Source organism: Cetorhinus maximus, chromosome 8 (genome assembly GCF_964194155.1).
Source record: "Cetorhinus maximus chromosome 8, sCetMax3.hap1.1, whole genome shotgun sequence".
Classification (NCBI taxonomy): Eukaryota; Metazoa; Chordata; class Chondrichthyes; order Lamniformes; family Cetorhinidae; genus Cetorhinus; species Cetorhinus maximus.
This window is the reverse complement of record NC_135886.1, coordinates 35,540,340-35,671,418: the sequence shown is the minus strand read 5'-3', so window position 1 is coordinate 35,671,418 and position 131,079 is coordinate 35,540,340. Positions and strand designations below refer to the sequence as shown.

Sequence of the window (131,079 nt, the reverse complement as noted above, 5' to 3'; positions counted from 1 at the left end):
GAACCCAAACTGGGCGTCAGTGAGCAGGTTATTGCTAAGCAAGTGCCACTTGATAGCACTATTGATGACCCCTTCCATTACTTTACTGATGATAGAGAGTAGACTGTTGGGGCAGTAATTGGCCAGGTTGGATTTGTCCTGCTTTTTGTGTACAGGGCATACCTGGGCAATTTTCCACATAGCAGGGTAGATGCCAATGTTGTAGCTGTACTGGAACAGCTTGGCTAAGGGCATGTCAAGTTCTGGAGTACAAGTCTTCAGTACTATTGCTGGAATATTGCTAGGACACATAGCCTTTGCAGTATCCAGTGCCTTCAGCTGTATCTTGATATCACGTGGAGTGAATCAAATTGGCTGAAGACTGGCATCTCTGATGTTGGGGACCTCTGGAGGAGGCCGAGATGGATCACCTACTCGGCACTTCTGGCTGAAGATTGTAGCAAATGCTTCAGCCTTATCATTTGCACTGGTGTGCTGAGCTTCTCCATCATTGAGGATGGGGATATTTGTGGAGCTGCCTCCTCCAGTGAGCTACTTAATCGTCTACCACCATTTGTGACTGGATATGGCAGGACTGCAGAGCTTAGATCCGATCCGTTGGTTGTGGAATTGCTTAGCTCTGTCTATCACTTGCTGCTTATGTTTTTTGGCATGCAAGTAGTCCTGTGTTATAGCTTCACCAGGTTGACACCTCATTTTTAGGTATGCCTGGTGCTGCTCCTGGCATGCCCACCTGCACTCTTCATTGGACCAGGGTGAATCCACTGGCTTGATTGTAATGGTAGAATGGAGGATATGCCAGGTCATGAGGTTACAGATTGTAAATCTATCCCATTTAGCATGGTGGTAGTGCCACATAACATGATGGAGGGTATCCTCTATGTTAAATTGGGACTTCATCTCCACAATGACTGTGCAGTGGTCACTCCTACCGATACTGTCATGGACAGATGCATCTGTGACAGGCAGGTTGGTGAGGATGAGGTCAAGTATGTTTTTCCCTCTTGTTGGTCCCTCACCAACTGCCGTAGACCTAGTCTAGCAGCTATATCACAGAATCACAATCACCGAATCACAGAATCGAGTCTGCACCGGCATGCGAGAAACACATATCATTTAGGATTCGGCCAGCTCGGTCAGTAGTGGTGCTACCGAGCCTCTCTTAGTGATGGACATTGAAGTTCTCCACCCAGAGTACATTCTGTGCCCTTGCCACCCTCAGTGCTTCCTCCAAGTGGAAACGAACAATCTTTTAATGATTGGCACTTTAAAAAAAAAGAATGTTTTTATTGTCATAAAAATGGACACATAATGAGACAGTGTGGGGAAAGAGTCAAACAGACTTTTAAACAAAAGGTAAAAAACAGTGAGATCTACAAAATGTAGAAGAGCTTGAAGCATCAGATTCAGATATTTATTCATTGTATAACTTGAAGTTTGGAAGAACAGAACCAACCTATGTAACAGTGAAAGTGAATGGTAGACCTGTTTGGATGGAAGTGGACATTGGAGCTTCCACTACAGTAATTGGGGAACATACCTTTAAACATCTAAGTAATGGCAAACATCAAATAAATATAGAAGAAACAACTGCCCAATTAAAAACATATACGGGTGAAAACATCCAAGTCAAAGGCATAAGTAAAGTAATTGTCCATCGTACAAGCCAATCAGTAAAGCTACCAGTGTTGGTGTTGAGAGGCAGACAACCAGCCTTCTAGGACAAAATTGGCTAAGGAAAATCAAACTTGAGTGGTCACTGAGATTCCAAAAGGAAACTGGAAGTGTTTCTGTTTTGGAAAAGGAGTGTGTAAAGACTCAAAAACTTGAAGAAGTACAGGCTGTCTTGAGCCAAAACATGGAAGAACAGCAGAAGGAACTCGAAGAGACCGTGCTTAATGACAGAGTTCAAGACAAAGTGAGCAACCTCCAAAAGGAAAAAGAAGACCATCACACACTACAAGATTCCCTCAGGTCTATGTTTGCACCTCTGGAAAAGTATGAAGAGAAACAGAAAGAATTCAGCACCTCACTGACCAAACTACAGGATGAGTTGGCAGGGCAGACACAACAATGATTAATTTTCCAGGAGGTAAGAAAAAAGTACAAAAAATAGATGGAAGAGCTGAAGAATCAGCTATAGGAAGCCAAAGAGGCTTTGGAGGCAAAAGTCGCAGAATTTTCTAAGAAGCAGACAGATGATGAAATTCTGGAAAACTCAACTACTGAGTTCACTCAAGTCAAGCTTGCATCTGAGATTAGTCTGGCCAAGATTGAAACCGAAAAGAAGGCCAAGTTTAAAGTCAGTGCTAGAAAGGAGAAGGCACGTAGAAAGAAGACACAGAAACATAAATAAGACTTTAATCCTGGCAGCATACAAGTATACTTTTGTACATAGTCCTGGTAGTCAAATTGCAAACACCAATGCACTTAGTCATTTGCCTTTACAAGAAAAGGATGGGGAATTCCCAGTTCTATAAGAATATACTTTGGTGTTACATTTCTTAGATTCATAACCAGTATGCACTCAACAGACCAGAGGCTAGACAAGTCTGGACCCAGTCCTATCTCAAGCACGAAAACAAGTACTTCATGGTTGGTCACAAGAGCCTGTATCTGACAAAATGAAACTGTACTTCAACGGAAGACATGAAATAACTGGCCAGGATGGCATCTTATTGTGGGGAGCATGAGTGGTAGTATCTCCAAAAGGAAGAGAGCCATTGCTAATTGAACTACACAGCGCACATCCAGGAATATCCTGAATGAAGGTCATAGCACACAGCTACATATGGTGGCCTGGGATGGATGGTGAAATAGAGAGTTTAGTGAAGAATTGGGGGCAATGTCAGCAACTGCAAAGGTTACCTTCAACAGCTCCATTACACTCTTGGGAATGGCCAGGAAGATTATGGGTGCGGTTCCACATTGACTATGTGGGACCTTTCATGAGAACAATGTTTTTGCTCATTGTTGATGCCCACTCAAAATAAATGGAGATATATGGGGTGAAATCACCAATGTCTTCTCTTACAATTGAGAAGTTAGTCAAAGTTTTGCCATTAATGGACTAGCAGAAGTGGTCATTTCTGATAACAGCACAGCAGTTACGAATGCTGAGTTTCAGCAATTTATCAGCCTCAATGGTATCACTCATGTAAAAACTTCACCGTACCACCCTTCCTCAAATGGACTGGCCGAAAGAGTGGTTCAAACATTCAAGGCTGGCATGAAGAAATTAACTGGAGATTCCTTAACAACCAAACTTGCGTGCGTCCTTTTCCATTATAGGACCACCCCCTCACAACAGGTGTCACACCTGCGGAGTTATTGATGAAACTCCATCTCAGGATTGAGCTTAATTATGCCAAATTTAGTGGGGGGGAAGGTGAAAAAGCGTCAGGGAAGTCAGAAAATTAGACATGACTGGCATAGTCATGAGGGGAAATTTACCGTGGAAGAAAAGGTATAAGTGGAGAACTTTGGAGAAGGACCAAAATATTTACCGGGTGAAGTAAGTGCAGTGGCTGGACCTCTATCTTACCACATGAAGGTGGAAGGCTGATTCATACGGAGACATGTTGATCATCTGAGGAAGAGAGAAACTATGCACCGAGAAATTATTCCACCAGTGTTCACGACTGGGTCAGCATTTCCCATTGAGAGAACTGAAACCAGTTCAGACACATCAGTTGTTCCTTCAAGGGCAGAGGATACAGATCTGCAGGAGCCCACCAAAGCACCTGATGTTCAGGCAACTCTGGAAAAGGAGGTTCCTGACAAGAGCTCAGATGCTCTACACAAATTAGGGAACCCCCATAAAGACTGAATTTGTAAATTACTTATCAGTGTAAATATTTTGCTATTTTGAGAAAATTGTAATTGTAAATGTAAAATGTATTTCTGAGTAAAGGGGGAGGGATGTGGTAATCTGATGTGTAATACAACTTTAAGAAGAATGTTATTAAATAAGATCACACGATCTTAGTATCCAATAGCAGAGTAGCGCGGGCTACCTCTGTAGTCAGTAGTTAGTAGTAGCAGTAGCGTAGAGATAGAGTTTGAAGTGTAAGCACATGTTTAGTTGCCGCTGAGTAACTTTGTAAATAAGAGTTTCCACCTCTGAAGTGTCTGCTACTCAACGTTATCAATGGTACCAACTCGGCCACCCTTTACAACAAGCATGCAAGCAATATCTAACAAATTGGCAACAAGGATTCAACAACACCAAGGGCTGAATCTTCAGCTTGGTGAGCGGGGTTGGGGCCCGCTTGCCGAGGTGTTAAATGACGCGTGCTGATGTCGGGCACGCATCCCGACATCACGGCGCGTTATTCAGACTTTCAGTTCGGCGGATGCGCACCCAAGTCGGCTGCGCACCCGCCAAACTGTCAAAGGCCTATTAAGACCATTTAACTCTCAATTAAAATAGTTAACGAAGCTGCCCATCCAACCTTAAGGTTGGTGGGCAGGGGAAAAACCCAGGCAGCCTTTGCATTTTTCATGGAGCCTTATCCATGGGTGGGATGAGGTTTCATGAATGATTTTAAATTTTGACAAAAATTTTTATTGAAATTAATGCACATGTCCCAGCTCATGTGGCAGTGTCACATGAGGGGACATGTCATGAAAATTTTTACAATACTTTATTAGACTGTTTAAACTTGAAACTAAACTCCCTGAGGCACCTCTGTGCCTCAGTGCCTCGGACAGATTTCTGCGCTCTTTCGCGTGCATGTGTGAAAGAGTGCACTCCCTACCCAGGCAACCTCCCCCCCTCCCGCCCACACAGGGAGCACTCAGCGCTTCCGGGTGCGCATCACACTGGGCGGGCCTTAATTGGCCTGTCCACATAAAATGGCAGCACGGATCTGATCGGGGCGCCAATCAGGTCCGCGCCCATTCACTCCTGCTCCTGCCCAACCCCCACGACAGGCAGAAAATTCTGCGCCAAGAAAGATTTAAAAAAAACTTTCTCCCCAAGTTTTCTCCCTCCTTGCCTTATGTTTCCTTTGTGGTCTATAGTTCCACATTGCTGAGCCCATTCTGCCACTCACTGAAGCGCCCATTACATTCAGTGTTTATATAAATGACATGCAATTGACATAGGGAACAGTTGTTATAACCCTGTCCCCAGTCAGAAACATAAGGTAAGAAATGACTGCAGTGTAAGCGTATGAATGTTCAAAGCACTCAATTCTTGTAAAGGAGGTGTCAGTTGGTTCATTTTATACAGATTAAACTCTGTCAAAACAGATGGATATCATGTGAATGCTTTTGCCCTCAAATATGATAAAGTCTTTTTAAGCAATTGTTACTTCTTCTAATTAGCATCATTGGTAATTAATAGCTGGAACCATTATTTTCTCAGAATGAAGGGATGAAAAGCGCAGGGACGCAGTAAAAAAGGAAATAAGGAAATCAAAGAGAGGGCATGAAAAAAGATTAGCAAGTAACGTTAAAGATAGCCTAAAGATGTTTTACCAATACATTAATGCTAAAAGGTTAGTTAAGGAAAAAGTGGAACCTATCAGAGATGAAGATGGAAACTTGTGTGTAGATGCAGGGGCTGTGGGAAGGGTTTTGAATGAATATTTTGTCTCCGTGTTTACAAAGGAAAGGGAGGATGTAGATATAGTAGTCCAGGAGGAACACTGCGAGATATTGGACGGGATAGTCATAAAGAGAAAGGAAGTACTTGAAGGGTTGAAATCCTTGAAAGCTGATAAGTCACCAGGGCCAGATGGATTGTTTCTGAGGCTGCTGAAGGAAGTCAGGGAGGAGATAGCAGATGCACTGAGGATGATTTTCCAATCTTCGCTAGATACAGGGGAGGTACCAGAGGACTGGAGAAATGCAAATGTAGTTCCATTGTTTAAAAAGGATCAAAGGAAATGCCAAACAAATATAGGCCAGCTAGTCTTACACCGGTGGTGAGCAAATTAGTAGAATCAATCCTGAGAGATAGGATTAACTGTCATGTGGAAAGGCATGGACTAGTCAGAGATGGTCAGCATGGCTTTGTTAAAGGAAAGGTCTTGCCTCACAAATTTGATTGAATGCTTTGAGGAAGTGACAAGAAGGGTTGATGAAGGTAGCGCAGTGGATGTTGTGTACATGGATTTTAGCAAGGCATTTGACAAGGTCCCACATGGCAAATTGGTCAGGAAAGTAAAAGCCCATGGGATTCAGGGTAATGTGGCAAACTGGATAAAAGGTTGGCTTTGTAACAGGAAACAAAGGGTAATGGTCGATGGATGTCCTTGCAAATGGAAAGTTGTCTCAAGTGGTGTTCCACAGGGCTCAGTGTTGGGACCCTTGCTGTTTGTGTTATTTATTAACGATTTGGACGTGAACATCGGGCGCACGATTGGGAAATTTGCAGATGACACAAAGATTGGCCGAGTAGTGGATAGTGTAGAGGATAGCCATAATCTCCAAAACAATATAGATGGGTTGGTGGAGTGGGTGGTAAAGTGGCAGATGGATTTTAACATAGAAAAGTGTGAGGTCATACACTTAGGGAGGTCAAACAGCTACAGGGGTTACACAATAATTGGGAATATACTAAGAGGGGTAGATGAAGTGAGAGATCTTGGCGTACAAGTACACAGGTCCCTGAAGGCAGCAGTTCAAGTAGACAAGGTTGTAAAGAAGGCATATGGAATGCTCTCCTTCATTGGCAGAGGTATAGAATATAAAAGTAAAGATATAACGTTGGAATTGTATAAAACACTGGCGAGGCCACAACTGGAGTATTGTGTGCAGTTCTGGTCACCACATTACAGGAAGGACATAATAACTCTGGAGAGAGTGCAGAGGAGGTTTACAAGAATGTTGCCAGGGTTAGAAAAGTGTAGCTATGAGGAGAGATTGGATAGGTTGGGGTTATTTTCCTTAGAACAAAGAAGGCTGAGAGGTGACTTGATTGAGGTATACAAAATTATGAGGGGAATAGATAGAGTGAACAGGATAAAATTATTTCCCTTGGTGGAGAATTCTATAACCAGGGGACATAGATTCAAGATAAGTGGCAGAAAGTGTAGGGAGGACATGAGGAAGAACTTTTTTATGCAGAGGGTAGTGGGTGTCTGGAATTCACTGCCCAAGTTGTTGGTAGAGGCAGAAACTCTAAACTCTTTTAAAAATTACCTGGATCTGCACCTTAAATGCTGTAAGCTGCAGGGCTATGGGCTGGGTGCAGGAAGGCGGGATTAGAAAGGGCCACCTGGGTGTCCTTGGGCTGGCATGGACAAGATGGGCTGAATGGCCTCCTTCTGTGCTGTAACTTTTCTATGGTTCTATGGAAAACAAAATAAAATTCATATCTGGCCACTTAACTACAGGTAATGAGCAATAAAAGTCCAGTCATGATTCTTTACTAATACAGTCTGCATACCTTCAGGTTATGCCACTTGTCTGATAAATCAACAGCTTTCTTTTGATTTTGTTATAAATTGTACGCGTGGACCCAGATGAAATGACTCACTTGCTGAGCTTTATCATAAACCTTTATGCTTCAGACATCAGTTAGACAGCTGCATTTTGTAACGTATAATGCTGAGCACGCAGGATAAATACGTTCCCAAAACCACCAAGTGGAGGTTAAACAAAACTTGACCCTAAATGGATTAGCAAACAACTTAAAAGAGAAAAATGGTCTATACAAATGCTGTAGAAAGAAAAGAGAAGGGTCTAAAAATGCAAAACATGTTAGTCAAAGAGGGTTGTATCTTGACTTTGTGCGATAATCTGAAACAGTTAATGGGCAATAATAAAACAAGCTGCTGACTCATTATCACATGTTTAATACTATTGCCCAATGTCAGGATCCAAACCAGAAACCTGGGGAAAAAAGACACTGCAGTTGAGGTTAAGTGTAATTTTTTTTAAAAATGATATCATTACCACAACAGCAACAGGTTATTTAAAAGGGTGAAAATCATAAAAGTTACAAATGTGCTCAGCAGCAAGGTTGGGCTCAAAGAATACAATTCTGAATGGCTACTTCCTCCATGGAATCGTAAAATACAACAGCTGTTATGATGGGTTTTTTTTTAAAGATACAATTTCTATTTTTTCTTCTTCTAGCTGGCTTTTAAAAATAAACTGAAATCCTCTTAAGACATTGGAGGACTGCTAGATGACCACAATATGCAAGCTTTCATTCTACCAAGTGGGATGAAAAAAAGACGCTCAACCCCTGGGGAGCTCAAAAGACCCCCATCTCCTGTTGCCTTTACACTAGCCTGGAACTTTCCAAATCTTTCTGAGATGAGACATCAAAATGCAATTACCTATTCCAAAAACTGTGGCAGGCATGTCTTAATAGAATTTCCTCTGCAATATACAGCCAGCAGAATCCTTTAAGAGACTTTTTCCAAATAAGAGAGAGGTGAGCAATCAGAATGCTGTACTGAAACAGATTGCAAAAGTTGTTTGCTCTCTTTCTTTCCCTTACGAACATACATATTTGAAAGTGTTGTGCCTGGATTTACAAAGTAACTATCCTGTGAAGCTTTTTGCGAAATATTTTGGGAATAAAATGTGGAAACCTGCTCCATACAACTACATCCAGGAAGACCGCTGAGCAAAATGGCCACAACATGGAATTATGCATTGAGACCAGCTAAAGAACAACTAACCGTCTACTCCTCTGTTTTATCTTCTTCACAAACTGTAAACCTTAAGCCATCGGTACTGTTGTGTGTGTGGTGGGCCCAGGAAATGTTTGTGGCATATGAACGGTAATTGTGATTTATCTCTTTTTTTTACATTTGAAAAATAGTTTCAATAAACTTGTGTTCTTTGTTTAAACTCAGAAAACCTGTCTGACTAATTCTTTGTAATCTGAAAGCGTAAATAGTGGGACTCCTATAATATTGGCAATGCAAATCCTATCTAAATTCACAAAAAAACCTGCTACAGTTGGACCTGGAGTGGTAGAATAGTGATCATTTTACCCCTCCTCACTTGGTAATAACAACAGCACAGAAGGAGGCCATTCTTCCCATCATATATGTGCAGGCTCTTTCAAAGAGCAATCCAGATAGTCCTAATCTTTTTCCATGTCCCTGCAATTTGTTCTCCTTTAATTATTTATCCAATTCCATTTTGAAGGTTCCTAATGAATATGTATCCAGAATCCTATTAGAAGGTGCATTGCAAATTGTAGCCATTCATTGTGTAAAAAGATTTATCCTCACGTCATCTCCGGTTCTTTCGCCAATTACCTTAAATGTGTGACCTCTGCTTACCCTTCGGCCAATGGAAACAAGGTTTTTTTTTACTCTATCCAAACCCTTCATGTGAGTGTGGTGGAGACAAAGGGAGCAGGGGAGAACTCAGAACACAGTGAGAGCAGTGACGGCTCAAGAGCCCACAAAAGCAGTGGGGCTAAAAAGGAGCTCTCAAGGCTCAAAAACAGTGAAGACCCAAGAACACAGTGAGAACAGTAGAGGCCAAGAGCACAGTGTAACCCATGGAGCCCTGACAGCACAGTGGGAGCAGTGGAGGCTCGATGCCTGTCAAGAGCGGCAGGAATAAAAGGAACTCTGGAGGCCCAAAAAGACATTGAGGATAGCGGAGGCTCAGGAGCACAAAGGGTGCAGGGAGGATTCAACTAAATTCAAAAGCAGTAAGGGAAATATCAAGCATATAGAGCAGATTAACGACTTGGATAAAAATAATCAGAGTGAGTCATTTTTAGCAGTTACCGAACGTGCACATTTCAAAAGACATTTGGTACCCTAAAAGGTTAATCTGCTCTGTTTCATACCAGTAGCAAAGCACTTGTTTTGGCTTTTTGTTATTGCAGTTCACTACTGTTGTGATTTTGAACATTCTCCCTTTTTCTGAATCAGATTGCACGTTAACAAATCAGGAATTTGATCTTACATGGCTTTTGCCTTTTCAAATACTCTAAATGTGAATCAAAGGTTGGAGCCTGGTGAGATAGCATGTAATGTGTTCAAGACTGCACTCAAGATAGAGCAATAGAGACAAAGGTGACAGAAGGTGTAGTAATTGTAAGTTTAAACTTTCATACTCATAGGGATCAAATGACTGTACAGATGAATCAGCCCTAAGCACGGGGAACCATAGGGGCAGAGCTTTCTAGCCTTGGTTTTGGTACAAGCATGTAGCTTCATCAGGAGCTCTGTAAATAAAGTTTACTGTTTCTTTCAAGAAACCTGCCCAGTACTCCAAGTTTATTGCAACTGGCAATGAGGATAAATAGCTCCAATTGCCACACATTGCCTCTTGGGTGTGAATATTTTGATTTTTAAGGGAAGAAAGGAAAGTATACTCACCAGTAACGCTGTCTTCAGCAGAATTGACCCGTATGACTCAGCCATTGAAGACTGGAGTCAATACATAGAGCGCCTAGGTTTCTGCTTTGTGCTGAACAAAATAATGGTGGGGGAGAAACAGAAGGCAAGCGTCTATGGGAGCAAAATGTATAACCTAATTTGTAGTCTGATGGCTCTGAATGCACCAAATTCCAGATCCTTCTATGAGCTGGTAGACCTCATGAAGGCATATTTTCAGCCTAAACCATTGGTGATCATGCAAAGATTCAAGTTCAACTCTCGAGTAAGGGCTCCCAGGGAGTCGATCGCAACATACATCGCAAAGTTAAAACAGTCAATGGAGCACTGTGACTTCAGTGATAATCTAATCACTTTGCGAGATCATTTGGTTTGTGGTGCACATGACACCATTCAGCGCCATCTACTTGCAGAAGTTAATATAGACCTGAAGCACACCATGGAGATAGCGCTAGTAATGGAGGGTGCTGAGGGAGACTTACAAGCTTTGCAGAGTGTGCAACATTGCACCATTCTGCAGTTAGGGCGGGAACCTGTCACTGGATGTGGTGCAAAGACCAGGGAGACAACCGCGAAGTGAGACACTGTCCCTTCAGCTCAAAATAAAAAGAAATACTGGAAGCAGCTCACCAGTAATCCAGAAGTTAACGTGTTACTAATGTGGGGGGAATCATATACCGGAAACATGCAAATTTAAAGAGGCCGAATGCCACTAATGTCACCAAAAAGGATATGTTGTAAAACAATGCAGGGCGAGATCAAGACAGCCATTTAAACAGCAGGCTAAGTTGAATGAAGTGCGCAATATAGATGAACCAGAAGCTGCTGATACTGATATCTATTCCCTATACAATCTGAAGGCCAGGAAAACTGAACCAATCACTGTTACTCTTCATGTAAATGGAAAGCCTCTACTCATGGAGGTTGACACAGGAGCATCGACCACAGTGGTGGGGGAACACATCTTTAAATACCTCAGGGAAGGTACCCAGCCATTGAGTTTGGAGCAAACCATGGCTCAGCTAAAAATGTATACTGGAGAGGCAATACAGGTGAAAGGCATCGCCTCTGTGCCTGTATCCTACAGGCAACAGACAGCCCAGCCGCCAGTAATTATTGTAACAGGTGAAGGGCCTAGCCTTCTGGGCCGTGATTGGTTGAAAGAAATTAAACTAAACTGATCAGAAATATTTCAAGCCAAAAATGGGAGGAATTCCTGAGTTGTTAAAAAAGTATGACGGAGTATTCCGAGATGAGTTGGAGAAAATAAAAGGTCAACAAGTTAAAATATTCATGTCTTCTGAAGCAACACCCTGATTTTTTAAGACAAGCCCTGTGCCTTATGCCCTAAAGGAGAAGGCGGATGTGAAATTGTACCATTTGGAGAAGTTAGGGATAATACAGCTAGTCCAATTTTCAGAATGGGCAGCACCCATAAACCCTGCGATGAAACCAGAACAAACCATTCGCATTTGCGGAAATTACAAATTAGCTGTGAACAAGGCTGCTAAATTAGACAAATACCTGATCCCAAGGATTGAAGATCTGTACGCTAAATTTGCAGGAGGAAGATCCTACACTAAACTGGACATGAACCATGTACACCAACAGCTAGAGTTGGACAGCACATCAAGACGGTATGTTGCCATAAACGTGTACAAGGTCCTGTACCAGTATATACGTCTACCTTTGGTGTGTCTTCTGCCTGTGTGATTTTCTAAAGAACCATGGAAAGCCTACTACAAGGACTTTCTCAACTTATAGTGTGCCTGGATGATGTCCTGATCACAGGATCAACGGAAGCAGAACATTTGACCAACTTAGAATTGGTTCTGAAGAGAATTTTGGAGGCTGGCGTATTTTTTAAAAAAGAGGAGTGCACTTTCCAAGCAACTGAAGTCATGTATTTGAGTCATTGCTGGTTGCCCAAGGGTTGCACCCATTGGGTGAGAATGTCAGGGCAATCAAAGAAGCGCCCTCTCCTACCAACATCACTGAGCTCAAGTCTTTTTTGGGCATGGTAAATTATTACGATTGCTTCTTGCTTAAAGGGTTAGCCCCTTTACACTTATTATTGAAGAAGAACCACAGATGGTCCTGGAAAATACAGCAAGAGGAAGCCTTTATAAGAGTCGGGAAGCTTTTACACAATTGTTGTGTCTGCTAGTACACTATGAGCTGTCTAAGGAATTGATATACACTTGTGATGCATCTCCCTACGGAGTGGAAGCAGTATTGTCACACAAGATGGAACTTAAAGACCATAGGATATGTATCCAGAACCCTTTCTGCAGCTGAGAAAGGTTACTCACAAATTGAAAAAGAAAGCTTTTCTATCATATTTGGAGTAAAGAAGTTCCATCAATATTTACGCTGTTGACACTTCACCATAGTGTCAGATCACAAGCCACTATTGGGTTTGTTTAGTGAAGATAAGGCAATCCCACCATTAGCCTCTGCTAGAATTCAAAGATGGGCTTTGATTTTGTCAACATATGAATACACTTTTATGCACAGTCCAGGAGTGCACATAGCAAATGCAGATGCTCCCAGTGATCTTCCTTTGCCAGATAGCATTACACATGCTCCAATACCTCAAGAAGTTGTACTTGTGTTGAATTTCCTGGACTCCTCACCAGTCCGTGTGAAACAGGTAAAGAATTGGACAGACTGGGGTCCAATTTTATCAAGAGTCCGAGAACAGGTATTGCAAGGATGGTCTCTGAAGAATTAAAACCATTCTACGCCTGTAAATCTGAACTGGGTTGTTAAGATGGTGTATTCTTAGGGGGAGCAAGAGTCATCATCCCTTTGCAAGGAAGAGAACCACTATTGACAGAGCTTCATAATGCATATCCTGGTATTTTGAAAATGAAGATGCTTGCACAAAGTTATATCTGGTAGCCAGGTATAGACATTGATACAGAAAAAATGATTAAACGCTGTCTCCAGTGTCAGCAACAGCAAAAGTTTCCCTTTTTTAGCTCCACTGCATCCGTGGGAGTGGTATGGTTGACCAGGCCTAGACTACATATAGACTATGTAGATCCATTTTAGGTACCATATTTTTAGTGATCATCATGCACATTCAAAGTAGATGGATGTGTATGAAGTGAGATCATGTGCAACTATTGAATAGTTGCACCAAAGTTTCAGTATACATGGTCTATCAGAAGTTACTGTGTCGGATAATGGTACTGCTCTCATTAGTTCGGAATTCCAGAGATTCCTGAACCTAAATGGGATTAAACACGTCAGAACAGCACCGTATCATCCTCATCCAATGAGTTATCAGAAAGAGCAGTACAAACCTTTAAAACAGGCATGAAGAAATTATCCAAGAGAATGTTAAAAACACAAATTTCAAGATTTCTGTTCGGCTATCACATCACTCCTCATGCAGACACGGGTTCAACACCTTCCAAATTGCTAATGAAGCACCAACTTTGTACAAGATTGAGCCTAGTACTCCCTAATTTAGAGAGGAAGAACCAAAGTAGTGAATCATGATGTTCACAGTAAAGGCCGAGAATTTACTGTGGGGGAGACAGTTTTTGTAAAAAATTTTGCAACCGGGCCGAGATGGGTTCCTGGTACAATCATCTCTGAAACAAGACCTTTGTCATATCAAGTGGAAATGGAAAATAGGATTGTTAGGAAACACATGGATCATCTCAGACGTCAAGACATATTCCAACAACCAGTTAATCCACCTGAAATTTAAGTTGAATCTTTGATCCCTGAAGTGCCAGATCAACAAAGATTAGACATACCTGATGTCTCTGTTGAAGTAAATAATTCTGAACTGCTATTGTCTAAGGATGCCCTGATGCTGCAGTTCCCAATCAAGTTGATCCAATGGAAGCATCTGAAGTTGTAGAGTTGTGTCGCTCTACCCAAATTAGAAGACCTCCTCAAAGACTAAATATATAATCTCATGAGCTGTATATATTTGTATATATTATGGGTTAAGATACTAAAATAAGAGTGGTAAAACAAAATTAAAAGGGGAGGAATGCAGCAATTGTAAGTTAAACCTTTCATACTGTTATGGGGATCATGTGACTGTACAGGCAAATCAGCTCTGAGGGTGGGTTATTTTAGGGGCGGAGCTTTCTAGCCTTGGCCTCGGTACAAGAATGTAGCTTCATTAGGAGCTCTGTAAATTAAGTAAATAAAGTTCACTGTTTCTTACAAGAAACCTGCCTGGTACTCCAAGTTTATTACAGAAGGGAAAAATAGAAAAACGATAAAGCTAAAATATAGCACTTGAAAGCACAAAGCACTCACAACAAATCAGGTTAATTAATACACAGATAAAAATAAATAGGTTTGATCTAATAGCCATTATGGAGACATGGGCCTGAATAATCCACTCCCATACGATGGTGGCGGTGGGGGGAGCAGGATGCGGCCTTGGAAGTGGACGGCCTTCCGACTTCTGAGCCCACTGTTCAAACTTGCCATATAATATATTAATTGATCGACTGTGAGTGGGGGGCGGGTTTGAGGTGTACAGGTGGTGAACATCCTGCCCAGTCAGTGATGGAGAGTGGGATGCCTGGCCTCCAAGCTCCTTGGCTACGACCCGGAATGATTTCATGACCAGTAATTTAAAGGGTCTTCTGACACAGGACAGGGTCAGGGGACTCCGCAAATACCGGAACTGTTCACAGATTGGAGGATCATTTTGGACTTCAGCTATTTCCAGGCTTTTAAGGTGAGTGCTTATTTATTTGAGTGCTGCTGCCTCCAAACTTTGCCACTGAACAAAGCATCCTTTTTGAACCTGAACAAGTTTTCCATGCCTATGCATTGTTGTTGCATGTTTCCCTCCAGAGATATCTGAACCATTGGAGCGAGTGGAGATGCAGGGGAGAAGGGCCAAACAAGCCCCTCTATTTAATGAGGACTCCCTCCGAGCCTCCCTAAGTGAAGTGTCCAACCGACGTGAGCAGCTGATACCATCTGGTGGGAAGGGGAAGAAGCCGAGCCAAACATGTGCTGCCTGGTAGGAGGTAGCTAAGAGGTCAGCAGTGTTGGGCTAGCGAGGAAAACCTGGTCTCAGTGCCCAAAGAGGCTCAATGGCCTCATGAGGGCGGCCTGGGGGAGTGAGGCCTCAGTATGAACAATCTTATGCCAGTGTGCTACAGGGCACAGTCATGAAGACAGGAGGAAAGTGAGTTCGACTGGAGCTCCAAGGCAATGTGACGCAACAAAGACACAGCTGTTGTGGTGGCCTAGACAAATAGGTAACCCACTTAGTACTAAAAGGGTTAATGGAGAAATTGAATTAAATGCTTAGGCCTAAGAGAAAAACACTGCAACCTTGAAGAACAATAGCATCTTGTCTGACCACTATAGCAGGATGGGCCTTGAGACATGCCATGTGTCTCTCTCTTGGGCCAAATGTAATCAAAGTTCTGATAGTCAAATTATAAACAACTGCACTTGTGGTGTAGGAATGGAAATTTACTGGAACATGGATTGGTCAGTAAACGTATGCAAATAAGTGGATTGAGATGTAAAAAATTTACTGATTGGTTGTAAAATGCTTTTAAGCAAGTCTTTGTGTATTCTGCTTTGAGATGGTACAATAACTCTCGCTGTATTGTTCTCCCTTGTGCACGAGTAATAAATGGGGTTTCTATGTATTAATGATGCCTCGGTGTGATTAATCTCCGACACTGTCAGTGACGATGTCAGTGTGCTCTTAAACCTTCGGTCCAGTTGGAGGCTGGGGGGTTGGCAGAATGTGCAGATGAGGGATGAGCACAGCATCCAGGCTACCATGCACTTTGCGAATACAAGGTCAAAGGCATGCCATAAACTGAAATTGCTAATGATTGCAGCATTACACACCTTTTGAGCAGAAGTGAGCCCACAATGCCCATTTTTCTCAGCTAATTTATAGCCTTGGGCAAGAAATAAATAGAGAACTCAGCAGAGCACTAAGCAGGAAAAGAAAAGGACTCTAATTGACGTGGGTTTGAAATGGAAACTCTGCTCCTTGAATTGAACACTCCCAGCAGTTACAGATCTCCAAACTGCTAAGATGAGACTCAGTGTTTAGCTGGACCTTTTAAAGCTGCTACAACAAGCTTCCCCTTCAAAAACATGAACCCCATAGGGCGTAAATCAGGCTCTGCAGGTGTATTATTGATGACACACCATATTATAGCAGTCAATTTGGTCATTAAAGACCTTAAATACACACTTAAATGAAATTTAAATAACACAAGAGGGCTCCTGAATTTTAAGCCTGCCTGCCTGCTGTATTATGCAAGACTGGTGTGATGATGTTGGGAACATCAACCGATGTCACCACGCCCAACAAGGCGTCTCCAGAGGCGGGGAGTGGTCCCAATTTGGGAGCGTATTATTCAGCCCATGGTTACAGAGTGGATCCTAAGGGAACCAGGGGATATGGGGATAGTACAGGAAGGTGGTGTTGAAATAGAATATCAGCTATATTCTTAGTGAATCACAAAGGAAGCTTAAAGGACCAAACTGCCTACTCCTGCTCTTATTTCTTATGTTCTTATCATGTTAAAAACTGTCTACCAGTTTTCTAGATGTCTTCTATGACTGATGAAAACTGCATGTTATTTCCAACCACTTAACTCTTCATTCATACACAACCAGTTTGGTTACACCTTCCTCTCCCTCCCAGAATCATGATGGGGTCCCGCTTGTCCTCACTTATCACCCCACCAGCCTCCGCGTTCAAAGGTTCATCCTCCGCCATTTCCGCCAACTCCAGCATGATGCCACCACCAAACACATCTTCCCTTCACCCCCCCTGGTGGCATTCCACAGGGAACATTCCCTCTGGGACACCTTGGTCCACTCCTCCATTACCCCCTACACCTCAACCCCCTCCCATGGCACCTTCCCATGCAACCGCAGAAGGTGCAACACCTGCCCCTTTACTTCCCCCCTCCTCACCGTCCAAGGGCCCAAACACTCCTTTCAAGTGAAGCAGCACTTCACTTGCACTTCCCTCAATTTAGTCTGCTGCATTCGCTGCTCCCAATGCGGTCTCCTCTACATTGGAAAGACCAAACGCAGACTGGGTGACCGCTTTGCGGAACACCTCCGGTCTGTCCGCAAGCATGACCCAGACCTCCCTGTCACTTGCCATTTCAACATACCACCCTGCTCTCATGTCCACATGTCCATCCTTGGCCTGCTGCAATGTTCCAGTGAAGCTCAACGCAAACTGGAGGAACAGCACCTCATCTTCCACCTGGGAACTCTACAGCCTTCCGGACTTAATATTGAGTTCAACAATTTCAGATCATGAACTCTCTCCTCCATCCCCACCCCCTTTCCAATCCCTCTTTTTCCAACAATTTATAATTTTTTTTTACAATTATTTTTTTCTCTTCCCTCCTATATTTAAATTTATTTCGATCTATTGTTTCATCTCCACCTTTTAGCCCATTTCGATCCCTTCCCCCCACCCCACCCCCACTAGGGCCATCTGCCACTAGCTTGCTTCCCTTGATGTCCCCATTAGCACATCCTTTAGATAATATCACCACTGTCAACACCCCTTTGTCCTTTTGTCTTTGACATCTTTGGCAGTCTCTTCTTGGCCTCCATCCATCACTGGCCCCCTGTTGAGCTCTTCTGTCCCACCCCCTTCTACCAGCTTATATTTAATCTCATTTCTATATGTCTTAGTTCTGATGAAGGGTCATACGGACTCGAAACGTCAACTGAATCCCTCTCCGCAGATGCTGTCAGACCTGCTGAGTTTTTCCAGGTATTTTTGTTTTTGTTCTTGGTTACACCAATCCTTCTTTGAGATGCCTGGTAGTGCCCCCACTTTAAGGCAGGGGATACTCATTTGTGTCCTTATGGGATCAGGTTTTCCTGGCTCCACATTTGCACCAGTTTACAACAAATAGATCACAATAATTTAGGAGCGTAGGATCAGGAATCCTCCAGCTGATGCATACAATTTTGGTTCTAATTTCTACCAACTCAACATAATTTAAAAGCATTATTGCCGTTTGAGAATCAGTTTGAATGGGCCACATCCTTCTTGGATTTTTGCAGTGTCACCCCTTTAACAGGAGATCATGCTTATATTTCCACTAGCCTATTCAAAGAGGATAAAAGGAAAGCAATGCAATTGCAAGGAATCTAAAATAAAATCATAAAAGATTAGAAATACACAGTAGACTTGTCGAGAGGAAAGACGCCAATCTGTGTTTCGGCCAAACCATTAACATTTCTTCTCTTTCTACAAATGGTAACTGACTGGGCAATCACAACATTATCAGTCTATTTAAGTGGGATCTCAGTATTTCAAATGTTTTTAAATGGTCAGGGTCCCCAAAATTACAAACCTTACCTTGAAGAAGTTACTGCCTTAAGGAGAGGAGAGTTGGAGTTTAATAATATCTTTTTAAAAAAGAAACTCTAAGGAAACTAATTACACTATCCAGAAGGTTGAATCTTACCACTGCCTTATCCCTACATGTCTCTAACCTTAAGTCACTATACCCACCCTAGCTCACTCTTCTATTCCTAACTCCAGCCTCTTTCATGTCCTTGCCTCCTATCCATTGCCAATTGTGTTTTCATCAGTTGCATCCTATTATTTGAAATTCCTTCCCCCAATTTATTTAGCTCTTCGCTTTCCTCATTTCCTCAAATCCCAACTCTAAAGAAACTTTTGGTCAATTATCTTTTGCTATTCTTTTAGTTGCTATTCCTTCCCTAATTGGGCACAGCTTCAATTTTTCCTCACACTAAGATAAGTGACTTGAGGTTTCTCTTTACATTAAAGACATTGTATAAATCTGAAAAGTTTTGCTAGAATCTTTTTTAAAATATTGGGCTGGCTTTTAATGTGCAGATGCACAGGGAGCAAAGGAGCTCAATAGCACACGGGATAACCCAAAATAAGCTAAGTGCATCCATCAATGTCTTTTTTGTGCAGCCCACTTCATCATCATTTCCTCCAAGGTGCCCTCTTATCAGCAGCAGTGGGCATGATGCCAACCCACATGATTATGTCTCAACTCCAGTATTTGAAGGGATAATCAAAACATGCAAGTTGAAGGAGTTGGAGTCAATTGTCAAAGAACTGGAAATGTTGTAATGGAGTCCAGGCAGGCAAGGGTTGCACTCCATTTTATGGATGCCTCCCTGGATGTGCTGTTGGGGACTGTGAGGAGTAGGAGAGAGATGACAGCACCATTTTCATGTTGTTCCTGTGGCCATGTTGAACAGGTGGTTTCAGCATGTGTCTCACCCGTTGCTGTGCCCATTTTTGGGTGCAATTGAATTTCTGAGCCTAAGGGTAATTTTGCCCCATTGTAATTTCTAAGCACAGTCTTTTTTTGACTATGGCTGTGAACTGCAATGTCCATAAGGAATTGTACTTGTCCAGATAGTACTCAGTAAGCATATATATATATATATATATCAATGGAGAGTAATCTAATTTGTGGTGTGAATGAAAGTAGTTTACATCTGAAATATGCATTAATTGGCATAAAAAAGTGAGAGCTTGGGTTGAGGTTGTTAACGATTCCCCTTTTCCCATTAGCTTTTCCAATAATCTTTATCTTTTGCTTGTTACTAGGATGCAAGCTGGTTGAAAACAAAACACAGAACTTTTCTTTATTAAGAGGGTTTATTGACTTGTTCACTCTCCCAGTTCTTCTCTCACACACCCAGTGTCCCAGCTATCCTTTATTTACACTCTTTTGAGTAAACCAATGGAATATGAATAAGCTAATTAACAAATGAACTAATTAAACTGACAGCCCCTTAAAGGGGCACATTTACCCTACTTACATGTGCTCAAAAACAATTAATACCCATCACCTGTTTCTCTTAACCTTAACAATGTAATTGACAAGGCATTAACATTGCAGAGTGTAGCTCAGGTGATTGCCATTCTGAAAAAAAAATAGCTGAATACACATAGTTCACAATCCTTATGAAGAAAAAGTAGACATTTTATTCCACCTATCTCAGGGTAATTGACTCAGACCTCTCAGGCCTGAGAGTACCATTTGTTGAAGCAAAGCCCAATGTTACCTGTATCTAGCTGCAATGATTAAGTTGCCATTAACCTTTTAGATAAGGTGGCAGCTTCAGCAGAGAGGACCATGCAGATTTTGAGCTGAATCATTAATTTTCTTGGCTTTTTTGTGAATCACCTGTAGCAAGGTACAATAGAAATAAATATTTACAGGGTGTTCTTGCTGCAATTACACTGGTTTTGAAGGCGTAGAATATTTAGTTTCTGACTTAGATGACAGATTGACTGATGAAGTGAATACACCCAATGAGCAATGGTTTTCCAGATCCTAGTGTAGACAATTACATGACAAAATTATCTATCACGATGACATTACATCACCTTCTGCTTTAGATCAAAGTATTATAAGCATAAGGCAGTTTCACATCAACTGAGACTTCAACAGTTATTTGACATTGCTGATCATCATATAACTAATTATATTTTTATCACATTTCTTCAAATTTGGTGTTTGTATTGCAAGATTCACAAGTTATTTAGAAAAGTTCCCAACTGCTTTTTTTCACTCTTTCACAGGATAAGGGCATCACGGTCAAGGCCAGCATTTATTGCCTATTTTCCCATAAGATACTATTCAGCTACCTTCTTGCACTGCTGTAATCTGGTGAAGATTCTCCTATGCTGCTGTTAGGTTGGAGGTTCCAGTTTTTTGATGCAGCAATGATGAGGTAACAGCAATATACTTCCAAGCCTGGGTGAAATATGACTTGGATGGGTATGTGGAGTTGGTGGTGTTCCTATATCCTGCTTCCCATGCCCTTTTAGGTGACAGAGACTGTGGGCTTAGGAAGTGCTGTCGAAGTAGATCTGGTAAGTTGATGTGGTACATCATGCACACGGTACACACTGGGGCCATGTTATATCGGTGTTGGAGCAAGTGGACATTTAAGATGGTGGATCGGGTGCAGGTCACTTGGGCTGTTTTATCTTAAACTTCATGAGCGACAGGGGATATTTTCCACCATTTCCTCATGTTTGTGAAAATACATGCTGATTTGAATATAAGTCTTTATGCTAATAGCAACTACTTTGTTCGTGCCAGTGATTAGGGGAAAATATAATTCAAAATGGCCCCTTATTTTAACTAAATTTGAGAGATTTTTTAAAATGATCATGCTTTATGTAAGATATGTTGCTTATTTTGTTCCGTATGTCCTGTTCAATTAATGCACAAGTGTCATGTATAACCTGAAATAATGATCATTTTTTTTAGTACACTTCTTTTTGTGTGGATATTTTCAACCTCATTAAGGAGTGGAGTATTAACATAATGAAATTGAATATTTCCCATTTCTGACAGATGTTTTCATAAAGCCCTCCCTAGTCAGGTATAATACAGATTAGATTCAGCGTACACTCCAGTTTGTCCTTCAACTTTATGATTGTAGAGCAGAACTGTTTTTAAGGCACTGAAACACAGTATTCATTACGTTCTGACAAAATGTCATTGACCCTGAAATGCTAACCCCATTTCTCACTCCATAGATGCTACCTGACCTGGTGAATATTTCCAGCATTTTCTACTTGTATTTTAGATTTCCAGCATCTGCAGTATTCTGTTTCTACTAAAAGTAAGTGTGACTCCCTGATTCAGAGTGAGTTCAGTATCTTGTACAAGATCACAGCAATTAAACTCAATTTCACTGTCACCGTCAAAGCATGATTTCAGCTAACAAAATAAAATAAAAACTTACCTTTCTGGCCCTCTTCTGGGCTTGCTAATCTTCAATACTGGGTTTCACAGGTTTGTTGAGCTCCCTACTGCCAGTTTAAATAGCATTGGTATCTGATCAATGTCACCAGAGCTCGATTCTTAAAGGTCAGTGAGGCTTGTGGGTGACTGCCTCATACAGTGCCCAATGGTGCAGGGTGGGAGTGTAGCATGGCTCCAGGATTTTAATCCACCACCACAGCAAGGCCTATTCTTGTGAAGTGTGGGAAGCTAAAATCAAGCCTACAATTTCTGCCTTTCTGAAGTCACTGGTAATGATCAAGAAATTTTAAAGCTGTACTCTTTGCCTTTTCTTCTGAAAACAACATATTCTTTGCCCTCCTGAGATTGGCGCAAACAGGAATTAAAACAGTTGACTGCATAATTATCAACTATGCTGATTTGCACAATGGTAGAGGAGAATTTTGTTTCATCAGTCTGGGCTGGATGGGATTCAGTTTCCAAAAGTGAAAAAACAAAGTCTAATCTATTGTACAACCCAATCAGTCAGTCACTTCTTTTTTGTAATTACAGCTGTCCTTATTGGGATAAATCTTACTGGAAAAATAATGACATGTTGATGAGGCATGCTATTACTAATGTACAAATTGACCAGCAAATGCAGGGGATTACGTGATATGGCGTGATTTGTGAATCTACAGAACATGCCCCTTAACTTACCCCCTGCTCCATCATTTGCTTTGCACAAATGATATCTCGCCCTCCAACTCCACATTAATTTCAAGATTGCTAGATTTGCACATTAATTTCCCTTTAAATTAAAATCAAAGTTAGGGATGGAATTTAATAGCTTAATTATATTTTTAATAACATAGTATTGTATTAATGATTATTAAACAACCTCTCTGGCCCAACAAAGTAATAATTTAAACTTTTCAATCCCATTCCTGTATGTAGTGAATTGTGTTAGAGATTTTTCTCTTACATTTACTTTTTGTCTCTTTTTCTCCCTGAATACAATCTTTATTTCCCTCTGTTTATTTTGTTTTCTGAATCTGATTTGACTGGACTTCATCCACATCTTTCTCTGTCCTTTCTCTCTCTCTTAAAATCTCATTTGGTTAAGGCCTTAAGACTATTGGTCCCATTGTTTGCTAAGGTCCCAGATGCCCCATTGCCCTTACCACACTGTTATCAGCTCATAATTCTAGCAAGTTAATGTGCACACACAAACACACACAAAAAAAATCAAGCTGAAGGGTTCAGGAAAAAGCTCAAACTAATGAGATTCTCTGCTCCAGCAACATATAGATCAATATTTTATTGTTTTTAGCTGGAGCTCCTACTTCAGTATTGTGAAAGCGGCCTGCATGTTATTTTATGAACACAGATCATGGATAATATGTCACCCCTCAGTCTGGTGGAACTACCATGCATCCTATGTCCAAATAACTCAATGGCTGCTATTGGAGATATTTTTCCATAGAAGGCCTCCCAACTTCCCGTCATAATATTAGCAGAATCTCAAGAGAAATATAAAACTGATACAGACCAAGCTGTGTGGGGAGATCAGGAGAACTCCTACATAAATTCTACCATTTTAATATAGACACAGATCAGGGGAAAATATGCTTGTCTGTTCTTTAGAACAGATTCACAAGTATGCTGGGATCATTTAGCCCAAGGGCTACTGGTATTTTGTTATTACCATTGAGTGACACACACAAGTATCATCCACATCTACAAAGACTTTGATTTGCCACACCCTGAAAACCAGTATATTCACATTACTTATTACTTAGATGTCTACCCTGCATTAATACCCTTTCCAGGATGATTCATCCACAAATTAATCTGCTCAATGATCCAACACTAAGCAGTTTCAAAACTAGTATGCCATATTTGAACTTTATAGTTCACATACAAGTCAATGTGTTTGACACAAAGCAATGCTATTCTCGTAGACACAAATGTTTAGAAACCAGGATATTCTAATTCTGTTTAAATCTTTTATTTGATCATAATCTTAAAGCCTGAAAAATATGATAAAACAAAATTATGGAAAAAAAAACTGTGATAACAAGGCTGATATGGTAATTTTCGTGAGTTACACACACTCTAGAATATGAGAAAAATATATTGGCTTTGGAAGGGGTGCAGTACCAATTGACCAGAATGATACCAGGCTGAGAGGATTAAATTATGAGGATAAGTTGCATAGTTGTATTTCCTTCAGTATAGAGGCTGAGGAGTGATCTGATTGAGCAAGTAGGTAGAAAGGCATTTACCTCTTGGGTCCTTTGGTATTTCCCTGGGTTTAGCTCCTGGTTAGACCAGCCATCCAGTTAAGTTCAAAATGGTGCATAAAAATTAGACTTGCAGCGTCATCATAATATTTAATTGTCTACCTGCCTCCTAGAAGTGGGTGGGTTGCCTGCCCTGCCCACCTTCATCCCATCTCCGTTAAGGCCCATTTCTTCCTTTCTCTGGGGGGGCTGGTGGGGGTTGTACCCCAGAGGTGCCCTGGAAGATGCACCGGGGGACCCCTCAGAAATCCCCATGCAAGGGCTGCTTGGGAATTGCCCAGACAGTTTCAACTTCCATTGGGCAATTACCTGCCTCTAGAATCCTCAAACTCCAATTTAAAGTCGTAGACTTCAGATGGTTCTGAATTATTAGCCGAATGGTTACCCAGGAAAAGTTAGAAGGTTTAAAATCAGTTCTAACTCCTGGGTAACTATACTGCTGACCCCCACCGGAAACCATCCCCTGTTCCCCCACCCGAACAACTTCCCATGACCCCCTGACTAACACCCATCCCCTGACAAGCTCCAAACCCTGACTACCTGACTCCCTCACCATCCCCTGCTGACACCTCAACTCCCTGACACTCTCGAACCCTCATGACTACCCAACTACCCCCAATCTCCTGGCTACCCCACCCCTACCCATCAGGCTACACCCATGCCCTGACTAACACGACTACCCCTCACCTCTGGCTCACCTGAACACCAGACTACCCTCCCAACAACTACCCCCGTACCACCCTGACTAATCTCCCCACGCCCTGACCACGCAGCCCCACTACCTCGCTCCCCCCACAAACCACCAGAGCCCTTTGATCACCCGGCTACTCTTCCCCAACCCCCAACTTCCCCTGAACCCTGACTACCCCATGGCCCACCCAATCCCCCCGCCCAAACCATGCTACATTGACTCACCCTATTCCCTCACCCACTTACCTTACACACACCTTCTCTCCTGTCAAAGTGCCTGGGATTTTTAAACTTACTGCTTTACAAAAGTTATGATGTAAAAAAAGGGTGCATGTCTTTTGTCTAAATTCAAACCAGGCAAGGTCCATTTACCAACCAACCAGCATTCTCTTCTCGTGCAGTATAAATTGTTGTTCCCTTTAAAATAGATGAAAAGCTTTGACATCATCTCTTTTTCCAGAAATAAAAGCTTATGTTCTCCATACAATGTGTCTTGTGACCCAGTTTATCTGACTATATTGTCATGACCACGGATCCTATCCCCGAATTACTTATGAATATATTGAACTTTTAAAACAGACGTATGTCTTTTTGAAAAAGAACATACAAGCAAAACGTTAGCTGAGACTGTGAAATAACCACACATTGGAAAATTCCTATGTGGATTACTTGACCAACTAGTTCAGAGAGAACATCACACCCGGTCTACTTCAGATAGAGGCAATTCAAAGGAAAAGATACAATGCAAACTGAACTGTAATCACCTATGGCTGTGGAGATAATGCAAAATGATTACCATCTCAGCCGATATCCGAAGAAATTAATGTGAAGAGACCTAAAAGCATTATATTTTTCAGTGGGAAAAGTAAGTGACTTCTTCTAAGAATTATTCTTTATAGCTTGGGTTAATTTTAGAGTTGTTTGTCACTTGGATTTCAAAATGTGAGGAATGATGGTAGGTGTATGAAATTTTCACAATGCATTGTTAGTGTTCTAACGCTCTGTGGAACAAGTTTAAATTTTGTCATAGGATCGTTACAGTGCAGGAGGAGGCCATTCAGCCCATTGAGTCTGCACTGGCTCTCTGAAAGAGCATCCCACCTAGTCCCACTCCTCTGCCTTATCCCCGTAACTTTGCATGTTATTTCTTTTCAGGTAGCAATCCAATTCCCTTTTGAACACCTTGTTCGAACCTGCCTCCCACCATCCTTTCAGGAAGCTCATTCCAGGCTCCAACCACCTTCTGGGTGAAAATTTTTCCTTGCATCACATTTTCTCATTTTGCCAATTATTTTGAATCTGTGCCCTCTAGTTCTTGATGCTCTTTTGAGTGGGAACAGTTTCTCACTATTTACCCTGTCCGTACCCCTCAGGATCTTAAATACCTCTATCAAGTCTCCTCTCAGCCTTCTTTTCTCCAGGGAAAAGAGCCCCAACTTCTCCAATCTATCCTCATAGCTACAGTTCTTTATTCCTGGCATCATTTTTGTGAATCTACTCTGTATTCTCCCCAGTGCCTTCACATCCTTCCTCAAATATGGTGCCCAGAACTGGATGCAGTACTCCAGATGAGGCCTAACTAGTGTCTTATACAAGTTCAACATGACCTTTAGGCGTATAATATTATGAGGGGCATAGATTGGGTAGACAGGAAGGAACTTTTCCCCTTGGTGGAGGGATCAATAACAAGGGGGAATAGATTTAAGGTAAGGGGCAGGAGGCTTAGATGGTATGTGAGGAAGAATTTTTTCACCCAGAGGGTGATGGGAATCTGGAACTCACTGCCTGAAAGGGTGATAGAGGCAGAAACCCTCATAACATTTAAGAAGTATTTGGATGTGCACTTGCAGTGCCATGGCAAACAAGGCTATGGGCCTAGTGCTGGAAAGTGGGATTAGAATAGTTAGGTACTTGTTTGACCGGTGTAGACTTGATGGGCTGAAGGGCCTTTTTCTGTGCTGTAGACCTCTATGACTATGAAACCACGTCTTGTTGAGTTATATCCCAGACTGCGAACATGAACTGAGTTGAAATGAAAATAGATCTGGACGAAAGACGTTTGTTTCTTCCCATCCCGGAATACACAAGGGGTTTTAAAAAGCCAACTGCAACCCTAGTTGTGCGCTAGTCTGATGTTCTGTTCTAGTGTGTGTGTGTGTGTGTGTGTGTGCGCGCTGTGAAGGTCACAGCTGAAGAACACCAACTGAGCATCCCCGCCCTTGCAGGGGAAAAAAAAACTTTTCTCCAATTGCTGAAAACAAGTCACAAGTCAGCAAAGCTACAATTGAAAAGGAAACAGGACAACTCCTTTCGGTTAATCTGCAGAACCAAGACTCTCCAACCCAACTGTTCAACTGCCAAAGTCAGTGCTATCTGAATCACCCCAACTTAATGGCCGCAATGTTTCACCATCTATTCTTCACTGACAAGCCAAAGGACTGATTCGTATATCTTTTTGAACTTTTATTTTTGGACTCAATTTCTTATTTCTAATCCGTGTGTATATGTGTTGCGTTTTTATTATTTTTCCACACATTTAGTAACTAACAAACTCTCTCTTTCTTTGCCTCAAGATAGCCTGGTTAAATTGGTTCCTTTTAAAACATAAATATATTTGGACTGTGAAAAGACATCCATGAGGGAAGGGAGCCCTTTCAAATTAACCTTGTTGCAACCAACCGAGGGGGTTGAATAAAGAAAGTGAGCCAGTTCATCCCTCCTCACCCGAGTGCATAACAATTTGGGGGAACCTCGCCCGGAACAGGTTGTAACAATATTAACTTTATTTCAAACTTGAAGAATATCATAATTCGACTGAACAAATCCTATAAAGAAATTTCTTCACTGGAAATCAAAAGCCTGATTTTGCACACAGAACAAAGGCTATAAAGGGAGAGGGAATTTGGGAAGGAGAGAGGGAGGGAGGGAAGGCTGAGTAACACACATGATACATTTTTTTGTAAATACATGAGCGCAGAGGGCACAAAACAATGAAAATATTTTGCAGTTCTAATTGTTAGGAATTAATTTCAGTTTTAAAGCTCCCATTGAACTGATTAACCTAAATATCAGAACTCATATGTTTATTTCACCAAAAGAGATCGTAGTGGAGTTTGGATGCTTTGGTTTAGCCTTGAAAACTTGTTAAAAGATAGTCTGAGGATAATTGATGAAATTAGGTAATGAACTGTTGCATTATAATTAAATAATTAAAGTTAAAAATGTCCAATCTCCATTAATTGTTCATTTTAACCTTAATTATTTAACTATTATTATTACCTAATTTCATCAATTACCATCAGCAGTTTCTTTTATTATTTAGCATGGTTAAACCAGAAGCAACCAAACACTCCCAAGACCTCTGTTGGTAAAATCGACACGACAGTGGTCTTCATCTTGATATTTTCAGATATTCAGTGACAGATTGCAAGTTGCACTAGACATTTAGGAGAGAACGGCTTAATTATTTCATTTAAAAAAATCTCTTCCTGTAACAGACATGATTTTCAAGTTGAAGGGTGGGGTTTGGGATTTTTTTTGGCAAGCGTAAGGCAGCTTTTCCGAAATCAAAGTTACTGTAAATTAACACACTCTCATTATTTTCCATGTTTCCTGTGGGAAACAGCCCAACCTCTTTTGGCATATCTCAATGACTGTGGAATTCTAATTGAGTATATTTATCGTGTGGGGAATATCACAGGCACTATGCACCTGCTACCAGTCTGTGGCATAGTTTTGGAAGCAAAACACACTGTCACCGGGGCACTTTTTTCTTACTAAATTTACTTTCAGGTTACGTTTTAAGCCATTTCTTTGACTTCCTGAGTCATTTAATTCCTGGGAGTCCAGCAGTGAAACTGCATCAATTTTCCATGTCAGGCTGTTTGAGATAAAGCCTTTAATCTTTCAGATCTTCAGGGTGAAGGTGAGTAAACATCCTTCATCCCATCACTTTGGTGAAACTTCGAGGAGGAAAGTGCCAGAAAAAAAAAGTATAAAACTTTACCCAATGTATAAATAAACAACCTCACTGTAAAATGACCTGTATATATTAACATCCACAATATTTTAGATAACATTGAAAGGACATTAAATATAACTAAATTCAAAATAAGTTGGAGTTAATAAAAACTTTACAGGAAGCAAATTAATCGCTGCTGTAAGCGGATATAACCAATGTTCAAATAACAATGACAACTCACAATGCTTAGAAGAACTACTACACCCTCTACTGGTAATGAATTAAAACTGTTTGAAGGAATACATGCACCAATGGCAAATACAAGAAGCTCCTCTCAATGTGAGTGTGTTGGAGCTAAAATTAACAGAATATTTATGTAGTGTTCTAAAATATAGCTTTTATACAAGTAATGCTTTACAGCAAGACTTATTCATGTCTGTTTATAACTTCATGGGTAGGACTTTATGTTCCTCCACCAGTCTGTTTGAAGGTGGAGGAGTTGGGAGTGCATGGCCTGTTCACCACCTTCCCTCTGCTCGACCTGTCTCCTATTTAACGGGGGACAGCGGAGGCCTCGGTTGGCTCTCCTGCCCTTGGGCCTGAGAACCTGAGGACCAAATAAGGTAATTAAGCGCCTCTTTCGCACCTATTTACCTGCGACCGCAGGAGACCCACGCCAACCAAGTAGTCCAGCTGCTTTTACTGGGCAGATTAATGTTGGGCAAGAGGGAGTGGGATCTCCTTTGGGGGTCTCCTGTGCCTTATCAGAGTGACACTCCCCCCAACATCATCTCCCCCATTTAACCCTCCCTCTGGCCTCTCAAACCCAGGATCCCACCCCCTCAACTCATTCGCTGGGACCTGCCAGCCAGGCCCCACCTATACTCTGACTTTACCTTCAGTACGGCTACCATAATCTCTTCTTCTGGGACTGGTTCTAGTCTCCGCAGTGGCCACCGTTTGAACTTGACACCGATAGGACTAAGAACATGATGCCAATTGGATTGATTGGAAACTCTCGAAGGCTCGACTTATTCCCCCAGATGGGGGTGAAAGTCTTGCTGTGATAACGTCCTGCCAAGCTGCAGGCAGCCAGCATTTTCATGGGATCACTCTTTAGTGATGGTGGTGGTGGTGGGGGGGGTGCATGCGGGGAACATGCCCCATGGGTCTGTGGTAGATATTCTTTGGGATTATGCAGCACCAATCAATCTATTAAGCAGACCTTGGACAAAGTTTCAATTTCCGTCAGAGGCAGGAGGGCCAGAAAATTGCCAGAGAGCAGTGTACCAGTTTGTTGGCATGTTCCTGCCTCCAGCCTATTTTGGTAGAGTCAGAATTTTGGAAGGGAGGGCTACTGCCCCATAAGCCATGAATAGCCTATAAGGCAATTAAAGGGAAAACTTTAAAATATTTGTTTATCTTTTTCTTTCATGTTCTGTAGAAGAGCCCAACTCAATACTGTGCTCTCTCCAGATATTGACTGATGCTACTTGACTTCTTGTGCCTTATTAAAATTTTGTTTTTGTTTCAGATTTACAGGATTTGCAGGTTTTTAAACTTTCTGACCCAAGTTTCTCCAACCACAATACTAATGGTAACCCATTAATTTTAATTTGTTTACTGTTGACATCAGTTAGTAAACTTAGGCCATGATGTTTGCATGCTCATTGATCTTCTGTGCTATTTCAGGCACCTTACTCACTTGGAAACACAAAAGATTGCAAATTCAAACTGGTCTCAATTTTATGCTCAAATGAATGGGAACAGTGGGTGGTGGGATGTGCTAAGTCAGAAAACGACCAACAGCTGCATGACGACATTTGGGCTGAAAGTTGAAGGGATAATACAGCCCTTAACTCCCTTCATATTCCATCCTTTAATCAATCTTCCCACTATCTCCTCCTCTACCACTTCCTCACTCTCAACACTACTCCTACTTCAACCCCTAAACCCATGCATCTTCCTCTTCTTATTGAACTTCCTCTAACCAAATCTTTCCACTTCCAATTGTCCCCTCAAGGATAGGCTTGGAGACCAGAATACAACTCACCTTTAATCAGTTGTCTTCTCCCCTCCTTTCTTTCCTGTTTATTTAAAGAGGCTTTATTTGCTTTGTAAATTTAACTTTTTTAAAATAAAAATAAATCAAATTAGAATGAGGAAATACATTGCCCATCTCTATTGCATAAATGTTAGCAATTAAAATTGCTTGTCTCAGTGTAAACATTTAGCAATTACCTTTTTTAATGGTAACTAAAATACAGATGAGATAGCTAATTGGTTTCAAAATTGAATTAACTTTAGCATTAAGAAATCTTATGCTCTCATCCTTTAACATCAGTCTTTCCCATTCTCTGTCTATTTACACTACTTTCTGAAGTTTGAAGACATAAAAGAAAGGCTATAACAAGTATTAGATTGTTTCATAGACATAAACTGAACCTTTTGCATATGTTCTTTCTTACATAAACATACAATATACATTTTACTTGAATAAAACATTTAACGTTGTTTTGCTATTCAAATGATTTTGGAAAATAACTAATCCAAAATTGGTACAAACTGAAGTATGCCACTAGTGCATAATGGTACTGATACATTCTAAGGGATTAGGCACACTACATGCTCAAATTTCCCAATCTGAAATCATCTGAAAGTCAAGTCTCTGGCTAAAAATGTTGGCCTTTTGAATGAGGTGAGGCCTACAGGTAAAAGTTTTAATGAAGTAATTGTAAAAGCAATTCAAATATCTAAAGGAAATCACACTGTTGTAAAATAGGTCATTGGTTGATTTTTGTCATTTTGGTTAAAATTTCATCATGCATATTAAAAATTTCAAGTTACTAAGGAAATAAGTTGGGAGTAAAAGGAAAAAAATTGAAAAGAGTGAGTAATTTGCAGGAACCTAGCAGTAGATTGAGAGAATATGTTGCCCTGTGATTGTACAATGAAACAGCATTTACTGTAGGCGTCAAGTGTAGGGATAGGTGAGAATGGTGGCACATTTAACAATGAAAATATCCATCTGCCACCAGAAGTTCTAACAGGTACTCCATGAGTTTTTTTTAATGAATCAAGTGCTTTGTGTACTGGATTTAATATATAATGGATAAATATAGTCATGAAATCACCAATGGTAGTTTATATATATTTTCAATAAAACCAAAGTGGACTAAGGAATGTATTTCATGATTCAGTTCATACGAACTGCTCCCATTAGCTTCAAATTGTTATTACCAATTTTAAAACATACAGAAAAGCTGCAAACTATACATAATTGAGAAACTGGATCTAAGATACATATCTCAACATTATAGTTGGAACATTTTTCTACATTTGAAGCAAACCAAACACAGTGCCAAGGTTTTCTACCCAATACTGCCATACCCAAGAGTAACATTATAATACACAAAAAAAAACATGTACTTGGTGTGGTCACTTTGATGAACAGACCACAGGAGACTCAGGTACAGGTTACGATCGTTTATTCGAGCAATTGCAAGGAGGGCACCATCTCAATACAGCTTGGGACAGTACTCTGCTAAACTACAAGTATTCAACATATATATACATTATTGGTCACGTACAAGAAGTTTCCAGATTCCGATCTCATCAACATATACGTTTACATTACAAGACATCTCTGGTAACAAGTACATCCCTATTTGTTTTCACCCAGGCAGAGACCTTACCATCTGTTCTTCCCCTATCTGTTGAAGAGCACACTTAATCTTAGTTGTTATTGCCATCCTCTGACTACAGTCTGGCTCCAAGGCCTTTCTGTTGTTTGCAGGCCCTTAAGGCTGTGCAAGCTTCATCTGGTAACCTTTAACTGCCAATGTGCTTGGAGGTTTCAAGTAATTCATTCCATTTCAATAAGTTCTTACTGTACCCCTATATTCCCCCTAACAATTACTGTATCCCTTTATTTCCCCCTAACATACTCAATCCAACTATACACAGCAGGGCACTCTTAGCTCTGTATAGGATATTGCAGCACTTAGAGAAGCCTTATGGGATCAGGCTACTTGGAAGATGTATTTTTCTCCCCTGCCTCCTTCTCTCACAGATGTCTTAAAACATAGGACAGTGCTATAATCTCTTCAAGGAAGACAGCATATGCACCTTCAAATTGACTTCCATTATGGAAGGTGGTGTGCTCCTTCCATTTAAAACTAAATGTAGGCATATGAAGGCACTCATTAGTGTTGGAAGGACAGTTTAGTGAACCACAAAGAGGTCTCCTAGCTATTTCAAGGTTGTAAAATAGTCTTAGCCCTGGCGGGTAGATACAAAAGCACCACTAATTGGATATTGTATATCCAACATTACACACATCCAATTGGATTGATGACTCCCATTGTACTTAGCTAGTTAATGACCTGTTCACATAGAAAGGGTCTTTGTTATAGAAACAGCCCAGAGCATGATCTGCTGGTTATGAAAGCAGCAGAAGAAATGGGATGCCTCATGTACCATTAGGCACAAATGATAAGATAACCTTAATATTCTACACATGTTGTTATTAGTAGTATGGCCTCAATTTGAAATTCTGTAATTCTTTCATCTTACCTAAGAAAGTAAATTGCATGGTCATAATTAACTTACAAATGGCTTATCAGTTAATCAAAAAAAAGGTCCAATTTCTATGTAATTCTATGCTATTTAACCAGTGCCAAATTGTTTACCCCACTTTGAAAACAGATACGATTGGAAAGCTATAATACAACTTTCATAGGATACTGATACCTTCAAAGTTATAATTCATTTATATTAAATATATATTTCAGGGAGCAGTATTCTCCAAACAAGAGAATTCTCCAGTTTAGAGGAATAAATCAAATTTATACAGGGCATAACAGGTTTAGAGCTAAATAGCTGATGGTGTCCTTGCATAGAATGGAATTTTTTTAAAAACTGCTTCTCCTAGACTTTTTTGGCATGGTTGAAACCTGTGATAAAAATGTTATTTTTTTTATTTTCCTGTTCCTATACCTTTCTTTCAGCATTGCATTTATAATCATACCCAGTTTACAAATTTATCAAGAAAAATGTTCCCGAAACTATTGAATATTTTCAGCATTTCCTGTTGATGCAACTTTATAATCTTGAATATCTATTTGCATATTTTCTATTATGTATATAAAAGTAAAACACAGGAGGAAAAGCTAGATCACAGTAGCATGGAACATTGTTAAATGATTTCCATGTTTGGCCTGAGCTATTTTAAACTCTCTTTTGAATTTTAAACACTAAAATCAGCCTCTGGCTTTGGTGCTGCAATATGCAAATAAATTCATTCCCTGCATTCAGACCTTAAAGGTATAAATATTATTTGCACATGTTCTAGATAGATGTGCAAAATGGTGTGTCATAACATTTTTTCTCCATCTTTGCAGATTTTGTGTTCATTTTCCCTAAGGAGATCAAGTAACTCGACAATGTTATAGGTAATTATAATGTAATTACTTATTATACAAAGTATGTCATGATCAAACAGAGCTGGTCAGACAGCTGATGGAATAACAGGCATGTGATTATCATAGTGTTAATCAAAATAGTATTACCATCTAGAAGTATTGATCATATAGATCAATAAAGTTGTTAAATTTTAACATTGTATAAATAATAGTTTAGAATTGATGGAAGAAACTGGCTACACTAGCAAAAATGAGAGTACATGGAAGTGAAGGTAGCTTTTGACTTGCATTGGAAATTGGGAGGTAGGAGACCAAGAGCAGAATTTAATGCTCTCCCCATGCAAGTTTGGTGATAGGGAAGCATTTAATCAGGCAAGAGGGTGGAGGGTGGAGACCCCGCACCTTGCCGCCTCCACCCCAATTAAGTCATCTATTCAAGTTGGCAGATGGTGCTAAGTAAGGAGGGTCAGTAAGTAGTGCACATGTGAGCAGGAGGTTAAAAAAAAAGAGACAGAGACTGGAAGTGGGCAAAATAAGTTCAATATGGGCAAATGTGAAATCATCCACTTTGGATGTTAAAAAAAGGAAAATCATAGTTTTTTTTAAAAATGGCGAGAAACTAAATTTTAGATGAGCAAAGAACTAAGAGTCTAAATTCACAAATTATTAAAATAGGTGCAAAAAACAATCAAAAAGCTAATGGCCTTTGTCTCAAGTGAGCTGGAATACAAAGGGAGGAAGTTTAGTGTTAGCCTCAAGTCAGCCTCCATCTGGATTGCTGCATTCAATTTTTTTCACTGCACCTCAGGAAGGGTATACTAGCCTTAGAATGGGTGCTGCACAGCTGCAACAGAATGATATCAAGGCTCAGATCTGGGTGAAATCATGAATGCATAAGCACAATTTGCATAAACTTGGCTTGTATCGGGGTGATGAGGTATTTAAGTAGTTAGATGGATTTGATAGTTTCTTTGAATCTACCCATTTCCTCTGGAGAATCAGGAACAAAGGGACGTTCTGCTTCTCCCCGCCCCGACCCATATAGAAAAGGTATCAGAAACCTGGAACTAAAAACCCTGACAAGCTGCAGCTTCTGGGACAATTGGAGCTTTCAAGACTTAGGTGTATAGATTTTTGTTTGGCAAGAGCATCAAGGCATATAGAGCAAAGGCAACCAAATACAGCCAAGTTAAAGATAAGCCACGATCTAACTGAATGCTTTGAAGTCTTAATACTGGACAAGGGCAGCAGTTGGATGGGAATACCACCACCTGGAACTTCCTCTCCTTGTCACTTGCCATCCTGACTTGGAAATATATCGCCGTTCCTTCACTGTTGCTGCGTCAAAATCCTGGAACTCCCTCCCTAAACAGCACTGTGGGTGTACCTACACCACATGGACTGTAGTGGTTCAAGAAGGCAGCTCACCACCACCTTCTCAAGGGCAACTAGGGATGGGTAATAAATGCTGGCTTAGCCAGTGAAGCCCACATCCCTTGAATGAATAAAACAAAAACAGATCGTAATATTCTCATGTTCATTATGAAGATGCGTCCATTACAATTTCACTCATTTGAGCCCTCACACCACAACTTGAAATTCCAGCATTAACATTTGAAGAAATTTGGATAAATTTTCTGTCCTTAGGGTGGAATTTTACCTCGGCAGGATTTTACAGCCCCGCAGAAGTCAATGGACTTTTGAATGGGTCACCGCATTTTACGGTCCTGCCCCCAAGGGCTGTAAAATTCTGCCCTTAGTTTTAGGATTTCAATTTATTTCAGCTTCCAAATAAATAATAGTAGAACAACAATACACATTGGAGGCCTTGAGCACAACATCTCCTTTATGAATAAGGGCTTCATCTTGTGGCCTCTGCATTTATCTATGGAACAATTTATTGGCTTATCCACTCAAACAAGAATCCTTTAAGTAACCCATAGTATGGTGTAGTTATTCTAAAATCTCTGTACTATCTAGTTGTGTGTACTTGTTTCAAAATTGCCATTTGTAAAGTGAGGATTTGTTCCTCTCAAATGTGGCATTTACCCAATACGCTGATGGAAATATATTTACATTTAGTACATTTGCAATAGTATGTCATAACAGTTATGGCAAAAAATTCAGTCATTCAATTCATTTAAACAGTCATGGCAAAAAACAGGTTCCTTGTTTTAGCATTGAATTAGCTCAATAAGCTTTGAAAAGCAGAGTCTTCCTATTGATTATTAGTCTCCGAAAACAGAGGTTCTCTTCTCAACTTTTTCTTGTACAGTTGGTACAAATGGGTCCTATTCCTGAAGTAATTTGCAGATTTTTCAAGCTACTTAAATTATGCACATGCCATCCAATTTACTCTCACAGTTGCTAGTTTATAATTACCAATGTTATTAATTTGGATCTTAAAGCCAGAGTCTGTAATATCAACAGTTTTTACTGTTACTCCAATTGAATCAACTGAGCTGATTTCAACCAAGCTCAGCACAATCACTGGATCCTTCAATATGCGATGAGGAAAGCTAACTTCTCGAATGTGTGGCCAAGCACAGTTGTCTGAAGTTTCACAGTAAGTTCTTACTTCTCCTGAAAGACCTGTTTAAGAAAGATAAGCAACAATGCTAAGAACTATTTTCAGCCACACAAGTATCCTCTCCTCCTGATGTGCTGACTGACATTTGTTATTAAAACTCCCAACATTGAATTTAATTCATGTCATGCATTTCCTTAAAAAACAAACTTTCATTGCAATTAAAATAAAAATTCCCATTTTATGTTGGTGGTAAGGATGGATAGAGTACCACAGGTTATTTTATTTAATAAAAATGATCCACTCTTCTCCAGTGACCGAATGGTATATATTGGGGGTATTCGAGGCCAACAGACCAAGAAAGTTCTAGATCTACGCAATGCTAAATGATTCTAGACAGTACAGTGGCTTGCTTGCCACAAGTGACTTCAGAGTTAAAGGATGGGGGAGGTGAGGGTAGGGGAAGAAAGAAAAACATAGGATTTCTTACCCTGATCACTATCTAGTGACACCTCCCTGGATGATTATGTGCATGATGTTGGGCTCAAGAGTTAAGCTTATTATGGTGAATAGCTAATCAATGGATGATCCATCTCAGCCTCCTCCAGAGGTTCCCAGGATCACAGATGCCAGTCTTCAGCCAATTTGATTCACTCCATGTGATATGAAAAAACAGCTGAAGGCACTGGATACTGCAAAGGCTATGGGCCCTGACAATATTCTGGCAATAGTACTGAAGACTTGTGCTCCAGAACTTGCCATGCTCCTAGCCAAGCTGATCTAGTGCAGCTATAACGTTGGCATCTACCGGGCTATGTGGAAAATTGCCCACGTATGTCCTATACACAAAAAGCAGGACAAATCCAATCCAGCCAATTACTGCCCCATCAGTCCACTCTCGATCATTAGTAAAGTGCTGTAAGGGGCTGTCAGCAGTGCTATCAAGCGGCACTTGCTTAGCAATAACCTGCTCACTGACGCTCAGTTTGGGTTCCGCCAGGGTCACTCAGCTCCTGACCTCACTATAGTCTTGGTTCAAACATGGACAAAAGAGCTTAACTCCAGAGGTAAGGGTGAGAGTGACTGCCCTTGACATCAAGGCAGCATTTGACCAAGTGTGAAATAAAGGAGCCCTAACAAATCTGGAGTCAATGGGAATCAGGACAAAACTCTCCACTTGTTGGAGTCATAGCTAGCACAAAGGAAGATGGTTGTGGTTCTTGGGGTTTAATCATCTCAGTTGAAGTTCCTCAGAGTAGTGTCCTGAGCCCAATCATCTTCAGCTGTTTCACCAATGATCTTGCATCCATCATAAATTATATTGTGAAGAACACATAAGGAGTTTGTAGATGGATATAGATAGGTGGAGTGAGCGGGCAAAAATCTGGCAGATGGAGTATAATGTGGGAAAATGTAAAGTTATTGACTTTGGCAGAAAGAATAAAAAAAATCAGAGTATTACTTAATTGGAGAACGATTGCAGAATTCGGAGGTGCAGTGGGACCTAGGTGTTCTAGTGCAGGAGTCACAGAAAGGTTAGTATGCAGGTATAGCACATAATCAAGGCAGCTAATGGAATGCTATACTTAATTAAAAGAGAAATTGAACATAAAAGTAAGGATATTATGCTTCAGATGTACAGGGTATTGGTGAGTCCACATCTTGAATAGTGTGTGCAGTTTTGGTCTCTGTACTTAAGGATGTAAATACATTGGAGGTGGTTCAGAGGAGGTTTACTAGATTGATAGGTCTAACAGCATCTGTCTGTGGAGAGAGAAAGAGTTAATGTTTCGAGTCCGTATGACTTCTTCAGAGATTACGGAATCAAAACGTTAACTCTGTTTTTGTCTCCACAGATGCTTTTAGGCCTGCTGAATTTTTCCAGCATTTTCTGTTTTTGTTTCAGATTTCCAGAATCCACAGTATTTTGCTTTTATTTTACTAGATTGATACCTGGAATGAACAGGTTGTCTTATGAGGATAGGTTGGACAGGTTGGGCTTGTTTCCACTGGAGTTTAGAAGAGTGAGGAGTCACTTGATTAATGTATATGAGATCCTGAATGGTTTTGACAAGTGGACGTGGAAATGTTGTTTCCTCTTGTGGGTTAGTCCATCGCTAGGGGGCACTGTTTTAAAATTAGGGCAGAGATGAGGAGAATTTATTTCTCTAATGGGGTTATACGACTTTGGAACTCTCTGCCACAGAAGGTGGTGGAAACAGAGTCATTGAATATTTTTTAAGGCAGAGGTAGATTGATTCCCTTGCCTAACAAGAATCTAAGGTCATCGGAGGCAGATGGGAATGCGGAATTCGAAACAAATCAGCCATGATCTTATTGAATAGCACAGCAGTCTTGCGGGGCCAAGTGGCCTACTTCTGCCCCTATTTTGTATGTTTGTACAAGATCAGAAGTGGGGATGTTCGCTGACCAGTGCACAATGTTCAGTACCATTCGCAACTCCCAAGATACTGAAGCAGTCCATGTCCAAATGCAACAAGACCTGGACAATATACAGGCTTGGGCAGACAAGTGCCAAGTAACATTCACACCATACAAATGTCAGGCATTGACCATCTCGAACAATAGAGAATCTAACCATTACCCCTTGACATTCAATGGCATTATCATCGCTGAATCCCCACTAACAACATCCTGAGGGGGGGTTACCATTGACCAAAAAACTGAACTAGTTATATAAATACCATGGCTACAAGAGCAGGTCAGAGGCTTAGAATCCTGCAGAGAGTAACTCGCCTCCTGACTCCCCAAAATCTGTCTACCATCTGCAAGGCACAAGTCAGGACTGTGATGGAATACTCTCCAATTGCCTGGATGAATGCAGCTCCAACATCACCATCCAGGACAATGCAGCCCACGTGACTGGCACCCCATCCACAAACATTCATTCCATCCAATGCACAGCAGCAGTGGTGCGTACCATCTACAAGATGCACTGCAGGAACTCACTTAAGCTTCTTAGGCAGCACCTTCCAAAGTCACGACCGCTACCATTTAGAAGAACAAGGGCAGCAGACACATGGGAACACCACCACCTGTAAGTTCCCTTCCAAGTCACTCACCATACTGACTTTGAAATATATCACCATTCTCCTTCACTGTCGCTGGGTCAAAATCCTGAACTCCCTCCCTAACAGCACTGTGGATATACCTACAACACATGGACTGTAACGGTTCAAGGAGACAGCTCACCACCATCTTCTCAAGGGCAAATAGGGATCAGCAATAAATGGTGGCCAAGCCAACAATGCCCACATCCCATGAATACATACAAATATATGAAGTAGGAGCAGGAGTAGGCCACTCGGCCCCTCAAGCTTGCTCTGCCACTCAATAAGATCATGGCTAATCTGAATGTAACCTCAACCCCACATTCCTGCCTACCCCCAATAACCTTTCACCCCCTTGTTAATCAAGAATCTATTTAGCCCTGCTTGAAAAATATTCAAAGACTCTGCTTCCACTGCCTTTTCAGGAACAGAGTTCCAAAGGCTCTCACCCTCAGAAAATATTTCTTCTCATCTCTGTCTTAAATGAGCGACCCCTTATTTTTAAACAGTGACCCCCTAGTTCTAGATTCTCCCACAAGAGGAAACATCCTCTCCACATCCACCCTGTCAAGACCCCTCAGGATCTTAAAAGCTTTCAATTCGCCTCTTACTCTTCTAAATTCCAGTAAATACAATCCTAACCCATCCAGTCTTTCCTCACAAGACAACCACCTGCTATTAGTCTCGTAAACCTTTTCTGAACTGTTTCTAATGCATTTACATATTTCTTTAAGTAAGGAGGTCATTACTGTACACAATACTCCAGAGGTGATCTCACCAATGCTCTGTACAACTGAAGCATAACCTCCCTCATTTTGTAATCAATTCCCCTTACAATAAATTATAACATTCTATTAGCTTTCCTAATTACCTGTAGCTGCATACGAACATTTTGTGATTCATGCACTAGGACACCCAGTTCCCTTTGAATCTCAGAGCTCCTCAATCTTTCACCATTTAGATAATAAGTTTCTTTTTTACTCTTCCTGCCAAAATGAATGATTTCACATTTTTCCACATTACACTCCATTTGCCAAATATTTGCCCACTCACTTAACTGCCTATGTCACTTTGTAGCCTCCTTTCGTCCTCTTCACAATTTACTTTCCTACCTATATTTGTGTTGTTAGCAAATTTAGCAAACATACCTTCTGTCCCTTCATCCAAATCATTTACATAAATTGTAAAAAGTTGAGGCCGCAGCACTGATCCCTGTGGCACACCACTCACCATATCCTGCCAACTCTCTGCTTCCTGTTAGATAGCCAATCTTCTATCCATTCCAATATGTTACCCCTACACCATGAGCTTTTATTTTCTGCATAACCTTTGATGTGGCACTTTATCAAATGCCTTCTGGAAATCTAAGTACAGTACATCCATCAGTTCCCTTTCCAGTTTCTGTTAATTACAGACTAGATTAGATTTTAGGAGTAAAATTTAAAGAACAAAATTAACACTTAAAAAACTCCACTCTCACCAAACTAATCTTCACTCAGTTAGTCAGCTGCACTCCATTTGCATGAATATAAAAAAAGCCAAATTCAGGCCTACACCTGAATAATGGACCCACAAAACCAAGCCTGGATGGAGTTTCAGCAGAAGAGGAGAAAATGAGCAAATTGTTTTTTAGAAAAAAGAAAAAAAAGACATCTTGAGACAAGCACCACTGAATTATTTGTGACAGGTAACAATTCTTAATTCTCTGATGTGACAATACTTACACTGCTCCACAGTGCTCTTAAGCGCGGTTTCAATCTTCCCCAAGTTTTTTTGCACAGTATGAAATGTTTGATCCAAGGTATCTGCTAGCTGTTTAATTTGATTAATCCCATTACTTTCAACCTGCGTTTCAGAGAAAAAAAAACACAATATCAATGGTGCAATTTATCTTATTTATATGAAACTCACAAGCTATGATCAGCATATGCCTCTAATGCCAATTTGATCTGCTGACTCTCAGTTCCCCAGTAATTTTGAGTGGATGTGCTACTACATATTTACATAGCTCCACATAGACAACATGGCCTATGCAACTTAACAGGGTGCATATGGTAGGTAGGAGGAAAATTAAGATTACAATCTCATCAATTTTCCATAAGGTTAAAAATATTCAGCATTTAATGACATCCTACCCGCACTTGGGCAAGTGGAAAGATAGCTGCAAAGGTTGGTTGAAGATTGGAAAACCACCCACGGTCGTTGACAGGGCCCTCAACCGTGTCCGGCCCATCTCCCGCGCATCCGCCCTCACACCTTCTCCTCCTTCCCAGAAACATGATAGGGTCCCCCTTGTCCTCACTTATCACCCCACCAGCCTCCACATTCAAAGGATCATCCTCCGCCATTTCCGCCAACTCCAGCATGACGCCGCCACCAAACACATCTTCCCTTCACCCCCCCGGCATTCCGTAGGGATCGTTCCCTCCGGGACACCCTGGTCCATTCCTCCATCACCCACTACTCCTCAACCCCCACCTATGGCACCTCCCCATGCCCAAACCTCCCTGTCGCTTGTCATTTTAACACTCCACCCTGTTCTCTTGCCCACATGTCTGTCCTTGGCTTGCTGCATTGTTCCAGTGAAGCCCAACACAAACTGGAGGAACAGCACCTCATCTTCCGACTAGGCACTTTACAGCCTTCAGGACTGAATATTGAATTCAGCAACTTCAGATCTTCAATTCCCTCCTCCATCCCCACCCCCTTTCCGTTTCTTCCCCCTCCCTTTTGTTTTTTTCCAATAATTTATATAGATTTTTCTTTTCCCATCTATTTCCATTATTTTTAAATCTATACCTGTAATGCCCTGTCAGTCTTTCCACCCCAACCCCACTAGAGCTGTACCTTGAGTGTCCTGCCATCCATTCTTAATTAGCACATTCTCTTAGATAATATCACCACCTTCAACACCTCTTTGTTCCTTTATCTGTGACATCTTTTGATTATCTGCTCCTATCACTGCTTGCTTGTCCCTACAACCACCCCCCACCCCCCCACCTTAAAACAGCTTATATTTCACCCCTCTCCTATTTTTACTTAGTTCTGTTGAAGGGTCATGAGGACTCGAAACGTCAACTCTTTTCTTCTCTGCCGACGCTGCCAGACCTGCTGAGTTTTTCCAGGTAATTTTGTTTTTGAAATGATTAGGTCAACAGGTCCTGGAGATGAAAGGCCAGTTTCTAACCCACTGCACCATCCAATTTTCTACTTTCCCATTTATACCACAGTCTTCATGCCCCCAATAGTGCTCATGATCAAATTTGAGAGATACTTCAATTGCCTAAAGGGTTATCCTAGAGTCAACTAGAGTTATGAACGTGAGTTATGTTTGGAAATTGTGACAATTGGTTCTAACTTAATCACTTTTAGTAGCATTAGACTTGTACAATATTCAGTTACATTGTGGAATGTGTACATTATATCCGTTCGCTCATTTTTTTGTTTAAGTTTTGCCATTCGGGTTTTAAAGCTTGAACTTACTTTTTGCTATTGCTATTTAGTGTTTGAGGACAAGTTTTTAATATTTCACTGCCGAGATATTTCCATTTGGGCAATACTTTCACAGTGCAGAAAAGAAGTGCTATAAAAGTTTAAGCAAAATTACTACAAACATGTACTTATGGAAATATCACCGAAACCCATGTACAATCAGGAAAGATTAAGTATCCAAATATCTCTAGTACTTTATACCCCAGAATCATCTAATTTTGGTGTAAAGCCAACTTGCACTATTCTTGTGAAAGGTAAACAAAAAAAAAAAATGACAGCCCAGGTTGTGGTTGGCTTGGACCTGGATGGGAAATGTTTTACATACCTGCACAGACCTTTTTGGACACAGTCATTTATATAGAAATTGGGAGGAGCTTCAACCCTGGCAGGGAAATAGCTAAAATGTGCACACAAAAGCAGAGATGTCTTTTGCATTATTTTTGTAGTCTGTACAAGTCAGCGAAAATCCGCAAGAGGATTTTCAGTGAAATGTAAACTTGGAGTTTGAACACAGTTCACTGTAATGTTTACAATACTTTTATTATTGAGAGAACTCAAAATTAGCTTTGCAGTTATGTTCTTACATGACCCATTGTTTAACAATGTGCACTACAGTCAATCTAACTATCCCAATACTTACCAAACCCACATAATGCCAGTTTATATTAACCAACAGATTTCATTCCAAGCACACAGAGTGCCAGATTTTACTGAAAAGTAGATATTGCAGTGAATGAAGGTGAAACTTTTCAAAGCTCCTGTTCTCATTTTAGTGTTCACAGAATTCAATTACATCAAGAATATTTACAGTACGTTTGGAAAAAACAAATCAGGATCATTTAGGTCAAAGACATGACACACACAGTTGGACTTATAAACTGTCCATTCCTCTCAGTTTGTTGTAATTGTTTTAAGTAAACAAGTTTTTATTCTATAATATTTTCTATTCAAGAGAGCTCTTCTATGGGCATTGCTCTCTACCAATTTGGTGCTTCAGGAGCACGGCAAAAAAGAATCCACAACAGCACCCAACCCACACCCGCACACCCTGCCCAACCCCTGCATTCAGATTTCCTCCCCAGTATTCAGATGCAATGTTCTTTCTGCAATTTTAATCTCTGCAATTGCAATTTTAATGCAATTTTCTGCATTATTCTACTATCCATTAGCATCTGCTTGGGCAGAGATGCACCCCAACCCTGAAATGCTTCATATAGAAGCTTGGGTGAAGCAATTTATACAGCAGTTTCTCCATTAGCAATTCTGAAGTTCTGAAATTATTTTATTTCAATATTGTTATCTTGAGCTAGTTAAAACTCTTCAAAGAATTCGATTTATATGCTACATATTTCCTGAGAATAAAACCTGCCATTTTTAAAAGGGGGCAACTTCCAAAGAGACAGAATGTATCTAGGCCACTGTGATGTAGCATGACAAATTGAGCTTTCTCTTAAACAGCCCGATTTCCTCACTGCAGTCTCTACAATACCAAAAATCGGCCAGCAGAAAAGTTGTGTGAATTACAGATATAGAAAGTGAAAAAAAATTTAACTGCTGAGGAAGATGCACCATCTGTTAGAATTAGATCAACAGGAAATACTTAAATAAATTAAATTGAAAATTCAACTCAAGAGCTGCAGGCACATCCATAGAACTACTTCTGCAGGTACATTATTGTGCTATTTCAAAATAGACTTAAAACAATTACTTCAAAATAAAGGTTTAGGTTTTCCTAAAAGCGCTTCAAAAAAGATGGAAAAGCTTTTGGCACAAGGAGTTTTGGCAGGATGTATACGCATAACATTTAATTTTCTTCAATCATTTTGGAGCTCCTCTATCAAGTGCTCATTCAGCTGAAACACCAGATGCAAAACTTCAGTCACAAACCTAAAGCCAGGAGCCATTTTGCACTAACCTTTACAACAACCTAACACAATCCAACACGCAATCTAGCAATCTACTTTTTAAAAAAGCAAAAACACAATACACTAGAATGATGAGTTCTGACAGTGCTGACTGCCCTTGAGGCACATTAGCCACTGACTTGAGAAAAACTCGGGAAGTGAATTTCCATTCCAGTGAGCTTTCAAACAGAAAAAGATTTCTTTAATCATGTTGATTAACCAAACCAATAATTTCTCACAGCTTCCCCTTTTTGAGATCAATGTGCATGATATTCAAAAGCAACATAATAAATTTCCAGTTTCATATGGTAGGCCTCAACGTAAGAGCTTACAACTTAAGATAGATCCTTTTTGGAGTAAAAAGGATTTCATAATTACTCTTTAATATATTCAGTTCTTTGACATTTGAACAGATATAAGCTGAACATTCCAAATTAATTAAATTAGATTCCAAACAATTCCCACAAGTAATTTAGAAAATTGTTTCAAGAGAACTTGTGAAAAGATTCTATCTTACAATTTATCAAAATGCCAAGTAATTGCTTTCCACATTGAGTTATAAGATGGAAATTATGAATTGTCATAAGGTATTTTTTGGATTACTTGTCAAATATAAAGCAAGACAAGAACTTCATTTACTTTAACTAACAGTTTCCGCCAATTTTATTCCACTCACATGAATACTGCCAAATTGCAGACATGCACTATACTGCAGATGCTGGAAATCAGAAGCAAAAACAAAAACAGAAAATGCTGGGAAAACTCAGCAGACCTAGCAGCATCTGTGGAGAGAGAAACAGAGTTAACGTCGAGTCCGCATGACCCTTCTTCAGATGGATTTTCCAACAGGCATTGGGACCCCATTTGGGGGAGTTTTTTTTAAAAATTCATTCATGGGATGTGGGCTTTGCTGGCTGGGCCAGCATTTATTGCCCATCCCTAGTTGCCCTTGAGAAGGTGGTGGTGAGCTGCCTTTTTGAACCACTACAGTCCATGTGATGTAGGTACACTCACATTGCTGTTAGGGAGGGAGTTCCAGGATTTTGATCCAGCAACAGTGAACGAACGAACGATGATTTATTCCCAAGTTGGGATGGTGAGTGACTTGGAGGGGAACTTCCAGGTAGTGGTGTTCCCATCTACCTGCTGCCTTTGCCCTTCGAGATGGTAGTGGCTGCTGTCTAAGAAGCCTTGATGAATTCCTGCTGTGCATCTTGTAGATAGCATACACTGTTGCTACTGTGCATCGGTGGTGGAGGGAGTGAATGTATGTGGATATGGTGCAGACCAAGTGGGCTGCTTTGTCCTGGATCGTGTCAAAATTCCTGTGTTGTGGGAGCTGCACTCATCCAGGCAAGTGGGGAGTATTCCAGCACACTCCTGACTTGTGTCTTGTAGATGGTGGACAGGCTTTGGGGAAGTCAGAAGATGAGTTACTTGTCACAGGATCCCTAGCCTCTGACCTGCTTTTGTAGCCACAGTATTTCTATGCCTAGTCCAGTTCCATTTCTGGTCAATAGTAACCACAGGATGTTGATAGGGGGAGGATTCAGTGATGGTAATGCCATTGAACATCCAGGGGTGATGGTTAGATTCTCTTTTGCTGGAGATGGCCATTTCCTGGCACTTTTGTGGTGTGAATGTTACTTGCCAATTGTCAGCCCAAACCTAGATGTTGTCCAGGTCTTGCTGCATTTGGACAAGGACTGCCTCAGCATCAGAGGAGTCATGAATAGTGCTGAACATTGCTGATGATTGCACAAACATCCCCACTTCTGACCTTATGATGGAAGCAAGGTCATTGAAGAAGCAATTGTAGATGGTTGGGCTGAGGACATTACCCTGAGGAACTCCTGCAGTGATGTCCTGGAGATGAGATGACTGACCTCCAACAACCACAACCATCTTCCTTTGTGCTAGGTATGACTCCAGCAGAGAGTTCCCCACCCCCCCGCCGATTCCCATTGATTCCAGTTTTGCTAGGGCTTCTTATTGCCACACTCGGTCAAACGTTGTCTTGATGTCAAGGGCAGTCACTCTCACCTCCCCTCGGGAATTCTGCTCTTTTGTCCATGTTTGAACCAAGACTGTAATGAGGTCAGGAGCTGAGTGGCCTGGTGGAACGCAAACTGGGTGTCAGTGAGCAGGTTACTGCTAAGCAAGTGTTGCTCGATATCACTGTTGATGACCCCTTCCATTACTTTACTGATGATTACCAGTAGGCTGATGGGCCAGTAATTGGCTGGGTTGGATTTGTCCTGCTTTTGGTGTACAGGACATACCTGAGCAATTTTCCACATAGTCAGGTAGATGCCAGTGTTGAAGCTGTACTGGAACAACTTGGCTAGGGGCACAGCAAGTTCTGGAGGCAAGTCTTCAGTACTATTACTGGAATATTGTCAGGGCTCATACCTTTGCACTATCCACTTGGCACTTCTGGCTGAAGATTGTAGCAAATGCTTCAGTCTTATCTTTTACACTGATGTTCTGGGCTCCTCCATCATTGAGGATGGGGATATTTGTGGAGCCTCCTCCTCCAGTGAGCTGTTTAATTGTCGACCACCATCCATGACTGGATGCGGCAGGACTGCGGAGCTTAGATCTAATCCTTTGGTTGTGGGATCGTTTAGTTCTGTCTATCACTTGTGCTTATGCTGTTTGACACACAAGTAGTCCTGTGTTATGGCTTCACCAGGTTGACATCTCATTTTTAGGTATGTCTGGTGCTGGTCCTGGCATGCCCTCCTGAACTCTTCATTGAACCATGGTTGATCCCCTGGCTTGATGGTAATGGTAGAATGGGGGATATGCCAGGCCATGAGGCTACAGAATTGTAGAGTACAATTCGAAATTTATCCCATCTAGCACGGTGGTTGTGCCACACAACACAATGGAGGGTATCCTCAATGTGAAGGTGGGACTTAACGACTGTGCAGTGGTCACTCCAACTGATAGTGTCATGGACAGATGTATCTATGACAGGCAGGTTGGTGAGGATGAGGTCAAGTATGTTTTTCCTTCCTGTTGGTTTCCTCACCACCTGCCGCAGACTATGTCCTTAGGACTCGGCCAGCAGTGGTGCTACCGAGCCAGTCTTGGTAGTGGACATTGAAGTCCCCCACCCAGTGTACATTCTGGGCTCTTGCTACCCTCAGTGCTTCCTCCAAGTGGCGTTCAACATAGAGTAGCATTAATTCATCAGCTGAGGGAGGGCGATACCTGGTAATCAGCAGGAGGTTTCCTTGTCCACGTTTGACCTGATGCCACGAGACTTCATGGGGTCCGGAGTCGATGTTGAGAACTCCCAGGGCAACTCCCTCCCAACTGTATGTCACTGTGCTGCCACCCCTGCTGGGGCTGTCCTGCCGGTGGGACAGGGTGTACCCAGGGATGGTGATGGGGGTGTCTGGGACATTATCTGTAAGATGTGATTCTGTGAGGGTGACTATGTCAGGCTGTTGCTTGACTAGTCTGTGAGACAGCTCTCCCAATTTTGGCACTAGCCCCCAGATGTTAGTAAGGAGAACTTTACAGGGTTGACAGGGCTGAGTTTGCTACTGTCGTTTCCGGTGCCTAGGTCAATGTCAGGTGGTCCATTCCTTTTTTGAGACTTTGTAGCGGTTTGATAGAACTGAGCAGCTTGCTCCACCATTTAAGAGGGGACTTAACAGTCAACTGCATTGCTGTGTGTCTGGAGTTACATGTAGGCTAGACCAGGTAAGGTCATGCATGTTGGCAGCACATCCTCTGGCACAGCCTCTGGGAGGCAGCATCCTAATTGGCTGTCTCCATGCTCACCGTGGGAACCTGATGATGCAGGCCCACAGGGCCCACAGCAATGTCAGGCTGGCAGCCCCAGTGGGAGAGGAAGGTGCTGCCCCCAAGCACCTTCTCCAGGTAGGAGTGCACAAAGACACCTCAACATTGAGGCATTCTCAGCTGCCTGGACAGAAGTAATGTATTCAAGAGGCCTGAAGCTGGTACGGCCATCAGGTTCAAGGCAAAACCCCCCTGCAGACCTATCCATGTTTGGGCCTGCAGCCGTCCAGCCTCACAGCTCCAACATTGGGGCACGGAGCTTCCCGTTCCTTTGGCCTTTGGTCTGGAGGCTGCTCCAATGCAAGCAAGATACCAGTGCTGGCACAAATTGGAATAATTATCTGCCAACCTCCGTGGAGCAGCAGCCATCCCGATTCCCAGTCCACACTTGAGAAAGCCCCAGAACCAAAAACACATCAAGGAGTCTTTCAGACACAGTTCCCTCTAGAGCTCCAGTTTGAAATAGCAGAGGAAGAATCCTTTCTTGTGGTGGAATACTTTGTCATTGTATCCTAGAGACCAGCTAGACTTCTATTGCTTTGGCAATACATTTCCTCATGCAATTTAATATTCTAATAATTGTTAAGCAGCTGTACAGACCTGTTCATCTAGTCTCTGTTCTGGCAATATAGAAGGAGAAATGCTTCAAGAATCAGTTAATGAAAAGTCCGGACTGGACCACTTTCAATTACGCAATTTAGTTTTGGCGCAATACAAGTAGTATTCACCATAGCCTGGATTGGACACCATCCACGAATTTGCGTGTCATCCTTAGGCAGAGGCCATACTAATCTTCTCTGTATCATTCCAATTTTAGTACACATGCAGCCGGAGTGAGAACAGTATAGCACTCCCTCAGTACTCAATTCCTAGAGTGGGACTTAAATCTAGAACCTCAGGAGTTGGAAGTAACAGTGCTACCAACTGAGCAACAGTTGACACAATAGAATTGTTGACTAACCTGTCAAGTGAGTGGCTTCTCAACAATTTTTATTGTTGTTAATCAAATAAAGGTGATTTATTGAAGCTTAATGATCTGGGCTTTTTAACGATTTACCTCTGTGATGTGATTCTGCAGACTGGTTATCACTTCATCCGTTTTATCATTTCTGTTTTTCAGCTGGCTAACATCAGCCAAAGTACTTTGAACAGCGTTCTCAAGTTCTTCCACAGAGATCTTCTCCATTTGTAACCGATGAGCCAATTCTCTGAAATGGATACAATAGGGAATATGATAGTATCCAAGTAGTACCCACAATATGCAGAACAGAAAATCTCAAACAGGCTGGGATGAATTATTAGGAAATTAATGGATGCTACATTCATTAATATTTTATTTTCCTTTCAATGTATTCAATCACAATTTCCCACCCATTGACAAAAATATGGCTAAACCTGATATTTTCCAGCTCTTCTTTACTGGAGAGGTGCTCTGCTTGTTGGGCTGATGCCGTTTCTTGAAGTCCCAGGAGTTCTTTATCATGCTGCGCTATCTGTGATTGTATGGCATTGGTCATCAGAGTTGTCTGATTTAATTGTTTTGTCAATGTAATCACACCATTGGAGAGGGAGGGAAGACTATGGTCCACTAACTCTTTGACCGCACTTATGTCCTCAGCACTTTGTTGAAGGGCTTGAAAGTCCTGTCTCTCTACTTCTAGGCTTGTAATTCGACCTGTTAAACTTGACAAAGAAGCAGAGAGCGAATTTATACTTTCTTCCAGTTTTGAACTGGCAGACTTCACACTTGCAACTTGCTGCTCAGTCCTTGCAAATTCAGTTTCTCTAAGAAGCTTAACTGTATCCTCCACTTGCTGCAAGTCAGTCTTTGTTAGCAAGTCCTTCCTGAACTCACTCAGGCTTTTGCTCATTTCTGATTGAAGTGTAGCCAACTTATTATCCAGGTCAGAGGATTGAATCTGTGCCACAGCTACGACTGTCTTATCCATTTTACGTTCAGAATCAGACTGAGCAAATTCTAGATTCAGCAACCTTTGTTCATAATCTTCTGTGATTAACAACTGAAATAAAAGCAAAAATATATCTTTTACAGGTAAGATAATATTAAGTGCTTGTTTTTTGTGTGAATCATTCTTACTTTTCATCTGCCTTCTTTTCTGCTTCAGATCAATTATACACGGAACACTTCAATATTTTCTGTGCATTTCTGTAAAAAAAACTCAAGTGGGCTTTCCTTGTTTTCAAATCTCTCCATGGCTTCACCCCTCCATGGCTGGAATTTTACCAAATTGGGGCTTCTGCCATCCCGTGCATGTGTAAAATCCACCATGAACCTAATGTCAACACGCCAGTTTTCCATATTGGTGCAGGAGAGCTGCGATTTTTTAAAAATCATTAGTGGGCAATTGAGCTATTTAACAAGCCAATTGACCAAGATATTACACTAACCATGCCATAATGCAGTTGGAGTGGGCAGGCAGGCGTGGGAAACCTGAGTTTTCACCTACTGAGGTGAAAATGAGGGAAGGAGGGGGGCACACACCCTGTGTGCTTTGGAGGGTACCCTGTGCACCTGATGATAACCCCCTTCATGCCTCCCCATCTGGCTTCCAAAACTCACCCCCTCTTCCCTAGGGTGCCTAATCCCTTCCTGCCCAAAACCCATAGACTTGCCCAAGTCTGCGTCCTCAAAGATCCCTTGCTCTTTTCATCATGGAACCACGTGAAGTCCCAGCAGCACCCATTCCTGAAGTCTAATGCTGCTGGGACTGCCAGAGATGCGGCCAATCAGATTTGCCAGTAGCTCTCGTCAGTGAGACTTACTCCCACAAAGGAGCAAAAGTCCCACTCTCTATTTGTTTAGGCTAGTGGCATTGTTGTTGTTGCTGCTGGGTGGCCTTTTAACTTTCTTTAAAAAACAGGGCAGTGAGCAATATGGCTCCCTGTAAAATCCAGCCCCTTATCTCTGTAATCTCCTATAGCCCTACAACCTTCTGAGATGCTTGTGCTCCTCTAATCCTGACCTCTTAAAATCAAGGATGGTTCATCGCTCTACCATTGGTGGCCATTTCTTCAGTTGTCTTGGCCCTAAGCTCTGGGATTCTCTCCCTACACCTCTCTGTATCTTTCTCACTTTCCTCCTTAACGACACTCCTTAAAACATAACACCTTTGACCAAATTTATGGTAGTCTTCCCTAATATCTCAGAATATAACTTGATGTCTAATTTTGCGTTATAATGTTCCTGTGAAGTGCCTTGGGATGTTTTACTATGTTAAATGCGCTATACAAATAAGTATTGTTGTTGACCAGCTAAACATTTGAAATTAATTATTTCCCATTCTCCTTTTCTGCTCCTTGTTTTTCCTAACAATAATCACTTTGCTATTTAAACTCACTTCCAAGGAAACTGAGGAGATTTAGACAGGAAAATAGACAGCACAAAATGTTGTGGTTGAACAGCAAGTTTATTTTTATGTTTTTCTATTATGACAATGAACACATTGTTGATAGGTGTAGGGGGTATTGGAATGATTTGAGACTTTGTCATTAGAAAAGACAAGCCGTCATTTCCTCCTCCTGGAATGAATTTAAAAGCTTGCCTCAAAAGCAACAGAAATACTCTCATGCTAGCTTTATAAATGCTTTTAAAAAAATGTCTTTATATTCATGACTTGATAGTACTGTGTGTATGTGTTAACTACATTGGTAACTTCAAAGATGGAAGAATGATCAACACTATTAGGAAATGCAAGCTACATAAAAACAACAAAAATATAACAGTCTGCGTTGTTTAACAAAATGAATCGAGACTAAAAGATAGGTGTTAAATGTTTAAAGGTTCAAGATGGCGCCCATCCTTATCAATAGAGGCACCCAGCAAAAGGTGCCTCACCTCAGGCTGATCTAGTCCAATCAATCACAGACTTGGATCTGCCCAAGCAATCTGATGAATGATTACTGAAGGGTAGCAATCCTATAGAACATCTACATCAAATCGCAGGGATGTCTGGTTTAATCTAAATTGACCAAGTGTATGAAGCTTGGAGTCACATTTACAAAACAAAATTGTGAAGTCAAAACGTAGCTCAGTCACTGTCTCTAAGTTGGCTCAAAGATGAAACAATTACTCAAATGGAAACTTAACACTGATTTAAGTTGTGGAAGATGAGTTAAACTTGTGTTTACCCTAACTCTTGCTGAGATAAAGATTTAAATACATTTAATATTTTTGGTAGGGTGGGTGTGAGGGGAGGGAAGGAGAAACTAATATCTCTTATGAGTTTGGCCACTAGTTCAACCTGAGAGATTGTTACAGTAGTAATAGCAGAAATGTTGTTAATTCAAATCACTTCATGTAAATAATACACAGATCCTTCAAACTCTAAATCAATTAAAGTTACAACGTGCACAATGGCACCAATGAAATATTACAGTTCTCAAATATTTCACGAATGGTTACATAAAGATAGTGTTTAAATGTAATCAGATCCAGCATCAATTGGAAATGATTGATTCGATATTGAGACTTGAAACAGAAGTTTGAATATCCGGACACCTTTGTACAACGTCCCAGGAATTAAAAAAACAAAAATTACAAGTTATGATACACACACACACACACACACACTTGGAGACTTTTCAATTCATTATCTCTCGTAACTCCTTCCTCCCCACAGGCCATTTCCCCAGGAATAATTGTGTTACTCACCCGAAATAGGCAATTCACCGTAAAATTGAGGGTGGGTGGGGGCTGCTTTCTGTTAAGCTAAGTACATACCTTCTGATTCAACTCGTTCACTTGAGCCTGGGTCTTTTCGAACTGAGAGAGTTTCTTTTGCAGGGTTTGGATGGTTTGATCCAGGCTGCCAATGGTTTGGAGCTGTTGATGAATGTACCAGCCGCCAATGCCGAAGCTGGCGATCAGCAGCAGAAGGAAAGTCCACAACAAGGACAGGCCGGCTGGAGCGGAGGGAGCTTCGGACACATTCTTACTGTCAGATTTGTTGGAGTTTTCCTCCCCACGCTGTGCACCTTTCCCTTTCCGACTTCTCATTGTTGCAAAACTTTCTTCCAAAACTTTCTACCCCCCTCTACCTTGGACCTGACGCGATTGACAGACGGATCCAATGCTGTGATAGGCTGATCTAGCCCAATCAGAAATGAGGCACCTTTTGCTTGGTGTCACAACCAGCCAATCACACGAGGACACCCGGATTTGTAGCAAAGTGCCTGCACCAATCACAAGCCTGAGATCCTGCCAACTGTAAAAGCCTGCATGTTCTCCACATGTATTTTAGCTCATTTGAGTTAATGTGAGCCCAGCTGAATACAGTCGAAATCAGCATGTTATAGCTTAAAGGTAAAATAAAATGTTGTGAGCTGTGGTTTATTAATTATTGTGCGCAAATGATCTGCAAAACAACAACGACTATACTTCAAAAACAATCAATAACTCAGAAGTACTTTCAGATGTCAACACGGGGGAAGTATGTTACAGTTCACGCAGAGTCCAGGTTGCTGTGGCAAGATGTGATATGAGGTACATGTATCTTTAAGGGTTTTCTTAAGTTGTTGTCAACCACCTGGACGGGATGTGGTGCATTAGTCCCATAACTTCTATGCAGTCTACAAGCAGCAGCAGTATACTTAGCATATACTTAGCCTCCCAGTTAACCAGGGTGAATAATTGTGAACCGTTCCTTATTTTACAGGATTGTCCCACAATCAAGCCCACTGTCCTGTGTCCCGGGCTATATGCATCCGGAACGCTGTTTTTTTTCATATACTTTGAACATTCAAACCTTGTGCAAGCACAGTAACCGCTCCGCTACTGTTTTTGCCCCCTCATAGATCCAGCCTACCACACCCCGTCCCCCACCGACCTGGTGTCACAACTCTGGCAGCTCGCCCTGCTATGGCAGCAACCCTCCTACGAGCTCCAACAGACCCCCCACGCTACAGCGTCCCTTGTTTTTCTCCAGGAGAGTTGGTCACCCTACAGTTAACGTTATTTTTTTCACGTCATAATTCAAATAAAGGATCCACGTTATTGTTTCACCGATCCTTGTCTTGTGATTGGTTGAAGAGAAGAATGTAACAGCATGCACTTATACATACATGTTGTAATCTGGATAGTGATGGTAGAAGCTCCTACATTCTCCCCATCTCATGGCTAACCAGGAATCTCTCTCACTCTTGCCATTTGCCATTGGCATGTGTTGGAGGGATTTGCAGGTTGGTACTCAGCCTACTTGACCACCATATCCCGAGGTGGGATGTGAAACCAGAGCTTCTGGATCAGAGGTAGGCTCACTGCACCAAAAGACTTCCAAATGATGTAGAAGGCAGTATAAAAATACAAGCTCTTTTTTGGTTCTAGTTTGATGCTTGCTTAGCATGGCTCTTGCAAGACAGTGGGCACAATTTTCCGTGCCTGCCAGGGTTGGGCATGTTCGGAGGCACGAGCAGACAATATGGCATGATCGGTTTTACGATGGCGTGAAACTAGTTTGCGATTGTCTGCTCAGCCCACCGAAGACAGGCTGCGTTTCCCACCATTGGACATCAGGAACCTCATTGTAATACATCAGCATATTATTAGGCCTGCCCACCGGAATCGTCCACTCCCTCCTGCCGCCGGATCGTCCATCCACATTGGTGGGAAAACACGCCGATGTGTTTCACAACCGCACATAAGCGACATGCACTTGGCGGGCTGCGCTTTGAGGGGAACTCGGAGGTGGGTAACAGTAACGTTGTGCAGCACTTGCCGGGATCGCCTTTTGGACTTCACTGGAAGGTAGGGGAGGTCGGAGTTAAGGGCAGCCCTGCCGTTGAGGTGACTTGTGAGGGAGGTGGGGGCCAAGTGCAGCCCTGCCGTTGAGGCAACTTTGGAGTGTCAGGAGGTGGGGTGGGGGCAAGGGCCTGCTGTTGAATATAACGCACAAGCATTTGAGGTGGGGGTTAGGGTGGGTGAAGAAAGTGGCCACGCATTAGGGAAACCTGAATAAAGTGACTAATCCTCTGCAACTCAAACAGTTCAAGTGCAGCCACATTGATATGATTGGAGTTGAATTTCTAGCTTATCTACCCACTCAAGCAATGGAGAGGGAACAAAGTGCCACCACGTGCTCCAAAGCTTTTCACTACCACCACCCCTGCCCCACCCCTCCAAAGTCATGAACATTTTAGTGGACGGCAGAACAGTTGGACGACTGCACAGTTGTACTACCTCCTCGCTGAAGCTGGCCATGGAGCAGTCACTGCTGAAGGTGCTCACAGTCCCTTGCAATGTCAGCATCCAGGTTTGGACCAGTCTCCCCAAAGGTTCAAGCTAACAGTGCAGCCTTGCAGCGTGGGCTAGGAGAATGCCTATGCCTGGGCTGAGACCACAGCATGCAGTCCAATGGGCAAAGCTGCCACCAATCGGTCAGGTGGACTGGGCAAAGGTGGGCGGGACTTCAAGCAGCCATGCAGCGCACTAATCTCTGGCCATCCAAGGTCCAGCAAAGTCAAATTAAGAACCTTAACAAAGCTTCAGTTTTTGTATCCCAGCAACAGCATTTAAATACCTCTGTGAACATAGTGCTTCTAGCAATCTCTATTTTTCCCAGAAGATGCAGTTTGTAAAACACAAACTGGCTGATAACAATTTAAAGTATACTTCTCTTTAACCTGAATAAATGTCAACTAGCCTGTGTATTGTCCTTTGCACTTTTATTCTTTTTGCTTAGATGAGGAGAGTATAGTTTAAAAAAATCTAGTGTGTTACGGTCCAAATTAGGGAGTTACTATATTTTAGGGCTTGTGAGTTTTAAGTACTTTGGATCACTTTATTATAATACCTTACACAAAAATTTAAAAGCAAATGTGTTAATCAGTAATCTAAAAATAATACTGAGACTATTTTCAATCTCTCTCTGTCTCTCTCTATATTTAATTTTCAAAGTAAGCTGATATATTGTGTTACGATTCCAGCTGATGTTAATATTGGACAAGTCAAACCCCAGAGTGAAACCTGGCTTGATAGATCCTAACATTTATTTTTAAACCATGGAGGTAAGTTACTGAACAAATTCACAGGAGTCTGCTGATGAACTTTTAACATAAAGAATAAAATATTTATTAAACAAGAAAAATGAACTATATTACACCAGACAAAAAGGTTGGAAAGATCTCAATACAAGCACAAGAAAATGATTAAAATATACACTATTTCTTCACCCCAGCTTTATCTTTACACGTACCAAGTCAAACAATTTACCTTATCTATCATATACTCTAATATTCAGGGTAAGTATGTGGTATTTGTGAACCAACTGACGAACTGTGCATAGATACATCACACTCAAATGTTAATGGCAGATGTGACCAAAGCAAAATCTGTGGATTTCTCAATAACCCACCCAGAAGCTTGTCACTCTGTGAGCTAACTGGTCTCACTGAAACTCTGTGTTTCTCACGAGGGTTTCCAATCTTCACATTTGAAGAACTTTCCTTAGAATTCTCTTCAAACGTCACTCCCACTCAGATGGTTTCAACCTGGATCCGCCACCAGGGTTTCAATTTCACCTCCTGAGATTTATTTCCTCTGGATCTTCATGTACACCCAAGATTCACCTTCCAAACACATTTTCAGATCTTCGGCCATGCCAAGCAGAACACCACTGCTCCAAAAGGGTACCTTTTCCCTTTTGGCCTGCAGCATGGGGTAACCAATCTTCGGCTGCCCTCTCAGATCTTCAGGCTTCTCTCGAGCCCACTTTGCTTCAAGTCTGCTACCCACAGCTCTCTCTCTTTAATTTGGAGCCTTTTGCTCTGCTCCTTTTTCTCGACTTTACCTAACAGGATCTGTTTTGGATATCTGTCCTTGTCCCTTATCTGGACCTGTTTGTACCCCAATCTCAGGTTTAGGATCTTTTTTTGGGACCTTCTCCCTGTCCCCCTCTCCGTGTCCTGCTTTCTGGGACACCTTAGCCTGCAATGGTGCTCCTCTTCAGGTCATCTGACCTGCAGTTTCATGCTGTTTCACTTTTTTTCTTCTGTGCATATGGGCAGGGCCAGTTCCCAGCCTGAAGACATGAAAATGGATGCACTGCGCATGTGCCGCTCCTTTCCCGGCAAGCGCATACATAGGAAGCCCAAGGCACGCTAGGAACTGTAGTACCTGAACTCTGAACTCCCAATTTAGGTAAAGTATTTTTGGGTTTCATAACAATTGGCTAACAACTGCACCATCATTCAGTTCTTAGTCTTGCTGTGGTCAGATTAAAGCAAAACAAAGTACTTTTAAAGCTGGAATCTATTACCTTCCCATCTTCAAATCCTATGATCTACACATAATATTATTCCAGTGATTGTACCTCCAAGTATTTTACTGTGATATGGAATGTCATTCATTCTTTGGTATCTATAATGCTTGATTGACACACTATTATACAAAAAGAGAGGGGATAGGAGCTAACTGAGTGGATAATTGTAAAATATGTGTTTTCTTGGAAGTAATATATTGTAAGTGACTTCAGAAAGTCATCTTCATGGGTAAGCTTAACATATATCCCACAGTTACCCACTGAGTATTTTGTTTCAGTTCAAGAGCTTATTTTGTTTGTCTTAATGAGAGGGTGCTGTAAACATGGAGGGCTAGTCATAGTTATGTGAGATAGTTTTCAATTCTTATTATAACTGTTTGGACTCCATCCATCTCAACGATTCTCAAAAGAGAAAATAACTAACTGAAGCATTCCACTCTGAATTTTACATGCTTGAGAGATGGCACAAAGTGATAACTTCAGATTTTCAAATTTTAAGCTTTTCACTACAGTTAGTCTTCAAAAGAATCATCTTAAATTAATCTCCAATTTTAACAGACAAAACTCCAGAACATATGTTTTCAAACTGGGACCTATGGACCAGGAGAGTCAGTGAGGGTTCCCAAGGAGATTGTGAGGCCTACGGATTTCTGACTGGAGCTGGGTATTTCACATCCGGTGAGCAGTTTCTGGAACATTCTGTATTTGTATGGGATTTTTCTGAGTTTGCTAACTTCTCCAGAAATGCTGTTGTTGATTTTTGAGTAGTTGGAAGTGTATTTTGTATACTGGGGATTCCTGGAAAGGAGTTGCTATTAGCAGAAGTTCCCTCATATAGAAGTTTAAAAAGCATTGCTCCAGTCTAGACCATTACTCTCCTTACATTTCTTATGGCGTTTTACTTCCTTTACCATACTCAAATTTATAAAATGAAACTGATTCCTTATATATTAACTCAAAACCCTTTAAAAATAACCCTTTACAATTTCTATTATTCTACATTGATGAGAAAGAGTTCTGAATTATATTATGTATATCAGTTACAAGTGTTTATACTTGTTCAATAGCATAATATTATAGTGACTTAGTGAAATAATTTATGGCTAATTTGTGACCAAATGTTAACAAATTACTGGTTTTAAAACTTAATTAAATAGAGCTGATGTATCACTGACATAGTAAAATATCAAAAAGTAATGTTCAGCAAAGTACTGCAAGTACTGTTAACTGTAGCTCTACATACATTTCTGAGTTGAAAACACAAAATGATGTGGAAATAGCACAGCTTCAAGAAAATACTAGTGACCAGTGGAAGAATTTGTTATGCCAACTTAGCTCAATTGAAAATTAAACCTGGCTTATTAGCAATATGGAGCAACTATGATTAAAATAATCAGGCCGCACAAATCAGCTCCTTAGCGCCTGCAGTTTTGGTACCGTGGGTGTCATTTTGGGAAGAAAATGGCTTCCGCACTGCACGTGCACAATTTCAGCAAGGTCATCGCCAGACGCCATTTTGGTTAGCGGACGTTAGAACTGAGCAGAGGAGACACATCACGACATCAGTCAATATGTAACCCTTAATTAAAATCATCTGTACCATTTTTGACTTTGTCACCCCAGGTACCACCCCCTCTTAAGCTGAACACGTATTCAGCTGCAGGAAGGACCTCCCACCAGCATTTTTAACAGGATCATTAACTACTTTCAGGCTAGTTGCTGATTGATTTCGACTGGAATAGTCTGAGATTGCAGATGTGCTGTTCGCATGCTGCTGCTGGTTAAAGCTGGTGAAGTTGACAGGGAATGGTGCTGCATATGTGGATTTCGTTCTGACCTTGAAGGTCCTAGTCTGGCCACTTGTTACCAGTTCTGGGTGCTATAATTACCATCCGCTTGATCTGAAGTATGAAAGGGAGATTGAGCAGAGGCAGCACGGAAGAGGACATGCTGCTCACAGGAAGGGAGAGATGGGTGAAGAGTTCTCAGGATGGGGCCTTATGCACTGAGAATCTCCAGTGAGCATTTCTCTTACATCAAACTTAGCAGAAACAGTGGGACGAATGCTTCAGAGGAGCTCCAAGTCCCACCACCAGAAATGAAAGTGGGATGTGACCCCACTCTGTTCGACGGCAGGACACGGGATCAGGATTTTGCTGGCAGCAGCCAATTAGCAGATCACCGTCGGAGCCACCATCAAATTGCTGATGGAGGCCTGCCCCAATCAGAGGGCCAACAGTTCAGCAGCTTCAGCAGCACCAGGACTAACTATGGTCAGTGCTGAGGTTGTATCACCAAAGAGAGGACGCTTCAATGCCAAAGTGTCCTTGAAGGTGGTGGGTTTTTTTGGGAAGCCACAGCTGGGCAGGCAGGTACCTGGTGATTGGACAAGGTTACCCTGGTGATGCTGGGTGCAGGGACAGCCATTGCCACCAGGTGAATGCCTATGAAGGAGGGCTCCTCCCCTTCTCGCCATCATCATCCCAACCTGATGAGAGGCCACCAGGGTTTCTCTGGTCCCTCCCAACATGGGAAAAATGCTTCTGGGGGTAGGAGGTGCCCTTAATTGGGCAATTAACTGATACAATTGGGTGGCCACATCACTGGAAGTTTCTGCTGCTGGCAATATGCAATGGCGGCAGGAAGACATTTGGCTCCCTTCCAGATGCCTTTCCCCATTATATTACCAGCCCTTCTGTCTCTCATCCCTTGTCCAAAGGCCTAGAAAAATTTAGTACAGTGCATGCCTCATCTCTGTTTTATGAAGGACATGCTCACTGATATCTCCTACCTCCTGCAGGCAGACCTGCAGCCTCCGAGTAGGGTAATGGCGGTGATGCTAGTGATGATGAAGGTGATTGTCGTCAGTATGTTCATTGTGCTTTGATCCTTCCAAGTTGGAGCAGGTAATATCTCTAAAATCTCCCAGATTACTGTTCACCGTTGCATAAGGGAGGTAACTGAGGCTCTTTATGCTAGGAGAGGGGCATACCTTTTGTTCTCTCTGGCCAGAGACATGCTCATCACCTGGTATCCTGGCAGCCGTTGTAATGCTTATAATTTGTGCCAATCCACTGTTTCCTCCATTTTGAGCCACACATCAAGCCACAGGGATGGCTAAGGGGTGACAAGGGCTACCTGCTGAGTGCCTGGCTCCTGACTCTGCTGTGCAACCCAACTACATGAAGGCAGTATGCATATGCTGAGAGCCATGCTACCACATGAAACATCATAGAGCAGATCATTGGGGTGCTCAAACAATGGTTCCACTGCCTGGACCACTCTAGAGGAGTCCTGCAGTACTCTCCAGAATGTGTCCCAATTCGTCATGCTATAATTTGCATAACTGTGTCATCATGAGGGTTCAGCCCTTGCTACTAGGGATACACAGAGCAGTTGAACAGGAGTAGGAGGAGAAGGAAGAAGAGGGGGAGCAGGGAAGAGGCAACCAATACATTCCCTTTCCTGTTGAATGGTTTGTGATCCTATCATCTGACTATGGTAGCAGTGAAATTAACTCCAATTTCCCATTCAACAAAAATTACAAACTGACCATCACTGCATTCTTTTGGCCACAATGGTGAAATAAAAGCCACCATAAAACAACAATTCGAAGTCAACTTTATCAAGCAAACCACCAAATATTCTATATAAATGTCCAGTAGTTACTTAGTGATTGTCTTCCAGATGACGTTGCCTGGCCTAGTGATCCTATGCAGTGGTACCTAGTGGTTGCAGCATAGCTGGTGGGAGGCTCCTGACTTACACTGGAGGAGACTGCAGGTGGTCTTGTAGGATGTCCTCAAGCAGTTCTGGGCCTAGAAAGCACTACATTGACGTTGGAAAACAGTTTGGGTTGGTTGGTAGACAGGAAATACTAGGGCATTGGCAGTGCTGGGAAGATGAATGCTTACAACCGGGATGGGAGAAATGCACAGTTTCCCTAGTCCCACTACTACACAGATCACATCATAAATGTAAATGTTTAAGTCACTCACCAATATGGCCAATTGTTTACCTTCACTACTGCTAGATCCAGAATAAAAGAGACTTTAAACAGGTTTCTTTCAATATGCTCATAATAATTGATTTACTATGAAATAAAACTTCTTTTTTTAAAAAAGCAAGTTGCAAAACTGGTTAACATACAAGTTACAATCTGGACATGTAATGATTTATTCCTTTTAAAATCCCAACACACACACACACAGACCAAAGGACAAGACAAATAAGGTCTCTGCAGAGGTTGGCATAAGGCAACACTTTATGAAAAAGGATAAAGTTCGAAAAGATGTGGACGCTATCGATTTGGTATTCCTGTGTGTGGAGAAGGATTGCTCACTGCATTAGTTGTCTGATCCTTCCAAAGGATCTTTGGTGAAACATGTCATTGCTAACTCTCGCTTATCACAGCTTCTCAGGCTTTCAAAATGCAGACGGGTTATACTGAGATGAGAATTTTCTGGCTGAAGGTAAACACCCACTCTGGACTGCGGGCAATACAGGGAGAGAGAAAGGGGAACAATCATCCTCGCAGTTTGCTCCCAAGATTCACACAGTACAAAAAACATGCTCCAACAGAACTTTCCCCAGACCAAGTGTTTTCAGCCAATCAACAGTAGCCCACAGCTATGAAACAGCTGTTTTTATTTTAACTCAAGTAACAAAATCACTTATCTTCCCAGGTGTCTGGCTGGTCAGTTAACTGAATTCATGTGGTTTCCTGGAAAAAACAGCTTACTCACGGACTAAAGTGAACATGTAACCTTTAACAAAAAACTGAAGAGAATGTCCAAATAATTCAGTGTCCTTCCAATTTTTTAAGAAGCATATAGTTCTTGGAGATAAGGATTCCTAACATTGGAGAGAGGACAGCAGGTGCCTGCTCCATGGAGCTATCCGTACTCTCACATTAGCAATCCTAGTAATCTATAAAGGATAGATTGCTGGATTGCTGTGTGGTCCTGAAAGTCTCTTTGAACACTGGTATCCACATCCATGATGGTAGCAATCTAAGCCTGCTTTGCAGCAAGCTGTCTTGCCTGACAACAAACAGATTTCATGACCTCAATCTGAATTTCCATTGCAACGCTGAGCTATCAAATGACTTCTGCTTATGCTGCAATTGATGTGGAGGCATGAGACATCAGAAATTGCATTATGGGTGGGGATGTAAGTGTGCTTATGGAGATAACCACCAGTTACATGCTGGAAAGGTTGGGCTCCATGCTCTGCACCACTCTGTGCTGGGTTGATGTATTTCCTGACAGTGATAGCAGGTTTCCTAGCAGGCTTGCAATTTACCAAGCATTCCATTATGCATTGCCCACAGCCTCCTTCTCTATGCCACCCCATATAAGTCCTCACCTTAGTCCTCTGCAGCAGAATTTGTGTGTGACTTTGCCCCCTGGGGATCTTGTATAAATCAGAGGGGATTGTGGGACGAGGGTGAAGTAGGATCTGAGAAGGCAAGAGGTGGTCTCAGCCCTGCACTGGCCATGACCAGTCATGCTCCATCCAATGAGCAGCCAGGACTGTCTTCTCTGTGGGCCTGAAAATAAGCAGCCATCCCTGTCCACTATTGGTTAGGTGTTGCAGTCTGCAGTTATGTACTACCTTGTCCTGCAAGAGAGAGGGAGGTGTGCCAGTGAGTGTGATGCAAAGCTTGTCCACCACTCTCTTCCTCATAGTTCACAATATTCCCAAATTTTGTGTCATCTGCAAAGTTCAGTATTATGCCCTGCTCTCCCAAGGCTAGATCATTCATAGAGACCAAGAAAAGCAATGATCCTAATACTGACCTCTGGGAAACCCCACCTCTGTATATAACTTCCTCCAGTCCGATAAACAACCATTCATTACTCTCGATTTCCTGTCACTCAGCCAACTTTGTATCCATGCTGCCACTGTCCCTTTTACTACATGGTTCCGCTTTGTTGACAAGCCTGTTGTTATGTGGCACTTCATCAAATGTTTTTGGAAGTCGATATACACATCAATTGCCTTACCCTCACCAACCCTCTATGTTACCTCATCAAAAACTCAATTGAATTAACTAAGCATGATTTGCCCTTTACAAATCTGTGCTAGCCTTCCATAATTAGTTCACATTTGTTCAAATGACTGTTAATTTTGTCCCAGATTATTGTTTCTAAAAGCCTTCCCAGCACCAAGGTTAAATTGGTAGGCCTGTAGTTGGTGGGCTTATCTTTCCGCCTGGTATGATGGTGGAGGACCTCTGTTTTCCTGTCCATCTCCTGAACCAATATCCCCAATACTGCATCAGTGAACTTTAGAACATGCTCTCTGCCCTTCTGTACCATTTTCACTCTTTGTCCTGCTTCTGTTCCACAAAAGCTCCAGTTCCTGCAGCAGCCAGAATGCATCTCCCCTTTAAGAGATGCAACTTAGTTTTAAGTGGTGCTAACCTTGCACAAACTTTGACCCCCCCCCCCCCCCCCTCCCCTTGCTGAGTCATGTAGCCCCTCAGCATTGCATTTAGAACTGGGCTGCACACTGCCATCATTTAAATTTACAGGCAGCACAAAGTTAAATGTGTCTAGCGGTCCCCATATCCATTTCGGACTTTATCCCATTTTTCCCCATCAGTAGCTGATCAATAATTAGTACACATGCAAAAAGTGCAAAGCAAAGTTTCATTATCATTTCTTCAGATGTATCCATTCATTGCATGAACAGCTCACTATATATCAAACTCTAATATCAGCCAGAAATGAGAGTTCACTTTGACTTGTGGTGACGATTTGATCTAATTTGTTTCTTCCACTTGGTCTGCTTATCTAAAAATAAAGCCAAAGTTCTTTGCAAAGTTGCTTCATTCTGTGTGGGAAAAAAAATGAAATAATCACTTTATGTGCCATCTCTTCAATCATTATTCATTATATCACATGCATCAGTACATTAAAACGTTATTGGATGAGAATTTTAATGATTTTTTTTTTCTTTACTTGCTAAATTCTAAAAAGATGTATATAAAGATATATATAGCTGAGTGTGAAAGGAAAGTAACAGCCAAAATAATATGAGAAAATTATTTAAGCAACTTTTTTAAAGCTGTATTGAAACAAAGTTTATGTTTGCAGGTTTATGGCTTGCTGGTTAGTACTATATACAGTTTAAGCAATTGAATAAAATTCTGAGCCAATGGTGATGTTCGGTCTGAGGTTTATTGCACTGCCCTTGATCTACAGGGAAATATTTGATGCTGACTTTGTGCAATAATATAAAATGGGAGATAGAGGTCAGCAAACTGTTTTACATCTCCCTCCATTTTTAATTTGATTGAAGTCAATTGAATTAAAAATTGGGAGCGATGTAAGATCGGCTGCTGACTCAATTACCTGTTTCCCACTATCACACAAAGATGAGATCTACTGTCAGCCAGAGCTAAACCATGTTGATTGGCCAGCTCCTGAACAGTCAATGATAAGTTAACAATGGGAAAAATCGGCAGTGCTACATCAATAATGCCTTCATTAAGATGTACAAATCCACGATGGAAAGTATGAGGGAGAAATGTCCTATATTTGAGAAAAATACAGGATATATCTAACATAAGTGACTGGAACTTAAAGGTTTTGGGAAGGGAAGAGCAAATGAAATTATTTGCATTGACAACAAAATTGCAAAGTGGCAGGTAAATGATATTACAAATATATCTGTGAGGCCAGTATCTTTCAGTGTCAGCATGCAATATTAATATTTCAAGTCAATCATGGATACATTGCTCTGTTACAGTGAAGAGCAAACTGCTCTTGTGAGTAGGACTCAGTGGCAACACAGTAAACTTGAAAAAAAACCACATTTGAGTTATCAAAGTACTTGTGAGCCACACCTATTGCAGTTTTCAGTTAAATTCAAAGTATTTTCACAAACGATCTGTCAACTGGAATGAAGATGCAACTAATCATTAGGCTTCTTTCCATGCTTAAGACAAAATGAGTTGATCTGTTACATTTCTCCAAATGTAATAAGCCCCCGCCCCCTTGTCCCCAGCCTTGGATTTCCTTCAAACAAATGAATTCAATTATCATCTCGGGATTCAATTCTAATAGCTCATGAGACAAACATCTTATCTTCAGCACTCCCAGACTGTTTTTATATAAAGAATAAGAATTCTGAAATGTCTCTAATTACCTCTAACCAGTAATCTGGCTGAGGAGATAGCTCTTCCAACTGAATTCTCTGCAACGGCCATGTATTCTCCAGTTTCTTTTGGGCTTGCACCAAAAATGCAAAGGGAACAAACCCCATAGACATTTGTTGACCAGAAGTTTGCATCACCCGGGATATTTATATTATCTTTGAACCAGGACACTTTAGGTGGAGGAAATCCTTTAACGGCACAGCTCATATTAATGTCTGTTCCGCTGGGTGCAATGTGAGTCTTTAAATTCACGATGAATTCAGGGGCTGTCATATAGTTCCGAGCCTTGTAGCTTGGCAATTTTAAAGTAAATGGATCTGTAAAAGGAAACAGAACAATAAAATAACAGCTATCAAAAACAATTCCTTGCATTATTTCAAACACTAACTCCTGCCAACATTACAAGGTATAATCTGTGCATGCACAAAATTTACACATATGTACATCAAGCATTGACATCATAAGGAACACACCTGCACCCTTGTTTGCCAGTACCCATTCTGTACATGCAGAATGTCATCACCCACCATAACGTCACTACGCATTGTGACATCATTGGCAACCCGTTCCCCCAATCCCCTCACCACTTCACTGCTTCTCCGCTGTCCCTTCACTGCTTCCCCCACTTCTCTCTGCTGCCTTCACTGCTCCCTCTCACTCCCTTCACTGCTTCTCTGCTGCTTCCCCTCTCACTCCCTTTGACACTTTCCCTCCCTCTCCCTTCTCTGCTTGTTTCCTCTGCTGCTTCCCCTCTCACCCCCTTTGACACCCCACCCCCCCAACCTCCCTTCTTTGCATCTCTCCGTTCCCTTTGCTGCTTCCCTTCCTGTGGTGAAGGGAGCGGGGACAAGCAGTGAAGGAAGTGGAGAGAAGCAAAGGGGAGTGGTGAAGGCAGTGGCAGGGGAAATGGTGAAGCAAGGGGATGTTGTGTTTTTCCACTACTTTTTAGACTTCGTGCAGAACAGACTTTGTGAAGATGGAGTTTTTTCTCTCTTCTGTGCTGGTTTGGTCTGCACCATCTTTAAAACAGGCAGCTGCCTGGGACGTCACGGACAGTGTCATCATAGACACTGACGATGTATGTGAGCATGTGAAGGGAGTGTGCCCTCTGTGCTTGTGGCGTCAACAAATGCAGCCCATTTCAAATCAGCGACATTAACATTTTTGAACAACATTTTCAAGTTTAGCTGTTTTTACAGGCTACATGTTGTCGGTTCTCATGTAACAGCACAAAGTTGCAACTCTCAGCTGCCAATATGTTAGACCCAAACTGGTGTGCTACAAAAGGGCATTTCATGTCAGACAGTCACAACATAACATTGTCAATGTGCCTAGAGAACTCAAAGATTGGAGACCTCCATCCTGCAGACAAAGCTTACTGGCTGGAGACCATTTTTGGGAACAAAATGCCTGAAAATTTAAACAAATTAGGCAAATATTATTGGCAAACTATAATGTCTTTGCACATAATAATATGCATGTTGCACATCTACAAAGGTTAGTAGGATGAAAATTAAATATTTTCTGATTTTAGGAGCCTGGTTGTGAGTCGTGCCATGTTTTCCCTATTTTAACTGTAACTTTTGAAGTATGAATCTCTTCAGTTTTCCAGTAGTGGAGTTTTTCTCAAAAGGAACCATCAGCAGAAACCTACAGGTCAACAAGGTCACTGTCACTGGGTCAAAATCCTGGAAATCCCTTCCTAACAGCACTGTGGGTGCACCGACACCACATGGACTGCAGCGGTTCAACAAGGTAGCTCACCACCACCTCCTCAAGGGCAATTAGAAATGGACACATCCCACATCCCGTGAAAGAATTTTTAAAAATCAAGGATTTGCTTGCAATAATACTTGTTTCGTGACTCAAATTAACCAAGTAAACAAAAAATCTGTTTACCCAATTTCACAAAGATGGGTCTTATTTATAGGTCCATGGTGGGAAATATTTTGCTTTGATCTGTATAGTTAACTCCTGATTTTAAAATGAAAATAAAATGTAGGGTGGGATCGTCCGCCCCCATTGGCGGCAGGCGTTATGGTGGGCGGGGTGTACAATATGACAGGAAGGCCAAAAATCGGTTTCACGTCATTGTGAAACCAGTTAACCATCGTCCACCCTGCCCGTCAATGGCAGGCCGCTTTTCCCGCTGTACAAGTCGGGAATGTAATTTGAATGCATTTGCATCTCATCGCCTTGCCTGCCCTCCGGAATCATCCCCCCACGTCGCATTTACTTCCCACGTCGGCGTGACTACAGAATGACGTGACGCACAACAGGATTTAAAAGGCGTACACCTGGTGAGCTGAGCTTCAAGAGAAACTCGGAGGTGAGGCCACACTCATGCTGTGCAGTGCTCGTGAGGATTGACCGTTTGACTTCAAGGAGGAGGCGTCATGCAGTCAGGCAAGGGTACAGGCAGGTCACTTTTTCCCAGCTGGCTGACATTGTGGTGCTGGGGCAAGGGCTGCACTATGGTTGGGGTGGGGTTGATGGGGGGCAAGGCAACACGGTCTGATGGTAGTGCACAAGCACATGCAGGGGGCAAGAGGTTTGGGGGGAGGGGGAAGCAGCCACGCATTAGGGAAACCTTGTATAAAGTGAGCATTCTTTTGCAGCCGAAACAGTTCTGGCGCAGCTACATTGACATGCTTGGAGTTGGGGCTCTAGCTTATCTGGCCACTCATGCAGAGGCATGAAAGCCACCCCTTGGGTGCAGCCCGCAAATTAATTAGCATTTTAGAGGGCTGCAGAACAATTGGACGACTGGGCAAGTTGTGCAATCTTTTAGTGAAAGCCAGCCATGGAGCAGTCACTGGTGCAGGTGCTCACAGCCCCTAGCAATGTCTTTATCAAGATTTGGACCAGTCTCCCCCATGGTTCAAGCTAACAGCGCAGCCTTGCAGTTTAGGTTAGGAGAATGCCTGTGCCTGAGCTGAGAGCACAACAGGCAGTCCAATGGGCAAACTTGCTGCCAATCGGTCAGGTGGAGTGCGGCGGAAATGGGTGGGGTTTTGGGCAGCCATGCAGCACAATAAACTCTGGCCATCCAAGTGGTGGCCAGCACTCTCTGGCATGCATTAAGGGGCTTTGAGACAGAGCCAGAGCTACACACATAACCATGAGAGGTCCCTTGGAGACCAATGCTAACCCATGCATTTCTCTCTTTCATCCTGCAGGAGTGCAACATCAGGAGCACGGAGCGTGGTGATGTAACTGTATGCTTGCTTCATGGCTTACAGGGAGCGGAGGTGAAGGAGAAGAGAGCGATGCAGGCGCCTGGCTCAGCAGAGGGAGGAGCAACAGCTTCAAGAAGAAATAATGGCTGGGGCTTCTGCGCATGTCACTGAAGAGCCACAACAAGCCTTTGTGGTTCGGTGCTTAGCTAGACCTAGAGTCTACAGAAGGCACCTGTCATTTCAGTGATGACCCAGAACCAGTGTCGCTAAAGACTGCACTTTTCCAGGGCACATATGCCACCTGCTGCAGGATTTGGCACCACAAGGACTTGGGGGGCATCCACTGCCAGTGGCCGTGAAAGTGACCACAGCGCTCAATTTTTATGCCAAGTGGCTCCTTTCAGGGCCTCACAGATGACCTCTGAAGGATCACGCAAGCCTCCACACACAAGTGCATCCAGGATGTCACAGATGCCATCTTCGCGAAGGCACGGAACTGTGTGCATTTCGCCCAGGATCAGACAAGCCAGGAAGCAAGAGCGTTGCGATTTTCGCAAATCTCCATTTTTCCACAGGTGCAGGGTGCCATCGACTGCACTCACATGGTGCTTAGATCTCCGCGGAAATAAGCAGTCAACTATGTCAACTGTAAGGGCTTTCACTTGCTGAATGTTCATCTGGCCTGCGACCACAGCAAACACATCCTGCAGGTCTGTCCACGGTTCCCAGGGAGCGTCCACGGCTCCTACATTCTCAGTGGGTCTCAGATCCCTGATGCCTTCCAGGGTCTACAGAGGCTGCAGAGTTGGCTCCTCGGGGACAAGGGCTACCCGCAGAGGACGTGGCTGATGACACCCGTGCAGCGGCCTCAGAGTGCAGCAGAGAGAAGGTATAACAAGGCTCATGCTGCGAGGTGCACCTTGGGGGAGCAAACCATTGGGATGTTGAAAATGAGGTTCCAATGCCTGGACTGGTCTAGTGGAGCCCTGCAAAACAGTCCACAGAGGGTGTTACGCATTGTGGTCGCCTGCTGTGCCTTACACAGCCTGGCACGGCAACAGGGGAGGAGCTGCCTGAGGAGGAGATGGAGGAGCTGCTCATCTCCATAAATGAGGAGGGCGCCAACGAGGGTGGAGGTGATGAGATCCTTGAAGGTGATGACGATGACAATGAGGCCATCGCACTAGCCAGACCAGGGAGGAGTTCTCGGGAGGTCCTCATAGCCGAAAGATTCATGGAGGATGATGGTGACATGCAACGAGGAAACTCCATAGATCCTTACATTCATTTGTGAACATTTGAGTCCTGTCTGGCTGATGGCAGCGCCTGTACCCTCTGTGATAAGGCTCGTGTCATGGAGACGCAGCGGATGCCCATAGTCCCTACATTCCAGGAGGATGATGATGACACACAGTGGGAACACTCCATAGATCCTCACACAGTTTATGTGAATGTCTGACTCCTGTCTGGCTGATGGCAGAGTGCTTTGGCTTTGTGAACAGGGTCATATCATAGAGATGCAGTGGGGAAACTTTAACTTCTCCTGATCCTATGGTATCCTTCATGAGCTGAACCCTTCAGGACCACACTGTCACCGGACACAGATGCTGAAACCTCAAAAAGGTGCTGAGAGCACACAGAGAAAATGACGGAAATTTGTGCCGCTGACCCAGGACATTCTGGCAGCAATGCTAAACCCCAGCGCGGTGCAGGCATGACTGATGTGACCAATGACAGTGAATGTGGACCATCAGTGTGCTGGGAAGGTAGTACAAAGCACAGGGAAGACGCCCTGGACTGAGACACCTGCTTTTATTTTGTGCAGGAACTAAGCTTTCACTTCAGACCGACACGAACACTGCTCATCATAACAAGGAGCCATAGACAGGGTGACATTGTTGGAAATTTATTTATAACAGTCAATATTATGTACAAGTGATTAACACCCGTGCCCACGCAGTGAAATTACATTTTCTTAACCTTCATAACCCTGTCGCTACGTCTTGGTGCTCCCGCGACATCCACAGCTAACTGCTACGGCCTGTGTGATGGTCTTGGCAGGCGTCCTCTGGAGGGCCGAGATGTGGACAGTCCCAGCCTGCTTTGGGTCTCGTGCTGTTGGGCAGGTGCACCCTCCTTGGCCTGTGGAGCTGGAGCTGCTGGGGTCGCAGGAAGACTGGATTTGGATCAGCCGGACATTCCCGGAGTCACCTGGGTGGATGGCCTTGAGATGTTGAGCTGTTGTCCTCCGGCCTATGGGTTGCTGAGGGCCCCTGGCTGAGTCCTTGAGGAGAAGGAGAAGCTGGAGTGAGATCCAGCTGCCCAGCACCCCTTTCGCGTTGACACTGTTGGAGGCCAACTATGGCATCAGCGATGGAGTTCAGCTCATACAGCAGAGCAGGAAAGATGTCCTGGACCAAGCTCTCTATTGCGGCCACCATCCTGCCAATGTTGACCTCGGTCCATTGGCATGACAGCGCGATCACCTCAGACAGAAGGTGGGCAGAATCCGTCATCATGCCTTGCAATCTAAGGAGTGCAGCTGTTATCCCTTCCTTCTGTTCCCATGATTGTCATTGCAGCTTCAACAACTGAGTCAGGACCAAGCCCAGAGGCCCATCACCTGACTCGGACTCAGCAGATCCCTTGCCTCCCGTAGTCCTCTGAGTGCCAGCGACCTTGGGTGTCACTACTGCAACCTGCTGTGCAACAGATTGTGTGCTGTGCTCACCAGATAGTGAACCCAAGTTTGCTGTACATGTAGGTCCCACCGAGGTGTCTGTTGCTGTGGAGGGTGTGGGTGAGTGCTGTGATGGATCTTCGAGGGTGCTGTCCTCAGGATCCTAATCCAAGGTGCTGTCGGCGCTGGAGTGAGGGCCAATGTTGCCTAAGGGCGACATGGCAGATGTGCCTATGAGAGAAGGTGGAGATTATTTGGGCATGGCCACCGGGGTACACAGAACAGTGGACTCACGGTTGAGTTGCCAGAGGGTTGGTCTGGTGCATGATCCTCACTTGGATGCTTGCTGCCAACCTCTCCATCGCCGCAGGAATGGCTCACATCCTCACCAGTCAGCTCTTAGGCACAGTCTTCAAAGGGAGTGAGGACTTTGATGTCCAGCACTCCACCCCCGGTATGGGTCCTCTCCCTTTTATTGTGCAATCTTGTCCTGCATAAAAACAGATGGAGAGAGTGTGAGCAAGGTGCATGCCAGGCCAAATGAGAAGGATGCCAGGTTTGCGTGTGTGTGTGCTGAGTGGAGCCAGGGACGGGATGAAGAGGCGATCCCTAGAGGAGATGAGGCCAGATGGACATGTGAGTGTGTGTGTGAGAGAGAGTGAGTGGTGATGTCCCTTGAATTGGCAGTGAATGAGATGCCAGTGAATGTGTAATGACCTTGTGAGTGGGTGAGCTGAGACTGATGAGATGGTTGACATATCCTGGCGGCACGGATAAGAATCGTTCATCCTCTTTCTGCACTGGATAGCCGACCTCGTGGGCAGCGTTAGAACTGGCCACCGCTGCCCCCGCCTCCCAAGCCGGATTGGTGATGTTGCTGCCCCTTCTGTGGGCAGAGTGGGGGAAGCCTCCATGGTGTCCAAAAGGCATTCCAGATGCACATCACTGAATCAGGGGGCTGCAGTCTTCTTGCCTTTAGGGGCCATGTCTTCTGTGCAGCCGTCCTGGTGTGCACGCGGCTGCAGTTTAAATATGGTGTCCGGCATGGGGAAGGAACAAGACGATGTTGTGACGGGCGAATTGGAGGCCACCCACTAGTGAAACGTTGTGCTCCCCGTGATTGAATAATTAATGAGGCGGGATTGGGACGATGCGACGTGAAAACCTGCCAATAGGGCCGGCAGGTAAATTGACTTTTTTCTTGCCCGCTACTGCACTTTGTGCAAATCTGGGATGATTCCACCAGTAAACTATTGTGCAAATTTTGAAAAATGTAGATATTGATTTCTAATGTATTTGCATTGATAATGATCTCTTGATTATCATTTCTTAATTATTGTCTTCTTTATACTTGCAATTATTTATTTAAACAGTCAGACCTTGAGATTTTACATTTCCAGTACAATGGTTGAACAGGCACCAGGGGTGCTTCAACAGTTTAGTTCTCATTAGTTTGATGTGCCCTGACCAGAGTGCCTACCTGGTGGTATGGTAACATACCTGCCCACCTGAAAGGTTAACTCTGTTTCTCACTCCACCTGCCCTGTTGAGAATTTACAAAATGTATGTCTTTATTTCAGATTTTCAGTATTTTGCTTTTGCAACAGCAAATTTGAGTTCAGATCCTGCCCTGATTCTATATAAGGCAGAAAATTGATTTTTAATGTTCTGCCAGGTTAGATTCATACTCAAAAATGAAAGGTATTAATAATAATGAAACTGAATTCATTAGCATTAGGAACTAGGAGCTGGTTTATTCTTCGTGGAGATTATCACAAAGCACTAAATTCCTGTCAGACTTGTTCTTAATTGAGCAGCCTCACCCAGAGTCCAGTGGAACAAAAGAGTGAAAAGTGGAAAAGTCATAACAAAGCTTTGGAAAGGGATACATGCATTTCAGAGGCTGGGCTCAGATGTACTACTAACAAAACAATTTGATACTGCTGTTCACCTCCGCCTTACAAGACCTCTTTAATATTACTGTTGGATAAAATATGGAAATAGGTTTTTAACAATGTCATCTATCTTTATCAAATGCACAACAGTTTGGTGAAAATAAATGCATGAAAAAATTTTCAGGACCTGAAATTCAACAGTGATTTCAATATTTTGATTGTTCTTATAGTAAGCAATGTTTCAAAAAAATGCTTACCTCTTTGCTTTGAAATGCACCAAGGTTCTCGTGTATCAGAAGGTTCACTATAGCCCATATCATTTTTTGCCAGAACCCTGAAGTAGTATTTAAGTCCTGGAACAATATTTATGATTGTGAATTTGTTGTTAAAGATGTTATCTCCAATAGTGTGCCACTTCATTCTGCTCGAATCTCTTTTCATAACAACATAATGCAAACGATTATCTAGAGGTTCATCACTGGATGGTTCCCAACAAACTGTCACTGTGTTAGGGACATTTTCATTCAGTGTTACTGGACCTGGAGGTTTGGGAACAGCTGCAAAATAATACATGCCAGAGTGTTACGTTAAAAAAAAAGAGACTTTTAATCAATTTTACAATAAAAGTTGGAATGTTCAAGATAATTTCTATCCAATAATATTCTGCCACAAACTACAGATTATTTCCATTCACTTTAAACATAAAACTCAAAGTTTGCTGGCACAAGAAGGGCAAGCTAAACAAAGCTGCTCTCACAGTATTATAATTTATATGTTAGATCTCAATGCATTCTTCCAATTCAGATGAGCCTGTGCAATGTTATTTCAAGTCAAAACTATACATATTATTCCTCAGTATGTTAGCATAAACCTGCACCATAATTAAGTTCACTTTCTTATGATGTGCATCATCACTTTTTGTTCATTTTCACAATAAGCCTTCTTAGGATAAATTCTAATTTTATATAAAATGATCTCAACAAATATGACAAAACAGTCTGAAAAAATACTATGAAGGAAAAAAGAGAGTAGGGGTATTTTTCTGTCAATGTACAGTGACAAGACACTTTGAAAATACTTTAATTTAGTATAACAAATCTCCCTGTCTTGCAACAAACTTATATCATTAGAATCTCTCCATAATCAGGAAAATATTTCCTTCCTGAAAAGTCCCAGAAGTTCTACATTCATGGCATATCCCATCATTTTGGGTCAGAACAGTAATATTTGATCATCACAATGTAATGTAATCAACTCTACATAGATTTAACTGTTATCATCAACAGACAGATTATCTAGTAATTTGTTCAATTGTTGTTTGTGAAACCTTTTGTTTGTAAGTTAGTTGCCATTTTTGCCTGCAAAACAGCACTGGCTATGAAGTGCTTTGAGAAACCTTGAGATGGGACAAGGCACCAACTCAGTGGTGACAATGCTTTACCCCATTGCTGTTTTTGAGACCTTGCTATGTGTGAACTGGCTGTCATGTTTCCCCATATTACAAACAATGAATACATTTTAAAAGTACTCATTAGTTGTGAAATGCCTTGGAATGCCCTGAGATTGTGAAAGCTGCTCTATTAATGCAAGTTTTTCCTTTCTTTAGTAAGTAAGTTCTTCCAATTTTTATATATGAATTTAAGATCCAAAGTGCACTTAATCACCTGTAACTCTTATCTCAAAGTTAAACGATACTTGTCCAAGAAGATTCTTCAGTACAACAGAATAAACTCCAGAGTCAGATCTCCGGCAAACTGGAATAATAAGCTGAGTGCCATCACTGGTACTGGTTACTGTAGCTTCCTCTGAGAGCAGATATCCATCTTTTAGCCAAATCACTTCAGGAGGAGGTGATGCCTAAGAATGTACATAGAAAAGTCCAAGCTTTAAACTTGTAAGTTATATTTCAAAGGCAAAAATACACAAACCAATTTATGGAGTTCCTCACTTCAAATGGTATTTGGATTCGAAATGAATTTCCTTCACTGATGATCATAAAACTTTCTAAAGATGCATTCATTATAAACTTGGGTAACACTGAAATGTAAGAAAGAAATAAAAGCATAACTTTGCAGAAAACAGAGGTAAATATGATTTGTAGAGTTTTAAAGACAGCAATGGTATATCTAAACAATAATAGACAGTAAGGAATGAATTATAAATATATACGTGGCTTTTGTTGGCTTTGATCCTATATGTAAATGGCTTAGTTAAAATTATATATCAGAGGCCAAGATCAAAATACATCTATTGTTCTGACCATCACTTATCCTTCAATCAAACCATTACAGCAAACTAATTGGTCATTTACTGCATTCCTGTGTGTGGAATAAGACTACGCATAAAGCGCCACATTTGTCTATATATTGACAGTGATTACACTTCAACAGTACATTATTGGCTAGGATGACTGAGGATGTGAAAGGCACTAACAAAGAAGCATTATTTGATTTAGTTTTGGAAAATGAAATGGGACAATCACCCAAAGTGAGAATAGGGGAAAAAATGGGAAATTGTGACCGTAACATAATTAGGGTCAGTGTGAAACTAGAAAAGGATAATTAAATTTTACATTTGTCGTGTGGGCGCATGTCCGACACGCCGGAATGTAAAATGATGCGTGATGACGTTGGGTGTGCATCCCAACGTCATTGAGAAGTTGCGCGATATTTCGTTCAGCGGGCGCGTGCTGGCGTCGGCTGCCCGCCCACTGATAATTGAAAGGCCTATTAAGGCCATTAACCAGGTAATTAACCTGAATTTTACGCTGCCCGTCCAATCTTACAGTTGTTGGGCAGGTGAAAAGGCCGAGTGGCCTTTACGTTTTCCACGAGTGGGATGAGGTTTCCTGAAGCTATTACAAATTAAATAAAAAGGTTCATTTGAACTTAAAAACACGTCCCATCTCATGTTTCATTGAATTTTTCTGTTCTTTATTAATTTTTTCAATAAGCGCTTCAAGAGATTGAAGCGCTCTTTCGCGCGCATGCACAAACAGCACGCTAGGCCTGGCTCTCCCTCCTTCCCCCACCTGCACAGGTAGCGCTCAGCGCTACCGCTCACGATCCACGCTGGGCGGGCCTTAATTAGCTCGCCTGTGTGAAATCGCTGTGCGGAGCCGATCGCGGGCGGTGGCCGGCTCCATGACCACCCCCGCCCGCTCCCGCCGAGCCTGCCCGACAAATGGAAAACCCTGGCCTAAGAGTCAATAATAAACATGCTGGACTGAAAAAAAAGAGAATCTTCAGTGCGTCAAAAAGAGATCTAGGCTTATAACTTTCAATTTTCGGGGCGTCATACTGGAGTGGGGAGGGGGGGAGGTGTGTGAGGGTGGTGGTTACCCAAAATATAGATGCACTGAGGGACCCCCCTGGAAGTCCCCATGTAAAGATTGCCTGGAAATTGCCTGAGAAGTTCAAACTTCAATTGGGCAATTGTCCTGTACTGGGAACCATCCAAAAATCCAATTCAAATTGCAAATTTCGGATGGCTCTGACTATTTTACACCAATAGTTACCCAAAGAAGGGTTACCCAGGAAACATTAGAAGAATTAAAGCCACTCCTAACTCCTGGGTAACTATAGTACTAACCCTCCCTCCCACACTCCCATGGGACCCACCCCAACCCCCACCAACCCACTGTGGGATCCCCCCCCCCCCAAATTCGCAGCACCCACACCGCTGACTACTCCCCCGATGCCCCATGGGACTCCCTAATGCCTGACCTGCCTATGGGAATCTCTGCTCACTATGGGAATGCCTGACTACACCCCACCTGCCTCCAACTGATCTCCACACCCCTGATTACCACCCCACACTCCCCAAATACTCCCCCTGACTCCCCACAGGACCCCCACCACCTCCGCCGACCCCTGACGGGACTCCAACCACCCCCGACCCCCGCAACTATCCCCTACCTGCCTCCGACTACCCCACCTATCCTCCAAACAACACCTCTCGCCTCCCAACTTCCCTCCCCAACCCCTCGACTATCTCCCGCCCTCTTGACTGCCTTCCTCACTCGCCCGACTACCCCCACATCCCAGTTGCCCTCCCCACCACCTCGAATGCCCGCACCTCCCAACTACACACCCACAATCCCTGATTACTCCCAGCCCCCAAATTCCCTCACCACTCGACCCTCTCCACTGACCACCTGACACCCTGCACTGACCACCCCCTCACTGACTGCCGTCCCACCCGATCCCCCACTGAACGCCCTCCCACTGACCACCTGACCTCCTCACTGACCATGCCCCCCATTCGCAACCCGATGCCCCTCCAAAGACCACCATCCCACTGACCAACTGACCACACTCCCCCCATTAACCACCCCCCGCCGACCTGCATACACCTCCACCAACACCCACCAACCTACTGTAACACCGCCATCACCCCCCCCACCATCCTACCTATTTAACTTCTCCCTGGCTTCTCAAAGTGGCTGGATCTTTAAACCTATCTACTATTGCTATCACTGTAAAAAAGGTCTTCCTTACCTTTGACTCAGCTGCCTTTGACACAAGGCCTCAGGGACCCGTTGCACTGCGCCTTTCTCACCTGGCTGGAGTCAGAAGCTCGGGTGAGAAAGGTGCGGCTGCCTTTCAAGGTAAGTAAATAGGAGCGGAGTGGCAGTGCAACTGTGATCACTACTCCACAGAATTTATGGCCTCCAGTGAACATTAAATGGGCAGAAATGTTAACAAAAAGATCAATGGGTTTGCAGTTGGGAATCTTCAAAAGTAAAATAGATAAAACCCAAAATAAATAAATTCCAATAAGGCAGAAAAGGGAGCACATCAGGAAATGACATTCCATAGATAAATGAGAAATTAAATGTAAGAAACCTTAAAAGGGAGGCATATAATAAAACCAAGGTGAAGATACCACGAGTCTACTCTTTACCATACGAACAAGGAGCAAGAGTAGGCCATTCAGCCTCTTGAGCCTGTTCCGCCATTTAAGAAGATCATGCTTGATCTGATAGTAACCTCAAATCTGCACCCTGCTTGCCCCCGATAACGGATCACCACCTTGCTTACCAAGGATCTAGCTACCTATGCCTTAAAAATATTCAAAGACTCCGCTTTCACTGCCTTTCCAGGAAGAGAGTTCCAAAGGCTCACAACCCTCAGAAAAATGTTTTACCTAACCTACATTTTAAATGGGTGACTCCTTATTCTTAAACAGTGACCCCTAGTTCTAGATTCTCCCTCAAGAGGAAACATCCTTTCCACATCCACCCTGCCAAGTCCCCTCAGGATCTTATGGGCAACATTTTCCCCTCATTGAGGGGGATGTGCAGCAGCGGGCGCGGGTGGGCAGGTTCCCGATCGGTGCCCCTGGTCGGGGTCATGCCGCCATTTTAGGTGGGCGGGCCAATTAAGGCCCGCCCAGCGTGACATCCGCCAGGAAGTGCTATACGCTCCCTGTGCGGGTGGGAGGGGATTCCCTCAGCCGGGACTGCGCTCTTTTGTGCATGCGCGCGGAAGAGCACACAGATCTCCCTGAGGCAAAGTGCTGCCTCAGGGAAATCGGCTCAGATATTAAACTTTAAATGAAGCTGAGAAAAATATTTTCGCTGCCATGTCCCCTCATTTGACACTGACACATGAGTTGGGACATGTTTCTTTTGAAATATTCCTAAATTTTTAAATCCCTCATGAAACCTCGTCCTGCCCGTGGATGAGGTTTCATGCTTTTTCTAAAGACCACCTGGCCTCCTTGCCCACCCACCAACCTTAAGGTTGGACGGGCAGGCCCATTAATTACCTTAATTACTTTTTTAAAGGCCTTAAGTGGCTGAGTCGGCTGCGTACCCGCTGAACTGACAATCTAAATGATGTGCGGTGACGTCGGGACGCCTGCCCAATGTCACCCCGCACCATTTGACGTGTCAGCGAGCGGGCCCCACCCCCGCTTGCCAACCGGGTGAACCTGCCCTATGTGTTTCAATCAGCAAAGTGACAGAAGGGGTCATCGAGAGTGCTATCAAGCAGCATTTACTCAGCAATAATATGCTCACTGACACTCCATTTGGGTCCTGCCAGGGTCACTCAGCTCCTGATCTCACTACAGTCTTGGTCCAAATATGGATAAAAGAGCTGAACTCCAGAGGTGAGGTGAGAGTGACTTCCCTTGACATCAGGGCAGCCATTTGACTGAGTGTGGCATCAAGGAGCCCTAGCAAAATTGAAGTCAATGGGAATCAGGGGGAAAACTCTCCACTGGTTGGAGTCATACCTAGCACAAAAGTTAGTTGTGGCTGTTGGAGACCAACCATCTCAGTCCCAGGGCATCGCTGCAAAAGTTCCTCAGGATAGTGTCCTAGGTCCAACCATATTCAGCTACTTCATCAATGACCTTCCCTCCATCATCATGTGAGAACTGGGGATGTTTGTTGATGATTGCACAATGTTCAGCACCATTCACAACTCAGATACTGAAGCAGTCCATGCCCATATGCAGCAAGACCTGGACAACATTCAGTTTTGGGATGATAAGTGGCAAGTAACATTTGCGCCACACAAGTGCCAGGCAATTACAACCTCCAACAAGAGAGAATCTAACCATTTCACCTACACTTTCAGTGGCATTGCCATTGCTGAATCCCCCACTATCAACATCCTGGGATTTACCATTGACCAGAAACTGAACTGGACTAGCCATATAAATACTGTGGCTGCAAAGCAGATCAGAGGTTGGAGATTTTGAGGAAAGTAACTCACCTCCTGACTCACCAAAGGCTGTCCACCATCTACAAGGCACATGTAAGGAGAGTCATAGAATATGCTCTCCACTTGCCCTGATGAGTGCAGTTCCAACTGGGCAATTGGGTTAGTTTTGGATTGGTCTGGTGAAGGGACGAACAGAGACATGTACTATAAACCTGTATCATTCTGTGAGCAGGTACTTCTAGATGGTTCCCTAGATTGTGTTCAGAAGTTCTGAACTGGAGAGCTAGAGCGCAGGGTCTACCATAAGGGAGGAAAAGGCAGTCTCTAAGCTGTCTAAACCACTTTGTGTTGACTTAGAGCAAATGGTGGTTGCAGCTGCAAGGGCCTGGGCAGGACAATGCTCTGAGAATGACTGCGCAGGGCCCAGTCCAAGCACAAACTAAGTTCTCCTACACTGACCCTTAAACATTGAAAGCCGCAATGCAGCAGCTCCTGTGTCCGTGTGCAATAAGCACGCATTAAATTTAAACTAATTGCATGCAACTCACCCACATATGGGTGAGCACATTTCTATTCCCATCCTCACCAGGTCAACTGCAAAACCAAGAGAACAGATCTGTAAAATCAGGTTTTAGGGACACTAAATTTAATCCAAGTTGTGTGTTTTAATGTAACTCAGATAAGAATAAAGCTAACTTATTAATTATCTTATTAAAAGTTGATCTACTTTGATGTGGCTGTGGGTCCATGTCTCACTCGGCACACAGAGCAGAAACATTCAAATCCTCAGTATTTCCCATCTTGCTTTAGCATACAGAACATATTCATCTGAAGGATTCTGCTGATCATACCTTTATATTCATGGCCAATGAATCATTACATTTTCTACTTCATCTTTCCCAGTCTATAGATAACACAATAAGGTGAAACTATTAATACAATTACCTGCTGGAGGCATGGCATAGACGTAATTGCCTAACTCTATGGGTTCTCCCATTCCACCATCATTGATAGCTCTCACACGTAAAGAATACGTTCCCATTTTTTTTAAGCCTTTCACGGTGTATGAAGCCAATCTCACAGAAGCAATGTTACATTTAGTCCAATTTGCACTTCCAGAAGATTTCATTTCAACCATGTACCCTTTAGGAACATCATTGCCCTGGTAGATTGGTGGAGTCCATGCTAGAGATATGGTTGAGTAGGTAGAGTCCGTTACTCTCAGGTCTCTTACAGTTCCAGGTGGCTCTGCAAGCAGAAGGTAGTGTAAAATTATCAGGCCACATCGCTACTATAGTTCGAGATTGAGTTTTAAAAAATTGAAGTTAAAAAATGTTTCAAATATGCTAAGCTTCTGTTTGCACTGCATTTCTGAAAATTGTATTGATTCTCAAAAGCATTGCAAATGCATAAGGTTAATTGCTTTACTTTTAAATATTGAGTTATTTTTAATTGTTTGAGTTGCAAAGTTCTAAGGTACATACATTTATTTTTGTCCAAGAAACATATGTATATAAATGAGGCTAAAACAATCCAGCCCCTGAGGCATCATTGGAGGTTTGATTCATAAAACATTGATTTGTTTTGCTCCTATCATGAGGTATTGCATGGAGGTGCAGCATTTTCACTCAAGAATGTAGGGATAAATAAGGAGAGACACACAGTGTAGCTCTTTACAAGGATGATGCCTGGACTGGAGAATTTTTGTTCTAAGGAAAGATTTGATAGGCTGGGGTCATTTTCTTTGGAACAGAGGCAGCTGGTGGAAGACCTAGTTATGAGGGCTCTAGATACTGTGGATAGAAAGGCCCTAAACCCCTTGGTCAAGGGGTCCATAACCAGCTGGCATAGATTTAGGGTAAGAGGTAGGAAGTTTAGAGGGGATTTGAAGGAAACATTTTTTCACCCCGAGGTTGGTGAGAAGCTGGAACTCAGTGGCTGTAAAGGCGATGGGGGGTTGGGGGTTGGGGCGGTGGGGGGGGGGGGGGGGGGGGGTGGTTGGGGGGTGCGGGCAACGGGGTGGTGGTAGGAGCAGAACTCTCATATCTCTTAAAAGTTCTTGGACATGCATTTGGATATGAAGTGCCATAACCTTCAAGGCTACAGACCTAGAGGTAGAAAGTGAGGTTAGGTTGGATGGCTACTTGTTGGCTGGTATGGCCTCCATGTGTCGAATGGCCTCCTTCCGTGCTGTAAATGTCTATGATTTTATGATCTATGATTCTCTGATATACCTACTGGTTGCTGAGAATATGACATTAGCAGAAGGCTGGATTCGATCCTGTGTGGGTTTTGGACCCCCATTTGGTCCCAGCACCAGGGTCCTGCAGCCTGTGGGATTATTCAGCCCATGATTTCACTCATAACACAAACAACTCGAAAAAGTGTTGGATCTAATTAGCTCCACTTGTAGGAATTATTATAGATTCACTCCTGTATATGTTATATTTGTTATTTTCTCAGCATTGTGCAATGTGATTTGTCTTTACTTCTTGCACTGTTTTATATTATTATGATGAATTATTATCCTTATTTGTAAAGTGCATAGAGGATACATACTCATGGGCTCACGAGCAAACACTGCTTCAGTTTCACAGCTGGGGTCTCCTGGACCAGAGGAGTTCACTGCGATCACTCGGAATTCATACTCCAGCCCTTCAACAACATCATTAACAATCCACTTCTTATCTATGGTAAAAATGGGAACAATCATTCTGGAAACCACTGCAAGTACTTAAGATGCCTTCTTGCCCTTCTTTCAGTTAATGTGGAACTAAATATAAATGTAATATTAAAATGGATGTTGGTTCTTAACTTGTAATCTTTCAGACTTTCAATATTCAGTTGATTGTTTTTTTATGTCTGTATGCCGGCATTTACAGCATGAATCAAGTTATGTGAACATTATGTTTTTCAATCAGCCAATCTTCATTAGGTTTTTACCATTGCAGCATTCAGAAAAAACTGATTCTTTAAACACAGACATGGTTATAAACACAACACAGACATCAAACTGAAGCATACAATTGAACACTTTCTTTTATATGAATACTAGATCTTAATATATTGACATTTTTTTAAAATCCAAGTTCAATTAAAAATGATTGCATTCAATCTTAAACTAAGACACTCAGTTTGTTCTAGCAAAATAACACTTGCTGATGTGAACATGTTTCTCTCCATAAGTGATCTTTAGAGGAAGTGACATTAAATATCAGTAATTTATAATAATAATTTTAACAGCTTAGCCAGGAAGAACAGTCTTATTTCTACTGATGAGTTTGGGATGTTAGGAGTAACTCCAGTCATTTTACTGGATCATCTATATTGCATACAAAATAAAGCCTAATTTTCTTTTTTGATGTAGGCTTTTTTGAGTATTAATGCCATTTTCTTACATAAAATGATCTACAAATGTGAAATAGGATTCAATATTAGTTACTCAGTACCATGCATTTAAATTGTTAAAAATTGTACAATATATTCTATGAACAGTTTAAGACTGTGTCTTTGTTATTACATCAAAGTGGCTGGGTACTGAGTCAAGATTTTACTGGCCCTGGAGAGATAGGATGGGAGGCATGGTGGCTGGTAAAATCCTGTTACAATTGCCAAGTGGGTCCCACACACGACTTGGGAGCCACTTTTTACCCTAATGTTGGAGCCCTGGTGCCCCTCGTAAAATTCAGCCCTTGCCATTACCTGTGACTGGAGTGTCAGTGACAGCACTCCAGATGTTGCTACCTGTCTTGCGCTTTTCTATGATATATCCAATTATTTTGGAGCCGCCAATGTTACGTGGTGGAGCCCATGACATTGTAATTGATTTGCTGCTTGCATTCAGGATGTTTGGTTTTTCAGGAGGTCCAGGAACAGCTGGAAAATACATTTGCACCAACTATTAAATTTGGTAGTTATTTTAATGAAAACTATTTGCACTGTCCTACTGTTAGATATAAATGTATCCATACAATGGCTGGGGTTTGGCCCAACATTACAAGAACCTACCTTTTCTCCCAGCTGCGATTTTATCCGATAGCAATGCATCACTTATGCCTTCTGAGTTCGCTGCCCAAACTTTGAATTTGTATTTCTTTCCATGCTCCACTTTGTCAAAAGAGAATGTTGTTGTTGACTTGTCTATTTCACCAATTTTGGTCCATGTAGTTCTACCTACCTGTTGTCTTTCAATTACATAGTGCTCTAAAGGTTTTCCACCATCATCTTTGGGTGGCTTCCACTTAAATGAAATACAATTTTCAGAACTTTCTAGAACTTCTACAGGCCCCTGAGGTGCCTGTGGTTTATCTGAAATAAGACACCAATAAAACCTTCAATAATTTATTTCAATCAAACTAAATGTTAATATTTCTGTCAGACCAATTAATATCCTGTGGCTAAAGGCTTCAGGTGATGTCAACAAAGGCTTAGTAGTTCATGGATATTTTTTAAAATCAAGACTTTATGGAACTTTGTAATGATGAGTTACATAATTAGTTAACAATTTAACAATGCTTATCTGAAGTTCTTGTTATTTCAACACACCATGGATAAAAGAAAATACACAAAATGGCCATGGCCCAAATCGTGGCATTTGCACCAGAGTCATGGGCAACTGATGCCCTCCAGTGCTGACTCTGTTGGAATATTCAGAGGGAAGCCACCTTGTCAGGATGAATTGGGGAAACCTGCACCGATATGTGTGCAGCTTGAGCATCCACTTGCCCCAAGCTTCTGGGAGATCTGGTCTCTGCTTCCAGGCCCAGCAAAGATGCCAGGGGTTGCCCCGCCGCTTACGCATGAAACATGAAAATTGGCCTCAAGCAATCCCTTTGATAAGAAGTTTGCATTAACTTTAAAAATAAATCCACCAATTGATATGTCTTAGAGGTCCAGGTCATGTCCCTGATTCGCAGCCCTTTGAAAGTTATCACTTGGATTCTTGAAAAGGCCTCTATATCTTTCATCACTTAGTGCACCAGCATCCATTTAGATCCTTGTGACAGCAAGGACATGGGAACTCCCAACATAGGGAGTCCCCTCAGCCCTTAGAGATGGGTACCTTAGGAAGAGATGGCTGTAAGTTCCAGTAGGGCTGTAGAATTTTGGCCCCAATAGTGCATTCATTAAAATGCATACTTTTCATTTCAAGTGGTTTGTCCAAAGCATCTCAAACCTCTGCAAAACAAAAAGATGCATTGTTTCTCTAGACAGGAGTTACCAAAACATTGTAGAATTGATTGAAACAACAATACATGAAACCATGGGCACAGGTTTGACATATCACTGTATTCAGTTTCTAACCTCCGGCCTGCTGAATGGGACTAGTTTTTCCCCCTTAGGTGAAGAAACCATCAAATGAGAAGTGTCCCCTGACCCATTGCTGTTTCCCACCTATTAGCCAGTCAGCCTTGGGGCCCTAGTAAGAGTAAACTTGTGGGAAGAGAGGGTTATACATCGTTATCATCACATCATCATCATAAGAGGTTGTGTATAATCTAAATAAAGTTAATATATAAACAGAAGAATAATGAAGCCAAATGCAATACTGAATATGGCTAAATATAACTTAGGCAAAAATGGCACAATAATATATTAGAGGAAACAGCGAGAAATTAATACATTACCGATGACAGTCAGGTTAATTTTTGCACTTGCTGTACCGCTTTCATTCTTCAATTTAATTGTCATCTCCCCACTGTCCTTTCTATTACACTTGGAGATTGATAATTGTGTAAAATCTTTACTGTTGTCGATGCTGATTCTGTTGTCTTCAAACAGTTCTTCCCCATCCTTTAACCAAGACACTTTTAATGGTGGCTTTCCTGAGAAGGGCACTTTCACTGTTGCAGTATGACCAGCTTTAACAACCGTGATTTTCTTTCCCAATTGGTCAAGCACATCCTGATCAAACTTTGGAGGATCTGATGTTAAACAGTAGCATTAAAGACAATAATTTACAATCATCTAATAACTATAAATTCAATTATACTACAATGTTTCAGCTTATGTCCAATTTTATGTGTTCTACCGATCAGTTCCTATTGCTACCACTTACTATATGGGCTCTTTTGCAGAAAAAATAAGGGCACATATACTAATAAACTGCTATATGAGTGAAGCTATTGAAGTTGGCTGGAGGAATTGATTCAGCAGAACTTGTAACAGCATTCAATAGGATCAACATTTGTTTCATAATTTATTCAATGGGAAGCACTTCAAAATGTCCTAAGAGACACATAATGTGCCATATAATATAAGTTCTTTCTGGAATTTATACATAGGCTGTATCTAAGTAGTGAAAAATAATAGCAAATATTATGTTTAAACATGCTAATGTTTGGCAGTTGTCAGCTTGCGCAGAATGCACAGCACTGAATAAGATTATTTCACCCAATTAGTCTATGTCAGCATTTATATATATGAGTCTGCTCCTACACTAATTACTTCTTCCCATCCTGACCTTCAAGGTAAAAATTGAAATAATTAACAAATAATGCAAAATGAAACAGATATCTCCACAATATAAACCCATGTGGGCACACTGATGGTGTGTCTGCAAATGATATTTTATAAATGTTCCTATACTCGAACAAGCTGAGTTGAATAGCAACACCATACTTTATCTGTCATTCATGCAGCACTAAACCACCAGATTTAAATGTGCTAATATGTCAACACACATGAAATCATTTGTTTCAAGCTTCAGTGGAAAATGAAAAACCGCTACACTGAATTGGTCAAATACAAAAAAAACTGTCAATTTGTTCTTAGCCACTTTGCAAGACCAAGCTACTAACTGCAGTGTTGGCTAAACTCCAGGCAATGATTTTAAGCCACACCTGCAAGCTCAGTGGAAGCATAAAGGCTATTCAATTTTCTTTGCAAAATGCTAAGATTTCAGGAACCAACGTGAACAAGTGAAAATCTGGAGCATGAAATGTGCATACATCAGGTGTTTGAATATGTTGGTGACCTATGAGTCACATTGTAAAGCAATTTATTGTGTTAAGATTCGTACACCCTGTAAATCTGTAAATTTACCATTCTATACTTCTGGTGTTGTTATTTCATAGGGAAGAAATATATTGAGAGGAAGTATTTCTGTTAAAGGACTAGGTTAGATTCAAATTCTCTTTTTCTTACTGTTGTGCATACTTGTTGGTTTACTGTGGATTTGAATTGAATTGCGTGCCCCAAAAATTTCATAAACATTGTGATTTACCTTCAACAAACAGAGAAGCTTCAGTTTTCCCTCCATCAGCTTCAAATATATATGTCCCTGAATCATCTTCCTGGACTTTTTGTATAGTCAATTTTTGTACTGCTCCCTCCTTAGTAGCTATTATTCCATCTCCTGAAGCAATCTACAATCACACAAATGTCAACAAATATAGGCAAATTCTAAAAACTTCTAAAGTACTTTTAAGAACAAGAACAAATGAGTTGTGGTGTACCTGCATCCTTTCATTGTAAATTCCAGAGAGTAATGCAAAAGATTCTCTGTAATTAAATCTCAATATAACTGCTTACCAAGTCCCTTTTGGTTTTACATGCCCACAGTCTATTAGTCATCACACTCCCACCAGCAAAGGTATGAAAGGTAAGGTATCATCATTTTCTTCTGTGAAATGCATCACTGGGCAGTAGCTTAATAACTCTTAATGCAATCATTATCACGGATCAAAATCCTGCAATTCTCTCCCTAATCACATCGTAGGAATATGAACTGCAGTGGTTTGAGAAGGTAGCACACCACCATCTTCTCAAGAGTAACTAGAGATGAACAATAATGCATTGCCAACAATGTCCAGATCTTGAAGAATTACCTAGAAAATAATCACCTGAATCTCCTCCCTTCTTTACTTCAGTAGAGGCATTAGCTGGTTATAAAGTACACAGAATTACTTAGTGATTACAGCACAGAAACAGATCGGGATTGCCAATTTGAGATCTCAGCAAGTGCAATATAATCTCTTGGTTTGCTTGCAGAGGTTAGCATACACTTTAGGTATTGTTGGATAGTATGGATCTTCCTCTGATATTTGGCGGGGTTTTGGCCAAACTCCATGGACAATGCCCCGTTGTTGATGAATCTGGAATTAATTATATTTGCTATAACTGAAACCAGCACATAATACTATGAAAACTCATACTTTATTCTCTAGCTGATTAATATAATTTCAATACCTTGATGTTGCCTTGCCTGTTGTGGAACTCCACAGCTGCCATGACAACAATCTACTAATTCAGGAGAGCTCAATGATCAACCCCTGTTATTTTGTATGATCCAGTGTCGTTCAAGAAGGTATATTTAACCCAGAAACAATAGTGACGCCTTGGTATCCAAGAGACTAAAATCGGAACATATGACAATAGCATGAAGAACATTCTTTTGTCTGCTGTTGTAATAAAGTTTTCTTTTAAGTCATTGACTCAACAAGCTAAGAAGTTTGTTATTAAACACAGCTTTGAAAATTGTTTTTCCAGGGAAGACTTTCATCATTCTGTTTAAGTCAGTTCTAATTTGGTTTGCATTAAGACCTACCTGAATCTTGTGTGTGAAAAGATACCCCAGTGGACTTTCTGGACTACTCTTATTTTCATAAGAATTTATAATTCCAATTGCAAACTCAGACTGTCTTAGGGACACCACAATTAGTAGAGGAGGGAAATTGGGTGAAAATCAAATCTAAAGGGATGGTGTTGTGTTCCACTGTTGAGTTGCTTTGCTCATGAACGCTATTGCACACCTATCTAATGGCTGGTGAGTTGGCAACAATATACTGCAGATGCAGAGATCAATATAAGATGAAGCACATACTATTTCTTTACACAGTTAACAGGGCACTAACATGATGTGTGCTTCTTCAGCCAGACCCTACTCTTAAACTACTGCTTAACATTGTAGCCCACACTACACAGCCATTGAGTCATACAGTCACATGGTCAATCTGCTCACATTCTCTTAAAGCTGTATTGCACCTCAGATTACCACAGATGGGGACAATTAAAAGGCAATGTCACACTGGGGTGGGTGGGTGGGGGGTGGTATAGGGTGGTGGTGGATGGAGGCTCACACACACAGACTAATCAAAGCTGACATAATCATATTCACTGGATCATGCCTTTCAGCCAATGTCCCAGGCTCCTCAATCACTGGGTATGTCCTGTCCCACCAAAGGATAGCACAGGACAGATCCGCCAGAGGTGGCGCCACAGCAATACACAGTTTGGAGGAAATGGCCCTGGAAATCCTCAATATTGAATTAGATCAAAGCTCTACAGTGCTGCCAAATTCAATTGTGAATGGTGTGGACACTTAAGCAACTGACAGGAAGAGGAGGCTCCATGACCATCTCAATACTCAATGAAGTGGGAAACCAGCATGTGAGTGCAAAAGACTGTGCAGGAACACCTTCACCTTGCAATCATCTTCAGCCAAAAGTACCAAGTGGACGATCCATCTCAGCCTCCTCCTGAGGTCACAACCATCACAGAAGCGATCATCAACAGTGCTATCAAGCGGCACTTGCTTAGCAACAGTCTGCTCACTGACGCCCAATTTGGGTTCCGCCAGGGCAACTCAGCTCCCGACCTCATTACAGCCTTGGTTCAAACATGGACAAAAGAGCAGAGCTTCCGAGGTGAGGTGAGAGTGGCTGCCCTTGACATCAAGGCCGCATTTGACCAAGTGTGACATCAAGGAGCCCTAGCAAAACTTGAGTCAATGGGATTGGGGGGAAAACTCTCCACTGGTTGAAGTCATGCCTAGCACAAAAGAAGATGGTTGTGCTTGTTGAAGGTCAATCATCTCAGCTCCAGGACATCACTGTAGGAGTTCCTCAGGGCAGTGTCCTGGGCCCAAACATCTTCAGCTGCTTCATCAATGACCTTCGTTCCATCATAAGGTCAGAAGAGGGATGTTCACTGATGATTACACAATGTCCAGCACCATTAGCGACTCCTCAGATACTGAAGCAGTCCATGTTCAAATGCAGCAGGACCTGAACAATATCCAGGCTTGGGCTGACAAGTGGCAAGTACATTTGCACCACACAACTGTCAGACAATGACCATCTCCAACAAGAGAGAATCTAAACATTGCACATTTTTGTTCAATGGCATTACCATGACTGAGTCCCTCGCTATCAACGTCCGGGAGGTTATCATTGATCAGAAACTGAACTGGACTAGCTATGTAAATACTGTTGTTACAAGAGCAGGTCAGAGGCTAGAAATCCTGCGACGAGTAACCTCCTGACTCCCCAGAGCCTGTCCACCATCTACAAGGCACAAGTCAAGAATGTCATTGAGTACTCCCCACTTGCCTGGATCAGTGCAGCTCCCACAACACTCAAGAAGCTTGACACCGTTCAGGACAAAGCAGCCCACTTAATTGGCACCACATCCACAAACATTCACTCACTCCACCACTGACACACAGTAGCATCAGTGTGAACCGTCTACAAGATGGACTGCAGGAATTCACCAAGGCTCCTTAGAGAGTGTCTTCCAAACCCACGACCACTACCATCTAGAGGGACAAGGGCAGCAGATAGATGGGAACACCACCACCTGGAAGTTCCCCTCCAAGTCCATCAGGGGAGGCAAAGGTGTAGTGGTATTGTCGTTAGACTAATAATCCAGAGAGACAGGGTAACGTTCTGGGGTCCTGGGTTCGAATCCCGCCACAACAGATGGTGGACTTTGAATTCACTAAAAAAAAAATCTGGAAATAAAAGTCTACTGATGACCAGGAGCAGCACTAGGTGATGTGGTGCTGTGGTTGATTCTTAACTGCTCTCTGAACAAGGCAATTGGGGATGGGTAATAAATGCGTAGCCAGTGATGCCCATGTCCCATGAATGTGTGAGGAAATCAAAATCTATATAAATCTAAAATAATTTCTATTGTAAACAATAACTGTAATTTACTAACTCAGTTTTATAATCTTTCAGTAAAAAGAAATTGAACTACCTTTGTACCATCCTTAAACCAGGTGCCTTGTGCATCTTGATTTGCCGTTACACAGCAAAGTTCAGCAGCCTGTCCCTTTCGAGCGCTCACATCTGAAAGTTCGCTTTTAAAACGCCGAACTAGCTCTGTGATAATGCACAAGAAAATGAGATATAAAAGTAAAATGTTTGCCGTAAATTAGAAATTAATCTGCATTTGAATAGTTCACATTTTGAATGTGAAAGTGTATTTTCCTCACATTACAATATGTTAACTCATTATATAAATCATGTCTGAGTTTCAGTTGCATTCTCTGTGCATATTGAAATGCTCATGTCTTGGCGATATCTGCTTTTGAACAAAATTCTAGTTGAGGTCAAAGCTTTTTGATAACTCTTCAGATGAAACAAGTATTTATAATTCAAAGTTACTGTTACACCCTAATGAAAGGTCAAATATTTCCCAATCTATAGTTCTGGAGTGTTCATTTTTCAATGCTCCCAGATTTCTTTAGCTATATGTGGGGAAATTATTTCAAGTGCCATATTAAATATTCCCAGATATTTTGATATTTTCCCCTGTACCTAATACGAATAACATGCCTTACCTCCATACAATATATGCAGCTATAAATATTTCATCTCAAATGCTGTGCCAAATTATTAATATCAAGAGCATTTGTAAAGTACTTTGACCTGGGGCAGAATCTTCTGGCTGGCGTGCGGGTGGCGGAGCCCGCATGCCAGCGCTTAAAATGTCACGTGCTGACATCGCGCGAGCGTCCCAACGTCAGCGCGTGGCATCGCGATATTTCGGTTGGCGGGCGCGCTATGCAGCGGGACGCGCGCCCGCCATCAATTAAAGGCCTCGTTAAGGCCCTTAACTTGCCAATCGTTGAGGATTTTGAGGGGCCCATGCAAACTTCGGCTCGGCGCACGGGCCCAACGGGCAGGCGGGTAGGTGATTTTTTTTACAAACCTCATCCAGTGGCGGGATGAGGTTTGATAGCGGTTTTAAAAACGTTTAATAAAGTTTTTGTTTATTTCATTAACATGTCCCATCTCGTGTGACATTTTCATATGAGGGGGACATGTTAATGAATTTTTTATTGTTCTATTTTTTATATTTGCCAGCCTTTCAGCGATCTCCCTGAGGCAGCACTTTGCCTCAGGGAGATGAGCGCTCTTTCCCGTGCATGCGCAAAAGAGCGCACTCTGACAGTTGGGGAATCCCCCAACTCCTCCCCCGCCCGCACAGAAAGTGCATAGTGCTTTCTGTCGGGCGGCCTCCTGGATGGGCCTTAATTGGCCCGCCCACTTGAAATGGCAGCGGGGCCTGTTTCGGCGGCGGCGATTGGCTGCCCGCCCGCCGCCAAGCTGGTGGGGCCTGCCCGCCCATCAAGGGCAAAATTCTGCCCCTGGTGTTTCTTCCTGGTAGCATTTTTTTCAGCACAATACACCCAAAATTGCGCTAACCAGTTCCAATTATTGTGCAATTTCAAACACAAATTGAGGCCAGCACAAATCGAGATTCTGTGATTTTCTTGAACCAGTTTAAAGAGCACTGCGCTGGAATCCAGCCCTGTTCACAAATCCCGGTCACGCCCCAGGTCATATTTAGCACCATTGTGAGTGTGCACGTACTAATTGCTCCCACTTGTAGACCTTTGCAGCGATACTTAAAATGCAGGTTTTTTTTAGGTGCAAGTACATTAATAAGCATGTTTTTAGCAAAGAAACTGACTGCTGTCTCTGATATAACTAGTAAATTATTCTGGATCGATCTTAAAGTCATTTTCAGCTATTTAAAATCAGGCTACTCACAGGTGGTGGTCCAGACACTGATTAAAAATGCTTATTTTTGTGATAAATTGATTTTTGAGCTGTACTAGTAAGACTGTGACAGTTTACCACTTAAATATATCAAACAACTTTTTAAAGCAATTTTAAAAATTACATGCTAGCATGGCAGATTTTGCCTTCAATAATATGTAAATAAGCTCAAACATTGGTTCAAGGGATGAGGAACCTCAGTTATCTAGAAAGAATCAAGAAGTTGGGACTGTTTTCCTTGGAGAAGGTTGAGAGGAGATTTGATAGAGGTATTCAAAAACATGAGGCATCTGGACAGAGTAGATAGGAAAAAGCTGTTCCCATTGTTGAAAGGATTGAGAACAAGAGGGCACAGGTTTAATTTAATTGGCAAAAAAGCAATGGCAACATAAGGAAAAACTTTTTCACACAACAAGTGGTTAGGATCTGGAATGTACTGCCTGAAAGTGTAATGGAGGCAAATTCAATCAAGGCATTCAAGAAATAGTTAGATTATTATCTCTAAAGGAAGAATGTGCAGGGCAAGGTGTAGAAGGCGGTGGAGTGGTAAATTGCTCCAACGGAGAGCCAGCATGGATATGATGGGCCAAATGGCCTCCTTCTGTGCTGTAACCATTCTGTGATTCTGAAAGTACAATTACAGCCATGGGTTCTGTCCCTTTCATCATACTTTATAATTACAAAAATGTACCATTTGACTCATTTCTTGAAAGGTTTGTCCTAGTTCCCTTACCTTTGTTCTTGAGGTTCTGTTCATTGATGTCACTTTCAGAAAGTTTTCCTTTTCTTCTTCTAGCACTCCCACTCTGGTGTCTCTTAGATGCATCAGAAGTCGACAAGTCTTGATTACTCCCTGCCATGGATTCATTTAGGTTTGACATTTGATCTTTTCCCAGTAAACCTTTTTGGTTGCCCAATGATAGCGCATATCCACCTTTTGCAGACCCATCACTGCCACTTATGTTTGATAGATCACCTGGCATTCTTAAGGCATCAATGTTATTAAGACCAAATTGACCATTATCACCTGTCCCAGCACAGGTGGAGCCACTGTACCCTGTCAAAATATCTTTGTCCTGATTGGAAACATCTGCTAAGTTATTTTGCATTGCTCTCTGCTCTGATGTGTCCAATCCATTTCGGCCACCTTTTCCACTGCCATACATTTTGTCACTACCACCCTTTCCCATTCCTTCCAACCTGCCCTTGCCATCTTTTCCCATTCCGCCCATTTGGCCCTTGCCATCTTTTCCCATTCCGCCCATTTGGCCCTTGCCATCTTTTCCCATTCCATCCAATCCATCTTTGCCATCTTTTCCCATTCCATCCAATCCATCTTTGCCATCTTTTCCCATTCCACCTATCCTGCCCTTGCCATCTCTTCCCATTCCATCCAATCCATCTTTGCCATCTCTTCCCATTCCATCCAATCCGGCTTTGCCACCACTTCCCATTCCATCCAATCCATCTTTGCCATCTTTTCCCATTCCACCTATCCTGCCCTTGCCATCTCTTCCCATTCCATCCAATCCATCTTTGCCATCTCTTCCCATTCCATCCAATCCGGCTTTTCCATCTCTTCCCATTCCATCCAATCCATCTTTGCCACCACTTCCCATTCCATCCAATCCATCTTTGCCATCTTTTCCCATTCCACCTATCCTGCCCTTGCCATCTCTTCCCATTCCATCCAATCCATCTTTGCCATCTCTTCCCATTCCATCCAATCCGGCTTTTCCATCTCTTCCCATTCCATCCAATCCATCTTTGCCACCACTTCCCATTCCATCCAATCCATCTTTGCCATCTTTTCCCATTCCACCTATCCTGCCCTTGCCATCTCTTCCCATTCCATCCAATCCATCTTTGCCATCTTTTCCCATTCCATCCAATCTGGCTTTTCCATCTCTTCCCATTCCATCCAATCCATCTTTGCCACCACTTCCCATTCCATCCAATCCATCTTTGCCATCTTTTCCCATTCCACCTATCCTGCCCTTGCCATCTCTTCCCATTCCATCCAATCCATCTTTGCCATCTCTTCCCATTCCATCCAATCTGGCTTTTCCATCTCTTCCCATTCCATCCAATCCACCTTTGCCATCTTTTCCCATTCCATCCAATCCGGCTTTTCCATCTCTTCCCATTCCATCCAATCCATCTTTGCCATCTTTTCCCATTCCACCTATCCTGCCCTTGCCATCTCTTCCCATTCCATCCAATCCGGCTTTTCCATCTCTTCCCATTCTATCCAATCCACCTTTGCCATCTTTTCCCATTCCATCCAATCCGGCTTTTCCATCTCTTCCCATTCCATCCAATCCATCTTTGCCATCTCTTCCCATTCCATCCAATCCGGCTTTTCCATCTCTTCCCATTCCATCCAATCCACCTTTGCCATCTTTTCCCATTCCATCCAATCCGGCTTTTCCATCTCTTCCCATTCCATCCAATCCATCTTTGCCATCTTTTCCCATTCCACCTATCCTGCCCTTGCCATCTCTTCCCATTCCATCCAATCCGGCTTTTCCATCTCTTCCCATTCTATCCAATCCACCTTTGCCATCTTTTCCCATTCCATCCAATCCGGCTTTTCCATCTCTTCCCATTCCATCCAATCCACCTTTGCCATCTTTTCCCATTCCATCCCATCCGGCTTTTCCATCTCTTCCCATTCCATCCAATCCATCTTTGCCACCTCTTCCCATTCCATCCAATCCATCTTTGCCACCTCTTCCCATTCCATCTAATCTATCTTTGCCATCTCTTCCCATTCCATCCAATCCATCTTTGCCATCTTTTCCCATTCCACCTATCCTGCCCTTGCCATCTCTTCCCATTCCATCCAATCCGGCTTTTCCATCTCTTCCCATTCCATCCAATCCACCTTTGCCATCTTTTCCCATTCCATCCAATCCGGCTTTTCCATCTCTTCCCATTCCATCCAATCCATCTTTGCCACCTCTTCCCATTCCATCCAATCCATCTTTGCCACCTCTTCCCATTCCATCTAATCTATCTTTGCCATCTCTTCCCATTCCATCCAATTCATCTTTGCCACTTTTTCGCATTCCACTCATCCTGTCCACGCCATCTTTTCCCATTCCATCCAAACCACCTTTGCCATCTTTTCCCATTCCATCCAACCCACCTTTGCCATCTTTTCCTATTCCATCCAATCTTCCCTTGCCATCTTTTCCCATTCCATCCAATCGGTCTTTTCCATCTTTTCCCATTCCAACCAATCCACCTTTGCCATCTCTTCCTATTCCATCCATGCTGCCTATGCCATCTTTCCCCATTTCATCCAGCCTGACCTCACCATCTTTTCCCATTCCACCTAATCTCCCCATACCATCTTTACCCGTTCCATCCATTCCAGCAAAACCACTTTTTCCAAAGCTATTTAAGCTACCACTGTCGACTTTTTCCTTTCTGTCATAATCACCATGACCATTTTTGGTAGCACCATCCAATCTATCTGTTGAGGAACTCAGAAAACCTTCTCTATCGAAGTTAATGCTGTCATCCTTTGATGAGTCGTCACTTTTTCCCTTCAGACCATCTTTAGTTATTAATTTTTTGTCATGTAGTGAACTTCTTGTGCCTCTTAAATCATCTTTGCTTGCATCATCCAGCTGTTTCGAATGAATATCTGAAGAGTCCTCTTGGCTATGTTCAGGATCCCTTTTTTTTCTTCTTAAAAGTGATGAGGCAGTTTCTTTACTTTCTAAAATGGGAGTTAGTTTACATTATTAGTTAATATAATAATTACAAAATCATATTAAAGAAAATAAAAGGCAAGTTATCAGAAAAAATGATGAAATTACTTGAATATGAATAGCTATCTAAGAGAGTAAATGTGTAAAATGTTAGATTTAAACATTGCAAAGGCTTAATAAAACAACTGAAGTATTTTGAGGGTTTTACACTATAAGTTAACAAAGAAAGCTAACTCTAATTAGGTCAAATTTCAGGATATTTTACCAGACCACTCTGCTATCTTACACACATACCACCCTCTTAAGAGTAGCTGATGATTTTCATAATTTTTAAAATGATGTGAGCATTTACCTTCTGCTCCCTCCCTTTAAAATCTTCGATTTTAATTCTGCCATCTTTTTTCTATTTGTCTTTTGATGCTCTCCTATGCTTCTAACATAAGTGTTATCTAATTATGTCCCCTGGCATAGGGCTCTCCGTTGCATTCATGCTTTTGAATTCTACCTTGTTGTTCTGGCATTGTATTCACCTCAGACTCTGGGTGTCAACAGTTTAAAACCCATCTCCTGTCCATTCCTAAGTAACTGTAGCCTTACCATTGCTCCTACCTTCCCTGTACCAGCCTTTTCCACCTCTCGGGTAATATGAGCCAGAGTGCAATGGTGGGCTGGTACGAATGTCAGATGTCAGTTATAATGATTTCCTCCTGACATCACCTGCTCTGTGATGATTAGATGAAGGGACGGTTACATCAAAGGTAATGGAGTGAAATGCAGGATCAATCATAGAGCTGGTGGGATGAGGAGGAGTTAGGGGTGGAGGGAACTTGGAACAGGGAAACCCAAGGTTTCCTTGTAAGGCATAATACAGCACTTCTGCCTCTCCTACCTAACAAGAAAACTAAAAGACGTTTATAAAAATTTACTTTGCTGGTTTCTTTTGTGCTGACTGCTATTCCTGATAGGTCTGGCTGAGCAGAAATGCCACCATTGCCCTCTGTGCAGGCCTTAAGTTAAAAGAGCAGATCGGAATCCCAGTGATGTAATTGGAGTCTGATTTTCATTTTAAGGGAGGGCCAGATGGCTTGGGTATGCTTCCTTACCGTCATAGTGTAATATTGAAACTATTCAGATCAGAGCAGGAATAGTTTGCTAAAGTAGATTGGGAAACTAGACTAAAAGATATGATTTAACGTTTCAAGTCCGTATGACTCTTCTTCAGAGCTCTGAAGAGTCATATGGACATGAAACGTTACCTCTGTCTTTCTCTCACAGATGCTGTCAGACCTGCTGAGTTTTTCCAGCATCCTTTGTTTTTGTTTCAGATTTCCAGCATCCACAGTATTTTGCCTTTATAAAAGATATGATGGTAGATAAGCAATGGTGAACATTTAATGAAATAATTCATTAGTCACAATACATTTCATTGAGGGATAAAATTTCCACAGAAAAAGTGATCCTACTGTGGCTACTGAGAGAAGTTAAGGATAGTAATAGATTAAAAGAAAAAAAAAGAAATATTGCCAAAAAGGATAGCAAGCTTGGGGATTAGGATGGATTTAGAAATCAGCAAAGGATAACCAGCAATTGATAAAGAGGGAGAAAATTGAATTTAATAGTAAATTCACAAGAAATATGTGAACAGATTATATGAGCTTCTACAAGTATCTACAAAGGAAGAGATTAATGAAAGTAAATGTGGGTCCCTTAGAGGTAGAGACAGGATAAATTAGATTGTAAAATAAGGAAATGGCAAAGATGCTAAGTGTTTTCTACTTGTCTCACAGTAGAAAAAACTTTTTAAAATAACACAAATAATGGGAAACTAAGGATCACATGAGAGATGGATGACTTTTTTTTCTTTTTATCCTCTAAGGGAATGTATTTTGTTGTGATTTATAAATTATTTCATTAAATGTTGGCCATTGCTTATCATCATATATTTTAATTTAATTTCCCAGTCTGCCTTAACCAAAAAGAAAATTTGCCCAAGTATGCCTTACCCACAGGAGTTCAGGGAGGTGGCTCACTATAACCTTCTCAAAGGCAATAAATGTTGGCCTTGCTAATGATGCTCACATCCCATGAATGAATAATAAAAAAAGAGGAACTTAATTAATATTATTAAAGAAAAAGTACTGACGAAATTCATGGGAGTAAGAGCCTATAAATTTATTGAAGACCTCCATCCTCGGCTTTTGCAGGAGTGGCGACAGAGCTGATGGATGAATTTGTTTTAATTTTCTAGAATTCCCTAGATTCTAGAACAGTCTCCATGGATTAGAAGGTAGCAAGGGATGGTGGTAGGTAATGTGAGCCAGAGTGCAACCATGAGTCAATCAGGCAGTGGCAAAGCCAGTGGTGGGCCTACCCCTGGAAAAGACCCCGGGAGCAGAAGTGTCACCTACCGAGAGATGCCTTGTGCTCAGCAATGCCACTAGGGAGACCAGGGCTGCTGCTGAAAGTACCGGCACTGGAGTCCCAGGATCGTGGAATGACCCAGACCATAGGTACGTTATGTGGAGAGAGGGGAAAGTGGGCCCCCCACTTCCCGATGTCCAGTCTCGATTGGGCACCGAGTGCCTTTGTTCGAAAAGAACTCTCCCCACCTCCCATGGCGGTAGACAAGCCGGCTGCACCATTTTAGCTGCTGTGCATGCTGCATGGTGACAGGCTCACTTGCAGCTGTGTTAATATGAACGGCGGGATGAGGCTCTTAAGTGGTCATTAATTGGCCACTTAAGGCCCTCAATTGGCGGCAGGGTAGGAAGGTCAGCCATGGGCCTTCCTGCCCAGGACTTAATTCTAGCTGAGGCTGGAAGGCAGTGAAGTTCAGGTATGCCACTATCCTGCTTAATTAAATTCCCTTCCTGCATCCAAGCTCGTCACTGGAAAGAGCATAAGATTTTGCCTATAGACAGGCTAATTCAGTGAGCAAGAAGTTAACAGATGGACAATAATGTGGCAAAATGAGAAATTGTTCACTTTGGTAGGAAGAATAGAAAATCAGAATGTCTTTTTAAAGGGTGGGAGACCAGTAAATGTTGATAGGGATTTGGCGTTCTTGTACATACATCACAAAAAGTTAATGTGCAGGTACAGTAAGTAATTAGGAAGGAAAATGGAAAATTAGTCTTTATTATAAATGGGTTTGGAGTATAAGAGTAAGGCAGTCCTGCTGGAATTATGTAGGGTTTGATGTGATCACATTTGCAGTACTGCATTTGCAAAACTGTACATTGTGAAGTTTTGGCCCCTTTATTAATGGAGAATATACTGGTTTTAGGAGAGGTGCAATAAAAGCTTCACTAGATTGATACCTGGGGTGGGAGGGCTGTGTTATGAGGAGAGACCAAGTAGAAAGGACCTAGGTTCCCTGGAGTTTAGAAGAATGAGAGATTAGTTTTTTTTATTCTTTTATGGGATGCGAACATCGTTGGCAAGGCAACATTTGTTGTCCATCCCTAATTGCCCTTGAGGAGGTGATGGCAATCCCCCTTATTGAACCACTGCAGTCTAACTGGTGCATGTGCACCCACAGTGCTGTTAGGAACGGTGACATAGTTCCAAGTCAAGATGTTAAGTACCTTGGATGGGAACTTTCAAGTGGTGGTGTTCCCATGCACCTGCTGCCCTTGTCCTTCTAGGTGGTAGAGGCCTTAGGTTTGGAAGGTGCTGTCGATGGATGTTTGGCCAGTTACTGCAGTGTATCTTGTTTATAGTACACACTCCTGCCAGTGTGCTCCTAGGTTTTAAGGGTTGAATGTTTAAGATGGTGGATGGGGTGCTTTATGCTAGATGGTGTTGAGTTTTTTGAGTGTTGTTGAAGCTGCACTCATCCAGGCAAGTGGAGAGTATTCCATCCCCTGATTTGTGCCTTGTGATGGTGGACAGGCTATGGGGAGTCAGCAGGCGAGTTACTCACTACATAATTCCCAGCCTCTGACCTGCTCTTGTAGCCACAGTATTTATATGGCTAGTCCAGTTAAGTTTCTGGTCAATTATATCCCCCAGGATGTTGATGCTGAGTGGTTCTGCAATGGTAAAGCCATTGAATGTCATGGGGAGATGATTAGATTCTCTCATGTTGGAGGTGGTCAGTGTCTGGCACTTGAGTGGTGTGAATGTTATTTGCCACTTATCAATCCAAGCCTGAATGTTGTCCAGATCTTGCTGCATATGGACACAGACTGCTTCAGTATCTGAGGGGTTTCAAATGGTGCTGAACATTGTACAATCATCAGTGAACATTCACACTTCTGACCTAATGACAGAGGAAAAGTCATTGATGAAGCAGCTGAAGATGGTTCGGTCTAGGACACTAACACCTGCAGTAATGTCCTGGGGCTGAAATGATTGGTCTCCAGCAATCACAGCCATCTTCCTTTTTGACAGGTATGACTGCCACCAGTGAAGCATTTTTCTCCTGATTCCCATTAACCACAATTTTGCTAGGGCTCCATGATGCCACACTTGGTCACTGCCTTGATGTTGAGGACAGTCACTCTTACCTCGCCTCTTAAATTGAGCTCTTTTGTCCATATTTGGACCAAGGCTATAATGAGGTTAGGAGCCGAGGAGACTTGGCAGAATCCGAACTGAGCATCAGTGAGCAGGTCAAAAACAGAATTACCTGGAAAAACTCAGCAGGTCTGGCAGCATCGGCGGAGAAGAAAAGAGTCGACGTTTCGAGTCCTCATGACCCCTCAGCAGAACTCATTCAGTTCTGCTGAGGGGTCATGAGGACTCGAAACGTCGACTCTTTTCTTCTCCGCCGATGCTGCTAGACCTGCTGAGTTTTTCCAGGTAATTCTGTTTTTGTTTTGGATTTCCAGCATCCGCAGTAGTTTTTTGTTTTTATCTCAGTGAGCAGGTTATTGCTGAGTAAATGTCGCTTGATAGCAATGTCAACAATACCTTGCATCACATTGCTGATGATCGAGAGTAGACAGATGGGGTGGCAATTGGCCGAGTTAGATTTGTCCTGCTTTTTTGGCTTTTTTGGTGAATACCAATTTTTCACATTGTTGGGTAGATGCCATTGTTGTAGCTGCACTGGAACAGGTTGGCTAGGGCCGAGGCTAGTTTTGGGCACAAGTCTTCATTACTACTTCCAGGACATTGTTAGGGCCCATAGCCTTTGCTGTATATAGTGGCTTCAGCCATTTCTTGATATCACATGGAGTGAATTGAATTGGCTGAAGACTGGCATCTGTGATGCTGGGGTCCTCAGGAGTGGGCCAAGATGGATCACCAACTCAGCACTTCTGATCTTATTGAAATGTGTAACATTCTTTGAGGGATGGACAGGGTTAATGCTGAGAGACTGCTTTCATCTGGCTGGAAAGCCTAGAACTAGCAATCACAGTCTAAGGGGTCCACCATTTAGGGCTGAGGTGAGGAGACATTTTTTACTCAGTGTTGTGAATCTTTGGAGCTCTCTACTCCAAGGTCTGTGAATGCTCAGATGGTGTACTTAAGGCTAAGATCAACAGATTTTTGGACTCTAAGGGAGTCAAACAAAAAGGGTGGGAAAGTGGAGTTGAGGTAGAATATTAGCCACTATCTGGTTCAATGGTGAAGCAGATTCAAGGGGCTATATGACTTATTCCTGCTCCTATTTCTATGTTCTTGATTTCTTAAAGGAGTGGATACGTTCACCATTCCATTTTAACTTCATCTTTCCCACCCCCACCACCACCCAGTTTGGCTTTTGATTGGCAAAGAGAGTTAAAATCAGCCTGCTTGAAATGAGATCCCTGGTCAGATAACATTGCTCCTTTTCAGATTTTTTTTAAAGTTTTGCTGGTCATTTGGCTAGCAGAATTTATTGATTTTTTTTTGCTTTTCGAATTTTCTTCAAAATCTCATGCCCTGTTTACTTTTAATTGCTTCTGAAGAAAAAGTTGTATTTATGGTACTTCTTAGCAAAGATTTAAAGAAGTCACATTTTGGAATGCATGTATAGTACAATCTTATAAAACACAAAACTTACTTTCCACAGTAAGGTATGCACTAGAGGTTCTAGATCCTACTGAAATTGTGTAGATTCCTTTGTCCACAGGATGTACATCCTTTACAATTAGGCGGTGAGTGAAACCATCAGGTAAGGCATTAATTTCATATTTTTTGCTGTTTCCCAGTGGCATCTTTTTGAATGACCATTCTACTGGGAGGGGTAATGAAGTGGTGCACTCAAAGACGGCATCTTTGCTCTCCTTGCATTTGACATCTTGTAATCGCTGTTTAAACTCCACAGGGATTACTGCAATAAAAAAAAAACAAGTAGCATAATTAATAATTGTAATGAAAGTGTTTAATCAGAATATAATGGCTGTGTCATAGGAAATAATGGCACTTACGACTGATGTCCACTTCTGTTGCAAAAATCTCTGCATCCTCAACACTTACTTTGTACAGTCCAACATCTTCAAGCTGGAGATTTTTAATACAGAAGGTATATTTTTTGCCTACATGTTTGAGATAATGCTTTTGGCCCGGATCCAGCGAATGCTTGATCAGTTTTCCATCCTTTAATGAACATTATAAACAGCTTATTGTTGAATCAGTGCGTTTGTAGAAAACAAGGTTATTTACTTTTTCGGCTCTAAATTTGCTTTGACTACTTTGACCACATAATTGCGCTGTTTATTCTAATCCTACAAAAGTAAAACCACTGTCAACTGTTGCATCATCCAGCTCATTGCATTTCTAATTCTAACACTGTTTTATAGAAGTCAGAAAGGGGCAGAAACTAAGGAATAAGAAGCGGCAGGCCCTAATACAGCAGAAGTGAACAAGTATAACTTCATCTAGTACACTGTAACATACGTAAGCAAACACATTACTCTTAGTAATTGGAAGGGGACAGAAGGATTGAAGGTAAGGAAGATATCCTGAAATGAAAGCACCAGATATATCACTACTGTCACAAAAGGAATGTTTTAGCCAACTTATTGAAGCAACTGTATTGCATAACAAGGTAATATCTAATCAATTAACTGCAAGATGCAGAATAGTCACGTTTGTATATAATATGTAAACGCAGATTGAATGTTCTAGTCTATCCCTGATGCACATGATATTCATTAAGGGAAAACTAATAATCACCTTATATAGATAAATTTTTAGATCTGGATTTTTGAGTTGCAAATCAAATCCAAAGCTCGCTGTTCCATCTGGTTTTGTAGCAACTTGTTTCAGGTTACTAATTTCTTTCACATACTAGGAATAGGATAAAAGAGATAAGGAAAAAAGTTAGAGGATACATTGATTAATAATATATCTGCCAAAGTTATTAAATTAAAGTCTTATCATTGATTCAAAATACTGGAAAATGTTTTTATTTTCAATAATTGCATATTCTTCTGAATTGCCCAATTATAGGCAATTGAATAATTTGCATTTTCTGTATAATCTAATCATATATGTCCAGTTCAGAGTAAACCAAAATAAAGTCGTTGGTAAGTCCTAATACGGCGGAACATTGTGAATATGAGTCAGAGAAAATCATGATCAAATTGTATAGCGCTCTGGTCAGACTCCATCTTGTATACTCTGTCCAGTTCTGATTGCTAAGAATAAGGGGGACATTCAAGCCCCAAATTAGTGTAGAGAAGCGCCACAAGGCTGATCCCCAGTGTTAGCTGCCTGATGTAAAAAGACTAGAGGAAGCTGGACCCTTCAGCCTGGAAAAGAGATAACTGAGTGATGATCCTGTATGCAAAATTATAAATGGTGTGGAAAAGGTAAATCAAGAAATCATGTGAGGTAAGTCTTTGGTCAGAACTGCAAACTAATAAAAGGTAACATTTTTCTCGATATCGGGAAGTGTGTCTTCATAAGAAGACTAATCAGTGTACAAAATAACTCTGAAATACAGTAAGGGAAGGGCAAACCCTGGCACCATTTAAGAACCAACTGGATGCTGCAATAGAGGAATAAAGTGTTATTTTAGATAAATGAGCCAAAATGAACCAAGCGACCTTCCTTACCACAATCTCTTGTGATAGTGCTCTGGTGATGTTATGAGTTTGGGTGCTAACACTCTCACAATACAATTTCTGAATTAAGATTGTTTGATAGTAACAGAAAGAAAATAGCAATGGATGGTGTTTCCATTGTTGAATGTATTTCAGTTCATAGACAAATAGAGTCATTAATTAAATATATACTATAAAATTTTGGATGCTGGAACAATCACAAGATGCCAGAACCAAGAAAATTTAATGTATAGTCATAAGATTCCAGCTTCTGGTCCCATTCCAGGAATTGAGCACAAAAATCAAGGTTGAAACTCCAGTGCAAAATTGAGGGAGTGCTGCAATGTCAGAGGTGCCATCTTTCAGATGACACATTAAGCCAAGGCTCTGTGTGCCCGCTCAGATGGGCATAAAAAAATCCATGATCCCATTTCAAAGAAGAGCAGCGGAGCTAGCCTCGGTGCCCTTGTCAATATTTATCTCTCAGTTAACATCACAAAAACAGATAATTTGGTCTTTAACTCATTGCTGATTGGAAGAGTTTGCTGTGTGTAATTTGGCTGCCCTGTTTGCACATTACAACAGTGAATATACTTTGAAAATGTTTCATTGGGTGCAAAGCACTTTGGGATGCCCAGTGATCAAGAAAGGCACTACATAAATGCATATTTCTTTTTCCTTTTTTATATTTTCTGGTTGCCATCGTTGGCGATGGCAGAGCAAATTAGATGCAGATATGCCTGAAAGTGATGTAGCCTGAATTTTTCAAAAGCTATTGCCATGGCTCATAATGGCATAACTAGTATCCTGGAAAACAGGTTGTCCAGTGGCTCTTTCTTAGCTACAGGCGATGGAACAGTAAATTTCCAACGCTCTAACTTGGTGCAGACCCTTATTCATCTGGAGTGGGTATTATGAAATCCCAAAATCCCAATTAAGTGCTGTGCAAACACAATTTCACAGTATGCACACTAGCTCTGCTGAGATATGTGCAAGTGAAAAATCTACTCCATTTGGTTCCGAGGGAAATGCAGGGAGAAAAAGTGTGGAAACACAGTGAGGCTGAATTTTCCCAAACATGTAGGTATATCTATATGTATATGTGTGTAGATAATTCACAATGCATGTAATGTACAGCCAGAAGTTGCCTGCTTGAACAGTGCTAAAATATTCTGTGATGTTATTTACTTATGTATGGAGATCAGTGGGTAAAAATCAATTGTTCTCTTTTGATTGAAAAAACAGAGAACATTGTCAGGTAAAACAAATTTTCATTGTGGTGCCACAATTATGGAATTACAATTTCTGTAATAATTGTCATGGGACAACATTAATCTTTAAAATGGTTTAAGTTATTATTATGATCCCTGTAGAGACTGATAACTTAAAAAAAATAAATTTGAACTTCCAGTGAATGGCTGAAAGGATCACATGACTAGATTTCAAGCTTTAAGACTTTTACTATAACACACAAACTAAAAGCAACATGACTAAACACTATTTCAGGAGGCAACTCCTGCTCTAAACAACAGATAGAATCCCCCATTTAACATTTGAAATGACCAAAAATCCCCTCCCATAGTCATACTTTACTTTGTCCCTTAAGTAGACACTCTATTTTGGCGGACCCGATCCAAAGTGATTCTTAGCTCCTCTTCCTTTGCCAGTCAGATGATTTCTAATCCCCAAACTGACTTTTGGGTTACCTTGGAGATCCCTCCCTCTAGCCAAAGACAGGTGAATTTTCCAGCTTTGTTTAAACCACCATGTCCTTGGCTTCTTCCATCGGAGCATGAGCTCCCAGCCATATTTTCCATAGTGAACAATAGAGACTTGCTGTCTCTATCTCTCTGCTCTGTCTTTCTCGTATTCTTGGACGCTGACCCTTTGAGGTTCACTGATACTTTAGGAAAGTTTGCAGCCTGAACCTGCAATGGCTTTCTATGGACCCTTTCCCTCTCAAAGCCCATTTCCATGGAATTGTGAATCACTTAGGCCTTGTATCCAGGTAGAAATGCTAATTAGCCAACCAGTAGACCTCCAAACACCCTCTTGGAATTAAATAGACAGACTGGAACAGTTTATAAAAACCTGAAATTCTTAACACCTCCCTGGGTCTTGGAGATTAACAGTATATCCACTGTCAGCATAGCCACTCTGATTATTGTTTACAGGTGTGAATAACTTGAATCTTTTTCCCAGTAAAACAACCTGGGCTCCACTTTAACCTTTGACCTCCTTCATTCCTCCATTTTATCCTAAATTAAAGACTTAGTCTGACTATGCAACAATATCATAAACCTCATATTTGTTACATTACTGTAACATATTTTGTTTAACCCCAAGTGCAAGTTTGTATCGGGGAATGCCCTATATTAAACTAATTTGTAGAACTGGCCACCGGCTGTGACAAAGATACAATACCTTTGCTTGCTTTTCCTGTCTTTCTTTTTTCATCTGATGCAGCTTTCTCAACATGCCTCGAAAATCAGTGAGACCATACTCCATGCAAATCCTTTCATAGTCTTTCTTGTCAGCTTGCATTAGAAGTTCCCAGACCTTTTCGTCTGAAATCTTTTCTTCTTTCTTTTCAGGTAACGGAGCTCTGCATGATATGTCAATGTAAGATGGAACGGTTTAATGACTTCATTTTAACTATTTATATATAAAACTGTAAAGCACACAACTTGCTAATATTTAGTGCATTGAACAAATCAGCAAACAACAGTTTGAGTTTTCTGCCCATGTCCTTCAGTTTGTAAAGATCTGGGCCTTGATTTTCCTTTGAAAATTGTTTGATCGATTTTGGGATGGAGAAAAGGATCTGACCCTCAATTGAAAATGATCTAGAAGGTCATGCCTCAAGAGACTGTATCTCCCCTCAGTGTTATTCAGGAGCTCAGCTTGCAGCAGGGTTAAGACCACCAGCTCAGGTTAACAAGGAGCATTATCTGTATCAGTAAAAGCAGCCACTGCATCATTCTTTTTTGCCACTGGCTTTCCCCAGGCAGCCTTGAGTGATTTTAGCCACATTAGTTAGGCAGCAGTTGACCATTGTAGAAGGGGCTCACAAGTGTTCTATTCAGATGGGCTTAGAGATGATTGCCTTCTCAATGGAGCCTGAAAATGAAAGAGAATGAGCAAGCCTTATTCTGGACTTGGTGAGAGAGGAGATGGAGCAAGGTGTATAAGCCAGACTGCACCTTTGTATCCTTGTCACAAGCTCATGTGTCCATGACATATTTGTCAATCTCTCCTTAGCTGTCACCTATCCCTGACCTTCTATCTCATTCCACTTGCTTCACCCTCTCTTAAACATTGTACAATCCATCACATTTCTACTTCTCTTTAGCTCTGAAGAAAAGTCATATGGACTCGAAATGTTAACTCTGTTTCTCTCTCCAAAGATGCTGCCAGACCTACAGAGTTTTCCCAGCATTTTCTGTTTTTATTCCAGAGGTGCTCTGTGTTCATTCATAGGTACTTGCGCATCTGTAGCTGCAGGCCGAGGTAGACAAGCTGCATTTTTGAATAGAATTAGTGCTCCTATTCGCAAAGGAAGCTGGGAAAGCAAAGCAAAAATAATAAAACATGCAAATACCTGATTAACTGTTATGATGAATTCTTCAATGGAAACAGCAAATTACAGTATATCGTGCATTCATTGACACTGCATGTAATAAGTCATGTCAACGTAGTCTGCTTAGCCATTCTCGCCAAGATTATAGCAACTACACCTACAGGCATTTATACTTCTCCCTGGTTGAGCGTCTGGGTCACAAAGAATCAGGTACAGAGCTGTGTGATCTATTGCTAAGAAACATGCAGCATAGGGCTGGCATAGTCAGTGACATGCTAAAATGCTGACCTATTGTACCATGGACTGAGCAAAGGGCTCTTCATTCACTTCCCTCATTACAATAGTAAATACATGTTAAAAAGAGAGTAATTCATTGGCTGTAAAGCACTTTAGGATGTCCTGAGGTCATGAAAGGCTCTATATAAATGCTTTCTTCTTCAATTTGAATGTACACAATATAATACAAGATAACAATTTGATTCAGCTCCACAGAAAAAAAACTAAGCAGTTTATAATGATAATATACAAAATATTTAATGGAGATGCTGGAAATTTGAAATAAAAACTGAAAATGCTGGAATTACTCAGCAGGTCAGGCAGCATCAATGGAGAGAAACAGTCAGTGTTTCATGCTGATCACCTTTCATCAGAACTGGAAAAAGTTAGATATGTAATAAGTTTTAAGCCAGTGGAAGGGGAGGGGGCAGGAAGAACAAACAGCAGTGTCTTAATAGGGTGGACAGCAGGGGAGGTTACATGAGAAAAGGTTTAATGGTACAAAAGCCAAAGAGAGTGGTAATGGATATAGTAAAGAAACAAAAGATATGTTCAGATGAGGTGTGAATGGCTACATAGCTGTCTGAATGCAGCATGAAGGGATAAAGTAAGAAATTAGACAAGAACGGCCAGCTAAAACAAAACACATGGAACTAGACAGAGGCAGAAGTTATGATCTGAAATAGTCAAACTCAATGTTGAGTCCAGAAGACTGTGGAGTGCCGAGTCGAAAGATAAGGGGCTGTTCCTCAAGCTTGTGTTGAGTTTCATTGGAATAGTGTAGCAGGCCAAGGACAGAAAGGTCAGAGGGGGATCCAGGTGGAGAATTAAAATGACAAGCGACAGAATGCTCGGGGTCATGCTTGTGGACTAAATGGAAGTGTTCCACAAAGTGGTCGCCCAGTCTGCATTTGGTCCCTCCAATTTAGAGGAGACCACATTGTGAGCATTGAATACAACAGAGTAAATTGAAAGAGGTGTAAGTAAATCACTGTTTCACTTGGAAGGACTGTTTGGACCTCGGACGGAAAAAAGAGAGGATTTAAAAGGACAGGCATTGCATTTCCTGCACATGCATGGAAAGTTGGCTTAGGAAAGGTAGGGGATGTTAGGGGTGACTGAGGAGTGGGGCAGGGTATTATGTAGGGAACGGTCCCTTTGGAATAATTATTGTGTTAACTGCAAAGGTAAATAATCTCAGAATCAGTTCACAGCATCTGTTATTTTTCCAGTACATAGTGGGAACTTTGTTCAATTTTGGCTGTTTTCCTCTCAGTTGTTCTCAGTGCAAATTCGAGTTGCTTGCATCATGTAACATATCATATACAGAGGCTTGTCTGCACGCTCAGGCGAATGTAAAAGATCCCAGTACACTATTTTGAAGAAACATGGGGAGGTTACCCCCAGTGTTTTGGCCAATATTTATCCCTCAATCAACATCACAAATAATCAACATCACAGATTACCTGCTCATTATCACATTGTTTGTGGGAGTTTGCTGTGTGCAAATTAGCTGCCATGTTTCCCACATTGCAACAGTGACAACACTTCAAAAATATTTCATCGGCTGTAAAGTGCTTTTGGGCATTCAGAGGTCATGAAAAGTGCTATATAAATGCAAGCCTGTCTTTTTTATTTTAACCATTTGTGTTTCAGATTCTAATATTATTTTCATTGACTAGTAAATTATATTCTTAAAATGCTTACCGCTTTTTCAACACCTTCCGAAAATCTTCAGGGTCTGTAATTTTATCTGAGGAGAATAGAACAGAATGGTCATAAAATGTTTAATAGTGGGGCTTTAAATTATTAGGTATTATCTAACTATATGTCCATATACACAGGGCTAATTTTTCCAGCTTTGCTTATTCTAAATTTATTACCTGTGTATTACTTTATTTGCCTAGTAAGAAAATATAGTCCTGTCCCCACATTATTCTAACACTGTAAACAGTGATATTCCAGAAACAGCCATTTCTCTTCCCTTCAAAGCCAAAATGCACGATTAACGGACACACACCAAAATTCCTTCCTTTGTGAAATGTAATTGAGAATTTCTCCTATTTTATTAAATATATATGCTCACCTTCTTCTCCAGGCCTTTTAAGTTTCTTCTTGTAGCCAACTAATTAAGAAAACATCAGACCAAAAAAAGAGAAGAGAAATACATTAGTTGAAATTCAGAAATGTTCAGGCAAAGAAAACAGAAGTAATTTTATACTCTGCAATTATGCACTTAATAAATACATGAAAAATATAAAATTAGCACTGTCTACACATTGGCCAGGATTTCCCGGTCTGTGAGCGGGGGGCGGGGCCCGATCGCCGACGTGTAAAATGATGTGGGATGACGTTGGGCAGGACTCCCGACGTCACCCCGCCCCATTTAAATTTTCAGTTAGGCGGGGGCTCAGCAGAATCAGCTGTGCGCCCGCCGACCTCTCAATGGCCAATTGAGGCCATTAACAGAGTCATTAAAGTAATTGGTGGACCTGCCTGTCCAACCTTACGGTTGGCGGGCATTAGGAAAAGCATGAAACCTCATCCGCGGGCAGGATGAGGTTTCATGTAGGTTTTAAAAAATAAAAGTGTATTTGAAAGTGATGGACATGTCCCAGCTCATGTGACAGTGTCACATGAGAGGACATGTCAGGGATTTGTTTCTTTTCTATTTTTAAGATTTTTTATTGTGAAGCCAATCTCCCTGAGGCAGCACTTTGCCTCAGGGAGATGAGAACGTTCTTTCGTGCGCATGCATGAAAGAGCGCACTCTCAGCTCAGGAAACTCCCCCCTGCCCGCACAGGGAGTGCATAGCGCTTACTTGCGGACGTCACGCTGGGCGGGCCTTAATTGGCCCTCCCACATAAAATGGCGGCATGCCCCCGATCGGGGAGCGCCGATCAGAGGCGCGTCTCCACGCACCCGCTGCTAAACGTCCCCCCCAACGGGGGCAAAATTCTGTCCATAAAGTGGGAGGTCTAAATGTGGAGAATTACGAAGATACTTTACTGGGAAGTTTCTTTCCTTTGTTGTGCTAACATAGTAACATTTATTGGAATATCATCCAGTTGAAATAATAACCTACTTTTCAATTCCCAAGGTTATCAGATGAAAAAAGCATTTGCTTTCATGAAAATGTTATTTTCGGGGCAAAGCAGCAACCCAGTCTCTACTTATTTAGGCTCAGGTGGACAAAATCGTCTTAACTATCTCTAGTGCCACCAATGCTTACATTGCCTAATACTTTAATTTATGTATGTTTTATTGCTTCAAACAAGGTAAGGGCCTTATTGTGCTTTCTACGAATACAAATTAAGAGTTTTGGCCTGGGATGTGGTTTTATGATACTTAGCAAACAAATACAGTGATGCCATATTGAATTTTGATTGTATTTACTTTAAGTTTTAAATTATGTATTATCAAGATATAAGAAGGACTGAAACTCTTCCCTAGTGAAGTGTAACTAAAGTACAAATTAATCATATACTAGGTTTCACCCCTCAGCTGGAAAAATGGCTAAAATCAGCCTGGGAGATTCAAGCAATTGCTGCAATATTTTAAATTTCAGGAATGCACCTGTGAAGTTGTGACTAGGAAGCAGGATTGAAACTGAATTGCAAAACAGATCATTGTTGTAGGTCCTGATAAGGGTAACCATGACAAACTTTCATTTTGTCTTTCATGAGTTATTGAATTAACTCCATAATTGGAAATACTTAACTTATCTATTGCCAGCACTGATATACTCATAGTCCTTGATAATGGCTTCCTTAATATTTTGTTTATATGCATTCTTGGGATGTCAGCATTGCTGGCAAAGCTGGCATCTATTGATCATCCCTAGTTACACCTCAATGGCTTGAAAGGCCACCTCAGAGGGCAGTTAAGAGTCAATCAAATTGGTGTGGGACTGGAGCCACAAAGAGGCCAGATCAAGTAAGGAAAACATTTTTTTTGCCTGAAGGGCATTAATAAACCAGCTAGGTTCACCAGTTGGATTATATTTTCCATTGTATACCATCTTTCCCTCATTTAGTAATTTTTCATGCTACAAAATTCCTATTGATTGCCACAAGACAGTAAATATATTGAACAGGACAGAGCTTAAAGCACTGAAGAGTACTTATGCATATTTTAAGTATTCCATTGAGGTGATAACATGTAAACATTAGGGATATTGTACTAGATTCTTACCTTCTATAATATTAAGATTTACTACACATATGGCCTCTCCATATTCATTAGAAACAATGCACCTATAGGAACCAGCATCATCTATCGTCAGTTCTTTTACCTGAAATAACAATACACGTAAATTAATACATTTCGATCACAAAAATGAAAACATATTCCATGCACCATATTCCCTATCCAAATGGACTCAGTGTAAAGTTAGAACAGTGGTCCTCAACCCATAGGTTATAACTCATGAGACAATGGTAGGGAGAATAGTGCAAATGGCAAAACATCTTTAAAAGTTGCATATTATTTTTCATATGTAAGTTATAAATAAGTAGCTCTTGTAGTGATGTGAGGTACAAGAGGAGAGTGCAAGAGAAGGACCCTGGGACAGGCAGTCAGCAGCACCTAGAGGAGAGTGCGAGAGGAGGACCCTGGGAGAGTACGAGAGGAGGACACCAAGCCAGGCAGTTAGCAGCACCTAGAGGAGAGTGAGCGAGGAGGACCCTGGGACAGACAGTCAGCAGCACACAAACAGTGTGAAGAGCACAGAAAGTGCAAAATTCTTGAACTGCATTCAAGAGAAATTTTAGCCGGCATGTAACAAGCCCAACGAGAGGGGGTGCAATTCTAGACTTAGTCTTAGGAACTGAGCAAGTAGATGAAGTAGCAATGGGGGAACATTTTGGAAAAAGTGACCATAATATAGTTAGATTTAGCATCATTATGGTAAAGGACAAAGATAAGAAGGTGGGGGGTGGCGGGGTGGAAGACAAATTTTACATAGCTGAGAGGTGAGCTGGTGAGAGTAGACTGGATACAGCTATTAGAAGGAAAAACTGTCAGATCAGTGCGAGGCATTCAAAGGCGAGATTTTATGGGCACAGTGTTGACATTTTCCCACATGGAAAAAGGGTAGTACTGCCAAATCTGAATGAAAGTTGCTTTGGTCCCAGAGACGCATAGGCTGCTCTCTCATTAGAGAGAGATGGCTGGTGGTGAGTTTAACCTGAGGGTCAGCACACCTCAGGTGAGGGGTGAGGTTGAGAAGGCTCATGTATGACCTCAGCCACTATGGAATTGAACCCACACTGTCTTTGTCACTCTGCATCACAGACTAGCTGTCCAGTCAACTGAGCTAACCGACCCCCAATCTGGTTATCCAGAAGCGTACAGAACAAGATAAAGCAGAAAAAGAAAGCTTAATACTGAGTGTAGAAAGTGCAGGGGTGAAGTAAAAATGAAAATTAGGAAAGCAAAGAGTGGATACGATAAAATATTGGCAGGTAACATCAAAGAAAATCCTAAGCTGTTTTACCAGTACATTAAGAGCAAGAGAATAACTAAGGAAAAGTAGGGCCTATCAGAGATGTACATGGTAACTTGTGGGTTGATGCAGAAGATGTGGGCAGGGTTCTCAATGAGTACTTTGTCTTCACTAAGGAGAGAGATAATGCAGACATTCTTGTTAAAGAGGAGGATTGTGAAATGTTGGGTCCTATAAGCAAAGTGATGGAGGAAGTACTGGAGGGACTGGCATCCTTGAAGGTGAATAAATCACCAGGATCAGATGGATTGCATCCCAGACTGTTGAAGGAAATAGTGATCATTTTCTAATCCTCACTAGATACAGGCGAGGTCCCAGAGGATTGGAGGTCTGCAAACGTTGTACCGTTATTTAAAAAGGGTGCGAGGGATAGGTCAGAAAATTATAGGCTGGTCAGTCTGACTTTGGTGGTGGGAAAATTATTGGAAACAATTCTGAGAGGCAAGATAAACTCACTCAGAAAGGTACGGATTGATGAGGGGTAGTCAGCCTGGTTTTGTTAGGGGAAGATCGTGCCTTACTAACTTAATAGAATTTTTTAAGGAAGTAACAAGGAATTTTTTAAGGAAGTAACAAGGAAGATTGATCAGGGTAGTGTAGTGGATGTTGTCTACATGGATTTCAATAAGATATTTGACAAGGTCCCAGATGGCAGACTGGTCAGGAAAGTGAGATCTCATGGGATACAGGGGAAGGTGGTAGGTTGGATCCAAAATTGGCTCAGTAACATGAAACAAAGGGGTTGATGGATGTTTTTGCGAATGGAAAATGGTTTCCAGTGGTGTTCCACAGGGCTAAGTGTTGGGGCCCTTGCTGTTTGTTATATATATTAATGATTTAGGCTTAATTGTGGGAGGCATGATTGGGAAACTTGCTGATGACATAAAAATTAGCCGTGTAGTCGATAGTGAAGAGGAGAGCTGTCGACTCCAGAATGATATCAATGGTTTGTTTCAGTGGGCAGAGAAATGGCAAATGGAATTCAATCCAGAAAAGTGTGAGGTAATGCATTTGTGGAGGGCAAACAAAGCAAGGGAATACTCAATAAAGTTATTGAGAGGTGTAGAAGAAGTGACAGACCTTGGAGTGCATGTCCACAGGTCCTTGAAGGTGGCAGGATAGGTGAACAAGGTGGTCAAGAAAGCTTATGGAGTGCTTTCCTTTACTGGGCGAGGTATTGGATACAAAAGCAGGGATGTAATGATGGAACTGTATAAAATGCTGATTAGGCCACAGCTGGAATTTTGTGTACAGTTCTGGTCACAACATTACAGGAAGGACATAATTGCTCTGGAGACAGTGCAGAGGAGATTTATAAGAATGTTCCCAGAGCCTGCAAATTGCATCTACAAGGAGAGATTGAATAGGCCAGGGTTGTTTCCTTAGAAGAGAGGAGGCTAAGGGGTGACTAATTGAGGTGTACAAAATTATGAAGGGCCTAGATAGGGTAGCCAGGAAAGACTTGTTTCCCGTAGCTGAGGAGTCAATTACCAGGAGGCATGGATTTAAGGTGATTGGTAGAAGGATTAGAGGGGACATGAGAAAAAACCTTTTCACCCAGAAGGTGGTGAGTGTCTGGAATTCACTGGCTAAGTTGGTGATTTAGGCTGAAACACTCAACTCATTTAAAAGGTACCTGGATCTGCATCCGAAGAGCTGTGACCTGCAAGGCTACAGAGCAGGTGCTGGAAAGTGGAATTAAATGAGTGGCTAGTTTCTTTTTTTTTTCAGTTCTGTTGAAGGGTCATTCGGACTCGAAACGTTAACTGTGCTCCTCTCCGCAGATGCTGCCAGACCTGCTGAGTTTTTCCAGGTATTTTTGTTTTTGTTCTTTTTTCTCTTTTTTGGCTGGCGCAGATACGATGGGCTGAATAGTCTCTTTCTGTACCGTAACTTTTCTATGGTTCCATGTCCCTTTAAGGGACAATATCTTAAACTGCTGTCAAGCACTAACACCTTGACAGGAAGTGGTTATATATTAATGTATATATCTATATATATTAATCCCATGATTTGTATTTAATCTACAAGCAGCAGCAATAGGAGTCAGATATACTATACTTAGATAAAAACATTTCACTTGCATTTCCCCTAACTTAGTCTACTGCATTCGTTGCTCCCAATGCGGTCTCCTCTACATTGGAGAGACCAAACGTAAACTGGGCGACCGCTTTGCAGAACACCTGCGGTCTGTCCGCAAGAAAGACCCAAACCTCCCTGTCGCTTGCCATTTTAACACTCCACCCTGCTCTCTTGCCCACATGTCTGTCCTTGGCTTGCTGCATTGTTCCAATGAAGCCCAACGCAAACTGGAGGAACAGCACCTCATCTTCCGACTAGGCACTTTACAGCCTTCCGAACTGAATATTGAATTCACCAACTTTAGATCTTGAACTCCCTCGTCCATCCCCACCCCCTTTCCGTTTCTTTCCCTTCCCTTTTGTTTTTTTCCAATAATTTATATAGATTTTTCTTTTCCCATCTATTTCCATTATTTTTAAATCTATACCTGTAATGCCCTGTCAGTCTTTCCACCCCACCCCCACACTAGGGCTGTACCTTGAGTGTCCTGCCATCCATTCTTAATTAGCACATTCTCTTAGATAACATCACCACCTTCAACACCTCTTTGTTCCTTTATCTGTGACATCTTTTGATTATCTGCTCCTATCACTGCTTGCTTGTCCCTACAACCACCCCACCCTCAACTCCCCCCCCCCTTAAACCAGCTTATATTTCACCCTTCTCCTAATATTACTCAGTTCTGTTGAAGGGTCGTGAGGACTCAAAACATCAACTCTTTTCTTCTCCGCCGACGCTGCCAGACCTGCTGTGTTTTTCCAGGTAATTCTGTTTTTGTACTATACTTAGCCTCCTAGTTAACTCTATTTGCATATTGTCTTATCTTCAAATAAAGAGCTCACATTGTTTCACTAATCCTTGCCGTGTGATTGGTATGTTTATGTGAAAGAGAAGAATGTAACAGTTGTTGCCACTAGATTGTAAAGACCATTTGCTTCTTAATGAAAATGCAACATTTTTGACATTATACTGCATTATGGACCATTTATGTGTATGATAACAAATGAGATGCAACAAAGCTCAAGATTGCAATTATATACTTTGACACAAACATTGCTTATTGCTCATGTTATACAAATTACATTCAATGCAGAGTTTAATGATTTTAAATCAAGAATTAGCTTGATCTATTGACAATCTCTATTCACAATTGAATGAGAGTGTTTTTTTTAAATATTGAAGTCTGCAATTGACGCTCAGTCCTTTATTTTATTTTGTCTCACCATTGCCTGCTCATGGTCAATACTGGGTGGGTTGGCAAGGAGGGTGAAAGGGCAAAGGGTGGTGGGTGGGGGGGGCATGGATTGCCATAAATTGGCACTATGTTCAACAGACAGGTAATGAAATTGCAAGCAGCCACTGCAGGCAGTTTTTTTTTAAACTAAAGGGCTTGGGGATTTAAATGACTTGACAGCTTGACTGAACTTATCCATTTTTACGCACAGTCATGTCTACTCTTAACAATCCCAAAGGGGCACCCGACCTCTCCCAAAGGGCACTTTTCTTCTCCCAAAGAGATAACTGCACCTCTCCAAAAAGATACCTTATCTCTCCAAATGCCTAAAGCCCCACGAGTCATGTTTTGGATATCCCAGTTATGAAAATTGCATCTGTGTGAAGATGTGCACATGTAAGGGTGCAGCTGCCTCTGTAAACCACCAATGTGCAAACTACAACCCACCCCCGCTCCCCCACCAACCACCACCCCCCTCCTTCCTCTCACACCAGGGAAAATGGTGAGTGCCAGTTTCGGGGTTGGGACTTCTTGAATCGGGCCTCCAGCACCATTTTGGCTGAGGCACAGAGCCCTTCCAGCTTTGCGAAAATTGGGCCTCTATTGCAATAGGCTGACTGTCACTTAATCAAATGTGCAGCAACTGGCCCCGGGACACTTCAAACAGACAAACAGTAAACATTTGAAAAGCTCCAATTTTCATTCAGCTGTGTGTTTTATTCTCCTTCATAGGACATCAACAATCTCAAGGTTTGGATTTTGAAGTAATTATAGATGTGTCGGAGACCACAATTACCTAAAAATATAACTTATAGCTTTCAAAACAAATTACACAAGCAGACAGTTTTAAACACTTGAACTGTAATTTACTCATTGAGCAGAATGTTACAGAGGTGGGGTGGACAGATCGCAACCACCACCACCACTCCCTCCCCCCCACCCTTCGAAGCAAAATCGGTGTTGAAATGACCTGTTCCACGCCAACCCACCCCACAGCCATGACATGCTCCGGGTGGACTAAATAGGGGCAGTGTGGAACTTTCACCCCTCACTGGGGAGGAAGTCCTGTTCTTGGGAGCTGCCAAGAGTGCATTAATGGGCACTGCAAGGACTGCAACCAGGAAGAAGAAGAAGGCCCAATAGATCCCCAAGCCAAGGGAGTCCAGGGTCTTGGGCCCATTGATTTTTTAAAAAAAGTAGGCTGCCCACTCCTGCCCGACTGCTCACGCCAACCGTTTTATGGCTAGGGCAACATACTATCAGGGTCAATTGGTTTGGTAACAAGCCCAATTGACCCTTGATTATACATTTAAAAATGGTGGATGGGCTGCTGTTTTTGGCACCTGCCCATCTCCTATTATTCTGGTGATGAGCTCAGGGGTGGACAGGCAGCCTATTTTACATGCCCCCCTCCACACCATAGACACACCTGCGGGGGCAAGTGAAATGCAGCCCTTTGTTTCTCATATCGAAACACAGGAGTTAATTATACACAAGAAAGCTAATGCCTTGCTTCCAACACCATAGAGTTATAAATCAGTCTTTCAGAATTCAGAAAATGGCAGGTTAATATAGTGGATTGCATAAATTTGCTTTTTCATTTACATTTCTGCTTGTTGTAACTGGAGCTGCTGACCAGTTAGTAAATGGCTGTTGAAAATGAACATATGAGCTTTAATTAGCCAAGTTTCTGATGGTGAGATTAATTAGCTATGAAGTCCAATCTTAACCAGCATAAAACTGTAATTAACATTTCTACATACTTCCATTAAAATAAATAAAGCAACTGGGGAGACTAACGCCCAATTTCATATATTGTCATAACGAAAGGAGCAAAATAAACCCCTGGAAATGATCCTGTTAACCAGAACCAAAAAATAAGTTAATTTAAGGTTGAACTACTTTTAACCTAAGCAGTTGCAAACACATGTGCTTCTATCTTTATTTTCTGACATATTTTTCATCTTGATAGTTGATGGTTTCCTTCCTTGGACCCAAAATACAGACTGAGATTGAATGAACTTCACTATCCAATGAGATGTGCTTGTGAATTAGAATTAATTTCCACTGTTGACTGTTTTACTGGTTGGGACTCACAGCAGCCATACCTGCAGCTATAATGGAAATCCAAGCTGGATGCCCAATGGGAGGGAATACTGTTGGTCATCAGCATGTTAGGCTGACTGCTGTGATTGTAGGTAAAACCTTTCCTACTGCCTTTAGGGGTCACCTGATTGTACCGTCGAATCAGCTTTAAGTGCGGGTAATCTCAGGGGTAAACTCAGTCGTGGACCTGCTTCAAGCATTCAGCTTCTACAAGAGCTCTGTAATAAAGTTATCTGTTTTAAGTAAGAAAACCTGTCCGTTACGCCAAGGGCAGAAATTTCCCCCCATCGTGGGGGGGGGGTTGCGTGGGGGCGGGTCGGGGTGGGCGCAAACCCAATCGGTGCCCCTGACTCGGGCTGCGCTGCCATCTTACGTGGGCGCGTAAGGTCCGCCCAGCGTGAAGCTCGCCTGGAAGTGCTGAGCGCTCCCTGTGCAGGCGGGGGGGAGGATTCCCTGAGTCGGGGCCTGCGCAGAAATCTCCCTGAGGCACAGAGGTGCCTCAGGGAGATTTGTTTAAGTTTTAAACATCCAAATAAAGAAATTAAAAACTTTTAAAACATGGCCCCTCATTTGACAGTGTCACATGAGTTGGGACATGTTAGTGAACTTTTTAAAAAACTTTTATTGAATTTTTAAACACTTCATGAAACCTCATCCCGCCCGTGGATGAGGTTTCATGAAAAATGCAAAGGGCGCCTTTGCTCTTTGCCTGCCCACCAGGTTGCTCGGGCAGCTCAGTTAATTATTTAAATTAGTTTTTAACAGGCCTTGATAGGCCTTTGACAATTCTGCGGGTGCGCAGCCGAGTTGGCTGCACGCCCGCCAAACTGAAAATCTGAATGATGTGTGGTGACGTCAGGACACCCGCCCAAAGTCACCATGCATCATTTAATGCGTCGTCGGCCCGAAAATTCTACCCTAAGTTATTACACTGACTGAAATATTTAATCTCTGTTTTCTGTTGAAGTACCCTTCAGGAAAGATCACACTGAAAAAAAATAGTATATCTTATTAAACCACATTATTGAACATGGCAAGCTGGTAGTACTGTTCATACCTGCAAAATATATTCATTCGTAATCTTGTCGTGGTAGACGTTATATTTGGCACTGTTACTGAGTTCTTCATTGTTAAAGCTCCAGACAACAGTAGGCTCTGGTTTTCCTTGCAACACAGCTTTAAAATTGGCAATTTTACCTTTTAAAGGAATATTAACACAAAAATGAAACCATTTCCAAACCAGGAAAAGATTTAAGTGTCATTACAGTTTGTAAATAATGAATTCATCAGCCTCTTAGTGCCAGGGAATACAGATGTATATTACACAGAAAAACAAGTGGACTTGGTAGTTTACAGTTGGCTTTGCCTTCTTTTGTTCCCCCTTCTGAAAGATAGGGGAACTAATGAAGTGGGACATGTTTTCTTTTATTGTTTCATGGGATGTGGGTGTCTTCGGCTCGGCCAACATTTGTTCCTCATCTCTAATTGCCCTTGAGAAGGGCACAGTATCTGTGAGATCATGGTATTCAGTACATTGCACAAGAGGTCCCATTGTTATGGTGCCTGGTTACACTACTGTTTAGCTAGACATTGAGGAGTAAAGGTACTCGTTACTTTGTTTTTTTTTAATTCATTTATGAGATGTGGGTATTGCTGGCTAGGCCTGCATTTATTGCCCATACCTAATTGCCCTTGAGAAGCTGGTGGTGAGCTGCCTTCTTGAACTGCTGTGATCCATGTGGTGTAGGCACACCCACAATGCTGTTAGGGAGGGACTTCCAGGATTTTGATCCAGACATAGTGAAGGAACGGCGATATATTTCCAAGTCTGGATGGTGAGTGGCCTGGAGGGGAACTTCCAGGTTGCGGTGTTCCCATGTATCTGCTGCCCTTGTGCTTCTAGATGGCAGCAGTTGTGGGTTTGGAAGGTGCTGCCTAAGGAGCCTAGGTGAGTTTATGCAGTGCATCTTGTAGATGGTACACAAGGCTGTGTATCAATGGTGGAGGGAGTGAATATTTGTGGATGGGCTGTCAATGAAGTGGGCTGTGTTGTCCTGGATGATGTCAATATTCTTGAGTGTTTTTGGAGCTGTAGTCATCCAGGCAAGTGATGAGTATTCAATCACACTCCTGACTTCTGCCTTGTAGATGATGGACAGGCTTTGGGGAGTCAGGAGGTGAGTTATTTATGCAGGATTTCAAGCCTCTGACTTGCTCTTGTAGCCACAGTATTTATATGGCTGTTCTAGCCTGGTTTCTGGTCAATGGTAACATCCAGGATGTTGATAGTGGGGGATTCAGTGATGGTAATGCCATTGAACGTCAAGGGGTGATGGTTAGATTCTCTCTTGTTGGAGATGTTCATTGACTGGCACTTGTGTGACACGAATGTTACTTGCCACCTGTCAGCCCAAGCCTGGATATTGTCCAGGTCTTGCTGCATTTGGACATGGACTGCTTCAGTGTCTGAGAAATCGCAAATAGTGCTGAACATTGTACAATCATCAGCAAACATCCCCAATTCTGATGGAAGGAAGGTAATTGATGAAGCAGCTGAATATGGTTGGGCCTAGGACACTACCCTGAGGAACTCTTGCAGTGATGTCCTGGAACTGAGATGACTGACCTCCAAGAACCACAACCATCTTCCTTTGCGCTAGGTATGACTCCAACCAGCGGAGAGTTTTCCCCCTAATTCCCATTGACTCCAGTTTTACTAGGGCTCCTTGATGCCACACTCAGTCAAATGCTACCTTGATGCCAAGGGCAGTCACTCTCACCTCACCTTGGGAGTTCTGCTCTTTTGTCCATGTTTGAACCAAGGCTGTCATGAGGTCAGGAGTTGAGTGGCCCTGGTGGAATCCAAACTGAGCTTCAGTGAGCAGGTTATTGCTAAGCAAGTGTCTGAATATTGTCAGGCCCATAGCCTTTGCAGTATCCAGTGCCTTCAACCGTTCCTTAATATCACGTGGAGTGAATCGAATTGGCTGAAGACATGGTTGGGGACTTCCGGAGGAGGCCGAGATGGGTCATCCACTTGGCACTTCTGGCTGAAGATTGTTGTGAATTCTTCAGCCTTTTCTTTAGCATTGATATGCTGGGCTCCTCTATCATTGAGGATGGGGATATTTGTGGAGCTCCTCCTCCAGTGAGTTGTTTTATTGTCCACCACCATTCATGACTGGATATGGTTGGACTGCAGAGCTGATCCATTGGTTGTGGAATCACTTAGCTCTGTCCATCACTTGCTTCTTACGCTTTTTGGCATACAAGTAGTCCTGTGTTGTAGCTTCAACAGGTTGATGTCTCATGTTTAGGTATGCTTGGTGCTGCTCCTCGCATGCTCTTCTGCACTCTTCATTGATCCCCTGGCTTGATGGTAATGGTAGAGCGGGGGATATGCCAGGCCATGTAGCTACAGATTGTGGTTGAGTACAATTCTGCTGCTGCTGATAGCCCACAGTGCCTCATGGATGCTCAGTCTAGAGTTGCTAGATCTGTTCAAAATTCTCATTTATTACAGTGGTAGTGCTACCCAACGGGATGGAGGGCCTCCTCAATGTGAAGATGGGACTTCATCTCCACAAGAACTGTGCGATGGTCACTCCTACTGATACTGTCATGGACAGATGCATCTGCGGCAAGCAGGTTGCTGATGATGAGATCAATTATGTTTGTTGGTTTCCTCACTACCTACCGCAGATCCAGTCTAGCAGCTATATCCTTTAGGACTCTGCCAGCTCGACCTCTCGTGGTACTTTCGAGCCATTCTTGGTGATGGACATTGAAGTCTGCACCCTTGCCACCTTCAGTGCTTCCTCCAAGCAGTGTTCAACATGGAGGAGCACTGATTCATCAGCTGAGGTTAGGCGGCGGGGGCAGGGCGTGGTGCAGTACATGGTAACCAGCAGGAGGTTTCCTTGCCCATGTTTGACCTGATGTCATGAAATTTCATGGGATCAGTTAATGTTGAGGACTCCCAAGGCAACTCCCTCCCATCTGTGTACCACTGTGTCGCCACCTCTTCTGATTCTGTCCTGACAGAACATACCAAGGGCTGGTGACACTGGTGTCTGGGACGTGAGCTGTAAGGCATGATTCCATGAGTATGACTAGTCTTTAAGACAGCTCTCCCAATTTGGCACAAGATGCTAGTAAGGAGGACTTTGCACAGTCAACAGGGCTGGGTTTGCCATTGTTGTTTCCCGTACCGAGGTCAATGCTGGGTGGGCTGCCATTTTCATGCCTTTTTGTTGACTTATTAGTGGTTTGACAAAACTGATTGGGCATATTAGAGTCAACTACTGTGGATCTGGAGTCACATGTAGGCCAGACCAGCCAAGGATGGCAGATTTCCCTTCCCTAAAGGGACCAGATGGGTTTTTAATGACAATCGACAATGGGCAATGGTTTCATGGTTATCATTTCATGGTTATAATTCCAGATTTTTATTGAATTCAAAATCCACCATCTGATTCGAACCTGGGTACCCAGAGCGTTACCCTGGGTCCCTGGATTACTAGTCCAGTGACAATACCACTACACCAGCACATCCCCTCATGAGGTCAACTTATGGAAGTGTCTAGTGACAGGCCTCCTGATTATTGGTTTGACGCTGCCATGGCGTTATGGAAATATAGGGCAAAACATTATCACAGGTGAGGAACTCCGAAAATCAGGATGCAAAGCAGGTTTGATGAGCAGCGGAAGATGAAAGGGAATTTTGTCAGAGTCGTCCAATTAATGACCAGCAGCTGTGGGAGCTGGCCATTAACAGCGAGCCCCTGGAACCATCTGAAAACCTCTGGAGCATACCATTTAATTGGCTCTTTAACAGACTCAATTGCCTGATTGTTGCTAATTACAGGGGCCTCTATCCAGCGGCCCAGCCGCCTCCAAAAAACTTCAACGCAGCTTGTTGGGCTTCCAGCCCATGCGCTTCCCTGTCAATTTGCCAGCTTATCTGCCTCCCAGACAATTGCCCAAAGCGTGAGAGACTCTTACAGCACTGAAGGGGACCATTTGACCCAGTGTGCCTGTGTCAGCTCTTTGAAACAATTTAGTCCCACTCCTCCGCTCTTTCTACATAGTCCTGTAAATGTTTCTCGTTCAGCTATATGTTGAATCGTCTTTTGAAAGTTACTATTGGATCTGTTTGCGCACACTTGTAGACAATGCATTCCAGATTATAACAACTCTGTGTTTAAAAAAAAAATCACCTCTTCTGTCTGCTGGGTCTTTTGTCAATTAAATTAAACCTGTGTCCTCAAGTTACTAAACTTCCTGCCAGTTTCTCCTTAGTAACTTCATAATTTTGAACACCTCATAAAAAGACCTCAATTAAATCCCCCCTTAACTGGGTCTGTTTTAAGGAGAGCAATGCCAGCTTCTCTAAACTCTCTCTCCTCTGTCATACAATGTGCAGCATCAAATGAAGCTGGGGTGAGATTATAGCCTCAGAGAAGTCCCAACCTACTTCTCCCTTAATGTCCCAATTGTCAGCGATTTTTCGTGACCTGACCAACCTTACGGTTGGCGGATGAGCCAATCGGCCAGCTGGGCTTTACATTTTTGATGAAACCTCATCCAAGGGCAAGATGAAATCTCCATTAGGATTTAAAATAAAAAGAAATATCCGGGGACTGTTTTTTTTTTATGAGGTCTGCTTACAGGTGCTTGAGTGCGTTGAATGGACATTTTTTGCAGCATTTTTGGGCTTTATTTTCTTATTTGCAAGTCTGCAGCTCCCTGAGGCAGCTGTCTGCATTCAGGAAGCTCTCTCGAAGCGCTCATCTGTGCCCACGGTGACATCGGCGCCCGCCCTCTTCCTGCCCCCACCGGCAGTGCTGAGTTTTTCTCTGGGTGCGTTTCACGCTGGCTGGCCATTAATTGGCCAGCCAGCATAAGATTGTGGTCAGGGGCCAATTGCAGGCAGAAGTGCATTTCGCGTCTGCTTCTGAGCCCGCTGATCGCGCCTGCCCAGCGAGCATAAAATTCAGGCCCTGGGGTCGGGTCGAGCCCAGGAATTCAGATCTACAGTCTTAGTTTAGCAATTGTTATGATCTCCAAATCACATTGCATCACCACTAAACTGGGTGTGTGAATGTATTCTAAGGTAAGTAGAAATTTTGGGCACAATTTTCTGAAGGTTATCTTTGAATATAAGCACAGTTGAGGTATAAGATTTCTTTTTCGTTCCTTACCCTCCTGCATGGTCAGCGGGATTGGTCTGCGTTCAATATCCGGTACGCGACATCCTTGTGGGATATTTTCTGTGAACTGTGTTATTCTGACTCCAGGAGTTGATGATTTCATTGTTTTGACAGCTAGAATGTTTTAATAAAAACAAAAATAGTTTTGCTAAAGAGAAAGAGAAACTAACACCTTGCAGTTTTTTGTCTCAGCACAAGACTTTGAGCAATGGTTTACAAATAATCAGGAACCACTTGCAAATACTGATAAGAACTGGGAACAATGTTTTGATTTCCAAATGGTACTGCCTGTTATCCAAAGAGAAATGGTGTTAATTGGAGACAATTAACATTTTTCATTAGTATATAGCAACAGCGGAATCCTTTGTTGGACACAGTGTCTGGGGAGCACAAGGGACACAGACATACAAATGCTGGAGTTAGTTCAGGGAAGAGCCATGATTCTGACCCCGCAGAGGACTCACTGATGAGAAAAGATGGTTGAAACTTGAATTTTTCAACCTTGAAAGAAGGCAATTTAGTGGTGGGGACTTTATAATGTTCAGAAAATAGTAAATGATGTGGAAAAGATAGAAAGATAAAACATCTTCAAATTAAACCACAAGAACACAGCTTCAATTAGAAAGAGGGATATTTAGGAACGATGCCAACAGGTCTACACACAGGTAATGATAACTGTAGGGGATACACTTCCAGGTAGGGTAATTTAGACAAAAACCATGGAATTATTTAAGGAACAATTGGATGCCATAAGGGATAATAAGAATATTACTGGAAGGATCAACTTAGATGGTTTTTGTCATTTGCATTTGCCTTACAATCTATTGAATTGGAATTTACTTAAAATCATGTGTTTCAATGGTCCTGTTTTCCCTCTTAGTAGTGTCTGAAAGAAAGCCTGATGATAAAGACAGTGATACTCAGTGTACTGATGCAAAGTAGTTTCAAATGAAAAATGCCTGCAAAGTGGCATTGTAACTAAGTAATCAGCTAAGTCATTTGACTTCAGATAGCCATAATATGAGAAATTAGAGATTAGCTCCAGTATGTAGTCCCACTGCTTGAAGCTGACAGGAGCCCAATGTAACCCCAGCCAGTTGCAAAATTCCCAAAGTGGACATTTTACTTCCTGGAAACTTCATAAGCTTATTCTTCAATCTGTTCAGCATTAGGAGAAAGCAGATATTCTTACCCATGGTCTCATTAGACATTACCTGGTTTGGTGCCATATAATGATGGCATCATTTTCCTGTCCATGTTTTGCTTCTTCCTCTCCAGTTATGGTTATAATGTCAAAGCTGTTAATTGAAAGAACATGGTACAGGTTAATATCGTACTTCTAGTCTTATGTAACCTTGAAGTGTTATTCAATGAGATTAACGTGAAATAGGTCACTCTGTTTGTGTGGAAGATATAATTGCTTTTCGAATTGCACACACATTTACTACATCATTAATTTCTCATTTTGTATGCATGGAGGTCTAAAATTTGTAACCTCAGTCACGTGAAGCATATATAATCCCTCTTCTGGACTTCCCAGCCATGTAGGTGAGAGCAGTTTTTCAGCTTACAACATTCAAATGCATGCCATCTCACATAACTAATGTTCACATAAATTCAGTGTATCCACTATACCCACAATCCACTACTCGGTGTCTAAGAGTGCATCACACTTCTGCACCCATCACTGCTGTACAGACAAAAAAACTGACTTAGTGATTTATTAAATATTTTAAATTTAGTCTGAGGGTAAGGCTTTCTCTTTTGTTTAATTCTCCCTATTCCATTGTTATCCCAGGCAATACACTGGAGTGAGTTGTTCATAGATCTGTTCCCATATCAGACTAGCCCGATGTTTTCCTAGTTGGTGTTAGATTAGTGTTTAATGTTAAACAGTGTATATAACCATGAGGAACCAACTAGAGGATAAGATGTTTCAAACGCAGGGAAAACACAAACTCATTGTAGCCATATATACACAATAATACAGAAATGCAAGTAGCAGTGAAAGAAACTTAAGAATTGCTTAAACAGTCCTTCAACTCGTTTTAGCAGCCATGTGCCCATAGAATAAACATAATACTTTGAATGTGACAGCATGATTGCAAGCATGCCTCTCCCTCAGCTAAAGTTAATAATTCACTCTCACCTCCGGACATCTGGGAACTTTGTGAAGGAACTGCCATAAATCAGTCACAAATTAAATATTTTCTATTTATACCATAAATGAGGCCAACATGTGTCCATATCTATCCTTTAAATTATTAAAATCTCAAGGTTTCCTGGAATTCGACAATGTAACATGATAACTGAGCAAGCTTGACCAAGGCACTGAGGAATGTTGGTTAACCAAATGCCTCTGTGAAAGCGGGTGGCAATGTTATGCTGTATTACCCAATGCTGAAAATGATGACATTTGGACATTATTAGTACATTTGTGATGCAAACATAAGAGCTCAAAAATTCCTGTAACTGTTCAATGAACAGCACCTGTCATTAGTTAGTTTACCCTTGCCCATTTAATGGTGACAATATTTTGCTTTAAAAGTTGCTGGAATTGTGAGATTGAAATGGTACAGCATCCTCTACAGAACATCTGGGATCAGGGTTGAAATAGGCAAACAGCTGTCTTAATAATTAATCCTTAACTAATCAGATTGAAGGACTGTGAAATTAACAGTGCATGGATTGAGAAAAAAGTCTAAATTAGAATAGGTGAATTCAATGTCAAATCAAGTACAGAAAAACTACATGAAGGAAGAGAAAGGACTATTGGATTAAGAGAGGGGTAAAACAGGACAGAAAGAAAAAATTAAAAAAAGTGTATGTTTTAAAAAAATCTCCGAAAATAATTTAAAACTGAAGGAATGAGATTCCACACTGGTAAAAATTAAATGTACTAAGAAAATGTGAATCTGTTAAGATGTTTTTCTGATAGTTTAGTTCTGTGGGTAGATGGCAATGAATTTAAATCTAAATGGTACATTGTAATTGTAAATTGTAAGTTATTGAGAATTTCAGCATCCTCATGAAGTAAATTTGAGAAACCAAGCTGTTGATAAATTTTTCTACTATTTGGCAAATATCCCTTTCTACCACGGCTCCAGATGTTTGCAACATAACCAATCAGAGTTGGCCAAATTGAATTAAACCTTACAAGCCTGCACTGAATACAAGCACCCCAAATTTTTAAAAAATCCATACAAGAAGGAAATAACTTAAAATCCAGGCATTGAATTAGCATTTTTAACAATTAGAAATTTGAAGCCCTGCAAGGTAATGACACACATTATCACATTTAATGATCTGTTGATACTATTCATGCCTGCGACTTAAATCCTTGAAAGATTTTGAGCTCTGCTTCAACTCTTAAATATGCAACTAGAATCATTTCTACATTCCAAAAATATACTGCAGCTTAGGGGCCGCTAAATATTTTAAGCTGTGAGCCTAGTTGGAAATTGATGGATTTCATTATTTTTTACTAAGACAGTGTAGGAATCTTTTGATGCTATGCAAGTAATAAAACTGCAGACACGCTGGATCATATCTACCGACCTATCCACACATCACAGTTAAAGTGCTATAGCAGCATAATATATCAAGCTATTTAAAAAACAGATGCTCTTTATCCCAGCCAGTCACCGTGGAGCTGTATTACAATATGACATTAGCAAAGATCCATAGCCTAGGCAGAGGTGTAAATTCAGACACAAATTGCTTACCTTCTGAAACTTGTTCTGCTGAAGGTCAGTGTACCTGTTATTGATTCATAAAGACTAAAATGTGCTCTTATTTTGGAATATGTGGCTAATTCTATTTCTATACATTTTATTATAAAGTAGAAAAATATCCTGATACCAGAACCCACACAATGGGCGGGTTTGTAATGGATTTGTGTGCCATAGTGTCCATTTCCTGCCTCATTAATAATGCATTCACGGGAAACATGCCAGACCTTTGGTGGGCGGGCTCGGATTTGCCCACCATGCCGTGACCTCAGTGCTTCCTCGCTCTGGGCACCATATTTAAAGCGCACCAAAGCGCAGCTTACTTCATGTCTACAGGCCAGGATTGCTCCAGGCGACAGATGGCCCCAAAAACTAAGGTGACGGCAGCCCCCAAATTTAGTGACGCCTCTCTGGGGTGCCTGCTGGATGCAGCGAAAGGCTGCCGCAATGTCCTCTGCCCTATTTTGGCCACAAGAGGTCCACCAGAGTCACGAATCCAGCCTAGGAGGCGGTGGCAGTGACGGTCAGCGCCAACGGAGCAGAGAGGAGGTCATCCCTCCAGTACAGGAAGAGGGAGAATGCTCTCATCTGTTCTGCCTGGGTAAGTCAACCACCTCATCATTCTCAACTCAAACACTCACAAACTCAACACAAATCCACAGGGATCTCACACCTCAAGGGACTACACCACTAACTCTCACACACAGCCTCACATCTC

The 131,079-nt window shown here is 42.0% G+C and overlaps 2 protein-coding genes and 1 non-coding gene across 3 annotated transcripts; all 3 read right to left on the bottom strand.

The window, feature by feature from the left end:
* Positions 1-32,500: 32,500 nt before the first annotated feature.
* On the bottom strand, positions 32,501-54,311 carry LOC144683555 (uncharacterized). Its single transcript, XM_078546684.1, has 5 exons — positions 54,007-54,311; positions 50,661-51,286; positions 50,323-50,473; positions 41,775-41,895; positions 32,501-37,044 (listed from the first exon to the last, which is right to left on the bottom strand). The coding sequence occupies exons 1-5, from the start codon at positions 54,280-54,282 to the stop codon at positions 36,785-36,787; spliced, it is 1,434 nt and encodes a 477-aa protein (XP_078402810.1). The 5' UTR covers positions 54,283-54,311; the 3' UTR covers positions 32,501-36,784.
* On the bottom strand, positions 50,000-50,104 carry LOC144684119 (U6 spliceosomal RNA). Its single transcript, XR_013577404.1, has one exon. It is a non-coding gene; the product is annotated as a U6 spliceosomal RNA (small nuclear RNA).
* A 10,866-nt stretch (positions 54,312-65,177) lies between the features above and the next one.
* LOC144684081 (uncharacterized) lies at positions 65,178-127,923 on the bottom strand. Its single transcript, XM_078547797.1, has 24 exons — positions 127,845-127,923; positions 126,622-126,744; positions 121,476-121,615; positions 113,685-113,784; positions 111,576-111,614; positions 111,197-111,242; positions 110,065-110,122; positions 108,058-108,219; positions 104,762-104,875; positions 104,014-104,182; positions 103,647-103,916; positions 94,663-97,659; positions 92,119-92,243; positions 88,364-88,505; positions 86,766-87,062; positions 85,147-85,446; positions 84,841-85,014; positions 83,698-83,826; positions 82,084-82,386; positions 76,410-76,498; positions 76,126-76,318; positions 74,719-75,018; positions 66,698-67,024; positions 65,178-65,380 (listed from the first exon to the last, which is right to left on the bottom strand). The coding sequence occupies exons 1-24, from the start codon at positions 127,885-127,887 to the stop codon at positions 65,376-65,378; spliced, it is 6,645 nt and encodes a 2,214-aa protein (XP_078403923.1). The 5' UTR covers positions 127,888-127,923; the 3' UTR covers positions 65,178-65,375.
* Positions 127,924-131,079: the final 3,156 nt, after the last annotated feature.

What these genes read in the sequence shown, in the direction of transcription:
- LOC144683555 (XM_078546684.1), bottom strand. Translation starts at nt 54,282, where the DNA reads ATGAGAAGTCGGAAAGGGAAAGGTGCACAGCGTGGGGAGGAAAACTCC. An exon ending in TGAACGAGTTGAATCAGAAG is followed by an intron (nt 51,287 to 54,006) that starts GTATGTACTTAG and finishes CTTTTATTTCAG; the next exon opens with TTGTTAATCACAGAAGATTA. An exon ending in TAAGAGCACTGTGGAGCAGT is followed by an intron (nt 37,045 to 41,774) that starts GTAAGTATTGTC and finishes TTTCTTAAACAG; the next exon opens with GTCTTTCAGGAGAAGTAAGA.
- LOC144684081 (XM_078547797.1), bottom strand. Translation starts at nt 127,887, where the DNA reads ATGGACAGGAAAATGATGCCATCATTATATGGCACCAAACCAG. An exon ending in CGAATGAATATATTTTGCAG is followed by an intron (nt 113,785 to 121,475) that starts GTATGAACAGTA and finishes TTGTTATTTCAG; the next exon opens with GTAAAAGAACTGACGATAGA. An exon ending in AACAGAAGTGGACATCAGTC is followed by an intron (nt 103,917 to 104,013) that starts GTAAGTGCCATT and finishes TTTTTATTGCAG; the next exon opens with TAATCCCTGTGGAGTTTAAA.